Raw genomic sequence first — 144,179 nt, forward strand, 5'->3', positions numbered from 1 at the left:
ATAATCAAACAAACTGTGAAACAACTTGCAGTAATGTTATAGATTTTATTTATTTGCTACTATTTAATTAACAAGCATAAAACTGTCATGTCAAATTTAAACAAATAAAGTATTTTTCTTAATTTATAAAGACAACTTAAACCAACTGCCAACCCAATAACAGAGTAGCAAGTCCTGTAACAGTAAAACATGGATAATATCATGCTAACGTGCTCATCCATTCTGTAAAACCCGCTATTAAGCCATTTACATTTTTGTGCATGTATATGTTAAACCCATGATTGAATATCTACCTAATATGACTTTAAACAACCACAAGCATTTCATACAGAAGATGCTGAGGCTTACCTGACTCAAATTATGCGGGTATGTGCATGTACACCTTTTAGTTACACTTTAGTTACACGTTTTGCACTTAAAATGTTTAATTTGAGTGAAAAAAAATTAAATACACTTATAAAAAAAATTCGTTTACACACTCAGGATGTGGCTAGTTTTAATTGAGAAATTTAGTGTATTGTATTGACTAACATTGCTATGTACAAACAGAAAACATATATATTGACCATTTCTGAATGTAACACTGGCTTTAGTGAACTTGATTGTGTCCGATTTATAAAGGTTATAAATTTAATTGGCACTGGTGAAAATGTTTGAGATAAAATTTCAAAACTTTCATCTTAATATTTTCGAGGGGAAAAAAATAGCAAAAACCCAAAAGCAAAAAGAAAGTCTAAATTTTCCAATTGGCCTTATTGAATTTATAAAATTAAATTAACACTAATTCAGTTTGGCGAATGAAACATCTAGATGTGATCAGTCAATAGAAAAAGGTTTTATTTTTTTACTGTGTAGTATGAAATCATACTCTAGTAATACATTTCATTCTGCCTTCATTATTGCACTTTTAGATGCCAGCAGGGTCTCAAAGCGCTTCCTCTTGGTCACAAGCTGAATAGAATTGTTTAACCTTCATCTATGATTGCATTCAGTTAAGGATTAAGGGTCATTAAGGGTTAAAAGATTATCGTATTCAGAAATTTTGCTTTATTTATAGGCTATGTGTCATGGTTGTTGTTGTTGTTTTTGTCCTCGGTGACCTCATATTAATATTGGTAAAAAAAAAAAAAATTGATTCTATTTTATATATTTGTTCTGTTTATATACTGTATAGTGTAGTTGCTTTTACATGTACACAGCTAATTTATGTTTCTTAGGATCTTTTCAGTTTAAAATCGACTGGACTGTAGATTCAGTGTCCCTGGGTCAGAAATCATGCAGTCAGACACCCGTCCCCCTCGTTCCACATCCCAGCCTGGTGTCAAGTTTTGAGCTTTCCTGCCTCCGGAGAGGCAGAATCATCATCAGCTGTGACAGCGCAGAGAGAGGTGAGGCGAACCATGTGACTGTGGGGTATCAGGAGAGATTAATGGATAGGTAGGAGTGTGTCTGTTACTCTCTGGGTAGATTGCTGTCTCTCGGTCATCGAGACTGACCTTATTTGAACTGCCATTCCCCCCAACCCGGTGATAACGTAGACTTTACACTACATCATCAGTTGCTTGTGGAACTGCAATGGCACTGCTTCCACAAGTGGAGGCAGAACACTTTGACGGGCTATCACTCCTCTACTGGTAGGAAATGCCATTATCTGGTTGTTATCTGGCTGAGTGACTTTAGATTAAGCAAAAACTAATGCTTTTAAAGCTTATTTGATGCTTATCTTAGCCACATTTTCTGTGCTTGTGTTGTTACTTTGTTTCTGCTTGTTTGAATGTGTTTGGCATGGATGTTGCAAATGCCTTGGAACATTTCAACCTATCCTAATATTGTGTTTAATCAGTTGTGATGCTCTAATAATGCAGATAAATTAGCTTTCATTCACAGCACAGAGTTGCTGACTGTACATAAGAAATTGTTTTAAAGTCATTTAAAGTTCATTATCATTGTATCGGTGATGAACCAGCAGGAAGTGGAAAGTTAGAGCAAGACGGACAGTATGCACCCTAGAGGGATGCCTGCGTAGTTTCGCTATAGTCACTTGAGTGCATATCCTTACATGGCTTGAGCAAGGTTAGACAGATTAGAATTAAGTGATCAGTTTAATGCTGAATCCTTTGTAACACAATCTCGTGCTCTACATTTGAGCTCTCTTTGTTCAGGGTGACTCGTTGAAGACATATCCTTTTATTTCCCGTAATGCTTTATGATATATGCTTATATAAGGTTTGTGTAGGACAGAATCCTTTTGATATAGATTTAAAGGAAATAAAAATGCCTTAACCATGACCTGCCTGCTGCAGTACAGGACAGATAATGTCATTACACTGAACGTAATTTTAATTCTCTTCATTACTCTTATTGTGACAGAGATTAAAGTGCATTGTTTACAGAGCAGCAGGAGATAACAAAGAACACTAATTGCGGAGATGGGAATAAGGTTAAATACATCACTAGTAAGGAGCGCAAGCATTTGTCCTTGTCGTCCTGTTCAGTTTGCACTGACCACCACATGAACCCAACAAAACAAAAAATAAAAATAAAAAGTCCTGGAATCATCATCAGTTGAATCATCATCTATTCCATGATCACGATGGAGTATTTAGCTAATGCATATGTTTGTTGCCACTTAACCTGGCTTTTTTAGTACTGTTAAATATAGAGTGCTGAAAAAACATTTACATATTTTGACACTAACACAGAATATATACAGTGTTATATATACTGTATATATATATTCTTCATTTTCTAATATCATAACTTGTATATTGCACTGTCAGTGCAAAACATGCAAAATAAATATTGGTTTTTAATAGTTTAGAAGCATACTTTTCATTATCTGTATATTGTTTTACACAATGTGCAAGAACACATTTTTTATTTGTATTTTATTTTTCTGCCGTTTTAAATTTTCTATTTTATAAATTATCTATAAATGATCATTTTCTATTTTCTTTCAGTGTTTTTTCAGGGGTCAGATTGGCCTTGAACAAACACACAGCTGCTATACTGAATAACAATCATGCACTTTTCAAAAGTGCATGCCTCTTTGTCAAACAGACAGAAAAAGCTTAAATAACACTGTTTCCTGGGTTTTGATGAAGTCAGATGCATATTTAAATTTAATCTGAAGTGAATATTATATGTCAGTTTTGCTTTGAAAAATTGTACACATGTACACATTTTACTCAATGTCCTAGTTAGAGGCAAAACATTGTATTCTGTTGCTTTCAGTCTGTTATAGGGATTAAATGCAATAGAGATCAGGCCAGCGTTGGATTTGATACATACCCTCTTTCTATAAAATAATTATAATTTGGCGCTTTCAGTGTTTACCTACATGTTTGAGTCATTTTAAAATAAACCCATGCACAGTAACCTATTTCCTGTATGTGGAAGAAACTTCCCTGTTATAAAGGGCAGGTGTGCAACTCTCTCAATATTCAACATTTTGGGAAAAAAATTAAATTGGGAATGATTTTGTTCTTTCCTTTGGGATTTTATAATTCATGCCTCAGAGGGTCAACTGCATTATTACCAACCATTCAATAATCTGTATTTTTAAAAACATTCTGGAACATTCCTCTGTAAATCTTGTTTTTATGCTAATATTTCATGCACTAATATTGAATGGAATCTCTTTTTTTTTCAGGACAATAATGGGGCCCCATGGCATCAACCGTGCTGTGGAGAGACTAGAGTTTACAGACTGTAAAAAAGGGCTTGGTGAGAACCACAGCACAATTTCTTTCAGTTTATAAAATTATTCCTAGAAAACTGGGCATTTGGTGCACAATTTGTTTTACTTTGTTCTCTCACCCCATATAAAATCTTGTTCTTAATTTGACAGGTGTGAAGATTATCGGGGGCTACAGGGAACAGAGCGGTGAAGAGTTCGGAATTTTCATTAAACGAATTTTGCCAGGTGGTGTGGCTGCACAGGACGGTATGTTCTCTTTCCCAAAATCTCCAATGAATGTTTCTACTTAGATTCTGGGAATGATGGCTGATGTTTCTTGACTTTCAGGGCGTCTTAGAGCAGGGGACCTCATTTTAGATGTCAACAACATGAATTTAGGAGGTGTTACAAATGAAAAGTAATGTATTCTGGATTGGTTATGGATCTGTAATAAATTAGAAGATGCCTGAAGTATATTAAAACAACTAAACTGAGAAATCGGTTGGATGTTTTATTAGGGCAGTGGAAGTTCTTCGCATGGCGTCAGCTACAAATCACATGTCTTTACTGATAGTACGCGACGATACTTCCAGGTAAGATGACTTTTATGAATTGGGTGATATTTGAAAATTTTTAAAGGAATAAATTATTTTTCCTGTTTATTTGTACTCTTTATATTATTGATTTGTTTTGCGTTCAAAGATTTGAATTATATGCAGACCGGAAATTTTGCTTGCCAAGTACAGACTGTTATTATGTACTTAATCCTATAAATGCATGAGTACTCTTAAATACATTAAAGTCTTTAGCACTTTATTGAGAATTTTGGCCTTTGTTAAGTATAATGCATTTTTTTTGTGGTATTTTTTATTATTATTATTCTTAAAAAGAATAGTTGATTTTGAATCTTCTTAGGGGACTAGATCGATATAGTTATGTCTATACTGACAACATCAAGCCACCACTCATTGCTGAGTACTTTTTGGAGGATGCATGCCGAGGTATTTTTATTTTTTTGTTTTGGCATTGTCTGCTTAGCCAGAGGTCTCGGTTTTGGGCAGTTGTCAAGTTCTTCCTGTCTGTCTTTGTTTAAATGGAACTGGCAGTTTGCTGGTCTCTGTGACTTCCTGATGAGCACTTTTGTACTCCCGACTGAACAGCTGTTGACGTATTTGGGCCGCAAGTGTGTCATATGTGTCCTGAGTTAAACCAGCTGAGGTCAGGTTTTAATTTGTAACACTGTAAAAGGATTACCTTCATAATTAATGGACAATCAGTCACCTCAAACAAACTGTTTCAGTACAGTACAAAGATTTTGAGAACATTCATCTGTGATCACATCCGTAATCTAATTAAGTGCTTCTAAGCTTCTTTGAGCGCTAGGAAGTTGCATTTAATGAGAGATGTCATATCTCATTAAGTTAACCAGAGACTGTCTTACAAAATCTAGTTTGGGGGTTTAATGTTTTGTGTGTGTGTGTGTGTGTTTGTGCATGTGTATTTAAAAAAATAATAATGATAATTTCCTCCAGCACTTCCTTAGAACAAGTATGTTCATACTTATGTAATGCTTGATTTTACAGAATGGAAAAGCCACATAATATTTATTTTTTGGACACAGGAACACAGACGCAAAAATTAATAAAGGGTTTGTCTATACAAAAGTATTATGATTCACTGGAAAATTATGTCTCCAGGAAAGGTGGATATATTTCTGATTTTGCGTGTATTTTTATATGTTTTATTATTAGGAGGGAATTTGTTGAGTTAATGGAAAAATATGGCTCCAGCAGTAGTACCAGCTCCGGATCAGACACTTCTGTTTCCACAGGTATTTTCCACTACGTCCATCATTTACTGCATTTCAGGAGTGAATGACTAATGTCTGATTTTGAGGACTTGCAGCAATTACAGCCTACAGTTTGTCAACTTAGAAAAAGATTTAGTTTGGGTCCTCCATAACATCATTGTTTTCAACATTTCTATCATTGTCTTTCTACATAAAGAGCCATTTTTACTTCAAGCATGCATCAGATTTGACTTGAAACAATGTATGTGTATATGTACATTCTGTACAAAAGTTGAGGTCAGTAATTTTTTTTTTAATGCTTTAAATTTACAAGTGATAGTAAATACATTTAAGATGTTGCAAAAGATTTCTATTTCACCTAAATGCTGTTCTTTTGAATTTTCTAATCATCAAAGAAGCCTGAAACAAAAAAAATATCACTCAAAATTATTAGTACAACACAAAATGTATTAATAAGGCAGCACGACCATGTCAGATGTGATAATAAGAAATGTCATTTGGGCACCAAATCATACTGGAGTATTGGCTATGAGCATGATTACATTTTAAGATATATCAATAGAGAAAACTCTCATTGTAATAATTTTCAGTAATATTACTGTTTAATGTATTTTTGATTAAAAAAATTCACAATTTCTAGGCGTTAATGACTTTCAAAACATTAAAATCTTAAATAACCCAAACTTTTGAACAGTAGTGTATATATTATATATATATATATATATATATATATATAAAATGCATATGTTATTTTTCTAAGTGTGCTTAAGTAGTATAATAGCATTCAGAGTCTGAAGTTATTAAAAAGCAAGTTTCTTGTCTTCAGGAAAGTTGACCGACACTGCCTCCTCCTCCTCATCTTCCAGATCAACCAGTCCTCTGCTTCTGAGCCCTAAAGACCCCATCCCAGTATACACCACTGCCTGCATTACCTCCCCACCTCCACAAGTCTGCACGTGAGACCCAAACGACACACACAAGATATAATTCAGATTTTATCCACTGCTTTTTTGTGATCCTTTTGTGTATACTTTAAATAATTCTACAACCAAAACAAATGACAGAACCCAGCAGCTTCCTCACAGTACAGTACTGCTGCTAATAGTGTACTAATTGAAGAGTCTGAGCCTGAAAACACCTGACCTAACCTGAATAAAATAGAAATCCCACAAAAGAAAAATGTATTAATTTATATTAATTAAAAATGTGTTATTTAAAAAAAAAGAATAATAATAAAAAAACGAATCACCTCAGGAACCATTGTTTCTGCTTTTGATCCAAGCCCTTATGTATACCTCTCTTTCCCCAGAGACTGCATGATTCAGTTGATATGTGTTGCCAAAGGGACAGGATTAGGCTTGGTCATCAGGGGTGGAGCTAACCGTGCAGAGGGGCCAATGGTGTGTGTTCAGGAAATAATACAAGGAAGCGATTGCCAAAAGGTATTTAATTAATTTTATTATTTTGAAAATGTTTAACATTTAAGATCATGTTTTTGAGTTAAGGAACAAAAAAATGTTAATTACCAATCAATCAATCGAAATTAATCAAATTAAACACCAGCTTTTTGTATTGATTCTTGGTTATTGAAACACCACAAGTAGTTTGTGAATGAAGTGAAGTGAGACAAAATGAAGTAGACTATGGTGAGACGAAGTGAGGTAAATTAAGGTCAAGGTAAATTAAAGTAGGCTAAGTTAAAGTTCAGTAAATGACACCAATTTTAAAGGTTTGGGGTCAGTAAGATTTTTTTTTTTTTTTATAAATTAATACTTTTATTGAGGAAGGATGCATTAACTTGATCATCCATGACATTACATTACAATGTTAAAAAAGTATTTATATTTCAAATAAATGCTGTTCTTTATACCAAAAAAGCATTACAGTTTCTGCAAAAATATGAAGCTGCATATAACTGTTTTCAACACTTCTAATGATAAGAAATGTTTCTTGCACACCAAATTAGTGGCTATATTAGAATGATTTCTGAAGGATCATGAAAAACTTAAGATGGGAGTAATGACTGGTGAAAAATCTACTTTTCCTTCACATCAATAAATTACACTTACCTGTACTGTACATAGAAAAAGTTATTTTAAATGTTTGTAATATTCCACAATATTGCTGTTTTTTTTTTTTTTTTTTTTTTTTTTTTTTAAACAGGTTTAAGTGATGTAGACTGTGGTAATGTAAAGTGAAATGAAGTGAAGCCCATTCAGGGTGAAGGGAATGTTTTTTGTTTGTTTGTTTTTTGACTCCAGGATGGGAGACTAAAGGCTGGGGATCAGCTCATATCCATCAATAAGGAATCACTCATTGGAGTGACACACGAAGAAGCCAAAAGCATACTCACTCAAACAAAACTCAGGTTAAAACTCAACCTTCCAAAACATCCTTTGCAGAATGTTAACATCATGAAATTACGCTTAGTATCTTGTGATAGTTTGCTTTTGTCCAAGACAAATGCATGTGGCAAATGTCACTGTTTGACCCTATAGACCAGACCCTACAGTAGAGATAGCATTCATCAGACGAAGGTCTTCATCAGGCTCCAGTAGTGGACCACACAGCCCGATCTCCCTTCAGCCTCCCTGCAGTACAGCCCCCCAACTTAGGCCCACTGGACTGGGGGGAACAACTCTGCCCGGAGGTCTCGTTCCTAAGATTGCCAACACCCCCAACTCTGGAAGCGAGACTTTGCCTTCTGTAGAACTTACTAAGGTGAGACAGAAGACTGTGGCTGATTCCACTCTGGCAACAGAGTTGAGTTATTTAAGCAGTGCTTTAAAGAGTGTGGTTGATGTTTTCTTAAAGGCTTCTATTTGTGTCTTTCTTACAGGTACGACCAGCAACAGGAAAGCCTAATCCCAGCCCTGTGTCCTCACCTGACAGTGCCTGCACCACAGTGGCCAACTCTGGTACTGCAAGCCTACATTCCCTTTATGTGAATCCTATAGGAGTTCCATACAAATTCTCCCCTATTGTCCGAATTTATTGTCTTAATGTTGATTAGTAAATATTGAATGTACTTCAAATGTTTATGATCATAATTAGACTTAAAAATCCAAAAGAAAAAAATAGTTATATTTAAAGGTCTTGAAATATGTTGGGGACATAGAAATAAACATTAAAAGACATATAATACAATATAATCATCTTAAAATGGGTTGGGGTTAACAAATGGGGTCATCATATTTGTGAGAATCAACTTTTACATTTCTATGGTGGGAACAAGAGATGTGAACAGCACTGTTTGAATATTTATCTAACTATAAAAACAAAACACATATAACTGTAACTAAATGATACATACAATAGAACTTTTTATTTAGTTCTACTAGTTTCTACTTAGTAATGTAGTCCCAACATAAAAATGGCAATAAAGAAAACATTACAGCTTAAATATATATAAACTATTTCAGGAAGAATGAAAGTACCACAAATACAAGATTGTATGTCCCTGTTTTTCCATTGTAAGTGCTTTACTGTAACTGATTTATTCTTCCGAAAAAGTCAAAATTAATTTCACTTTATTGTATTGAATCTAAACATTCCTTTAAACCAACCATGCATGCATCTCCTATTATTATTCAAAAAATAGCATAGCACTGTCTGCGGAGCCTTTCACATTCTGATGCATTGTGAATGGAATTTTGCCTTTGAGCAACCTGAAATGCATTGATAAGGAGCATTTTGTCATAACCTGGATCAGGCTTCCCATTCGGCAGACATGTGCTGATGAGATGCTGTGTTTGTAACTCAAGATAATCCAGCTGGCATGGTTCTGAAAATGGATATTACTATCACCGTGACACATAACTCCAGGTGAAATAGAGGATACTGAACTCTGTTCAGGACAGGGTTTCATTTCATTGACGAGCACTTTCAATAAAGCTCCTTTGAGCTGCGATTTAAAACAGATTTAAACACCAGCTGTACTGAACGAGGAACATGAAATATGAAATAAAGAAAATTACTGTTTCTGAAACGTTTTGGTATGTACTTAGACCTGAGAAGAGAGACTAGTGAGAACGTATTTAAAAAAACAAGACATCTTAAAGTTCCCACACTTTTGAACAATGGTGTTACTTAAGTGTCCAAAAAAAATTAGGAAAAATTTGTATTTTTAAAATACAGAGACATTTAAATATGCCTTAAATGCTTCTTTGAGCCACTACTGTGAGGAATCTACTCAAATTGAACTCTCATAGAGTTATGTAAGAGACTTACAAAAAATGTGATGTACTTGAAAAAAAATCACAAACAGCTGTTTTGCAAAATAGATTTTTTTTTTTCATTTGGATTCTCTCTCTCTCTCTCTCTCTCTCTTTTTCCAGATGCAACTGCTGCCTGTGATCCCAGCCAATCCTGCAGACCTTTAAAACATCTATCCTCCACTCCAAGCTTTGAGAAAATAGAGCAGGTCTCCATAATCATAACCTCTCAATTAGAAAATAATGATTTCTGTCACAACACAGAATTACAGAAACATCTTGTGTTTACAGCAGGGTCAAATGCTAACAAATAGTTGCCCATCAGTCTCATTACTGTATTGATCTTTTACAGTTTTACTATCATGTGTGGAGGGAGTTAATCTCACTGTTGTGAACAATATGTGCAGTTAGCGACCTACCCCGTATCACACCTCATGTGGTATTATGGGAAAATTAATAGAGACTGCATGTGCCACAGCTTCATTGTGTTAAATCACACTGGACTAAAGCAACTCTGTAGATTACAGAAAACAATTTTTAGAAAGATTTTAACTCCAGAAGCACATTTTAAAGTAAATATGCATTATATGTATTTATATAATTGTGTGAAAATAAGTATTTATAGTTGTATTTATTTGTTTATTTAGTGGATACATGTATTGAAATAAAAGTAACATTTAAACGACACTAAATGCATGAACTATATTATTATTAATTGTGTTATATTTTATACATAGACACTGAAGCGAGTGTGTGTTTGTGTGTATGAGAGAGAAAGCAAAGCAGTGACCACGTTACACTGGGGGGCTCTTCTGTCCACAGGCACTGGACATGCTAGGATTGAAGCCTACTGAGTCTCAGGTCCTGACACTGAGAGAAAGGCTGCGTCTGAGCCCAGGAGGGACAGTGGCTTATGGAGGTGAGAAAAAATTATGTCAATCTCCATTATGTCGTAGTTGTTTATGTACTGATGGCTTTCTTTTTTTTACCTCTCCTTACTTATGCAGTACGTTATTCTAGCTTTATACATTGAAAAAAAGTGCTAAAGACATTTTTACACATTTTATGTTTAAAAATTTTAATAGGAAAGTTTCCTTTTATAAGATTTCGAGAGAGTTGCAAAGGAACTCTTTAAACTACCATCCAAATCTGACTCGGAACTGGAAGTAGCAAGATTGATATCAGATGATCTTATTGAGCCTCCATCAAACCCTACGGTAAATACAAATTATTTTGTATTTATTTTTGCAGCAAAAGCATACATACAAAATGTGCATTGACAAAAAATTACACACATACTGTATATCATTTAAATATTTATATATAATTTTGTCTTTTTTTTTTTTAACATAAATTAATTTTCATTATTTGCCAATGTTATTCATGTAATTTTTATATATTAACTATTATTTTATAAGCCATCGTTATCTGACTCTGATGATCTGGATGAGATGGAGAGACTAAGAAATGAGCACGTTGAGGTCTTAAGAGTGCTCAAGAAACTGCAGGTACCACCATGTCAATGATTTTAAACTTTGTCACATGCTGGAATGTGTGACATTCATTTGAGTGAGGCTCTCATTAATCCTGTTTGTGAAAATGAGTGCGCTAACTCTAATGCTGACTCATATGAAGATCTCTCTTCTAACAGGATAAGCAGACAGAATCCGAGAGCCTTAATCATAAGATGCAGCAGGAACTGACAAAAGTTAAACAGGTACGCAACTCATTCTTACACACTGTAAGCAGAACATGCTCTTTCTGATGCCCATATTAGCAGGTTACAACATTTAAACTGCACATGTGTATAGCACAACTGCAAACATAGCTATTTATCAACACAATAATTTGGCATTGTAGAAGCAAACTACTCACCTGTCGTTGTTTTTTTAAGTTGTCAGTCAAGCTCGAAGCAAGTTCTATATGCAGTGAAGTTTTTTAAACTTCATATATTTTTTTACATTTATAATTATTGACCTATAGGGAGTCCAGAGAATTGAACTACAAGGACAAAACAAAACATAGCACTTTGATTGACAGAATTGTCTCTTGAAGTTTTTCAGAATGAGGAGATCTAACGGATATCTATGAATATGGAGGCACGCAGGCTCATATAGCACTTTTTCTATACTATCTCACTAAATCCAGACAGTTTTTGGTTTTGACTTCCACATTGTAAGCTCAGAATTACAGTAGCCTGCTGTTGCATTTAAAAGTGGTGTAAAAAGGGCTTTGACCTTAAGATTCCAATTCATCTTTTTATTTTTTTAATTGTTATTATATTTTTACATTAGTTTATTCCATTGTCACTGTACCGTGTTTTAGATATGCCACAGGGGGGAGCTCTGGGCACATGTGCCATTCAATTCTTAAAGGTCAGATGCAGGTGCCCTGTAGAGTTAAATGCTGAAACTGCATTTTTTTTTTCTTCTCAGCAGCACTATTCAGAACTCAAATGAAAAAATGAAAAATGCTTTGAGCAATATCCAAAAATGTATTTTCAGCGTGTTGCGCTCACTACAGGAAGCTTGAAACACCCACATTAAGAACATCATGTGGGAGATGAAGTATGTAGGACATTGAGGGATGGCGGTCAGTGTTTGGAAATAGTTCTTTTCTATGAGTTATAAAGAAATAGGCTCCCACTAGCTCTTTGTGTTCTATCTCAGAGCCTCAGAAGTGCCTGTTATGTAAACCCAAATTCGAAGAGCGTCACCATTCTATGCAAGATTAATTGGACTTTAATGGTTTTATTAGATTCTTACTAAGGCAGCAGAGCAGTACATTCTGATCATCCTGCTGCATATCAATTAAACAAAATTGTCAGTGCAGCTTTTAAACATTATATTCATCAAAGAATCCTGGCATCATGTCACAATGTATCATTGCTTCTTTTAATAAAAATAGATGTTTCTTGAACACCAAATCAGCAAATTAGAATGATTTCTGAACTGCAGGATCATGTGACACTGAAGATTGAAGTATTGACTGCCGAAAATTAATCTTTGCCATAGCTTGAATAAATTACATGTATTATATTTAAAGAGATTAAATTAGAAAAATATATATTTTAATTTGTGATGTTATTTTTTAACTATTTCAAATTGTACTGCATTTTCTATCAAATAAACGCAGCCTTGGATGAGACTTCTTAGAGCAGATTTTGAGACTTCTTTCAAAAATATATTTTTTTAAATCTTTCTGACCCCAAACTTTGATTAATAAAATGGGCACAGACATGCACTGAAAGAGAGACTTAGAGACCAGAATATTATAGAGACTTCCTGCTGAGCCCTTTTTGAGTTCTTTGACCACATATCAACATGGCAAAAAGAATTCTGAACACCTTAGCAATCAGTTAGCGACACCTTTTCATCATAGTAGCAAGTTCTGGCAAATAAATCACCGCTCATAAAAGCTAGTTTATATGTATGGTATATGGTGTGTGGTGAACTATTAGTGCCCTCATATCAACCCTGCTGCTGGTGATATCGCTCCTCATGCAAAAGCATTCAGCCACAATTTCACTTGGGGTTGACCTTAAGAGACGATCTAAATAAGAAGGAATATGCATTTATTCTCTTAAAGCGACACACTGAATGTTTGGTCAGCTGTATGAGGCCCTGTGGGGTTTTAACTGCCGTCAGGGTCAGCGCAACTTCTGTGTCTCCTTCCCAAAGTGCTTTGCTCCAGTTTGTGGAGTCGCAGCTGCTCCCTCCTGGAGCACTACAGAGGGCTCAGTTTGTATCCAGTTCCTCACATTGAAGTGCTAATAGATGTACTACACTCCCTGTGGTGTGAACCAAGGCTTTTTACAGCCCTGTATGTTTTATTCTGTATTGCTGAATCCTTTCTGCTCTCTTCACCCCCGCCCACACTTTACATTCTATATCTGCTGTTAGAGCAACAGGTTGGCTGATGGGCTTTTCAGCATCGAAGCAGTGGGCTTTTAAGCCTCCTCTCTTGTGAGAAATGTGCACGCTACATCACCGTCCACGCAGTGCACACCCAGCTAGCTATATTACAGCAAAATGAAATGATCAAAAGTGAAAGTAAAGAAATTTACTGTATAACTATTTCCAAAATAAGTGCTGTTCTTTTGAATTTTTATAAAACAATCATGAAAAAATATATATATATTTCGACAAAAATATTAAGCAGTACAGCTGTTTTCATCATTGATAATAAGAAATGTTTTCAGAGCACCAAACTGTATTAGAATTATATTTGAAAGATCATGTGGTGCTGAAGACTAGTAATGGCTATTTTGCAAGTATTAAGACATTAAGGTAATTTAAATTGTATTAATATTGCACAATATTTCTGAGTTACAAACTTTGAGCAATAGTGTATATATACAGTATATAAGCTATTATATGTACTCCATGTGATGTAATTATTGTGAAGTAATGCATGCTCTATCTTTAAACTTGAAGGCTGAATACTAGCTTGAGTAGTTCATTAAATTCTTGTTATTTTTTTCCAGCCACCTCCTCTGTTTCTCAGGATTTCTGGGACAGTTATACAGTATGTGCTTTTGAATTCAACATTCTTTGGCAGTTAGATTAATTTCAACAAATGCACCAATGCAATGCACATATTATCCTTATAATAAACTTCACATATTCTCCATATCACATGGACATTAAATGGACATAAGTGCTCATTTTTATACCTCTCTGGTAAAGAGCTGATGTAAGACGCATCATGTCTATTTAATAAGTAAAGTTCTTTCAGTGGGCAATTATCTGTCCACTTTACATAAGTTATTCCAGGTATTTTGAAATAAGTGACAGTTAATATTACTCATAATGAGTAAAATGTATTTTCATATTTTACTTACTTTAAGAAAGTCACACATTCACTGTCTAATAATAATAATCTTTTTTTTTTTCTCTTGTGAACTACCGCATCATTTATAGATCCTCACAGTGTGGTTTTCACACATTTCATGTAACCTGTCCATTAAGAGTCCTGTTATACCCCACAGCTTCATAATTACAATGGCCTGATTACCTTTCTTTTATCTGACGTCTATTGAACGATGCCATGCTGATAAGTATCCAATGTTTCTGTAGTTATCATTAATGGCAAAACCTCTTTCTATACCCTGTATTATATAACAGCTTGTTTTACAGGTTCTCATCTGCCAAACAGGCCCTGTCTGTTCTCTCTAAAGCAGAAATGGACATAATGCAACTTGTTTGCACATGTCTTATTCCTTCAGCCTCTTTAAACTTAAAAGAAGCAGAGCTGTGCTTTGTCATGCTGTGAGTCTGGAGGCATTTCTTTTCAAGTGCACTGAGTTTGCAATGTTAGAGGGAAGAGCCCCTGAGCATTGTAGCGTCGTACTGTACATGCACTCTCAGCACTGTCGCTATGAGTGGAACTCCGTTGTTGCAGGAAGCAAAATCTGCAGTGGAGGAGAGTCGATCCCTGTGGACCCAGATCCATCTGGCAGAGGCAGCTCAGAAACAGGCCCGGGGAATGGAGATAGACTACGAGGAGGTTATCCATCTCCTGGAGGCTGAGATAGCTGAAATTAAATCTCAGAAAACTGAGCAACCCAGTCATGAAAAGGTATTCAACCTTTTAGAGTTTTACACTAGTCTTCTCTTCTCATTCCCGATCCACATTCCCTGCACAGCCCCACTCCAGGTTTATCCTCTCTCGTGTACTATAGAAACTAGGTCACTGTTTGCTTTGTATTATTCAGTAACTGGGCTGATGTGCTGCAAAGACTTTAACATGATCTTGCAGGATGACGTGGGCTGATGAGGTTATTTTTGAAATTTCTGGCTAGCAACCTTGCGTGTCTTCAGGATCAACTTTATTTTAATAGAAATGTTTGATTATGTAGGGTAACAGGATCTTAATTATTGTTATGATTGCTTGTGGAAAAATCGTCATACACTATGTAATAATTGCATTTTAGCACAACCAACTACAAAAGGTTTTCTAAAACATATGCACTGTATAAATCTGATTACAGTAACAGTTTACTATTTCCAGTGGCACATTTCCAAATTGTGATTTTCTGACAGCATTATTTTGCACTTTTAATTGCAAATTCATGTAAGACACAGTAAAAACCATAAAGTAAACTTTACTAATTTCCTAATATTCACACAGGAGGATCTGCAAGATCTCAAAAAAAGGATTTCTGTACTCGAATGCCAGCTAAGAAAGAGTGAAACTGCAAGGAAAGGTTTTGAAGTCTCTACGGGTAAACTTCTACAGTTTGTGGAGGTATATTCACTTTCAGTTCAATTTAACCACCTGCACATTAAATCATCACATCCTCATGTCTTAAAATAAAGTTGCACCAGGAAAATATCTCATGCAAAATTACTCATTGTACTGTATAGGAATTTGCACGTCATATGGTGATTTGTCAAAGACCATCCTTCTTGCCCGAATTTAGTCTTCTCACTAAATCATAAAAACTAAGCCTGCGGAATGTTCTTCTCATGGCATCCATCAACTCAGGCTTATATGAAGTGGTCAAATCTACTCGCACAAGCATAGCGAATCTACTTCATCATCCCAAGAGTTCTCACAAACAAAGAAGTTCATTTTTTTTCAAACTAATCCTATGTTTGACACAGAATGTGTAGTAACCCTTTCATTAGGCAGCTATTAAAAAATGAAAAATGACAGAATGTGAAAAGAACATGACATCAATGTGCAACTGCTTTTCCATTTAAACCAGATGCCACAAATGAATTATCAAACCAATGGACTGTGTAAATCAAACATTTGCCACAAAACACGGGGAACTTAATGTCTTTCTTCCCAAATAAACCTGTGCATTGCATCTGTTTATTGCATAAGAATATAATGATAAATTGCAGAAGTACATGATGCATAAACACTTTAGTCATGCTAAATATGATTTATATATAACATTGCAAAATCAATGGTTAATGTAGTGGACACTATGCGTCAGATATTTGATTTTCATTACATTTTTACTCTTATGCGAATGCACTTATGTACCTATGTATTGTATACTCATAACTCATAAAGTGCTGTTGTTAATTATAATAATTATTATTATTATAGATTTTAGAAGTAGTTGTAGCAGTGGTATTATTATTATTATTATTATTATTATTGATTACAAATTAAAATTAAATTAATGCATTCAGCAGACGTTTTTTTTTTCCAAAGCGACTTACATTAAGGCTAACATTTGTTACCTATCATGTGTTCCCTGGGAATCAAACCCACAACTTTTTGCACTGCTAACACAATGCTCTACCACTGAGCCACAGGAACACAATTAAATTAACTGAAATGTAACCATCAAAGTAGTAGTAGTAATAATATAATGTATTCATTCATACAAAATAATGTATTCATGTTATTAAGAATAAAGTATCACCAGGGTAATCTTTATGCAGCATTAAATCTTTCGAATATGGACTAATCTGATCACCTACATTTAAAAAATCCCACAGGCTGTCCAAGGCTTCCTGTCTGAAAACCAAAGCGGTTCAAGAGGCTACAGGTAAGATGATTATTCTCATCCTTTTGTGAAGGCAGATCTAATGATTTGACTGAAATCGAATCTAATTTGGAGCATGACAGAAAGTAATACTATACTTCACTAGCAACAGGTGTTTGGAAAAGAATGAATAACAAAAAGACTTTTCCTTTAGGGTCCTTTATATCATTCTTTGATATTCTAGGAGGCTGTGTATTCAGGGTGTATAAATGGAGTCTTCTCCCTTTATTTCTATTATAAGAGAGACCTTGTGGGTAAAGGACAGGGGTAGCTAATGAACAGAGGCAAATACAACACCTTGCTGTGGCAGTGATGTTGATTAGACCCAATCAACATGGCCTCCTGCAGCCTGTCGCCCCTTGCTCAGCTAGAAGAGCACGTCTGGAGAGCCATTTTTTCCCATAATGATCATCCCCACCGACTGAAGAGGCCACTGTGTCTTTGTCTATTAGGGCCAGAAAATGTCCTCATAAATCGAAATGAAGGCTGCCAGCAATTTGCTGAAAAATACGACTTTTCTTTTTGAGAGAGGGTGCATGATGACCAGCAATTGTGCTTAAAAGCCACTCTACTCTACTGTACCTTGAACCCAGTCGATGAAAGATAGTTCTTTACATGCTAAATATGAGTGTATTTGTAGTATTTTTATAACCTTTCTCAAACTTTATTTATTTATTTTACTGATATAATCGTTATATAGTCCCTCCAAGATACCAAAGAAATGAATGCTTTTATTCAGCAAGGAAACATGAAACTGAATACCAGTTAGAGTAAAGATCTTTATGTTATAGCAAAAAAAAAAAAAATGTAATTTTGAATGTTCTCTTCATTTATAAATCATGGAAAGAAAACAATCACCATTCCAAAACAACATTTTTTAAAAAAAATTGTCAATAAGAAAGGTTTCTTAAACAACAAACTGGAATACTGAAGAATCAGTCAACGTAAGTAACAAGACTGCAGTAGTGGGGCTGAAAATTCAGACTTCCATCACAGGAAAACAATTACATTTTAATTATATTATACTAGAAAATAGATATATTGTACAATAATAATATTTCTCAATATAACAGTTTTTACTGTATTTTTGATCAGATAAATACAGCCTTGGTTAGCATAAGAGATGTCTTTCAAAAGTTTTTTTTTCTTTTCTTTTAATCTTTATGACCACAAACTTTTGAGTGGTAATGGTAAAAATGTGCTATATAAATAAATGAACTTGAACTTGGTATAATAAAATAATTGTGTCATTAAATATTTGGATTGCTGATAATAGTAATATTTTAAACAAAATATTACTGTGTAATGGCATTGTACATGAATTAATTACACATTGATAATATAATTCATAACCTTATAACATTCTCATTCAGATGCAGTTTTCTAGTAATTTATTTGTAAAACCTGACTGTAAGACTGTAGCGAATCTTAAATATGTTTCAAACGCATGCAATGATTCGATCAGTCTGGACCAATTCATTTCAGTTTTCTGCTAATGACCCGAAAGTGTGGTAGTTACATAATATGTTTTCATAACACTGGTCCATCCATGTCAGTGGGTCTGAAACCCCTTCCCCAAAAATTCACCCTTTATTAGGAGTCATGCTGGGCTCTTCTTTTACGCCAGTCTGCCCAGCATGCTTTGTTCTTTTCAGGTCAAAAGGAGTGCACTCTTCTACAGCTTTTATAAGAAATCGTACAAGACTGACACAGTTTTCAGTGTTCAGTAGGTTACTTTTTTTTTTTTTTTTTAAGCAATGCAAAACAAAACTAAATAAAACATCTTTATTAAATAAAAAGTTTAGTTAGGTTAAGGTTAGGTTAGTTAGTTAAAATTCTGAAACTGCTTACACTTGTCACACCTGGACTCATTTAGTGTGTTTTTGCCCGTGACCCAGTTTCTGTCTTTCCGTGTTTGGTTTGATTAGTTCCCAGGTGTGTCTATTCTATTCCTCATGTGTTCCATGTCCCTGTTAATTTAGTCATGCCATCCACCTGTGTTTCCCCAATTATCCTTTTGTACATAAGCCTTGTCTTTTCAGTTCCGTTTTGTCGGGTCTCCTCACTTGTGGCTTCATTTGCTACTAACGTGTGCCTACCTCTGTGCTCCATGTTGGATATCTCCTGTGTTGGATATAATAAAAGCCTTATTTCGTTTATCCTCGGCTCCGTGTTCCTTCAGCCAGCGAAAACCGTGACAGAAGACCCGACCTAAAAAAGGAAAGTTTAAAACTGCGTGTTTTTCCCTCCGTTTTGCTTTCTTTTTTTCACAGTCTTTTCTTTTCTTAGTTTCGATGGATCCCCTCTATAGCCCCGAATTCCTTCTCCTCATGCTGAAGCAGGAAGGACGTTCTCTCGAGGACCATACCAGACAGTTTCTTCTATTAGCTAATGCCACCAGCTACCCGGACGACGCGCTCTGCACCTTCTACAACACCAGCCTGAACTCCAAGTGCAGAGCGTTGTCGTCCGAAGATGGTCCTCGGGAGGATTTCGCCGCATTCGTGGAGTGGACTCTGGCGAGAAATGGCTCTTCTTTCACCATCTGCCCCATAGAGGATCTCGCCAGCCCCACTCCCGACCCAGAGACCAGCCAGCCACCATCACGCCGCACGGAGCCAGAGCCCACCGCAGCCGCAGAGCCCGAGTCATTCACCGACAGGGAGCCGGATCTCGAGAGCGCGACTGACCAGGTGTGTGAGCCGGCCACACCGTGCATCGTGGGAGTCCTCGTGGAGATCGAGGGCGTGGAGGAAAGCCCTGCCCACACTCCTGCGACTGAGGGTGAGCTGTATGCAGTCTCTGAAGGTCATATGGAGCAAGTTCTGGATCTGATGGACTGGTCTACGGAGATAATCCCTAATATTCCTGTTTTCTCCGCTGGTTCCGTCCAGCCCTGACTCCCCTGTTTACCCTCTCAGTCTCCCACTCCTCCCTCCTCCAGTCATTTCCTCTGCTCCAGTGTCTCCGCTGGTTCCGCCCAGCTCTGAATCTTCTGTGTCTCCGCTGGTTCCGCCCAGCCCTGAGTTTCCTGGGTCTCCGCTGGTTCCGCCCAGCCCTGAGTTTCCTGTATCTCCGCTGGTTCCGCCCAGCTCTGAATCTTCTGTGTCTCCGCTGGTTCCGCCCAGCTCTGAATCTTCTGTGTCTCCGCTGGTTCCGCCCAGCTCTGAATCTTCTGTGTCTCCGCTGGTTCCGCCCAGCTCTGAATCTTCTGTGTCTCCGCTGGTTCCGCCCAGCCCTGAATCTTCTGTGTCTCCGCTGGTTCCGCCCAGCCCTGAGTTTTCTGTTTCTCCGCTGGTTCCGCCCAGCCCTGAGTTTTCCGTTTCTCCGCTGGTTCCGCCCAGCTCTGAATCTCCTGTGTCTCGCTCTGAATTTTCTGTGTCTCCGCTGGTTCCGCCCAGCCATGATTTTTCTGTTTCACCACTGGTTCCGCCCAGCCCTGAATCATCTGTGTCTCCGCTGGTTCCACCCAGCCCTGAATCTTCTGTGTCTCCTGTATTCCCTCCCAGCCTCCCTCTCCTGCCTCCTCCCAAACCTGCTGGTCCCTCTACTCCTCTTTCGCTGGTTCCGTCCAGTCCTGATCCTCCTGTCCTTCCTCCCATCCTTCTCCTCTCTCCTCCTCCTAGACCAGCCAGTTCCTCGCCATCCCTGCTGGTGCCAGTCAGTCCCGCAGCTCACCCTCAGTCCGCGCCATCGGGGCGCGGTGGTTCGCCGCTGGACTGCCAGTCTCCAGCTCCGCCTTGGCGCGTTAAGGCCCTGTCTCCGCCTCCAGCCTCCGAGCCCTGGACTCCTCCTCGGTCCTTCGACCCAGCGGCTCCGCCTTGGCTCTTAGCTCCCTCGTCTCCACCGTGGCCTGTCATCCCACCTGCTCCACCGGGCTCCCTCGTCCCTCCGGCTCCACCTTGGTCAGTCGTCGACCATCCGCCGCCTCGGGACTCCTCTCCTCTGGTTCCACCTCGTCACTCCATCCCTCCGGCTTTGTCAGGCTCCTCCTTCCCTCCAGTTCCACCTCCATCCTCGGTCGCTCCGGCTCCACAGCGGTCTGCCAGGACCCCGCCTCCACCTTGGTCGCCTGAGCCTTCAGCTCCACCTAGGCCCTCCGGATCCTCGTCGTCACCCTGGCTCTGCGGCTGTGCTGCTCCATCTTGGGCTCCTCACCCACCGGTGCAGTCTCCGCCTGTCGGCCCCCTGGTGTCGTCGACCCTTCCTTCACCATGGCTCCTCCCGCCGTCGACTCCACCTTGGATCTCCGTCCTGGCTGGTCTCTGGTGGACCATCTGGCTCCTCCTGCTCCTGTCTCCTCCCTGGCTCCTTCCTCCGTCTCCTCCCTGGCTCCTCCTTCTGTGGTCCCTGTCTGCTGGCCCCCTCCTGGGAGTCCGTCCTCCACCGGAACCTCCTCCCAAGTTCCCACCCACGCCTCCCCCTGTTGTTTCTACGGTGCGAGAACGCACCTACCGGGAGGGGGGAGTACTGTCACACCTGGACTCATTTAGTGTGTTTTTGCCCGTGACCCAGTTTCTGTCTTTCCGTGTTTGGTTTGATTAGTTCCCAGGTGTGTCTATTCTATTCCTCATGTGTTCCATGTCCCTGTTAATTTAGTCATGCCATCCACCTGTGTTTCCCCAATTATCCTTTTGTACATAAGCCTTGTCTTTTCAGTTCCGTTTTGTCGGGTCTCCTCACTTGTGGCTTCATTTGCTACTAACGTGTGCCTACCTCTGTGCTCCATGTTGGATATCTCCTGTGTTGGATATAATAAAAGCCTTATTTCGTTTATCCTCGGCTCCGTGTTCCTTCAGGCAGAGAAAACCGTGACAACACTGTTTTAAATAAAGGATTGTGTGTTTTGTTTTTCAGTTCCTCCAGCAATCCAAAGTTGGCCACTCTGTCTCAGACCTTGCCATCTCGAGGTGGGAAGAAACCACCTTGGACAGCATCTGCTCTTGCTGTGGAAGCGAATGAACTAACTAATACTGTCAGAGGCATTCTAGAGCTTGACTGTAAGTATACATGCATGTTTTCTGCTTTCCCATGAAAATCAAACATCTACTCAATTGCAACTGTCCTTTGCGTCAGTTTGCCTGACCTTCATGTTGTTTTCTGACCTACTGTGTCATACAAAAATGTATCTTACGTCATGAGCAATTTCAGCTGAACTGTGCTGGATGAGATGTTATCATTCACGGGGAGGAATATTATAATATGAGTAATATTTTGTACATTTTATATATATCTGTAAAATATACCCTAAGAACCAGATTCAGTCCGCTCATTTAGCCATTGCTTGAACTCCTGACCCCATTCACCTTTGTAAATCTCAGGAAAATATGTAGCTTACCTTCCAGCAACATTTGAACTGTCACAAATGCCTCTAATGACCTGTAGAGGTCAAAACATTGGCAATTTGTCTGTGATCCCATCTCATTACGAGCCTCTTAAACTAGACACATTTAAACATTATAGCATCATTATGACCAAGAGACTGCTTGTTGTTCAAATTTATAGAACCTATTCAGATTCAGCAGTTGTAATGGACTATCTTTATATTTTTCACCAGACAGCCAAGTGATCTAGATTTAATTCGACTTAACAATGTCCTTGCTTGTTGAATGATTCATATCATTCATATTTTTTCAATTCCTTGTGATGTAAGCATTTTACGTCTTATATATTATTGAGAATCAGGCAAACCACCTTAATTGTGAAATCTAATCTACTGTGTTTAGATGTGTATAGTGAATCAAATTAGGGCAGTCTCATAAGGAAACACAATACAAGGTGTATTTGATAATAATACAAGCCTTTTAGATCTGATTCACCTCTGCTGATATCGTTGCCTGGATACAAAGCTGCTAGAAAGCAACTGTCTTTGTTGCAATTGTCACAGGCTACACGGAGATATTTATCTTTAGAAATGGGTACTTATTGGGAAAACATTTAAAAGAGCCTTTTAAAATAGAATTAAATGTAAAAAAATAAATAAATCTATATTGATTGTTCATGACATCTTGTTTTGACTGAAAGTGTTTGCTAAATGAAAGAATACGATCTTGTTGGCCTAGTTAAATTGATCCCTCTGTCAAAACATTACTGATAGCAGTCTGTCCAAAGCGCAGCTCTGGAAACAAAAAATAACACCAACGCCTTTTCTTTTCCAGTACTTTTCCTGTTTAACACAGGATGTCCAATACTCCCTCATAAAACTCAAACAGAGTCACTGAATCAATGTCAAGTTTAAAAAAAAAACGACCTGATTTGTAGATTGAATAATAATATAGATAATCAGATAGTAATATTAGCAGAAGTATCCTGTTCTTTGTATCTCTAGAAAGCATTTGGATCGTATTCTTGGTTACAGACCGGCATGATTTAACATTAATCATGTTAAAGGAAACAGAGAGTTCAGGGACAGGCTGGAATCCAGAAAAAAGAGCATCTCTGGCCTCCTCTTTTCTTTTAATACATGGTCTCATGGTCTACAATGGTCTCAGCCTCAAAGAATAGGGAAACGTGTCCCACTCACCTGGCAGCATGTGACCTCTCAGTGAGTGATGCTCACGTTTTGGCTGAATGCTTCCCTGCAGGGGAGGACGAGGCAGGCTTTGAGTTGCACATGGAGGGCCACCCTCATCACACCGATTGAAACCAGAGAGAGCAGCTCTAGCCCGGCTTAGAGACAGGCAGTGCTTTCCACGTGATGGATGTTCTCCCAGCCATGTGACAGGCTGTGTATCGCTCTGGCTCATCAATAAGACAGAGGGGGAGACATGCTTTGGAATAAGCATTTATGGTAAAATAATTGGCCTTATTTATTCATTGAACAGGTATGAAAACTCTGTCATTTACTCACATTCATGTAATTTCTTCTGCAGAACACCAACAAAAGCCTTTTGAAGAACATAATCTTCTTTTGTGTTCTACAGAAAAAAAAAGAAAGCCATACAAGTTTGAAATGACATGAGGATGAGTAAACGATGACAGAATTTTCATACTGTCCCTTTAAGAGAGAACAGCAAATCAGTTTTGAGAGATTTTCTGCAGCTTATCCCAATTATATCTGATTTACTGAGATGTAATTTGAAGCCACTGAAATAGTCTTTTTTCCATTTCATAGTGTTGATCTAATGAAGTTATTCATTCTTGGTTACTAGAGCAAGGCCTTTAGAAAACAAAGAGCTTATTGAATTAAAGAGGCATGTGATGAGCTACTCTGAGTGTTACTATGTCCCAAGGCTTAGGCAGTAACGGTTTGTGATCAATGTGGATACGTCAGGACGCTGAATATAAAAAAAACTGAATCCCGAAAAAAAAATCAGTAAGCTGTAGAATTTAAAGACTTGAGTTGATGGCAGCTAAAAATAGAGATGAATGCAAGCTTTAGAAACAACATTCTGTTTATATTCTAGGAATTATTATGAAATGTGTTTTCATTCTTAAGACGTCTTTAAAGAAAACAGCCAACAATTAGGTGTTATACACCAAAGTTTAGGCACATTTCATATGAATGCCTAGTTATTTCCATTTCTTTTAAAGAAGGGCCATTACCAGGACGAACTGTTTTATAATAGAAACAACCAACATGAATTTCAACTGATGCAAAGAATGTGACAAGACGAAACGTTACTGTTTTAGTTTTCGGCAAGTTCACTGTTCTTTTATTTTTCTTTATTTCCTAAGATCAATTTAAATCTGATAGATCCGATGTTGTTACTTACAAACACAAGGTTCAGAATTTTGTTCAGTGGAATGATAAACATTTTCTTACCATTAGCACAAAGAAAACAGTGGAGATTATGTTTGACCCCAAATCCATTGGAGACCACTTGCTAGTGGTCATTAAAGATCAGAATATACAGAAGCCCAGATGGACTCTTACAGATATCTGGGCATTCACATTGATAATAAACTGACATGGAGTGTTCAGGTGGAAAATATCTGTATTTGGGTCCTAGAGGTTAATAATTCTAAGTAATTTTTTTCTTCTTCCTTTTCCTGGTGTATGTATGTTGTAACTATATGTGATTATGATGATTATAGGTGTGTTACACGACGGGTATTGTGCAATTTATTTTTCGTTGTAGTTTATGTATTTACTGTATATTGCTGGTAAGGTAGTGATGTTTTGCTGTATATATTATATTTATGCCACTTGTATTTAAACAGCAGATATTGTATTATATGTGTTCAATACAATTTTCCCTAAGGACAAAAACGTTTTTCTAATCTAATCTATTTAAATAAATAAATAAATAAATATATATATATATATATATATATATATATATATATATATATATATATATATATATATATACATTTTCAAGATATGGCCAGTTCCAACGATAAATGGTTTGAAACCTTATTTGTTAGCCAAAATTTCTTCCATACATCTTCCACTTATTTGTTCAAATGTAGACACACTAAATTTACTGTAAATTCCCATAGGCACTAAATTATATGTAGCCAGGGATATTTGTTTGTAGAAATTTGAGACGGCATGAATTATTCTTTGGCCTTTCCTGTCAAAATGTTGATTGTGAAATCTAGACAGTGGGATACTCTGTGTATTCTTTTCCTCATAAAACTTTAAACAAGATCATATTTCTGAACAGAAACCCGTTATAAAGCCATGTCAGGATACTGAGTATGCCAGCAGACTTACTATCAATTGTACTTCCTGAGGGAGTGGGAGTGTTAAGATCAAATTCTGTCAGGGATTTGTTACCAGTATGGTGGCACATAGTAATGAGATTCCCCCCCATCGCCATATTGAGCCTTCAATAGTGTCTGTTTACGTTCTATTGGCTGACGTTCATTAATTACCGTACAACCTGCCAGTCCTGTATGCAAAGCTGTGTGTCAAAAAAAAAAAAAGTGCATAAGTGGAGAATTGTTTACGTGTGTACGGATGGAGTTTTAAACCTAAATCCAAATCCAATGGAAGCAAATCTGATTTGCCCCCATTTGATGCTTGTTATACTTTCAATGTACATTCCTTACGTTTATGAAAATAGCTTTTCAGATCATGCAGATATGCTGGCACTCTTAGCATATTCATTTATGACCCCATTTCATCCGGTTGCCAGGAAATTCTCACGGTCACTAGCCTTTCAGGATCAAAAGGATCAACGAGAAATGTTGCAATGCCGTTTTTTATTTTGGCTGCAGACTTCTCCAGTATCTTGTTTGTTGTCTTCAAGTAGAGTAAATGTATCTGATTTCTCTGTTGTTGTTTTTTTCATTCAGGTGTACCTTTTGTCTGGGGTGAGGCGTACACTGCGGGTGGAGTGAAGTACTACATAAAGTAAGTTATGAGACACTGCAAATACATTCATAAAAACCAATTCCTTTGTTTCTGTAAATAACAGTTCTCATGTTTTGAAGGGCACTTCATAAGTTGTTTGTGCAGCGTGAGGTAAACGTTTTAGATACAATATAAAGTACCAAATATTGTGACAAAATAACAAAAAATTGCAGATATTGCTGTTGTGCTTTGAAGCCAGCTGAATTTTCTTATTGTTACTGACAAAATGTGTGTAACCTCTTGATCTCTAGAGGTTATTTAATCTCCCTTTCGCATGAGCATGCTCTTTCAGTTGCATATCGTTCAAAATATTGTTCCTGTGGCTCAGTGGTAGAGCATTGTGTTAGCAGTGCAAAATATTGTGGGTTAAATTCCCAGGGAACACGTTAGGTAAAAAATGTTAGCCTGCACTGTGAGTCACTTTGGATAAAAGCGTCTGCTAAATGCATAAATTTAATTAAATTTAAAACAGTCCAGTTTAATATTGCAGATATCCATCACTCTTTTGAGAGTATTGAAGCCGTAAGGCACACCACACCCATCAGTCCAGAGTTCTTTATTTCACTCTCAGTGGCACCACAACAGTCACCTACTGTAGAGTATACACACATAATGTCCCTTGCACATCTCACATGTTTGAGGACAGTAAGAATTCATACTTTTATTCTGCAAGAATGCATTAAATTGGTCAAAAGTGATAGTAAAAATGTTTGCGTTGTTTAAAAAAAAAATCGAATTAATGATTCCAAATCAGCATATTAGAATGATTTCTGAAAAATCATGTGACACTGAAGACTAGAGTAATGGATAGTGATAATTCAGTTTTGCAATCATAGAAATAAATTGCACTTTAAAATATATTCAAATGAAAAACAGTTATTTTAAATTGTAATCATTTTTTGCAATATTACTCTTCTCTTTCTTCTGTGTTTTTTTTAACAAATAAATGCAGCTTTGGTGAGAAAAATACTTTTAAAAGAACATTTAAAAACCCTTACTAACACCAAACTGTTAGTGTTAGCGTACACTATTAGTGTCCATCTTTTTCTCTTTTTTTTTTTCTTTAATTCAAAATGTTTTACATTTGAGGATGTCATTTCTGAAATGAAACTTTCTTTTTCCTCCAGTCATGTAACTCAGACAACATCATGGACGCACCCTGTAATGAGATCTTTGGGTCTGTCAGAACCAGGAACAAATGACGAAAGCCTGAACTCTCCAGAATCCACAGCCTAGACTGATTCGAAAGACTGTGCACTCTACTCCCACTTTCTGTCCAACTGTTCATTTAAAAAAAGAAAAAGAAAAACAACCTAAACACAGCATAAACATGAAGTGATATATGCATTATAAAAAAAGTCAATCAAACAATAAAAAAAAAACTCTACACCTTCATTAAATGAAAATCGAACTGATTTAATGAAATACGCAACAGATTTATCACAAATATTCCTGAGCTCTTTGATTGGTTGAGAACTCACAATTGAGTTTTCCCTGTTTTTGTGTCCGTCTGCTGTTTTTCTGACATTTTAGGAATTTCCCCTCATGTTATACACTCATTTCTGTCTATTTTTTACCTTGAGAAAAACAATGGACAGGCGATTTTCAGAAAAAGTCAAACATAATTGCACTTGTTTGAAGTCAAAGGACGTGGCCTCTTTGATGAAGCAGGAACTTAGATGTTGTGAAGTTCATTCTATTTGGCTTGTGTCTGTTGCCACTTTGATCCACTTTCTGAAACTTCTGTTCACAGATTTGTTGAAACAGGAATTTATTTACTTTCCCAAACTTCCTCGAACCAGCTCTGAGAGCAAGACGCTTCTTTGGTTCACTATAATGTAACTGTTCTCCATATAAAGACGCATTTTTAATTCTGCTGTAATCGTTACTTTTAGTGACGTTCATTATGCATAACTGTGAAAGTGTCTTCTCTTGCATGTGCAATTAGTTCTGCGCTTCCATTAGAAATGTGAGTTTAACATACCCTAAGCCTTATGTGGATAATTTCTTGGAAAATGATACGACATGGCACATTTGCTTTGTTGTGAATTCACTCTGCCTAACAGTGTAAAGTTAGCTTCAGCGATCTCTTTACATAGATCATGAAGATATATGTTTATCCTGTAATGTGTGAATACTTCTGTGGCTCTATTAAAAAAAAATAAACAGATAAAAATCTATCCACATTTTCGCTTTTTGAAAGAATATTTGCTAGGTCTGTCTATTTCAGGATGAGTGTGCACTTCACATGCACTTAGGCACACCTCAGGCAAGAAATATTGATTTGAATTTTTTTTTCTAAATAGCTGGTACTGTGTTTTATATATATATATATATATATATATATATATATATATATATATATGACTCCATTGAATTTTAAATCACATAAATGTCTATATGCCTGCAGCCTTTGAATCTAATACAATAAAAAAATAAAAGTCCATTAAAAAAAATAATTAAAAATAACAATAATAATTAACAGTTTTTCGTTTGTTTGTTTGTTTTGTTTATTGAATGAAAACCACAAAGCAAAATGTACTGGGAAAATGAAATATTTCCAAGGACTTGCTGCAAACATATTATAAAAATTGCACCCATATTCAGTAGAAAAGTAAAATAAACATATAGCCAATAAATTGAGATGTAAACTCAGAATTCAGAGGGGAAAGAGTAAAAATTGCGAGACACAAACTCAAAATTAAAGAATTGTGAGGAAAAAAAGTCAAGAGTTTATATCTCGAAAACAATTAATAAAAAAATGAGATCAGATAACCCTTTTAATTTTTGGTGAAAACACGTTTCCATAATCAGCATTATAAATAATACTAAAAAAAATTTTCAACCAAAGTGCACTGATATTAATGTATTAAAATCATCATTATATATTTTATATTTTCATATATCATATCAGTTGTTTTCATCCTGGTCCTGGGGACCCACAGCACTATTTTATATTTCTTTCACATGTGAAAATCTTGTCATTGTGCATAAGAGCATAATTCAGGATTGAATAACCTTAAATTTTGGTACAACCTGTCCAATGGAAATTACATAAGATGACAGTACAGTAATTATAATTAATTATAATTGACTATACTAGAGAGCCGCTGTTTATATGTAGGTCTGCTTGCCTTCTAACTAGTTGCAATCTGTTTCCAGTTTGTCAGACACATGTTACAGCTTGTGGTTTAGTTGTTCCAAATTATAGGAGGAGCAGCCAGTCATGGCCTACTTTTCTGCCAAGCAACGTCACATCTGATTGCTTTAGCAACTGGTTGCCAAGGTAACAAAAAGAAGAAAGACAAGTTCTATAGGACTCTGATAGCAAAAATCCATTAGCTTTTTCACGCTCAGGTTGGTGGGTTTCGAAAATCACTCACATTTACTGTCCATTTATGTACACGAGTCTTTTCTGACCATTTATCTTCAGTGGGTTACAATATACTATATGGATCAGCTTTGAACAGGTTTGTCACATGAAGGTACTTTATCTCACTGCAATTTGCAAGGAATGACAGAAAAAGAAAAAAAAAAAATCTACATTTAAATCACTAGTTAGAGTTTTTTGTTTTTCATATTTCAAAAGTGTTAACAGGACATTTATGCTTTGTTTATGAGCATCCTTGGAAACAGTATCACACCCGTCTGTTCAGTTGATGAACCATTACCACCTTTATAATGAGATTGGTCATAAATATTACATGTATTATAGAATGTGCTATAGGTTTAATAATACCTAACTTTTGGAGAAAAAAAACCTGTCTCCCTTGCATATTGATTTTAGCCTCCAAATGCTGACTGTCTCACTGCCTACCTTTTCAAAATAACTTGATATACAATCATCCTCTCCAAGTCCAGTTTAACCTGAATGAAATGATGGTTGTAGTGTTAATGGTGATGGCATAAGAATTATTTTGAACAAGTGAATCTGATAAACACAATAAATTCAAACATAAAGTAGGTTGTAACAACAGAACTCTTTTTGATGTGAAATTATTAAGCAAAGACAACAGCACTGATTGTGTTTGATAACTTTATGCTTAAAATGCATCAAACAGAATTTCTCAAAAGTGTTCAGCTATTAAATCTTCAAGAAATATTTAGCTGAAATTCATATTTAGCAGAGTTGATTTGCATGTAGACTCCACTAGCAGATGGCAAAACGTCCGCTCTAAAATGTGATGCCAGATCTTTCAAGAAACATAAGCAACTTTAGTCAAGAAGCAAGAACTTCCACCTGTGCAAAACAAATTGACAAATTTGTTCAAAAACATAAAATGATTTAAATAATTATTTAAATCATCTCATTATGCATCATAGGCATGAGTATATATCCCTTTTTTGATACTGTTGTGGATATACAGTTGTCTTTATCTGTGGTACACAGTCATTCAAAAGCTGTACATGCAAATATAACTGCTTCATTGCTGACAAACTAGTTTTATTTCCTACAATTGATTGTGGGTTAAAGGGTTACTCCACCCCAAAAACCCAACTTTGTCATTAATCACTTCCCCCCATGTCGTTACAAACCCGTAAAAGCTCAGTTCGTCTTCAGAACATAATTTAGATATTTTGGATGAAAACCTGAAGGCTTGAGACTGTCCCATAAACTGGCAAGTAAATAACAGTGTCAAGGTCCATAAAAGGTATGAAAAGTTGTAGTCAGAATACACAGTATGCCATCAGACGTGCAATCTGGGTTATATGAAGCGACAGGGAACTTTTTGTAAGCGAAGAAACTAAAATAACGGCTTTATTAAATAATTCCTTTGTCAATGGTCTGCCAGCACATCCTTGTGTCGCGGAGGACACAGAAGAGTATACGCAGCACGGTGATATGGAATGACGTGAGACTGTTGACTTGAATAGTCATATTGAATAAAGTCATTACTGAAAAAGTGTTACAAAAAGTGTTCCCGTCGCTTCATATAAACCAGATTAAATGTCTGATGGCAGATGGAATATTCTGATGACAACTTTTCATACCTTTTATGGACCTTGACACTGTTATTTACTTAGTCTATTGGACATTAAATTATGTTCTGAAGACGAACGGAGCTTTTGCGGGTTTGGAACATCATGGGGGTAAATGACAAAATGTTCATTTTGGGGTGGAGTAACCCTTTAATATCCACCTCATCCAGCGTTCACTTCATAATATCCCGTTTTTTTGTACTGTGGAGTGAGAAACTACAAACGATTCAGTGCATGAGTGAACCATGAATCAAAGTGAAGTCAAACTGAGTTGTGGACAACTGGTATCGCTAGCTCTGATTCCAAACAGCTGAAAGAAATCACACATATGACAAGATTGCTGAAATATTAGAAAAAGATTCTCAGATCGACATACGATAATCTTATTAGACAATGATTTGTCGATACGATTTTGCTGGTGCATTATTTCACTGCATTTACTTTGGACCTTGAATACTAAAGCTAAAACCAAGACTGCATTCTAAAAAATAAACATCCCACAACTGCCTGTATTAACATTCACCTTCATAATTATATATATATATATATATATATATATATATATATATATATATATATATATATATATATATATATATATATATATATATATATATATATATATAATTTATTTATTATTTTTTACATTGATTCATCTTTAAGACTTTTCATCCAAAGCAATACAAAACATGGAAAACGTAATTATTATAAGAGGATATGGCAACACAGTCTCTAAACTGCTAGCAAGTGGATTGAAAGTGTTCATCTAACTCCACCTCTGACTGTTTGACGTCACATGCCTCAGTCTTGACACATGGTCATGATCATCACATTTCTTCCACACACACATGCACACACTCACACTCACGCACTTCAAGCCTCATATGCCGGTGCTGTAGAGCAGGGTCTATTCTCACTTGCCGTTACTAGACGAATGAACGTTGTTCTATATAGCCTTTCTTTCCAGTTTAATATTTAAAAAATATTTCTGCACGGAATAAGAGAGATTATGTCCAGACAGCTCACAATGAATCCAGCTTTCCTACCTTCGCAAACTAACGGTGTTTTGAAGGCGCTCCTGGAAAAACCTCTGAAACTACCTTTACGCCAAGATGAAGGTGATCAAAGCTTTCATTTTATGACTGTTATGTTGCAGAGTATGGAGAATAATCATTTTACAGTTAGCTTTATTGTAAAGAGCTGTCATCTGATTTCTGCTGCAATCTACAGAATAAATAGCCATTTGTTTTTCCTGTTTTGAATATCCTTTTAACTTTTTATTCGATAACGTTAAGTGTATAATTAATGAATAGACTTCACTTAGAAATGACATAATTGATATTACAGTTCTGAATAATAACTTTATAAACCACATTGAAATGTTTTTTTTTTTCATTTTTGAATGCAATTAAAAACATTGCTTAAAAATCTTTTTTTATACAAAAAATTTCAATAAAAAAATTTATTGAATAAAATGTAATTAAAGTTTTAGCTTAAATGCTTTTTTATTTAACAATTTGAGTATTAAAGAAGAAATCTGTGTTGAAACTTAAAACTTTTAAAAAGTAAGTAAAATTGTACAATTTAAAAACAAGTTAAATGGATGTAAAATGCATAGCTGAGATTGGAACTATAAGAACAGTCACACGAAATTGTAACCAAAACAATGGAAAAATTAAACAAATAAAACCCTTTTAGCTATTCTAAAATTTCATATATAAAAATATTAAATTGTAATGGTTCACAACTTGATGTGTTAACTTATGGTAAAATTCTTTCAGGCTTTGTTAAGGAGAGAGAGAAGGTGAAAAAGCTGGAGGAAGAAGGAAATGCTCCTCAGTCAGCTTTCTTAGGGCCAACGCTCTGGGATAAAACATTGTCTTATGATGGAGACAACTTTCAGTTGGAGTATATGGACCTTGAGGAGTTTCTCTCTGAAAATGGCATCCCCTCCAGTCCCGCACAACATGACCAAAGCCTCCATCACCAGCAGCAGCAGCAGCAGCAGGCTTCAATGCCTCTGGGTCCCATCTCAGTCATGGACCTCAGCAGCCGGGCTGTGACCTCCATAAATACAGGCATGGTTCCTCAGAACTGCCTCCACAGCCCGGGCAGACCAGGTACAAATGTTTCTGTGTCCCACAGTGTCAATTTTTAGACCCTGTTGCCCATTCTGCTCTATAGATTAGGGGGTGGTGTTAGCACAGCGGATAAGACAAATACCTTTGGTGTGAGAGACCCGGGTTCGAATCCACTGTGAGAAAGCAAGACACTTAACCCCTAGTTGCTCCAGAGGTGTGCGACCTCTGACATATATAGCAATTGTAAATCGCTTTTGATAAAAGTGTCAGCTAAATGAATAAATGTAAAAAAGACCCTTGGAAAAGATGTTAAGCTGGGTCAGATATACTGTCTAAATATGACAGTGTGTGGGTGGTAAATGGGAAACAGATAAATTATCTGGGTGCTTGTCTGATGACAAGCAAGACCATACAATTTTTTTATTTTCTGAAACATTAAAAATAGTAAAGTGTAAAAACGGCTTAATTTTCCCACCCAAGCCTTACAGTTAATTTGTGAATGGACATCTCAGACCTATGATGAGCTGTTTTACTCTGGCTAAAATTTGCTTTCACGCTTTTCCTTGACTGAGTATTTGTGTGCAATGCCTATTTATTGATTTTTTTTTAAATGGAAAACTATATGAAGTTTTGGAATTGTGGCTTTTGTTTCTGGAAATTCGATGATCTCTTGTTCAGTTAGGTCTTTCAAGCTAATTTTGCACTCAGTTTTGGGAATTTATCATTTATTAAATGTAAATGATGAATTATAATAATTAAATTCTCATTAAAAAAAACTGATTACAGCAACATAACATTTTCTAGATGTTTTAATACTTCTGCTAAAATATACACAGGATAATAAGTGCTTTCAAGAAACTCTTGAGTGTTTATATTGATAATAAAAACATAGAAGGACTGTGCTGTTTAACATATTTTATGTTAATGATTTTCGAATTTACATGAAATAAATGCACAAATCGACAGGACTGACAGTACTTTTTATTTGCACTTTGTTTATTAATGTGTGGTGCACCTCCTAGTGGAATGAAATGCTCATGACAGCTGTTTCACCATCTGTCACAATACACAATACACAATACATTACCACTGAATTAGAGTCAGCAATAAATAGACTGTTTTTCCTCTCATAGTTTTGCCTCCTTCACGTAACACACCAAGTCCAGTAGACCCAGAGGCTATTCAGATACCAGTGAGCTACGAGCCCGATCCAGCAGACCTCGCTCTGTCCAGCGTGCCGGGCCAGGAGGTTTTCGATCCACGTAAACGCAAGTTCTCTGAAGAGGAGCTGAAACCTCAGCCTATGATCAAGAAAGCACGCAAAATCTACATTCCTGATGATATGAAGGTAATTTGTGTCTAGTTATTCAGCCCCCAACAGAGTATGTTTGTCACCCATTTCTCCCTTCACCATTGACCAGCTGGGCAACAGGTTCTTGCTTAGAAGCTTATATCCGTTCATTCATCCTTTGGCGGCCTGGCCCACGTGATCTTCTTTTTTTTTCCTGGTATCGCTCCAGTTCTGCTGGGTTTAGGATTAAAGGATTTGCTGTTTTTAATTTGTTCAAATAGAAGTGAATCCCTACCCAGCTTTGCAGAGTAAATTGCTCAAAGCTGATTGCACGGCAGCGAATGCGTGAGAAAACTTTTCATCACAACGATGGCTGGTTTTCTCTCGTGCTTGTGCTGCCAATCATAAATTCATAAATATGGTATAATTTGTAATAATATTCTGTTCTTATGAATCCAAATCAGTTGTGTAGAAACTATTAACCCTGTAAGACCTGACATATGAAGTAATAGTAAAAAAAAATAAAAATTATATATATATATATATATATATATATATATATATATATATATATATATATATATATATATATATATTTCAACATATTTTATGTGTCAGGATTTTATGGCTCAAATAGTATCATCAGTTTTAGTCACATTTTAAATTGATTTTTCCAAAAAGTAAAAAGACAATCAAGTTAAAGTTGCTTCAGTCCAGTAAGTTTTCATAAAAAATGTATACTTATGTTTACTTAAGAAAATAAAAAATGTTAAGCTTTCACAGCAAAAAACATAGTACCCCACAAAAAGAAAAAGAAAAAAAGAAAAAGTGTAGAAACAACTTTGACTGAGAAATTGTTAGTAACACATGAAGTTTTGAAGTAGAAAGACTGAAATAGCATTTTCTTGTAAAAAGTACTTTAGTACACAACTACTAAACAACAACTACGAAAGATATTTTTATTGTGCTGACATTTTTACAAAATGACTATAAAACTATAAAATAAAAGGTTTTCAGCTGATTATGTTGATAATTTCAAGTTTGTGTGTGCATATGATGCAGTAGGCTTTATATGTTTAACATAACCATTAAAAACACGAAATAATCAGAGTAATCTTGAAATAATGTAACAAGGCGCTCCCGTCTCTTCCCCTCCCTTTTATTCTGGATATTTTGAGCAGAATGAAAAATACTGGGCACGACGCAGAAAGAACAACATGGCTGCCAAGAGGTCACGGGACGCTCGACGCCTAAAGGAGAATCAGATTGCCATCCGGGCTGGTTTTCTGGAGAAAGAGAATGCGGCTCTCCGACTGGAAGTTGCCGACCTACGGAGAGAGCTGGGACGGTGTAAAAATGTCTTAACAAAGTATGAAGCTCAACACGACCCCCTGTGAGACCACCCAGGTGCTCTTCAAGTTCCCCCACCCATGCCCTTCCAATTCGAAGGACAATATTCTTGGGTTGAAGTCCACTGGATCTGTTTTCCAGCCAGATCTCAGTCTGTTTTTGACACCTTATAAGGCAGAAACATTACTTTAGAGATCTATCCACTATCTTTCTCTATTTGTAATCGCAAACAAAGCCATCGTTGTTTGCTGATCATGTTACTTATTATTTTACTGTGTTGTAGCATTTGTCCACAAACGTTTGCCTTGATTTGTCGTTTAATCTGAGCTAGTGGATCTTCTGCTGTTCCACTACAGACACACATTGAGTTGTGTATGAGAGGGGTACATGTGCATAGCTGCTTGGGGCACATAAAGGTTTTGTGTCTCCATAAAGACAATATTCTCACAGACAGAATAGAATGTAGCAGGATTTGAGAGTTTGAATGCGTTAAATAATTCTACATGACCATAATTACTAAATATATGTATATCCTTGGAGACAATCAAGTTGTCAGAGGTCCATTTATTCTGCATTAGCATGCTTTTGAGTTCAAACCGTGATCAAGGAAGGCATTTCGAACAAGGTCTCAATGCCCTTATTGCTGACACAAACAGGCAACCTGCTTTTTAAAGTATATTGATATGGTTATGTTGCCTTTTGTTGGTCAGTTGTGAAATGAATGTAGTGCAAACGTGTTTTATGTCTATCACTCTTTACTACAGACCAAGTGATATGAAATACAATAAGGTTATATTGTCATATTACAATTAAATGTTTTTACAAAGTTATTCTTGCTTTTGTACAGTATTTTCATATGAATTTCTGAATATATATCTATGTAATCTGATGTATACTGTATATTTATAGGCTTCAAATTCTATGGAATAAAGTTTTAACTCTACAGGTAACTGTATATGGGCATTAATATAATACATTTAGTACCATGAACTTTACATTATGGTTTCTTTACCTTTTCTTATTCAGTCACTTTAGTATTATGTGCATCAGTATCGAAACTTTTTTTCATGTTTACTTTTTTTTGATGTTGTTAAATTATATTGTGATGTACGATCATGAAATATGGTATTATTTGCCAAACTTGGTAAAAGAGCTCTACTCTTGGCCACATGTTGTCAATCATTGTATATTTCAACAAACAAGATGTCTTTTATATTAAATATATTAAAATACAGCATGTTTAAATTTTGACATTCTTTCTTCAGATTATTATAAGGCTTAAATATTTGCAATATGTTGTCTGCTGTGGTCATTTTTGGTTCCCTTTTCCTGTTTCATTGCTCTTAATGAAAATAAAAAGCTTTTGAAAAGCTGATATTTGGTGATGTTGTGTTTAATGAGTGAAATATTAATGTGCTGTATTATAAATATTTAAATTCTTTCCTTCAATATTTCACAAAGGCTTAATTTGCGCTACAAACTCATTAAGGGCCAAATAATTGTAAGAAACTTCTTCTGATTTCATACTCTGTGTATATTGGAAGATTGAAAAATAAAAGATGTTATTCTCAACTAGACCACTAGAGACCACTATCCAAAAATGCTTGTTTGTATTTCTAAATAGTTGTCAATAATGTGATATCACAATGTGATAAATATAATGTTATTATTTTTTATTATTATTTATAGACATATTTATGAAAGACATTGCAAGTATACATTACATTTTCAATGTTGTTGTTTTTTTATAATAATAGGTGTAATAATAATACACGAAGTAGGCCACATATAGAAACTGTTCATTAATTCCCAAAAAATATTCTGTTAAGCAGTACATCCCTTTGACATGCATGCAAACAGTCATGCTCTCTCTCTCTCTAAAGCTTTAGCATGCTGTAAAAAGTCAATGACGTGTTCAGAGCAGAGCTCCAGTATGTGCTGCTTCTGAGTGTGGCCTAACCAACCTCTTACTCGAGAAAAACACATATGACTTCCTTTGGGATTATGTGGCATTTATCAAATAGACTGGGTGTTATATAAAGCCATTTGTAAATGCAGAGGGAGCAGATTGGGTTCTAACATTAATCCCAGCCTGCATTCAGCCTGGCTGCAATCCATCTGAAAGAAAGGACCGGCAACAGGAATTACAAACCTTACACTGGTCACATCCTCATCCTCAACCTTCCATACCCTTGCTTGCCCTCTCCAGCTCATGGCCAACACCGGATAAATGACCCTGATCAACTGAGGGCCAGTGTTCAATTTTAGCCACATGCAGACCTATTTTCTCTTTAAATTCAGTTATAGGAATTATTACAAATTATTCAGGATTTACTCATATTCAGGAGCAGTTGGTTTTTAGCACAGCTCTTACCAAGGAAGCTTGTTTCAGTTATGGAATAGAAACAATAAAAAAAGTTAATTGTGACTTTTTATCTAACAATTCTGAGAAGAAAAGTCTCCGTTGTGGGATATTTTTCTCTGAATTCTGAGTTAGATTAATGAAAAAAGTAAAGAATGGTGAGATGTAAAATTTGAAAAATTGCAAGTTAACCTTTCAGAATTGTAGAGTCTAAATTTTGAGATATAAGGTCACAATGAGTTTATTATTAAATTAGTTAATTATATATATATATATATATATATATATATATATATATATATATATATATATATATATATATACATGTGGTGGAAAGAAGCTGCCATAGGCACATGCAACAAAAGAATGCTCAAGTCTGATTAAAAAATATATATATATATATTGCTTTTATTCAGATTTGTTTTCGGCTGAGAATACAGTTCTCTGAATATTACATTAGTGAGAATGTAATCTTAACTAATTTACTGTAGCACAATTATTTTTCAATAAAATACCATCTGTTGATATATTTCATAAATATAGCATTTTAGAGGATGTATATAGCTCAACTGCTCAACAGCATAACTTTGCTAGCAACGCCAGTGTCATGGGTTTGATTCCTGGGGAACACAGAAAGCCTACTTGCAAAATATATACACAGAATGCAAAGTAAGCTGCTTTAGAAAAAAGCAAAAATGCAATACATAAATATAGATGTTTTACATCTGATTACATTGTTAACAGTTGCATTTAGCCAAGTGTTTTCATTATTGTAAATGTATTCTTTAGAATATTCCTATATGTTCACACAAAAACACACACATTCAAACACACACATTCAAACTTCACAACGAGCACATTCAAAATGTATTATTTATGTACATAGTTTTGTACACTACTTGGGCTACATTCATGCCTTTGACAAACCTGTATAAGTACTTTCTAACTGTACAAGTGTCCAGACATTAGCTCTGTTCAGGTACGCACTTGTGTCTTCTACTGGCCTCTATCCAGTGTCCAGAGGATAAAATAACTCCATTTCCATAATGAAATTGTCCACAATAAACTAATGACTGCAGATGGATGCTCTGAAATAGAGAAGAGAAGAGACCATTAAAGACTGTTTTACTGACTGCGCCTCCAGTGGTAAATGATGTCTGATGTATTATATCATATTATCAGTGAATGTCAGACGGTAATGTCACGTAATTGTCTATATATATATGGCAAAATATATTGCAATAAAAATATTGCAGATACGATACATATGTAGTCTGTCAAACTGATCATGAATATATCATAAAATGATGGCTGCAACTTTTATAGAGCCTATAAGATACATTCAAACCAACAAAAAGTGACTTGAAGCACCTATTTGCACACAAAAAAGAGCAAATGATGTATAATTTTAAGTTTAGATAGTTCTGCTCTTGGTATTAAATTAAACTCATGTCATGAGCCAAGTATGTGCTGATTACAGTGGGATTAGACTTTAGCCATTTAGGTATTTATAAGAAACTGAAAAAAGTACAAATGTCAGGGCATGACAAAACTTCTCAAGGCCCCAAAAATACCCTTAGACTCCAGAGGGTTAAAGTTGCAACATTTGACCAGCCGTAGAGGAATAGATGAAAAATGACCATAAAAAACTCCTGTTCCTTTGCATTTCACAATTTAAGATACTTGAATTAAACTTTACACAATACAGTTTTTATACAACCATAATATCTGGATAAAGAAAAGACCATAATGCTTAAAACATTACGGCCATTTTGGTTTGTATGTTTACTCATGATGATGATGCAATACAGACACTTGATGTTGCTGCAGTTAATCTCTGTGCTACCAAATGCCTTCTTCCTCTTAACAGCCATAAATTCTAAAGAATTCAGTGAGTCATTCACTTTTTTCTACCTTGAAAAGAAATGTGTCTGTGGTGTTGGAGAATGGCTCACTTTGAATATTATTTAATCTTTTTGTCGCTTCTGTAGTGTAATATACATGATCCCAAGAGTATTTTTGCAATATTAAATCCATCAATAATATAATACATACTATTGCAATAAATGTATATAAAATATATACATACATACATAATATTAAACACCTATGTAATATTAAATAAAAATAATTTAATTAATAATTTATTAAAATGTTAAGCATCTAAATAAATTATTCATAATTTCAATTAAATTCTTGATATGTTTTATGGATTTATAAAAAGCATTATCCTGTTTGTCATTATAAGAGTTGAACAAAATAAAAGATCTATAAAGAGTTTTATTTTAAAACAAGCAATATAATATCAATATGCTAAATATTTTTGCTCTTCCCGTAATTAATAATGAAAACAATTTCTCGTTGTATGTCTTGTGTCATAATTGTACAAATGACAACACCTTGGATAAATATGAGTAACAACAAATAGCATTAAAAGGGTCATATATTCAGGTTAGTGAGAAGTATTTGTATCTTACCTGTTTCAGCTCAAATTAGGTTCAAATTTTTACATTTATTAACTTCAAGAAGAATGAATATGTGTCCGAAAGGGATAAACGAGAGAAGGGCACTCATCAGCAGACTGGATGTGTCAGACCAGCGTGCTCTTCTTCTCGCGCATGTCAGGGGTCAGAGGTGCGAAGCTGGAGGCAGCTGTGTTGTTCTGCTCATTAAAACGCGACGAGGCCGGGGAGTTTTGCATCACCACGAGCCGAATGGGAGACTGCTGCTGGGGGGCAGGGGGCTCGGAAACATACTCCTTGGAAGGGTCTTTGCCACGGCAGTCATACAGGATGCAAGAGATGAGAAAGACCAGAAGCAAGATGACGTAGCTGGCGATGAGGATGATGAGGTTTAGAGTGACTGGATCAATCTCCTGGTAAAATTGCATGAGACCCATGGCGAAGCTGCATCCCTGACTCCAAACTCTGAGAGAAATGTGGGCACCATGGACTCCCTTCGGGCTCTTCGGCAAAGCTTGCAGTAGTAGGGATATCCCGGCGAGCAACAGCAGGGCCCTGTGCAGAGATCAGAGTGGAGATTTCTCTCTGCCGTTAAAAAGACTTTAATCCCTCCCCTTCTATTCCACCAATGATTAAAAGCTGCTCACTTTAATAGCTTAAACTGTCATTTTATATTGCCAGCTGCACATTGCGTGATGGCTTTGGCCAAATTATGCAGAGAAGGTAAAAGGGTGGAGTAAAAAAATTTAGCATGTCCCACCTCGTGTCCTTTTGTCAGGAGCACATCAATGTGGGATTTCAGTAAGTGTTGTGTAATGAACGACTTTTAGTTATGTCATTATTAATGGACCATGACATAACACTCAAGCCAAAAAGCAGATTCAGTGTATTTTGGAAATGTGTAATATCCATTTTTCCCCTCCCCATTATTTTTTACACACACACACACACGCACACACACACACACAAACACACACACACACACACACACACACACACACACACACGCGCGGACACACACACACACACACACACAGGGTTAAATACAGCAGTAATGTACTGTAAGTATAATGATTTTTAAGACAAAGTAAACTACAAAAGTGATCAAAAATATTTAGCAATATTACAAATATGTCATTTTAAATGTCATTTATCAGTAAAAATAAAACTTAAATGTGACATTTGGTGGTATACACAAAGGTAAAACAAGGATGCGCTATTGTTCATGCTGTTTGTGTTAATGGAGGAAAAAGACAAAGTAGAATGTTTTTCTTAATCTGGGGTTACAACATTTGTCTATTCATGCTTTGATCTGTCCATCAGCATCTATTACAGTTTACAGTTGTGCAGTGAACACTAGCACATACCACCTAACCAAAGTTTTATGGTTTGACAAGGATTATAGTGTAAAGGTACCAGATGGACTAAAAAAAATAACGCAGATCTTAAAAAGAAGGTCATAGATGGGGGCCATGCAAAGCATGCGTGACAAAGAGCATAATCTGTTTAGAATCTAGTGAATGCGCTGCTCTGGTTTTTATGTGGTTTGAAGTCACCAGTATTTCCATTTAAAGCAGATTGTTTTTAACCTCAAATGTCATGCACATTGTACAGTTTAATCAAAACCTTGGTATTTTTATGCATATATGTGATCTGGGTCAGTCTGATTCTCTAGAAACTTTAAACACTGCTGGTTCATTGAAAAAAACTGCAACACCGAACAAACTCATGTATTGTGCATGATGAATATGTTTTTATTTTTTCACTTTAAAAAAAATCTTAATATTTTGACAAATATATATATTTTACTAAATTGGATTAAAATGACAAATTAGTTCAAATGAATACATTTATAGTAATTACAAATATATTTTAATCAAAACTATTCCTCAAACACTCTACCAGGTCAGTCTGACTCTCCCACGCTTTGTCCATTTTTCTTCTCTTTCTGCATCTTATGCATATTGCACTGAAGCCCAGAAGCAACAGTCCACTGGCGAGGAGCAGAAGTCCCAGAATTGAGATGGTCGATTCGTGGGTGCTGCAGCTGTAGGCCACTGCTGTGACTGCAACGCCAATGATCAGGAGAACAACACCGAATGGAAGAGTACAGAGAGAGCAGGACCCCTCCACTCCTCCAGTAGCTGTGGCCAGCTCTGCTCCATTAACCAGGGCTGAACCCTTCAGCACAGAATGATCTGTGCTCATGGTCCAGTGAAAGATGCAGGGATGTTTAATTCACTTTTGCTTGGTTATTTTCAGGTTCCTCTTGCTCTTTACCAGCAATGCTGAGACTATTTCAGTTTGTATCAGCAGTTCTAAGATCAAAAATAACAACCAATTTTTAATGTAAACCTGTTGCAAATCCTTAGATGAAAAATTAATTATTATACTTATGTATATTTATTGATTCATCCATCCATATATTTTTGGTATTATTGCTATCTATTAATTTATTCAGTCATTCCCTATGTACATTAATCAAGTACATTATTTGCACTAAAAAACTATTTTGGATTAGCTTTGAGTTGTATTGCATAATTGTCACGGTCTTACGCTGCCTGAAGGAATACGGAGTCGCGGATAAACGGAATAAGGCTTTTAATATATACAACACAGGGGATCTCCAACATGGAGCACAGAGGTAGACACACGTAAGTAGCAAGTGAAGTTAGTAGCTAGTGAGGAGACCCGACAAAACAGAACTGAAAGGTAAAGGCTTAAGTACAGAGGATAATGGGGAAACACAGGTGGATGGAATAACTAAATTAACACATGAGGAAGAGAATAGACACACCTGGGAACTAATCAAACCAAAACACGGAAAGACAGAAACTGGGTCACGGGCAAAAACACACTAAATGAGTCCAGGTGTGACAGTACTCCCCCCTCCCGGTAGGTGCGTCCTCGCACCGTAGAAACAACAGGGGGAGGCGTGGGTGGGAACTTGGGAGGAGGTTCCGGTGGAGGACGGACTCCCAGGAGGGGGCCAGCAGACAGGGACCACAGAAGGAGGAGCCAGGGAGGAGACGGAGGAAGGAGCCAGGGAGGAGACAGGAGCAGGAGGAGCCAGATGGTCCACCAGAGACCAGCCAGGACGGAGATCCAAGGTGGAGTCGACGGCGGGAGGAGCCATGGTGAAGGAAGGGTCGACGACACCAGGGGGCCGACAGGCGGAGACTGCACCGGTGGGTGAGGAGCCCAAGATGGAGCAGCACAGCCGCAGAGCCAGGGGGACGTCGAGGATCCGGAGGGCCTAGGTGAAGCAGAAGGCTCAGGCGACCAAGGCGGAGGCGGGGTCCTGGCAGACCGCTGTGGAGCCGGAGTGACCGAGGATGGAGGTGGAACTGGAGGGAAGGAGGAGCCTGACAGAGCCGGAGGGATGGAGTGACGAGGTGGAACCAGAGGAGAGGAGTCCCGAGGCGGCGGATGGTCGACGACTGACCAAGGTGGAGCCGGAGGGACGAGGGAGCCCGGTGGAGCAGGTGGGATGACAGGCCACGGTGGAGACGAGGGAGCTAAGAGCCAAGGCGGAGCCGCTGGGTCGAAGGACCGAGGAGGAGTCCAGGGCTCGGAGGCTGGAGGCGGAGACAGGGCCTTAACGTGCCAAGGCGGAGCTGGAGACTGGCAGTCCAGCGGCGAACCACCGCGCCCCGATGGCGCGGACTGAGGATGAGCTGCGGGACTGACTGGCACCAGCAGGGATGGCGAGGAACTGGCTGGTCTAGGAGGAGGAGAGAGGAGAAGGATGGGAGGAAGGACAGGAGGATCAGGGCTGGACGGAACCAGCGGAAGTGGAGCAGAGGGACCAGCAGGTTTGGGAGGAGGTGGGAGAGGGAGGCTGGGAGGGAATACAGGAGACACAGAAGATTCAGGGCTGGGTGGAACCAGCGGAGACACAGATGATTCAGGGCTGGGCGGAACCAGTGGTGAAACAGAAAAATCATGGCTGGGCGGAACCAGCGGAGACACAGAAAATTCAGAGCTGGGCGGAACCAGCGGAGACACAGAAGATTCAGAGCTGGGCGGAACCAGCGGAGACACAGAAGATTCAGAGCTGGGCGGAACCAGCGGAGACACAGAAGATTCAGAGCTGGGCGGAACCAGCAGAGAAACAGAAGACTCAGGGCTGGGCGGAACCAGCGGAGAAACAGAAAACTCAGGGCTGGGCGGAACCAGCGGAGAAATAGAAAACTCAGGGCTGGGCGGAACCAGTGGAGAAACAGAAGACTCAGGGATGGGCGGAACCAGCGGAGAAACAGAAGACTCAGGGCTGGGCGGAACCAGCGAAGAAACAGAAAACTCAGGGCTGGGCGGAACCAGCGGAAATGGAGCAGAGGAAATGACTGGAGGAGGTAGGAGTTGGAGACTGAGAGGGTATACAGGGGAATCAGGGCTGGACGGAACCAGCGGGGAAACAGGAAAATTGGGGATTACCTCCATAGACCAGTCCATCAGATCCAGAACTTGCTCCATATGATCCTTAGAGACTGCATACAGCTCACCCTCAGTCGCAGGAGTGTGGGCAGGGCTTTCCTCCACGCCCTCGATCTCCACGAGGACTCCCACGATGCACGGTGTTGCCGGCTCACACACCTGGTCAGTCGCGCTCTCGAGATCCGGCTCCCTGTCGGTGAATGACTCGGGCTCTGCGGCTGCGGTGGGCTCTGGCTCCGTGCGGCGTGATGGTGGCTGGCTGGTCTCTGGGTCGGGAGTGGGGCTGGCGAGATCCTCTATGGGGCAGATGGTGAAAGAAGAGCTATTTCTCGCCAGAGTCCACTCCACGAATGCGGCGAAATCCTCTCGAGGACCATCTCCGGACGACAACGCTCTGCATTTGGAGTTCAGGCTGGTGTTGTAGAAGGTGCAGAGCGCGCCGTCCGGGTAGCTGGTGGCATTTGCTAATAGAAGAAACTGTCTGGTATGGTCCTCGAGAGAATGTCCTTCCTGCTTCAGCAGGAGGATGAGGAATTCGGGACGATAGAGGGGATCCATAGAAACACTACAAAACAAAAAGACTGAGAAAAAACGAAAGCAAAACGGAGGGAAAAACACGCAGTTTTCTACTTTCTCTTTTGAGGTCGGGTCTTCTGTCACAGTTTTACGCTGCCTGAAGGAATACGGAGTCGCGGATAAACGGAATAAGGCTTTTAATATATACAACACAGGGGATCTCCAACATGGAGCACAGAGGTAGACACACGTAAGTAGCAAGTGAAGTTAGTAGCTAGTGAGGAGACCCGACAAAACAGAACTGAAAGGTAAAGGCTTAAGTACAGAGGATAATGGGGAAACACAGGTGGATGGAATAACTAAATTAACACATGAGGAAGAGAATAGACACACCTGGGAACTAATCAAACCAAAACACGGAAAGACAGAAACTGGGTCACGGGCAAAAACACACTAAATGAGTCCAGGTGTGACAGTAATGCTGTAGCCTATATTATTGCTAGTTCCTATACTAAGATTATTAATATTTTTGGATTGCTCTAATACTCCAATTCCCCCCAGAAGATGAATAAAGTATATCTAAAGTTTACTTTATAATATATATTATAAAGTATAATCATATCCTAAAAATGCAGGCAATTAAGAATGAAAAAAAGTAATATAATCACTTTTTTTTATAATCTGGTCATTTTAATTATAAAGTTAATATAATAAATATAATTATTTACTGTTCAAAAGTTATATTTCAAGGAAATTATGTTCCGTTGAACCTTCTATTCATTATTAAATTTATTTCATTATTAAAAACTGATGTTTCATGGTTCCGCAAAATATTATTCAGCACTGCTGTTTTTAACATAATAGTAATGATAACAATAAGAAAGAAGTTACTTCAGCACCAAATAAACATATTAGAATGATTTCTGAAGGACTGTATGACACTGAAGACGGGAGTAAGGGCTGCTTGAAATTGATTATATTTTAAAATACACTAAAATAGAAAATATTTATTTTAAATTGTAATAAAATTGAACAATATTTAGTTATTTTAATGTTTATGCCTAAATAAATGCAGAAATTATTTCAAAAACATAAAAAAAAAACCTTGCCGACCCAAAACTTTTGAAAGATAGTGTATGAGCAGATTTACAAAACAGCAAAGTAAAATTAGTTACTAGTTTTCTGAAGTAATGCAAGCAAGTTTAATGCACGAATTATAAAACTGCTCAGATTGAGAAGCTGAAGGAGAAACTTACCATGAGATGAAGCATATGTGCCCTGGAGAGGCAACCAGACTGAAAAGAAGCTTTTCTTTTTTTTCCAATATGTTTCTCTTCTTTTAAAGTCTACCTTACTTAACCCTCTACATACCAAGTGCACATAGAAAATCATTCCTGTGATGGGTCGGTTTCTGAGCCACCAGGGTGCCACAGTATCCAAGGAATGAAAACAAATCTGTGCACCACAGCTGCAAGGCCACACATTCCCCTAGCTTTCTCTGGCCATGCCGTCAATTACAGACAGATGTTCAATGCTCTCCGCCTCTTTCATCTTATTCCCACTCCCATTACTGGGTGCTGTGCTCGGGCTCTTGCTCATCTGTGATCTGTGTAGTGCATGAAGAAGTCTAGAGACTCAGAAAATATATTTTCCTCAGTCAGGAGATCTGTTCAGTCTCTGAAGATATGCTCCCTCTTGTGGTCTTTAAAGTGACTAACAGGGAAAAAAGTTTCATCTGCAGGGAGTGAGTGGGCTTAATATAAATTCTAAATGTATAATTATATACTGTGTTATTTGGACCGTAATGTTTAAAAACAGCATTAAATGTATTTAATTTTCACAAGTATTTTACAGTATGTCCCTCCCCAGCCTTTTAAAATCACTATGTATTTGACTTGAGTAAAATCAGATTATTTAGTTATCACATTAAGTGCATTTTAGATTAATTTACAAAACTTTTACAGGCAGTTTTAACAATAGCTACATATTTCTGACCAATGAATAGCTAAAACCTGCAAATAATAATAATAATGATGAATAAATAAAATAAAAATGTACTTCATTAAAGTGAATTACCACTTTACTCTCTCTCTCTCTGTCTTGGTTTAGCAGAGGGTTGTGTGTGTGTGTTGTTGAATTAATAGTTATATATTTCTCATGAATGTACAAAAAACTTTATAGCTTATATGACTGAGGCTAGTCAACATGTTGTTTGGTGGAAATGGCTGAGATGTTCTTTGGTTAGGCTACATCAACATGAAGATGAAGAACTGTTTATGTGAGATAATTGCAGTCTCTCATTTTCCTGGATAACTACATAAATATTTCCTGTCTTATCATACACTGACAAGCACAAAAAAAAAAAAAAAAAAAAAAAAAAATTCTGGACAGACGGGTTTCAACGAATATCGACATTTTAACGGTCATACGGTGGTTAGCAAAACATAGAGAATTTAAACATTACTCCGTGGAACATAGTTTATTGTTACTGAACCAGAGATGAAAAGCGCATATCTTCGGAGCAGATGACAGTGTTTCTTCACTTCCTGATGGCGAACAGGGATCATATCTGGTGAGTTTAGCCGAAATCTTTAGCTTTTGTTCCCAAATACACTCGCAGGAGTTAGACTTTTCACTATGCCTGAGTGGAAGACACGTAACGGGAAGTTTTGAGTCCAGTTTCAGGGTTTTACGGGAAGAGGATGCAGCTGTTCTGAGGATCCGCAGCGGTTCCTTGAGTCCAGAACCGGAGAACAAAGAGGTACATTCGTATTCAATGAAGCTGTCTGCACTGGACGTAGCGTGAAAATGTGTCAACTTTACAGTGTACATCACAGCTGGACTGTTTGCAGTGAAGGTGGGGGTGTTATACGAAAGGAAGAGGAGTAATTAAAGATGGATACATGTGGGATACGAACAGTGTTGTGATGGGAAGTGTGAGGAGATTTTAAAGCTCATTTCGAAACCACAAGTCTGCTAAAACTCATTTGTCCGAGGGCATTTCTGTCGTGATTAAGGATATGAGTGTTTGTCATGATAGTTTATTTTTGAAAGTCAGTTTCTGTATTAAGTCAGTCAGAGTCAGTCAGTCAAAATGTAACATTTCCTCCGTTATTACCCAGGGGGAAATATTCAGTTAATTTAAACATTTAGCATGAAATGCTGTCACACGGTATCCGAGTAAGTGTCACAATGGAACCTGCCTGGTTTGACTTTTCAGTAAAATGTAAACAGTCAAACAATTCATCATGAAACATCATGTTCATATTTCTACGTTTATGATTTCATATTTAAAATGTCAGGACAGGACAGAATTCACATTTTGTTTTTAAACTTAAAAAGGCTACTGAGTCATATTACGGTATGAACATTAATAATGTGTGTAGGCTTGATTTGCCAGCTTCTGTTTGGCACCACTAGCAGGGACCTGTGCATAGAAGTGACCTCAGGTCCAAAACATTAGCCATGTGGATAACTGGCTTCATTAGTGGCTGTGGAAGAAAATGATCAGCATACAGTGCACTAACAGGTTGTTGTGTTTTCCTCAGAAATGGCTCAAGATGCCTTGTGAGACTGAGAAAACTTGCCTGCTTGCTCCACAATCACGAACATCATGTGGTAGTCACAAATATGAAATCCCAGGAATGGGAGAGGACAGGTACTATAAGTTGCATATATATATATATATATATATATATATATATATATATATATATATATATATATATGATCACATTACACATTAAACATTATTTTTTCATATATTTTTACAATTCTACACTATTTATTACTGTAATTTATTTAAAAAAAGCGCCACTGACATGATATGTCTTTGTATTCCTATACTGCAGTGTTTTAGAAATGCTGAGCTACTCCAAATTCTCTGATCTGGAGACATGGCTGTGTATGCCCTCAACTTTGTTACCCAGGAGCCGGGATTCAGTTTGCTCCTTGCCTTCACCGTCCCATGAGAATGGCACTGCTGACACAGAACAAGAGTCCAGGTAACATGTTTGTGAGAGAATTTTAAGGATGGGTCTTGATAGTTCCTGTTTCTTTGTCACAGACCAGTTTGATTGCTTTTTTAGTGTAGGCGTTTCAGTTTAAGGGCAAGTTTCATATATATTCAGGAATCTCACGTTTGTGTGTGTGTAGGCTGTTTGCTTGGTAAGCAATTTCTTGCTTTATCTTATAGACATGCAAAATGATTTTGTTGATTTTGTGTAAAGACCACTTAACTGTATACTGACTATTGACAAGCAGCTAACTACTGTACACTTTTTTTTGTGCAAGTTCCAAGCCTTCTGTTGTATCTTTCATCTCACATATTCAAATAAATCTGACTCACATTTGCATTTTGCTTCTGTAACTGTTAAGTAGACATGCAGTAACTGAAATAATGCACTGTCATGTCATAAATAAATAGATGAAAAAATAAATATCTGCACAGTTTTTACAATTACCATGCTTTAAATACTGAACAAATATATATATATATATATATATATATATATATATATATATATATATATATATATATATATATATATATAGTCTTTATGTTATTTAGCTTAGTGCAGTTGCAGTTGCTAGACTGCAATTCTTCCATTGACCACATGATGTCAACATTTACACATTGTTGGGATCTGCCAATAAAGTCAGCTGAAGCCTATAGGTCACACCTTATTTAAAGGTCCAATTCACGCTATTTACAAACCATTAACTTTGAGTTTTGCCTCAATAAACTCCTAATTTTCTGCTTATGAATAGATAGTAACGTAGTTGTTAAGTTTAGTAATTGGGCAATATTAGGGATGTAGAATACGGTCAAATACTAATACTAATAAAATAAACTAATAATCAGCCATTATGTTAATAATAGGCATGCTAATAAGCAACTAATTAAAAGTGATAACTGGTCCCTATACTAAAATGTAAACGGCCTAATTTATAAAAATATATCTTTTTTAAAGGGGTCATATGATGTTTGATAAAAAGAACAATATTTTGTGTATTTGGTGTAATCTGTTTTTAGGTTCAAAACACACATTATTTTCCACATAATGTACATTATTGTTTCTCCTCTATGCCTGGCCTTTCTGAAACGTGTCATTTTTTACAAAGCTTATCATTCTGCAAAGCGAGGTGTGCTCTGATTCACCAGCTATCCAGTGCATTGTGATTGGCCGAATGCCTCAAGCGTTTGACGGAAATGTTATGACCCTTGTCATACTGTGATGCGTGTCCTGGTCAGAACACCGGTACAACAAGACTAAAACAATAAAATCCATTACAAACAAGCCATTTGTTGCATCCAGTGGGGAAATAATTGCAGATTATAATGACTTATACTGTCTTTTTATGTGTTGCGTTGCATCATGCATCATAAACATAAAACCATGTCTGCATTTGTCATCAGAGAAACAAGCAACTATTCTACACTGCTCAAAACTCCCACATGTTGGGCTCTTGGGGTTTCAATAGGAAATCAAAACCAATCATGTCTTCTCAGCTACCTTTTATATGGCACTCTCAACAAAAAGCGAATCATCAAAGCACCCAAAACCATATGCTGCAAAGTAAGAACAAAAATGCAATGCATACAATGACTAAGACCAGCTAATACAGTTTTAATCCTACCTGGGGCACAAAAAGAAACTCACCGCCATTAAAGTTGATATAATCAGGCTACATTCATAAGCTGCTCTGCCATTTATTAAAAACAAAAAGCAGGGTTTCATACTGAGATGGTGTTATTACATCTCTCAGTGGAAACTAAGCATTCACTGGAAACTTCTCCTAACTTGCTACAGTTAATCAAGCCTCACAAAAGCAACATAGTCAACTCTACCATCAGATATACACTGAACTTGACTCTTGACAGACTGATGTGGCTTTTGTGTGCGCGCACGGCTGGTGCACTTCAGCTGAAGGTGCAATTTAATATTTATGCCGGGCGCTGAAGGCTCAGTTGGGCTGTTTTTTTTTTTTTTTTTTACTAGGAGCTTTCTTTTTATCCCAGAGCGATCACGTTGTTGATTTGACTATGAAAAGGCTTTAGCTATGGGAAGTCCTGGGCAAAAACTGTGGCGTCAAATCTTGCAGGTGCATTCAAGTTTAACATGCTGCTCATTGCTCAAATGGAAACACATGGAAAATCTTTAATAAGTTGTTTTACATGAAGAGAGGAAGTCTATGAGGGCATCGTGTTTACAATGGAACGGATTTTTGAATTCTTGTTTAGGAGAAAAAAATCAGGATCATGCAAGAGAGGATCATGGAAAAGCCAAAGCTATACCCTTCCTGATTCCAGGTACTGTTATGTCCTCAAACAGAAAGGGATATTTTTAGTCTTTTTTGTGTTTGTTTATTTGTATATCTATTTGTTATTTTTATTAAGACTGCTGCTAAATGTATTACTACGGTACATTGAAAAATATTTAATCTTCCAAATTGATCTCAATTTTTTTAAACCCATCTTGAGGTATACAGGTGCATTTCAATAAATTAGAATGTCGTGGAAAAGTTCATTTATTAACTCAAATTGTGAAACTCTTGTATTAAATAAATTCATTTTAACTGTAAAGTAGTATCTGTAAATTCTTTTGTGATATACAAAAACTGGGGAAACTGGAAAAACATTTAATGTAGTTTTCTGGTAAAATACTAATGAATGTTACTTTTTGGAGGTAAAAAACAACAAGTCATCTTATGATCTACAGTTTAAAAAACTGTATATAAAAAGAAAAAATGTATTATTTGTGATTTTATAATGGGTGTTAGTATATTTTAAATATTATTATTATTATTATTATTATTATTATTATTATTATTATTATTATTATTTGTAAATTGCAGTTTTAAACTTTAATATGTAAAGGTTGTTCTGTTAAGTATTTTACATTTTGTAAAAGAATTATTCTGGCAACCACAGCTGCCATTTTATTCTGTAATATTGACAGTGTTTTGTTTTTTTACAGCGTAGAACACAATGTACTCAAACTAAGCATTAAATGTACTCATAATTTTGTCTATACAGCTTGATGTGTATAATATAATGCTTCAAAATACTCTCTCATTTTGTTTACACACACATTTTTCAAAACTGTAATTCCCTTTTTCTGACATACAGCTGTAAGCATTGATTGGTATGGATATAAAACATGCGTTTATCCCTGCTGGTATGACATGCTGTGCGGTACGGGGGAGCTCCATTGTGATCATGAAAACATCACACTATGACAGCTAATTATAGTGGAGGGACAGCAGAAATGAAATCTCTTTTGTTCCACAGGCCCCTGGAGAACGAGTCTATCCATCTGAGCCAGTGCCAGGAGAGGGAAACCCATCTATTGCCAGTTTCAGCCTCCCCTCAGTCCTCGTCGCCCCTGCGGACCACCTCAACTCCTCTGCCCAAGCCCACCAGAGACTCCTGTCAAGGTGGCGTGAGTGTGAGGAAACGCCGGCGCCTGGCAGCCAGCCCCGGAGGACTGCACTGGGACGCATCAGGTATGCCAATCACAAACTGCATCCATTCATCATAGTCTCCAATACCAACTCCTCTCCAAAACTCTTTTGGCTCTCAGTATGTATAATTGTGCCAGTGCTGTGGGTTGAAACCCTTTTTCAAAAAAGTACATATGTGTAGTATTTCAGTGTCTGAGTTTGAGGAACCACATTTGGAGGTCTTGTGGTTCTTGAATGGATTGATTTCTCATTTCGCTATTTTTTTGCCAGGCATTGATGTTTGTTTTTATTTGCTTGATTGCCTGTTACATCAAGCAATTTGCACAGTTTGACATACATATTTGTGAAATTCGAGGGCGAAGGTTCTCTGCAAAATTAATGACTCGAGTAATCTGGCTAATTGCTTCTGCTGAGAGTGATACTCTCACTGTGTTTGTTGCAATTACCAATAGTAAATGGCTGATGCTGTGGAATACTGTAGGCACTGTATATGAAATGCTAATTTATTTTTGCATATCTTTTGACATATATTGTGTTATTTTATATTATATAATGCTAGAGTTCATGCTGTTATGCTGTCAGTTGTCAGAGGTGGCACTGTCATTAGTGCTCATGTTGTATGTGAAAATCACTCCTAATTGCAGGTTTATTTGTGGCTCTGCCCTAGTAGTGGTGAACCTTTGGATGGCATAATGAGCAATTCAGTTTACATGGACTTGTCAAGGAAAACAAGATTTCCTGGTATCGAGAGATGAAGAAGAGGCAGTGATATTTATTTAGTCACTCTCCAACCCCACCTACCCTTCAAAAGAGTGTTATCACTATCTTTAGGGGTGGTACGGAATGGCAGGAAATGACTTTTGTTAATGCCATAAACAGGTCGGCCTATCTCTGGAAGAGCGTATGACTGGTATGTAAACAGTGGATGGTGTTACTGGGCACATGGAAGATTGTTAAAGAGTTTGTTCACCATAAAATGTAAATTCTGTCATCATTTACTCTCCTTTATGTAAAAAACACCACTTTATTTCTTCCACGGAACATGAAAGGAGATTTTTAGGCAAAATATTCACACTTTTCTCCTTACAATGAACACGGTCTTTGGAATGACATGAGGGTGAGTTAATGACAGAATTATGAGTTTATAATGCCATACTACTAGCATACTACTCTTACTATTGCTACAGTAAATAGAATGTACTGTATATACAGTGTACACAGTGTGCAAATTTTATCTATTTATGGATTGCGCAGATAATCCACATTTACCAAGATGAGCATTTCTTAGGTTAGTAGTGTAACTAAATGTTATTTTATATATATATATATATATATATATATATATATAATTTACTTACTAAATTTGCAGTACAGTGAAACAGTACTATAAAACAATTTATAATGCCATTTATAATGTGTAACTTGTAAGAATGTAATAATTTTATTCAACAAGAATGCCGTAAATTTCTCAAAAGTGACATTTATAATGTTACAAAAAAAATTATATTTTAAATAAATACTTTTTTTCTCACAACAGCAAAAAAAGTATCATGGATTCCAAAGAAATCTTAAGCAGCACAACTGTTTTTAACCTTGATAAGTCTATTAGAATGATTTCTGAAGCATCATGACAACTGAAGTATAATAATGGAATAATGCCTGAAAATTCAGCTTTGCTATCACAGGGAATACATTAGATTTTAGAATACAGTTATTTTAAATTGTAATAACATTTCACAATATTACTGTTTTTACTGTTTATTTGTTTAAATAATGCATGGAGCCTGGGTAAGCATAAGAGCTTCTTTCAAAAACACTGATACATTTTGACAATCTCAAACTTTTGAATGGTAATGTGATCTTTCAGTATATACTGCATAAAATACAGCTGACAGTACACTAGTGCTCCATTCTGAACATATATGTGATCAAATGTAAGTTAAGTTTGATTCGGTGTACTTAGTAGAGAAAACATCATTCAGTAAAAAGGATTTTTTTAGGACATGCTTTATCAGATTCAAAGATTTGCAAAACATCAGCCTAGCCATGCTGTTGTAAGCATGATGTAAACAACGCTAGTGTTTTCCACACCTCTATCTGTTTGTTATAGTGACTGTTTTCCGTACCTAAATTCACCTTTGGGCTAAAAGTGAAAGACATGAAAAAGAAAGTGTTGATGTGATGCCCCTCTAGGGATCATGGGATTGTTTCTTCAGAAGTGTTGAGTACACATATTGATGTCAGCAGTGGCGTCAGAATCAATATTTTATCCAAAGAGCTCCAATGGGTGCTGGGTGTTATCTTCCTATAATGACACCATCATGTGTAACAGAATGAGTGCTGCGGGAGGATTGTTTTCAGCTACTGGGTTCTCTGTTTTTAACTGGGGACGTGAGATTCAGCCTTAATGTACTAAATGATACAATCAGTGTTAGATAACCCCTGTGTACAGGGAAGCGCTTAATGACACAAGCGGGAAATTATAGCTAAAAGGGGTTGTCTGGGTGAAAGCAGTTAAGTCATTCATTCATTTGTTCATTCATAAAGACTTTTCAGAAAGTTTTTTTCATTATTTGTTGATATTACATTGGTATGAAAAATCTCTTATTATCTTATTATAATAATTAATTTCTTGTATGTTTCATTTATGTTATTATAGGAAACTATATTGGTGTAAACTAAATTACATAAAAACACTGATTCTAAAATAAAGCATCGGTCTATGAAGAATCTGTAAATTGTTTTCTACTTTAAAATAAATGTACAAATTATGTAAAATCACAGTATCCACAAAAATATTATGCAGCACAGCTGTTTTAAACATTGATAATCATGAAGAAATGTTTCTTGAGCAGCAAATAGAAAAATATTAAAACAATTTTTGAAGGATTATGTGAAGACCAGAGGCATGGCTATTGAAATTTAAGCTTTTACATCAAAGGAATAAATTAAATTTTATTATATTACCATAGTGTGCAGTGTGCAGTGCACTGCCCCAGTCATCCAGTAGAGGTCACAATTGCATTTGAGCTTGCTTGGACACATAACTGAACAGAAGCCGTGTCGGTTCTCCTGAAAAGATGATTGAGAAGCAAGCAAACAATAGAGTATTTGTGTTTTTTCTAACCACAGCTGTATTAAATTTAAATTCCATCATTTCTGAGCTTGTAGGGCAGTAGAAATTCAGCCATTTTGTACCGAACCTTTCATTTCCCATTAAAATGTCATTTGTCATTCAAACTGTAGCTGATGATTAATCACACAGCAGTGTTTCAGCATTAAATGGAATTGTAGCAACTTTGAGTACTGTGATGTCAGATGATTTGCACAAGTGCCAACTATGAATATTACTATTGATTTGTTCCTGATGTGTGGTTACTTTTGTTAATTGAAAAAACATCAATCATGTTTTATGTATCTTAGACCAAAGAGGTTAAAGCTGCAGTATGCAATTTCTGATTATTAAAAAAAAAAAAAAAGATCAAATGCTGACAATCTGTCATTGGTCAGTGATAAAGATAATCCTGTCACCAAACTCATTTCATTGGTTGAGCAAATGTTATTGTGTATGGCTGTTGATGCATTGTTAAAATAAAAACAGCGATGATAAACTTTTAAACATATTTTTGCACCATTTTCATATTAAGCTGTAAATACTTAATTGAAAAAAAATTAATAACTGATTAATTTAAAAAAAAATCAAAAATGATTATTTTTCAATAATAATAATAATAATGTCATGATGAACAGCTGTGCCCATGTCCACTAGAGGGAATTCCACACCAGACTGTTTCTGCCTCTCTAAATACATGTCCCATAATCCTTTGCCCAGTCTCATCAGCACTCATTGTTTGCACCTGTGTCTCATTTACCTTGTTAGCTCACCTTATAAAATCCTGGTTCTCTCTGTCTTTATTCGCTAAGTCTTGTGTGTGGGCAGCTGCATTTTTTAGCCTTTTATCCTTGTTCGCTTGTTTATTTGTTTTCATTATTTGGACTGCTTATTGTGTTCAACCTAAAACCTGTTTTGACTACAATTGTGGATTATCCCACTATAAACTTCTGCACATGGATCCTCAGCCTTCATGTCCTTGTGCAGTTTTGTGGCAAATAATAGTAGTGAATTGAATAAAACATTTTGAAATTATTTGCAATTTTGCAAGACTGAAATAGTATTTTCTTGAAAAATGTACTCCAATGATCTTTGTCTCATTTATAACCTCAAAAATGATATACTGTGTCCTTAATTCTGTATGCATTATGTGATGTCCCAGCAGATCATGATTCTTGGTCATATCTCCCAACTAACCTGCACATTATCAGCAAATTTGTTGCCAAACTTTCCTAGAATGGTTAATAAAGATATTGTCTTCCTCTAATGGGCCAGGATGACATGCTGTGTGTCTTTTGGCAAGAAGTATGGCCTTCCCGATGAATGCCAGCACCTCTTTACCCACTGCTTTTGAGGATGAGGAAGATTGAACCCAAATGGTTGTCATGGAAACTGTGATCATTAGCACCAGATGTGGTTTGTTTTAAAGTCTTAAGATTCTTCTCACGTGTTAAATTTTCTTGGACTCTGTGTTAAATTACTCTTATCAAATGCTTTACTCTCAGCTGTGCTTGAAAGACAGCCGCAGCGCTTCATCAACACGCAGACGTCCTTGTGTCCATCCATGGGTGCTTTTCAGACATAATGGGTAATTGGACAAATTAGATCAGTCCCATAATTTGTGTTTTGATCGCTTATTTGACTTTAAAGTGGAGTTGTTCTGTAAAAAATGCTTTGCAGACTCATTCAATTTGTTAGTGCGCTCAGCCCTGGAGCCAAACTCAAGCTGTAGGAGGGTTTACAAATAATGTCACCGCCGGTGATGTGATATAACATCTTCACATAACATCGAGCTGCTTGGTTATGAGTCTTTGTTGAACCCAGACTCCTGGGATTAAATCTCAAACCTCTTTACTGTGTTAGTGACTCATCAGTATAAATATAAAGATTCAACTGCTAACACAGGTATGGATATCTAAATGGTTGGCATTATAATATATTGTTTTAATAATGCAGTTTGCATGGTTATTTCAGTTGTTCTTGGCAGTTGGTATTGCTTGCAGTATCTTGGAGAAAATGAGATGATATAATATGATAATAATTTTAAAACCATGGGATATGGATGTTTCTTCAAATGTGGGCAAGAAAACAATCTGAAAAAGAAGTGTTTCTTGTCATTTTACAAATCTCAAATTACAGTATGTATTGTGTCTAATAGTATTCTGTGCAGAAAATGACATTTTAAACATCATCATAAAATGGATTTATACTGTATGAACTGCTTGTATGTCATTGAAAAAACACCCATAAATCAAAGTATTACTCTCTGATACTATCACTGTGCTGTGGTATTTGAGCTTGGTTATCAAAATGTTCCAGATTTTGTCTGGACGCCATTCAAATTCATTACAGATGCAAAACATAGTGGATTGTAGCTGTAAAACAGAATTCATAAATGTTTATTTGACATCTTCAGAGGATGTTTTCTTCACAACAGTCTCAGATGGGAAGATGGTAACGGACGAGGTCTTCATGCAGTTTTAATTGTAAGGGGAGGAGATGAAACCATGCAATGTGTTGCCCAGTGGATAAAGAGCAAGAACTGCTGCTCACCAGCTGATATACAGAGAAACCAAACACCCCGCTTACAAACCTAGAAACATATGGTGCTTGTGTGTGTTTACAATTATAAGCCTCCAGTTTACAAGAACTGCTTTATTAGATCAAGATACTTTACTTTTAATTTAACTTGAGGTGAAAGTGAAATGTTTTGCCATTTGATTTATGTGGTACAATAGTTGGTAATATTTTTTTTTTACATCCTGTTCTTTATGATGAAATTGTTACAGACATGACTCACTAGAGAATCATTGGGAAGATGCTTTATCAGAGCATTTAAAATGAAGTGAGAGCTTGGGCTATTTAAAATGGTTAGATCGTTCTATTCATATTTTTTCTTCTTTCAGTGATTTCTCATTTATACAAAATTCTATCTCATCGCTGCTGTTTTCTACACTGTTTAGACCTAAATTTAAGATTTATGTATTTGAAATGCATATCTAATTCCCATCCATTTTGATTACACAGTTATAACATAAACTAATAAACTTATAGTTGTCAGTTATATATACGTAAATGAATCCACTAAAATTGTGGAATAAGCAATATTCAGTTAATTAAAATGTATGGGATCGAATGAAATTGTATTTATTGATGATAAATATACAGTGTAAACCTGGTTGTTCTGTATAAACTTATTCAGTTTTTTTGTACTATTACATAACTTTGTCTTACCTGTTTCATTTATGAAAAAAAAAACTAGCTAAGGAAGCTAGTTTCTGCCACAAAATATAAATATAAAAAAGGTAATAAATGCAACTTTTATCTCGCTATTTCTTGGAATTCTGAGTTTCCATTTCACAATTCTGAGTTTATATTTCTCAATTCTGACTTTTTTTTTTTGTTCTCATAATTGAAAAAAATAAAGAGAACTGTGAGATAAACTCATAAATTAAAGGAAAAAAGTTTGAATTGTGAGATAAAAAGTTGCAATTACACTTTTTATTTATTTATTATTATTATTATTATTATTTGGCAAAAACAGGCCTCCCTATGTATGTACATCACATTAAGCTTACAGTATGTTAAGACTGTTTAAAGAGATGGGAAGTTTGAATGCAATTCATATACATAAATCCTAAATGTAGGCCTAAATATTTTTGTGAACACAAACACTTCAAAATGTGTGTTCTTGTGAAGGGAGGTTTTGGTCCTATCCTCATTCTCCGGTGTTTTCTTTCTCTCTGGGTGTCAGTTATCACTTGAGGTGTCTGTTTCTCTCTTTCAGGGTCAGTGCTGCGTGACCATGACCGAGGGGAGACGTCGTCACTGTCGGAAGTGAAGCGCTTTCCTCGGAGTGTGGATTCAGAGAGCCGTGTCCCAGAGCCTTGGAGGGATATAGTGCCTCTTAGGAAGACCATATCCATCGATGACCGCCTTTTCCAGCAAACGCCTAGAGAACATCACAGACTCCTCAGCCGAATAGAGAGGGGCAAGAAGAAACTCAGGACCATTAATGTGAGTGGAAGAGATGTTTCATATAGCTGTCAAATAGAGCTCAGCTTAGGAAATTTCATATTGCTCCTATATATAAATGTGCCCTTCGTTGCTTGTTTTAGCAATGTCTTGTTTAAGGACATTTCTTAGCATATCTACCTTTGTAGGCAGATATTGATGTAGTGCATACAGTGTTTCGACAGTTTCACAGCTGCTGAGCTTTTGGCGTGAGGTTCTTCATAGATGTTCAGTTGTGTAACAGTTCAAAAAAGAGGTACGCTTGCACAGAATTCATCCTGGAGTTTGATCATTGCTGTCTATTCAGCGAACACTCATCTGTCATCCTACACCAGTGAGTCAGTGCTTTGAGGACGCACTGCCTTGTAACCTTACATTAGGGACTTTTGCAGAACATGAATTCCATATGCATACATTTGCTATAGTAAAGAAGCTGCATCCGTGCATTTCTGAAAAAAGCTGGTGTGTATATAAATATAGATTTTAAGAAGGGATAGATAAAGAAGTATTTATGAAGTATTAGGCTTTTATGTGCTGGTCTCAAATAATCATGGCCATGCATAAACAAACAGGTCTGCACATTTCTAGCTTCTCGGAATGGATGGTTATGGATTATGGGTGGATTGCATCAAACTTTACCTTATTTTTAAACTCATTACTGAAGCACATGATTCAGCACAACTTGGGGTCGTTTACTGACAACAAAGTCCTCTATAAATTGGGGAAAAAAATAAAAACATTTTGATCATGAGGCATCTATCAGAAGTTGGATCCCTCCGGGTGGAGCGTGGATTATTAATATTTTACAACCTCCAAGAGAACACTAAATAGTAGGGGTGTAGCGGTACGTGTATTCGTACCAGACCGTTTCGGTACAGGGCTTTCGGTATGGTGCACATGTGTACCGAATGACCGAATGCAATATTTTGATTGTGGAACATAGGTACATTTTCGTGTTTCCAAACGAACATATTAAGTGGCGGAAGTCTCCGCGTTCAGCGCAAATCCCGCCCTGCAGCTGATTCAAGGCCGGTGACACACTGGCTGCATGGTGTGAGCGTGGCGTTTCTGCTGCGTGTCAGTTGCTTGACGGCTGCTTCGCGTTTTCTTTTTCTTTACACACCAGAATCGTGCCTGATGCGGCGCTGGCGCGCTGCTGCTACTGTAGGTGACATAGAGGGAGGCCGCCGACAGACCAGGATTTTGTCTTCACGACAACAATATCTATACTTCATGTTGAGCATAAATATAAAGCCTACTGATAAAGGACACCGTCAACAGTATTGACGGCAAAATAGACTATGTTTGACAGGTGCAATATGCCAGTGTGTCACCGGCCTAAGGTTTTCAAAAGGCATCACGCGAGTGTGAGAATCACTACAACTAGGAAAAAACGATTGTAATTCAAACTCAGCTCCCGGTCGGCATTTAAACAGACTTTACACTTTGGAAAAGTTATATATATTTTTTTAATATGAGCAGGCCTACAAGCTGGGATTGCTAATGCTGCACTGTAATCGTAGTTATTTATTCATTATATTTTATTATATGATATTGGTTTGAGTATTTTATTTAGTGGAGAACTTTGCAGCAGTGTTTTATTTCTTAATCTTTTTTATTTTATATATATTTTATTAAAAAGTATTTTAAAAAATTTGTAAACAAATTGTTAAAAAAAGTTTATAGTAATAAACAACCTGCAGTTTAATGTTTGCATTTCTTTCCCTTTCTGTACCGAAAATGAACTGAACCGTGACTTTAAAACCGAGGTACGTACCGAACCGTGATTTTTGCGTAATGTTACACCCCTACTAAATCGAGAAATGTTTCTAATAATACTAGAAGTACTAGAATTCATATAATCATGGTGAAAGCAACAATCGAGGTTTTAATTCAGTATTTTACATTACAAAGAAGATGTAAAATATCTCACATGGGGAAAGGTGAATAATTCTTTTTTTTTACATTTTTGAATTTGTTCATTTATTTATCATCTTATTATTTATGTATCATTTTTATTTATTGTTTCAAAATAATTTTACTTTTATAAAAAAAAACTATTTTAATAAATATTTAAAGCCATTAAAAAAGTTAACATTTAGATATTTTTGAACCTGCTTATATACACAAATCTTTGAACGAACTGATTCACTACAATTAATCTTAATATTACTTTAGATGCTATAGAGGGCAGTCTTGAGCATGCACCTGGGGCAAAAAGGCCACAGCAATTCAAGACTAGTGTGCTTAAACAGCAGTGCTGTGTTTTTTGTGTAAAAAATCTCTACATTTTGGTAAAAGTAGCTTGTTATTGGAGACATTAGTCTTTTTTTAGAACTCGTGCTACAGTCGCTCTAAGAAATTACTTTTCCATTGGTTCAAAATCTCACAATTCACAAATCATCCAGAAATTAGTGTGCTTATCTCAGGAAGGAAATCATGCAGTTCATCATAATGCAGATAAAAAACGAATAATGTGTATTATATTGTGAGGTATCGGATCCTACTGCACATCAACAAAGCTGAACATCAGTATGGTGTGTGGAAATGCCGTGAAGGCATCAAAGCAGATGGTATGCATAGATGCGAGCTTATAATGTGAAAATAATTTCTAGCTGCGCTAGCCAGAGCACCACAGGAATCTGTCGTCAGGGACCAGTGAAGGAACTTGATATGGTTCAGTTGGACACATGACACACACACAGACGCTGCTCCCATCAGTTCAGGTTTCATTCTGCTACAGTCACCATCGTTTCCATAGCAATGAATGAATGAAGTTGGATTCTTCGTGTGTTATAAGTCAGATTACGTAACGTTTTAATGGTGTAGCATGCAAGGTATAATTGCATTGATGCCCTGGTCTTAAAGAACTTAAAGAATCTTTGAAATACATAATATTCTGAGATTTTAACTGCTTGTTTGTGAGTTGTTCAGTGGAAAACAATTGTCAAATAATTGGTCTGTTTTAAGGGAAAATTTATTATGATTTATTTTTGGTAACACTTTACAATAGGAAACACTTGTTAACTATTAACTACAAAATTTCTCTTGATAAATTCTTAATTTGCTGCTTATTAATAGTTAATAAGGTAGTTATTATGTTTAGGTATTGGGTAAGATTAGGGATGTAGAATAAGGTCAAGTGGAATAAGGCATTAATATGTTCTTAATTAGCACTAATACATGGCTAATATTCTAGTAATATGCATGCTAATAAGCAACTAATAGGTGTTACCTATTCTAAAGTGTTACCACTCAAACCATTGCAGTCTGTTAGCCATATAATGTAAGCAGACGAGAATCACGGCTTTGAGAGTCATAAAACATACACAAACAAAACCAAATGAAACCCTGTGGCTCATGATGATATGTTAGTGATGTTATGTTCTGTGCCTGAGCATGTATCAAGAAATCCAGGCAGTTTTCAGTGAAGCGTGTATAGAGGCTTGTATCAGTTTAGAGCAATAATGTCACCGATGACATCTGAAGCCTCAACTGGCCTGACTGATTCAGGAAGCTGTTCAAGTGTTGTAAATTCGTAGTCCTCTGTCCTGTTAAACCCAGCCACTTTCCAGTTTTAGATCAATAATATTGCCCTTCCTGCCTATTATGAGAAAAGAATTGATTTACACATATTTGATAGCCCCATTCATTTCAAGCCAACATGTTTATTACACAGTTATTACATTTAAATGTAGTCATTAAGCAGATGTTTTTATCCAAAGCGACTTACAAATGAGGACAATGGAAGCAATGACCATCATGGCCTCCTAACAATTCCTCTATCTACTGATTGGCTTCATCACTCTGTCTCCTCTCCATCAGTAAGCTGGTGTGTGGTGGGCGTACTGGCACACTATGGCTGCCAGCACATCATCCAGGTGGATGCTGCACACTGGTGGTGGATGAGGAGATACCCCCTGACAATGTAAAGCACTTTGAGTGCTTAGAAAAGCACTATATATATTTAAGGAATTATTATTATTATTATTAATATTATTAGATGAGTTTGTTTCTTCATCGAAACAAGTTTGGAGAAATGTATCATATTATATTACTTGCTCATCCATGGATCCTCTGCAGTGAATGGGTGCCGTCAGAATGATAGTCCAAACAGCTGATAAAACAATAATCACAATAATCCACAGATAATCAACATGACTCCAGTCCATCAATTATGTTTTGTGAAGAAAATAATATTGGATTATTGCGATCCATCAAGACATTTTATACTTTTTTTTTAACAAACCATTGTTTCCAACTACAATACAAGTCCTTTATACATAATATTGTTTTCTCTAGTGTAAAAGTCATTTTGTCTGTATCAGGAGAGAAATATGCACCGATCAAGCTCACAAGTGAAAACAGTCTAAAACATAAAAAAGAACATTGCCACTGTCACATTTCATCACTTGTGATGAAAAAAGGTCTCAGAAAAACATTCACAATGTCAAATTCTAGCACCAGGTTTTTTTTCTTTTTGCGTATTTATAGAAGCAAATCTGTTTTGTGATGATTCCAAAATTACTCATTGATGTGGTGACAAACATTGCCTATAAGAGACGGTCTATGGTACTAATAATTTTTGATCAAAATGTTTATTCCAGCTTTTGCCCCTGTCTGTTAGATAGTAAACATCACATAAAAGTTTTATTCATTTATGTTTCAGTAAACATGAAGACTCTGGTCCTTCAGAGCTGAAAACAAAACATGCACAGAGGTTTGCTTGAACATACACATTCATACTTTAATGATCCTTTTCTGATTTTAAAAGACATAGAAACACATGACGAGAGTTGTAAAGATATAACAAAAACAACAACAAAAAAAATCTCCTTTTGTCTTTGTGGGTTTGGATAGGCATGAGGGTGAGTAAATAATGACAGGGCTTTTGTTTTAGTTCCATTCCCTCCAGACAGGCTAACAAAATAATAGGGCGCTAGGCTCATAGATAATCTGCATACGTTATAAAGATTGACTGGGAATTTTACAGTCCAGCTGGAGATGATTTCCTACTAGTCTAGCAATTTTTTTTTATTATTCCTACATTCCTTGCTCTCCTATAATTTCCTAACAATTGTTCCACTGAAATTGTTCTGTGACCAAAAATATGAGAGACTAAATTTTGTGTTTGCTCTGTTCATACCACATGCAGAATTTCATGTCACCCAGGTGTTTTTTTACACCTGTCGAATGAAAGAGTATCATGTTTAAGTGGTGCGTTTGAATCCTTGGGCCATTTCCAAAGAGAAGGATTTCTGAGAAATGATGTGGACGTAAAAAAAAAAAAAAAAAAATGCATTTGTCCAGTCCACAACCCAAGATCAATTTTTTTTTTCATTCCCAGAAAGCTTGTGGATGAGTTGTCAAACTTTATAAACCCCATGGCAGGAGAAAACACAGATATTCCAGAATTTTTCCCTGCTCACAGCTCAGGCATGACTGCATGGAAAGTGTCAGCAGAGAGCTCCTTTGTTATGGTGAATAGTAAAGCCTTTAAAATCGAAATGCACCTTAAAGCGGAGTCTGCAAGACCCTCTGTGTAATAATGTTGCCAGGTTATGTCAATCACTCTCTAGCACTGATGGTCATGAAATTCAGAAGGCTATAGAGGGTTTGTTCTGATGCTTGTGTTATTGTGCAAGGCTTGATATTCTGACGTATGAAAGTCTGAATTGACGCATAAGCAGTGATCTGTATCGAAACCTTAAGAAAAACAACTATACAAATCAGTGAATGAGAATATTAGATACCCAGCACAATGAAACATAACCTCTTGCTGAAAACCTCATATTATTTTGTATGTTTCACTCTGAAATCTCATGCAGTCGAACTGCATGAACTCCTCAAGTTTGTTCTGAACTTGTTTACATGGTCATTTCATTTTTGTAATTATTTATAAAGCTCTTTAAAACTCAGTGACACAAATCTAGCTTATTCCATTATTGACCTTGTAATAATTGTTCATTTATTTTGCCGTCAATGTTTTTTAGGTTTAAATTCTTACATTTTTTTTTTTTTAATCCGACAAAAGATATGTTGGATGCTGCAGACCAATGCAGCAATTTATTGCTTTTGATTATCACCATGTGTTACCATGGTGCTTGGTTAGTGAGGGTCTGAGAGTTGAGTTATTCTACTCAAGGTGCTCAATGCATTCAGTGTGATGTAATTGAAGATCCAGAAGCTTTTAAAACCAATCTTTCCAAAAACTGGCTCCCAGGAATTGTTTCATCTCATGTATTACTGCTTCGGGCATCAAACATCTTTAGACAACAGAACATCTTTGAAAAATTAACCTTCTATAATTGTTACAGAACAACCACTTGAACCTTCTTTCATACTAGAATAGCATCTCCACAACCATCTCCACATGATTGCGTAATGGATTTCAATCAGTGCTGATTGATAATAGCAAAGCCTATTCTAAGAAACATTCAAAAGCTTTAATTTCATGGATTGTATGGAGAATCTCCTACAGAGTTTATTCTCTACAGTTTCACAGTGTTTAAGGTTAATGTAACTCCTTGTTGTGTTTACTCACCACTTTGCAATCCCTCTTTCTAGTGTCCCTATAGTTCCTGCGCTCCAATACAGAATAAGGTCTACATTGCTTCTAGGACTTTTCTGGGATGTTTAGCTCCAGACCTCTCAGACATTCTGTCCTGTTTCCCCTCCCCTCTTCCTCTTTATGGTGGTCTCTGGCAGCGCCTACCGGATTCCTTCGTGTCTATCACTCTAATCAGGCGGCCAAACTCATTACAGAGTCCACTGAGTCAAGCGCCGCCAAAAAGAGAACTTGCCTGCTGTCTAATGGGGGAGGGCTATTTTCTTTTCCTTTTGGATGGGGTGCGGTGGTCTAGTTCGGAAGACTTGCTTTCTACAGGTTTAAGTGTGGCCTTATATGAAAGTTTGCTTCATTAAGAGACCATAAGGGGGCAAGCTTGCCCTCTCTCTGCCATGCCGGAGCTGTTGTCTGGCCCAAGGTGATGAGCGTGGGTAGAAGATGTTACAGAACAATTTCAAAGCTGTCTTGCACCCAGACGTAGTAAAAGGTTGGATAACATTGTGCAGCTGCTTAGTTTAAATCTCTGATTTCAGATGTTTATGAATGTTTTGTTTGTGTGGGTGGAATCAATTTAGCAGCACATTAAGAGGGAAAAGAAAATGCCAGGCCTTCTTACTAAGTTATGGAGAGGAGAATAAGCTGTGAATTTAATGCCCAACATCTATTATGTGTCCTTTTCTAGCTTAATACTAAACTCATTACAAGATAAATTATCAGCAAAACAAATTTTTGCATTCAGAATTGCATTTGAGCTGACCGAAATCCACACATTTATGTAAAATTGTATGATAATGCTATCGATCTAAGAATGATACAAAGATCCAGAGCTTTAGTGGAAGCAAAAACATCTGGTCACATGATTAGTGGTATAGAAATGCTGTCGAATCTTTAAATCTTTTTTTTTTTTCTTCTTCTTTTTGTCATTTGAAGATTTACATAACAAAAATCACAACTTTCCAATGTGATAGAGTATTGGACCCTACTGAAACACCATGACAAAAAATAACTTTTAGTTTTGGGATATTTCGGTTAATTAAAGGCGTGTAGATCTAAAATAATACAAAATCTTTACATATTTCATGCTTGCATATTATGCTTGATGCATAATATGTCAGTGAACCTTTTTGTCCATCAACATCAAAATTTGATTTAGTTTAAATTAATTTGAAAATTAATTTATTCATTTTCATCATTCCCTTTTTTCCCTTGAACACTATTTTATTTATAATGCTTCTAAGTGGTCATATGAATTATAAGTACAAACATTCCCTGTAGTTTCTCAAGTAATATACGCTAAAAAAGGCGGCATTTATGATAATTATAAAACAATGCTGTGTAGAATAGTTTTAGCTCATAATTTAGAAATTTAAAACACTGCAGGATTTGTCAAACAAATACATATTGCATTTACACTTGCACTAGGAGCAAAATATGCTCCAATTATTGAAGCTTTAATCTGATAAGCCAAGAATTGCCAGTAATCGTCATAAAGCTCATGTTTTTCACACCAGGGCAGTGTGTTCCTGCACGACTGCACACTAATGAATAATGAAACGGCACAATTTGCTAATGTGTTGCTGAACGCCCTGCACCATATGAAAGCCGGTTGTCACCTAAACATATAAAATGGTTGTGCAGGCCATGAATTTCAGCAATCACTTAATATTGCTGCCACAAGAGCTGAGAGCTGCCAAGACCAGGCTGCCAGGGGCATCACCACAGCCCCCTCTTCCTCCCAGTCCAGAAGCGAGATCTGGGCTATGAATGCTAGCATTGCTCCCCTAATTGGGCCTGGGAGAGGTTTAACAACCATGCTACAGTTTACTCTACTGACAAATAGAAAAATAAAGGCCTTGTTCAAATTAGCACAGTGAAGTGAGAAGTTCTAGAAGCCCTTGACTGTCTTGGCTGTCAGCTCTGAGCTTGCCTAGCCTAATCTACAGAAAGAGGTTATTTGAGTTCAGTTCAAGCTGTTCGCTTCATTCATTACATCCAGAGCTGAAAACAGACTTCAGTTTCAGCCGAGAATGATCCTTTTAGCTGGTATGAGCAGGGTCAAGAAGCAGAAGACTCTATACGGAGTTCAGAGGGCAGATTAGATAAACCAGGCCTCCATAATGATCCTCCGGGCGATAAGCAATTAGCATTCAAATGCCCTGCCATCCGCTATTCCTCTTGACTGAGCCGTATATAAATTAGTCAAAGTGAATTATTGATTACAGTAATTTGAGGTCATACACCTCCGGGTTCCTCATGGGCTGCAATTGTAGCTATGCTCACGCTAACTAATTTGTCCAATTAACTTGCTACCAAATACCGTGCTGGTTCCTTGATCTGTATTGACTTTTTTTTGTTTTTATGTGTCATGAAAAACATTTTATCCAAATCAACTTGCAAATGAGCAATGCTACAACACAAACAATTCTGCTTAAATAATCCAGCAGCATTGCATTTCCTTTTGGCTGATTTATGATTTGTTTGGGGACAAATAACTTTATGACTGGCCCTGTACAGTGGCATCACTAATAGTTGGTTAACACCAGGGGAGTGACTAACTTAAAGTGGCTTACTTTTGCTTACGTAGTAAACCCAAAACCATGTACCTTTCAAGTAACATGCTACTTTCCCATTCAAATAGTACATTTATGCATTTAGCATATATAATTGGACTGATAATTATAAGTGAGTGTTTAAAAAAAAAAATAGTAAAAGCAAGTTAATACACTACTTACTGTTCAAAAGTACCTCTAAGTTCGATTTTTTGAAAATCTATATTTGCTACTTTAACTAGAATACTTCATACATTCAATATCAGCTTATAGTATAGTATACTATATCGAAACACTAGCTTTACTGTAGCTTAAGTAACTTGTAGGCACAGTTTTGATTAGCTTCCACATCACTGGTTAACACATTATTGATGCTCATGTGAAAATCAATTGTGATGCAGCAGTGGAGAAAGATTGAATACATGCTGCCATGGCAGAAGCAGGATTGTTCAGTACTGTAAAAACAGCCTGTCCTCCAACAAAAAACGTTTGTTCAAGCATTTATTACGACCTATATTTACGTTTTAAAGTTAAGCGCCCTCTAGCGGGAGTAAAAATAATGACAGTCTCGCGTTGCGTCTGTCGTCATGAATTGACGTATAACGTCATTACCAATCAAAACACATGTTTATTTAAATGCAATGTGTGGGCGTTTTACACCGATCTCACAGTATTTCCTACATATTTTACTACTGTAGGTGGCTTATTCGTTCGAATGACCACTCCTAACCCCACCCCTAAACCTAACCCTCACAGAAATCATGCTAAATTATGATTTTCGAGCATATACATTTTCGCGCACGTCTGTTCCCTGGGATCGAACCCATGATAGCATGATTACATATCAAGGTATAACGCAATCATCTACTAACTGAGCTACACGGAACGCAAACCAGAGGGCAAATAAAAGAGTACAAAACATTAATATGAAAACGACCTTTTACCTATAGGGGCGCAATTGTAGTATACGCTCTGCTGGGTCGTATTTCAGGGATTTGGACAAACGACCCATACAAGCGTATTGGTTGGAGGACAGGTTGTGTAAAAAAGGAGAATTGCTATGGTTTTTATTTGACATGTTTATGAAGGGACATGGTAAAAGCTATCTATATGTACAGGAAGTTTTCACTTGTAAGCTCACAAGACCAGATGTCTGTCCATCCAAGCAGATATTTTGGGATGGTGAATACTTCCGTTTCCTGTCTTCCAGTGTGTTAGATTAGTGTTTGCTGCCAGAATTTATCTGTCCACCGTATGCACAGCTGCAAAACGTGTTAGTTTTAGTATGAGCTTTCAGACACCTGGTTTATAGCTTGATGCCTTACTTTAACACATTATATGAATGAATGAACTCTGTTTGTGCTGTTTGATTTAACATTGTGTTTAATCTTCAGACCTGTCAGAGCAGTGTTCCTTCAGTGACTGTTCTGCATCACAACAAGAGAGACTGTACCATTGCATTGTCTTAGTCTCTGTTCATGATTTAAAGCAATTACAGTGCTTCCAGACTCCTTTAATTCCCAAAGATTGACAGCTGTCGCCCCTGAACTGTTGTATTAGTCCTGAAGGTTCACTGACATTAAAAAACAGGCACACTCAAGAGCAGCCCTGTGTTGTGTTCCCGATAGAGCTTCCTGAGTGTGACATTTCACCAAAATCAACAAGCTGTCAATAGCAATTCTCTCGATTAGAAATCTCAAAGCTGCTAAGCTCAAAGTGCTGGTCGGTTGGCATTTGCTGCTCTCAGACATTTTGCTGTGTTCACATTCTCACATGGTTCAAGATTGCTGTCTCATTTTTACTGGATTGTGTTTGATCTGGATTTTCAAGTCAAAAACATGACCTTGTTGAGTATGATAAAGTCTCGTTATGACAAGTAAACTGACTCCATAAAGTAACTGACTTCTTGTAATTACAAATTTGTTTAAAAAGTAGTTTCTTGCACTTCACACTTTGTCATAATTGTGACATTAGAACTCACATACAGTTTGCAATTTTTTATTTCACACTTGCAATTGTGTGTTTATCTATCATAGTTTGGGAATTTTTATTTCAAAATTTGACTTTTGTCAGTTTTACTGTAGTATCATGGGAATGCATTTATAATTTTTGTTAATATTTTGAATTAGTAATTTTAGTTAAATTTCTGGTAACCTTGGGTGTTTTGTATTTTTGTTTTTTTTATGTCTATATAATTTTTCAAATATGTATTTTACATGAAATTAAAATAACTTCTAATTTTATATATATTTCAGCTAAAAAAATGTTTTTCAAGATTGCAATAATTCAAATTTGCAATAAAATGGTTAGTCTCATTATTTCTAGCCAGGTTTTGTATGATTTTGTGTATACATCTGATGTTTAGCATTGATAGTATGTATGAAACATCTAACCTGCTAAAAGGCCAGTTTATGGAAATGTTAGGGAATTGGATGTCAGTTTGTTACACACAATTACACTCATAATGATCATTGTCATTCATCTCCAGCTGATTTCATCAAGACGCTATGCGAGCAGATAAGCAGCATTTATGGAGGACTCAGTCCCTCTCGGATATATTCACGACTCTTCACGCTATGTGCTTTGTTAGGAAGCATGACTTCAGTCACAGATGCTGCTGGGTTTGGAATAGAACATTGTGTACCACACACTGTGGCAAGTGTGTCATCATCAATGGAAATTGATTCAGCTCGATTTTGTGCATCTCAGTGAGTCACATCATATATTGTAAGACGTGTTCTTTCAGTATGTGAAAATATATTTTTCTTTACTTTCTTCAGGAGAAAGAGGCTACTGAGCCTTTTGTCAATATTAACCAGAAGAACGGTCTGGACAGTGTAGTAGTATTTTCATTTCTTTTTATATCAGCGTGATATAGTGATGTTATTTTTGTGCAGATATTGATTTAAGGAGTATTTTTAACATCCAGTGGCACAAGCACTTTAGATATTGCTTTGCACAGAATTTACAGATCTACAGATAATTATTTCTTAATTGCTCATTTCTTTTGTTTGGTTATTTAAAAAGGCTGATTGCCTTGCGTTCCTGCTTCCGTTTCACATTAAAGCTAATTAAGGACTCCTCTCATGAGAATTAACTTTGAATTAACTTTTTAAGAGTTGGTTTCTTTGAACAAATTATGCTATTAAAACAGAGGGTACCAATGAAAGAGTGGTGTGTGACTGGACTCTTGAAATGAGGAAGCAACTTCTCTTCACTGTGTTTAAAGAGCATTTATTTTTTTAATTTTACTTTGAAACCATTTCCGTGTATTGACTGAACACCATTTACTTTAGACTTTCAAAAAACAGCCAATAGTTTGAACGATTATATACTCTTAAAAAGTTCTTTATTGGCATTAATATTTTCATGAAGAACCTTTAACATTCATGGAACCTTATATAACCTTATGATATAATATATAATATATACACAGCTGGACTTAAAAAGTAAAATAAATGGTTTATATATTGTTCCATTGCATTATTGTTCTCCATTCCATGTTTCACATTTTATACATTTTTGCTTTTCATATTTCATATTCATATTTTTTGCCTCCCTTGTATCCTCCAAAAAACATTCCCGCAGTGTTTATAATTGCATACAATAACAAAGACCACATAAAGAACAAAGTGCTGTATGCTGTAACGGCTCAAGCATTGTACAAATCTATTTTTGTGTACTTCACCCATAATAATACTTATGATACGTTTCACTTCGTGTGAGTTTCATGCATCGGTAGCTGATCGATGTGCACGGTTTTCAGCACTTGTACATGGCGTTAGATGTCAGATGAAAGGATATGCACATCTACAAGAAAGGTCGTTTTCAAAACATTCTCGAAAGTTGCTATGACAACAGTGAGAGTGCCATTCCCAAGCGTGGGGGACACAGTTTCTGGTAACGGAAGTGCTTTGGTATCTGCGTTGATTACGGCATAATTAGAAAATTGAATATTTCTGTTTGGCATTGTAGTAGTAGAGAGTGTTAATATCATTAACTCACATTATGTAAGCAACGAGGGGCCACATTTACACATCTGTTTTATGCATCTGTATGTCTGCTGTGGAATCCTAGACTAGTAATTCAGGCACTGTAGTTTCGTGCATTTTTGTCATGTTGCCTTTATTTGACTTGTGGGTAATTCAATACCTATACAATCTAGTATTAGTTTGGAAAAGTTCATAATTGCATAACAACCGATTTACTTTCCAAGCAAAAGCATAAAGTGACAGTTTTTAAACAAAACTATTTATAGAACTAGTTTTTAAACAAACAAAAAACATTTTTTTAACCTTTTGAGTAAGTTTTCAGATAGTCTTAATTTAGAATTAATCAAGGTTAATTTATCATTAATGTTAATATAAATGATATTTAAAGTTGTACTGTTTTGTTCATTTAATTTTGCAGAGTCTTGGAGCCACTGGCAGATACGAAACCCATAAAAAGTAAGTGGTTTATTTGACATCCTTCACCTTCTAAAACTCCATGCAGTTGTCCGAAATGAAAACGGAAAAGATAAAGACAAGAAACAGATGTTGAACTAACGACGGCACTATCAAATGTTCACAAAATTGACACACTTGAGAAAACTCATGAATATGATGAAGTGTAACTACAGTTGGCTAATGAGCTCGGTATTAACTCTATAATTAATAATCATTGCAAGGCAGTAAAATTCTGTATTTCTGGTTTAGACATGTTCCGACTTCAGAACCAAGATATCAGAAGGTCTTGTTATCACAGAAGACGTTTATAACTGTTTATTTTGTGCTTCTTATCATTGTTATCCATTGTGATCCACTGAAATTTTAATCCAATCAAATGCACAAAGGAGCATGTTTCTAAGCTATTGGTTTTATCAATATGAATCCATGGGGGGGGGGGGGGGGGGGGGACACCATTACCCAGAAGCAGCCAATATCCGAGAGTGTTATATGCACTATTATTCGCTGCTCTGGTCACCTACTCTGATGAAACTTCATGAAGGTTTGCTTTTTTGATATATCAACTTGACTAAGTTGGCATTTACTATTTGATAATGTATTTATTCATTCATTTAACTGTTGCAATATGTTAATGAGCAAAAAATGCATGGGTTCTGTGGCAATTCCCAGTGTGTAATAGCTCTACAGGTGTCTGTCATTCCTTTTGATGCAGTTTTATTTTTACAGTGAAGCATTGTATTCAGCCCAACACAACAATACATTTTCTAAAACCAGTAGAGCCTCTTATGGGGTTTTAAAATCCCTAACCTGTCAGTTTGTTTGGGTAATAGTTTGTTTGCATGCGCACGTCTAGTAGCTGCAGAGGGAAACTGTTCTGAATGCTTCCCCTCGGTGAGAAACCGTACTGCCTGCAGTCTGAATCAGTGGAGCCCATGGTATCCATTAAGAAATATGGCACTAGTAGTGTTGCTATGGAGATCAACTCAATGGAAGCCGCATTTAAGCCTCAGCAAGACATAATCAAGTCCGTTGGCTTTCATGATTCCAGAGATATGTGCTGCAACATTGTGGTGTTGATACACTGCATTGTTTCAGTTTTATAATTCAAATTATTTAGACTTTATTGCAGTTTCATAATTCAAATTATTTAGACTTTATTACAAATATCTTCTGACGCTGCTGTATTCCATAATGCATGAACACTGCTTTTGTAGCAGTGCAATTATGTTATTAAGAGTGAAATTGATAGTTGACCCTAAATGAAAAATCTGTCATCTGTCTCTGTGAAAAATAAAAAATCTGTGAAAAAAAAAGCTGTTGCCACCATTCACTTTCATTTTATGGAGAAGAACAGCTTGAACTCCCTTTGTGTTCCACAGAGAAAAGAAAGTCATACTGGGTTTGAAAGACATGAATGTACAAATCAGCTTTCGTAGCAGTGCAATTATGTAATTAATGGTGAAAGTGATAGTTGACCCTAAATGAAAAATCTGTCGTGTCTCATCCTTATGTCTGTCCAAACCCGTATGATTTTTTTCTTCTTCTTTGGATCATAAAAGTAGTAGTTTAGAAGAATGCTTGAGATGCTCTTTTCCATTCAATGCAAGTAGATGGGAACTATGTCCTGCCAAATCACAATTAAAGCTAATTAAATTATCCTATACTACCTGTGCAATATATTTCTAGTCATCTGAAGCCACAAACTGAAATTTAAAGGAATAGGTCAGCCAAAAAATGAAAATTTGCTGAAAATGTACTCAACCGTCAGGTTATCCAAGATATAGATGAGTAGATAAAATCACCAATCGATCATCTGCAGTGAATGGGTGCTGGTAGAATAAGGTCAAACAGCTGATAAAATTTAATCACAATAATTTAAAAGTAATCCACACAAATCCAGTCCATCAGTTAACATTAGAGTAAAAACTGCATTAGCAGCGCAAAAGGTTGTGGGTTCAATTCCCAGGGAACACACATACTGGTAAAATATGTATAGCCTGAATGCACTGTAAGTCGCTTTGGATAAAAGCGTCTGCTAAATGCATAAAGGTAAATTTAAATCCATCGCTTCTGGCCAAAATATAAAACCATAATACATAAAGCATAAAAACTCTCAATCACCTGTTGTCCTCTCACATCAACATATTTGTTTACGACTGTTTTAGATTGTTTTCACTTCATCTGTTCATATTTCTCTCCTGATTCAGATGAGACAATTATTTTCTTTTGAGAAAGCAATATTATGGATAGAGGACTCATATTTAAGCCAGAAGCAACATTTTTCAGTTATAATTGTCTTAATGAAAAATACAACTCTGAAGACATCTTTGAAACAGCAGATGGCTTCACAGACAAAAATCAAAGTTTGAACATTGAAATCGGCTATTTGCTTCCTATGAAGAATGACAACATCAGGACTAATTGACAGCTGCTTGATTTATGCTCGGTCAGTCGAGGCATTCTCTGGCTCATTTCTCACTGATGGATGTTCCCCACTCATGACAGTTGAAACATTACATTTTATGTATGTATTTTATGCCAAAAAAGAAGAGTCCAGGTTGATCTCAGGATGAGTTGTACTTTCGTTGACACAAATTGTTCTGAATTATAGTTTCGGCTGACTCAACCTAGCCTGGGACACAGAAATCCATGTTGCCCACACATAAAGGTAACACTTGAGTTTATTAAGGAGAGTTACGTAAAGATCTCTTTAATGTTTATATAAGCTGTATACGACACTTGACTTTTATATGCTGAAGGATTGAATCACAGAGTCCTTAATCATGTGCCAATAGTTTAGCTTAACGAATTCAGTCATTTAAACACAGTCACAGTTTGCTAAACTAAAGTATTATCAAATTGTGTTGACTGCAGTGGGTGCCTTCAAATTGAATTTAGTTCACCCAAAAATGAATATCCCGTCATCATTAGTCCCCCTTGTGTCGTTCCAAACCTGTATGACTTCTGTGGAATATAAAAGCAGATATTTTGCGAATCGTCTCAGAATCTCCTTGTCCAAACATTGGAAGTCAGTGGGTTCCAACTTGTTGTTTGGTTCCCAATGTTCTTCTAATATTAGGTTTGGAATGACATGAGGCCAAGTAATTTCATTTTTGGTCAAGCTGTACATTTTATTGGAATCGCATTCATTGCAATCAAACTCATAATCTTAACATTGCTAGTGTGGTACTCTACCCATCAAGTTTGACAAAAATCAGCGTTTTCATTTATAAAATCTTGCAGACATTTGATAATTTACTCTACAAGTTCTTGGAGCTTGATTTTGGCTCTAGTATCCACTTCCCACATTTTCTGTTCATTGGAGTAGCTGTTTTGAGACTAATCACCATCGTACATGTGGTTTGCACTTCGCCTGAGGAATCGTCGCATGATATTGTGGATTTGCCTGCCAGTAAACGATATTTTTAGGTTTTGAGCAAAATACTAATAGAAACCAAGCATCCAAGCCCATACCCCGATGAGATGTGTGTCGCAGAGCTGTTGTCGTGGCTTTTGTTTTGCCTGCCATGCAAATGGAAGACTTGGCCTTGAGCTGCGGAGAGGAGCTGCACACAAAGAAGAGAAGAGAACGCTTGCTCTTTCAAGCCGTCGTGACTTGGTATACTGCATTCTGATTGGCTACGTGTTTGTTCCTCTCATAGCCCCCCTTCTGCAGGTTTCTTGTCTTTCCATGAGACAAGAAATATCTGGAAGCGGCTGCAATGTGAGACGACTGGATCAGGTTGGAGATGACATGAGTTTAGAAGTGGTTTTGTGATAGCTACAACTTTACATGAAGTTCCACGAGGACTAATAAAGCCGTTTCATGCTTCAAGCAATAGGAACCAAGGGTGTCTTTTTTATCTCCTTCCATTTGCTTCACTGGTTCTACCTGTTTTCACACCTTCCTTTTGTGCTTTCAGTCATTCTACACTTGTGCTTATGTACTATTACTAGCTGGCCTGGTTTCTTCATTGTTTCCTTCTAGTATCACTTTTAACTTCCTCTTGACTGGTGTTATCAATAGTACAGATGTCAGTACTGAAAGTTCGAAAATGTGACGATACCAGCATTTCCCACTAGCATTTTGAGCACCGTTGAGCAGATCCTTGAACAGCTCTGATTGGCCATTGTGTTCACGCACTCAACAGATATGTCTGTTGAACACAATGGCCAATCAGAGCCGTTTAAGAATTCAAAATGCTGGTATCATCACATTTTTTACTTTTGACAACACTACTCCTGACGTTAGAAAGAAACCAAGCCCTTTTTAACAGAGCCACTACATGTTGACAGAGTTATTTGTCTTGCTTTTGTAAATTAGTTTATTTGTCCCAGTGCTGCCAAACATGAGGAATTGAGTTTATAAAGTGTAATGTTGCACGGAGTATTCCTGTAGGCCACGAGATGCAATATCACTGTGCAAAAGTAGCAGGAAAAATTCAAGAAATAATAAATGTATTTATTTACTCCTTATTAGAGTGGTGCACAATGATACTTTACTTTATTTTTTATTAATTTTTTTTCTAATACCCTTTCAAGGACTTCCACTGATAGGAACTGATGACACGGTTATCTCGCTGTACAATTAGTGTCAGTTTTCATTATGGTTGTGTTTCCTGAATGCTCACATGCAAGACGATGAGAGCTTTGCTTTTAAGCTGCAGCTATGGAAACAGCTTTGTTCTGCCCCCATGGAAAATGTTCTTCAAAATTTTTGCCATTATATTTGAACTGTTTTGACGCAGTTCCCTCTTAAAGAGGCCGGCCCCTTATCCCTGGTGTATATGTCTGGTGTCATTTAAGAATATACACTTTGAGTATTGCATGTGAGACAGTTTTAGCTCTTGAAAGCTTGTTTTGAGAGTTAGTATTAAAGTAAAGTATGTGAATTTATTTTATTAACTTTAAGTTTAGCTGTGTCTGAAATTGCTGTTTTTTTACACAGGTACAGTATTAGGTGGTGTATGTATATAAAACAATATTACTATATTATAATATAATATTAATATTATTAATCAACAATCATTTTTACAGTGTATAATACTGTTTACTGATTTATGTAATCAAACCATTCACAAAACAAAAAAGCAAACAAGAAAATGTATAGTTTTAAATAAAGGTTTACGTAAAATAAATACATACATTTACAGAAGTAAATTTGATTAAAATGTATTATTCATTTGCTCTTTCATATTGTACTTGTTATTTGACGTACAAAGAACAGTGAATAAGGGGCCGATTTTGGACACTGCATTTCATTTTTTATTTAAATGTATTTTTTATCTAAAAGTGAGTATAACATATAAACATTGTTTTTAAGCACTTGACTATTGACTTTGTTTGCGAATTAGCATAACCTAAAAAATAAAATAAAAAACTTGACAAATTGAGGAACCCAGTAAATTGCAGAGTCTCTGGCTGCACCTCATAAGTTTTATGTTAGATAAAGAACAATTGAAGCTGTCTTTTTAATTCGGCATATATTCATTAATGCTTAAATAAAGAACACAGCCCTATATCATTTAGCTGAATTAAATTGTAAAATTGCAGCTATCTTCATGCATCTTTTTTTGCATCACCTTCTTGTTTTCTTCTCTGTATCTCCTCATTACTTCTTCAAGGTGTCTCTCTCTTCTTTTAGAAGTTTGAATTAACACAGGATGGAATTTATGTGGGTAAGAGTGCAGTAGTAAAATGTCTTGTCTGGCCATGTGGTTGTGTGAATCATCCACTTTTCTTTCCTCAAACTTGTCTTTATCTCCAACTGGAATGGTTGGGTATCTTCAAACCAACTACGGCGAAAGGAATGCTGTTAGCTCTTCTTTGTTCAGTGACCATTTTGCATGTGAAACAAATGGCTAATATCCAAGTAGGCGGAGAGATAAGCCATATTAGTATAATATTCCTTTTCCCCGGGGACCCATTTCACATCATGTCACGACTATAGACACAGTAAAGTCAGAGCACATCCTCCCACAGTAAAACATGCTTTTTTTTTGTAGTCTAATTCAGATTTCATCTTGAAAAGCTAGTATTACTTCTAAAAAGTCTTCGAAATCTCCTAAATGGAACTGTAATTTTCCATTGGCCTTTGTAGACAATAAAAATCAGGGCATGCTTTTGTGCACTAGGGCACTAAACACACAGTCAAGCATTCCAGCTATTAAGTCAGTATTAATGGATTAAAAGCATTACATGCAGTGATTGAGCACTCATTTTCAATATTGCTTTAAAACCTAAGGGTCTTCACAAATACAAAGACACAAACAACCTTTTTCACGTAATGTTCTGATCATTATTATAACAACATCATCAACGAGGGGAAATTAGGACATGTTTTAGTTTGAAGTATGCCTCAATTAAGTTGGAGCATTATGCATTTTGCCCTCTGGCCACATTTTAAATTGAAGAGTTCAACTAGCCACAATTGAGTTTTCATCAGCTTGCTTTTGTGATTCATGTGTAATCCTCAAACCTAGTGAACTGCCTCACTGCATGCTAATTTAATTGAAGCTGTCTATCTATCTTGTTTAGAATTTTTGTATTTTGTATTCTTTCTATAATTATTTGAATATTTTTCTTTAAATAATATCTTTAAATGTTTAGGTAGTCGTGTCACCAGTGTGTGGTCAGAGGCTATGACCTTTGGATTCATCTCTTTTTCCAAGAATCTGATGGAAACTCAGTGGTGGCTGGTTGAGCGCCTTAGTATAAAATGCACCCAGAGGGGGCGAAACATAATCTTAATAATTATGCTAGCTACCTTTTGGAGCAGGCCTCCTGTGATGTCTTAAAATACTGTGTTGACAGACAGCTCAGTAGGGTTTGAAACTGCAAATGTGTGTACATGAGAGGCAAGTCACCTGTGGATCCAACTCGGGTCCACTCATGAAAGTCAGAACACCAGATTGTTGTTATGTTGGGGATTAGATGCCTGTTTCTGCAGATAAGAGGGAGAATGAGAGAACTGGAACAACAGGTCCCCCCCCCCCACCCCATCGCTTTCACAGCGTGCTCTGGGCATGCTCAGTGGAATCTCGCGTTAAACGCCTGTGTGCTTTTGTTGTCTCTGTGTCGCTCATCCTAGCGCCTGCAGAATGCCCCTCTCTCCCCCTCCCTTTCTCTCTCTCTCCCTCTCCCTCCCCCCTCCATCTCCTCTCCTCTCACCGCACATTAGCCAGCCAACACTGTGGCGAGATGCTCGTGAAGAGGAGCGCTCCGGTGAACACCTGGTACTCCGGGCGACTCCAGAGCAGGGGTGTCTGTTTTGACCCTTTTCCTCTTCCAGTGTCCTGAATCAAACACTGTCCCACATCTAACTGGACTTTCTCTCATCAGATCTGAGAGTAGAATCTCCCGACTGGCTCAGAGACTCAACCAGAGGCAGAGCGATGCTGCGCTGATTAAGGATTTCAGACCCCTCTTCCTCCTCTCTGGCGCTGCGGGAAGCTCTCAGAGCTTGGACAGGTGAGTTGAGAATCGCTTTCACTCTCGTCCGTCCGCAGTCTCTTACTTCAAGTGTACTTTTCCTCACAGTTCGATTCCCCTCTTAAGTGCTACTAAAATTACCCATCACCCCCCTGCTGCTTCCCACAGGTGCTTCTCAGTCATCCAGGCAGCTGCATTTTCATTTATTGATTGGCCTTATTGTATTCAAGGCATAACCGTAGAGCACCACTCTGATTTGCCCTCTCACTTTGCTCGCTCGAATACTCAGTGGTGTCAGAGGCTTCACTCTGGCACTGCAGAGTGCAATATTATTAGTGCACTGAGTAGGTGTTTGCACACCCAAAACTGCGCACAAGAAAAAAAAAAAAGGACACTGCCTTTATGCCATGTCTGACAGGATTATGGAGCGCTGAGATGAGAAATACCACATTGATCCCCTTCGGTTCCATAGCTTTTAAGGGGAATGTCAATTAAGGACAAATTCGATGTAATTGCAAGATTATTATTATTATTATTTTTTTTCAATAATGAGGACTTCAAGTTCTCTTTTTTTTTTAACAGCATGTTTTTTTATGCTCTGTTCAGACAGTGTGTACTCGCACCAGATGTTTTGACAAATGTTTCAGATCTTGTCTTTTATTCAGGCATTTATATGAATTGTTTTTACATGTCATGGAGTGATTGATGGTGTTCAGAGTATTCTTTCACAAATTTATACATTTTTGGGATGTAGCAAAACATATTACATATGTTCGGCCATTTGTTTTTTTTGTTTTTTTTTATAAATTGGATTCTCTCAACAGCTACTATAAATTCACTGTCTATATATAATGTTATTCTTAGCTCAGAATTAATTGATTTCCTGGAGGATTTCATTATAGTATAAGAACACTGAGGATATCCTTGATAACCAGATTATGTTGTCCTACAGTGATGGCCTCGGTCTGGCCAATGCTGTCTCACGACCTATTCATACATATTTCGCAAGGTAGCAAATTTATACAAATGTAATTTGTATGATTTCTGTAAGGATTGATTCTGTAGATTTAAGGACAGGGTTAGGGGTAGTCTTTCATACAAATTTGCCACCTCATAATATATGTAAGATTTTTCACAAATCATACAAATTCATGCGAGTGATGTTGTATTTAGCCACCTAGTAAAGTATCTACGAATTGCAGTTAGGTCAATTTGGCCTGGCTGCCATTGTTAATTAAATTGTTTTGGATCACTGAGTGATATCAGTTTTGATGTTGACTAATAATGCCATGAAATGAGTTTTTCTTTTTTTAAGGGGTCATATGATGCGATTTCAATTTTTCCTTTCTCTTTGGAGTGTTACAAGCTCTTGGTGCATAAAGAAGATCTGTACAGTTGCAAAGACTAAAGTCTCAAATCCAAAGAGATATTCTTTATAAAAGTTAATAGTCGACTACACCCTTCTAAAATGGCTCGTTATAACACCCCCCCCCCCCCACATCTCCATGTCACAATGTGGAAAATTTGCATAACACCACCCAAATGTTCATTAAAAAAAAGTAGCATAACTTTCTCACTGTTGCTGCACCCGCCATGTTGTCGAGATGCTGTGTTTTGTTATGAAAGCAAATCTACTTTATTTGGCCTTCCAAAAGAGGACACAACTAGAAATCAGTGGTTAAGTTTTATTCTGTTCTGGAACAGTTCAACCCAAATATTCAGATGTGTGCAGCACATTTTACAGAGGATGAGGACTGTTTCCTCTGAGAGTAGCCTACACTATGGAGTCTGTTTCTATAAAGTGGGGCAACTCCAACTTTGCAAGGACAGACTGGCGCTTCTGACTCACAGTCTGTAAGTATGGTTTCATATTTAAAGAATTTGCTACAAAGACTGCACAACTATTATAAATTGCGAATCCAAATAATTGTGAATCATGAAAAAAATTCTAATAAAATAAAACATGTATCTATTATCTGTTTCATGTATCTATTATAACATTTATGTAGTTTTGTTTACTTGGCTGTTTCCTTATAAAAGTCTAGAAATTTGTCAAGTTTTTCGTCAGGTGTCGTTTTAAATTATATGACGTCATTACATTGCCGTCTTGCCACCAGCCAATCGCTGCACTGCTGATCATGGTTTTGAGTATCGATACATATCCCCTTTTAAGCCAACACATGAATGCACAATTATCTCAGATAACTCAATCCAGCGATACTAATCATACACAACAGGTGTGTTCGAAGAACCCAATTAGCCGGATCATGATTAGCACGATGATATCATCTTGGATGTGTCATTTGATCTCGGATGTAATAAGCGACGTACGAAGAATGGGCCCCAGATTGGTAGGGGGCGTAACATTTCCATCACATGCTTGAGGTATTTGTCCAATAACAATGCACTGGATAGCTGGCCAATCAGCTTTTCAGAACGATGAGCTTTGTAAAAATCGACAAGTTTCAGAAAGGCAGGGCATAGAGGAGCAGCAATAATGTACATTATGTGGAAAATAATGTGTTTTTTGAACCTTCAACCGCATAAACACATAGCATTACACCAAATAATGTTCATTTTAGCAACGTCATATGACCCCTTTAAAATCTTTTGAAGGAATGAAGTTTATGCCTATGAAATCTCTTATGCTCAAAGCTTTTTTTTATTTGATACAGAAATAGTAACATTGTGAAATATTTAAAATAGCTGTTTCAATTTTTATATATTTTAAAATGTAATTGATTCATGTAAAGGCAAAGCTGAATTTTCATCAGTTCTTACTCAGTGTCACATGATAAAAAAAAGTAGATTCACTGCTCAAGAAACCTTTCTTATTATCTGAGTTTAAAACATTTTTTTTTTTTTTTTTTGGAAACAGTGATACATTTTTTTCAGGATTTTTTCAGTAATCAAATTCAGAACAACAGCATTGATTTGAAATAGAAATCTTTTGTAACATTGTAAATTTCACTTTTGATAAATTGAACGCATTCTTGCTGAATAAAAGAAAACTCAACTCAAATCAACTTTATGAAAATAGTGTAGATATCAGAAAGGTTCATTTAGATGTCACAAATTTGCTCTTTCTTTTCAAAATAAAATACCTGTGCTTATGCAGTTATTTTGCAGGTAGCTTTATGCTTGAGCTGAGGAATTAATGACTATCCAGTGGCCAGGCCATCTGTCACCAAGACACTGCTGACTCAGATATTAGTCATAAATTGCATACTGAAACACATGCTATTAATTTATTTTGAGAGCACCCCCTTAACAGCACTGATGTAACAGTCATCACACCTAAATGTGTTTTGTCTGTTCTCTTTCCCTTCTCAACTCCACAGGAACTTCTCCATTAGTATGACCCAACAGATGCAGAACCTGCAGCTGACGCAGACTAAGAAGGGGGCAGGTCCCGCCTCCCCCAGTGCTGCCAAGCGCCTCTACCGAAACCTCTCAGAGAAGCTCAAGGGAAGCCACTCCTCCTTTGAGGATGTCTACTTTTTTGGTCGATCTGATCGGATCCGTAAAGTATCTGTGAGTATCTTAATGTTTTTTTTTTTAATTCATCAATAATTCACCATTTTTCTTACAGTAAAAATCTGTCATTAGCTAACATTAACATTAATAAACTGTATAATCAATTGATATTAACATTCACTTGACCTTACACATGACATGCTTAAAACTGGAGTGACATTTCGGATGCCCATGAGACTCTCAGCGCTGTGCCATGCTCTCAGAGCTTACACAAATGTCACTGATTATATACGACTAGGTCTAGCAATCCTCTTGTTGACTCAAGTGCCCAAATACATCTTTCATCCTCGCTGCCTGCATATGTTTTCATACATGGATTTAACTCACAATTGAAGAGCAGAAACTCAACTGCTAAGAAACTCAGATACTATGAATTCACATTTGAATTATTCATTTATTATTGCATTAATTGATTGGGGTACTAGTAGTTTCTGGTGCACGCCTGGTTAAAGATCGGTGCTACTAATTGTAAGTTTGTAGGTCAAACCCATGAGAAATCATCTATTGGCAATCTGTGCTCTTTTTTTCATGTTGTCTGAGTGAGGTGCAAAGGTGCAACAAGGGGACTGTTCGTGTAACAATTTTTTTGCAAATTACAGTGTATAAAAAGTTCTGCTGAATGACTACTTAGAGTATCATGAGTGCCGCTGCTTACCTTCAAACCGTTTTTTCTCCTCACAGAACTTTCAGAGCAGTGAGGCTCTGTTTGAGGCTGTTGAACAGCAGGACCTGGATGCTGTACAGATCCTGCTGTTTCAGTACACAGCTGATGAACTGGACCTCAACACTCCAAACAGTGAAGGTCTGACACCTCTGGACATCTCCATCATGACCAACAACGTCCCCATAGCCAAACTGCTACTCAAAGCTGGAGGGAAGGAGAGCCCTCACTGTGAGTATGCATATTTAACAGCGATGAGCTTCAAACAGTCAAGTCCTTCAGTGTGTCTAATGTGTTTCATTATTAAAGAGCCATTCTTGAGGTTTACAATGTAATTTGACTGGAGTGAATCAATTAATTAATCTAGTCCTTTATGAACATTTGTCACGGTGGTGTCACAATATCACCTTGTTTGGACGTTGTTCTCTGTTTGCCTGTCTGTCATCATGTTTACCGATTTGATTTCTTCATTACGTTCAGCTGTGTTTTCATTCTCATCTCGTTTGTCTTTCTTTTTAAGTCCTGTGTCTAAAACAAAACATTTTGAAATACTAGCATTTTCTTAGTAATTTATATATATATATATAGATAGATTGTATTTGATTTAATGTATTAAGTCTTGTGTCCCCTCATTAAATGTCAGCTGTTGCATATTGATATATAAAATATATATTCCAAATGAATACAGTACTGTATACTATACTAGAATACTAGTTCTACATACATATATAGGCGCACACACACACATATACACACACATGCACACAAAAATAGTATGTAGTATTCATTTTATTAACACTTAAACACACTGTGTGATTTAAATATTTAAATTGTATAAAATTAAATTGTTTAAGTGGTTTAAAAAGTCAGTTTAGCAATAAAATATCTACATTTATTAATTTAATATTAAACAGTTGTAGTTCTAAATAGTCTCTCTCTCTCTGTCTCTATACATATATATATATATATATATATATATATATATATATATATACAGTTCAATTTAATAAAACTTAGTCACATTTGATAAAATGTTTCAGTTTTACAGTTAATATCACAGTAATACAATAAAATCTATTTTACAGAAGCAGTAATTCTGTGTTTTTGGCTGAATTAAATTAAATTAGGCATTTTATTTACTATTAACATTTAAATTTGTATTACTTTGATTTTATTACTTATTATCTTAGGTTATTTTTGTATGTTTTGCTTATCTTCACATTTTCATCCCTAAGGAACAGAAGTGCATTCTATGCAGTTTCTTCACCATCAAAAGGTTTTTTCTTGTGTCACACGCTCCTGTTTGGCTTGGGTGACCAAAAGCAGATGCTCTGTAATTGGACAAGCTGTTTAGAATGAAGCTGACGATAAACAGACTGAGCCGAAGTGAGTGTTTGGCACTTTGCTTTAGGGCCTCGTGTAATAATCGCCTCCAAGTAGGAATACTAGAATAAACTTTTCCATGAAAGCTGCCATAAGCACTCATAATTTTACTTTAAACATCTACTGACATCTGTCGTGACCCCTAATGAGTTAATGAATTATGTAATTATGTAATATTTTGGTAATAACATTGTACAGTGTCACATACTGTACCCTTATAATAAAACAATCATTGTTGTCATTCATGCATATTTTTTAACATGCATATAAAAATTGTTGTGACAACCTTGGTGCGGATATCAGGTTTTAATGCATCAAGAACAGATCTGTTAAAAATATCTGCGCCCATTGCCCTTGGAATAATCAACAGCATATTCAGTCCATAAGTCTATTGCAACAGTAGAACAGGTGTTTCTTACCTTGAAAGACATGGAAAAAAAGTCCTCCAGTCCACAGCGCTATGTGCAATCATGAAAAAGCCGAATGTTGTCTGCGACCTAACAGGGAGTACTGTACTGCAGTATGAGCAAGGCCGGGGTGGGGTAGACAGCACACGGCATCCCTCACCAAAATCTTAACAAGGTTTGTCGTTTAATGGTTTAACTTTTCCAATTATGCATGTAACAGGGGGCAATTATACAAAGTGATTTATTGTACCTGGGCTACAGTTAAATTTCAAAACAGTTCATCGTGGCACAATCCAATCCTTGTAAACAAACAGAAAACAAACATTGCCGTATTTTCCCCTCCTGGGCTTTGGGATTTATATTTATGTCAAGCCAGAAGTGTCAAGTAAATCAATCAGCCAGACGCCTGACAGTTTAGGGGGCTGACCGAAGACTTATGTTAAAGCATGTTTATGGACAGGACTGGGGCCCATAATGCCTATATTTAGGGCTGTCCCAAAGTCCCGACAATGCCAACTGTGTGTGACAGTGCAATGTCTGCCGACTTGCCCATTAATTTATAGTTTGTTCAATTAACCGCATGTAGTAGCCAGATGTCAATCTTCAGAGCACAGGAAATTGCACCTCAAGGCAGCTAATATCAACCTTTTCCACTGTGCCCTGGACCCCCGTGTAAGACCGGCTAGGTTAGACCCTCTTTTTTTTGAGTTGACAACACACACTTTATCATCTCCCCCGGAGAGCTCCCGTCTCCAGGGGTTCGGGCTGGGCCAGTGAAAGAGGGTTTCTTCAGCCATGTATTTATTTGTTTATTTTGCTGTCATGGTCTATGACTAAGACTCTGAAAGAAAATGCAGTAGTATTCACAGCCTATGAGGAGGTCTGGTCAGGCAGTATTCATTTTACCATGACAAATCTATATGGCCAAACACAGTCCTGTGTGTTCCAGACGACCGTAGAGTACATACATCCACACTGCTATGCTGACACATGGAGTGTGAGCTGGGAGAATTAATGGTAGTGTAATGGGCTTCCTGTCATTTCAATCAGGACTTTTATTTTTGGTTCATGTAAGTTGGAGATACATGTCATTTTCACATTACAGTTTTGATTATAAACAAGTTGACGAATTTGCATGTGAAAACTTTTATGCCCTGCCTAAACTGATTTTTTTTTTTTTTTTTTTTTTGTGACAAAACAATTTTACTTGTTTTTTAATACTTTTTTTGTTTTGTTTTGTTTTTTGGATATGGAGAGTAATGCTTCATTAGGTTTCCAGAAAGTAAATGTCCTAGTCATTGTCTCCATAGAGAAATTGATTTTCGGCAGTAACGCATAAACCCTTCGAGATAGAGCTACCACGAGGCTGTTAAATTATGATTCATTCTTCTGTAGAAGCCACAAGTGTGAATTAAATATTATTTCAGAAACTCACTACTCATAATAATTGTATCTGTCTCTTATTTTGAAGTTTATCTAGCTTTTTTGTATCTTTGTTTCTGTTTTGTTATTCTGGTTGTATTTCTTATGGTTTATTGATTTGTCATGTGTTGGTTTTGCTTACTGGTTTATGCGGTTATGTGTTTGGTCTGGTTATGTAGTTGTTCATTATTGAATGTTTGATATGTTCTTGTTGGCCTTCTTGCTGAGTTTTGATGAGTTAATTTTCTGTGTAAACCATGCTCTGTTTATTTGGTTCTGCTTTGTTTGATTTTTGATTCATTTTATATTTTTTTATTTTATTATTATAGCTCAAAAACCTACACTACTCATAATCCTCAAGAGAGAAAGAACAAACAGAAACCACTGTCACTGTGGATACAAATTTCTACTCCCTACACTCTCAAAATGCATATATATTTTGCAATAAACTCAAAATATATTGTTTTTACAACTAAAACTATAAAGTCATTATATATTGTACTATAGTTTTTGTATTTCGGCAATCTTAATGTGTCATGGAATGATAGCTTCATTTCCTTATAAATTATTTTAAGTATGCAGTCTAGTGCCTGTGTTCAGGTAATTTAGCTTCCAGTCAAATTGTAATGTTGTGTTCAACTCAGAGCTGGTTGGTTTGGTTCAAGGCTTAAAAAACTATTTGATGGAAAAACCTTTTTACTGCCCACAGAGGAAATTCTAGTACATAGGCCACTGAAAAAATGGGTGACCAGTTGTGCTCTATTGTACAAGAGCTTGAATGTGTAATTAATTTTCATTTCATAGCAGAGAACCTGTATTTTTTACACTATACAGGTTTGAAGTAACACATTTTGACTTTACACCTCACTTTTAAACTGAGATACAAGGTTGCCCAGAAGCTAAAAAAGAAAAAAATCATACATTTTGTAATCATACAAAAGTATCATTACCAGACCTCTGTGTTGTGTTTCAGTTGTCAGTTTGGAGAGCAGAGATGCCCATCTCTCAGCACTGGTGCAGGAAGCCCAAAGGAGAGCCAGCGACCTGTCCACCCAGGTTATGAGAGAAAGTCTCAGCCTGGAAACATCTGACAAGGAAAAACAGCTCAAAGCTTGGGAGTGGAGATGCAAACTCTACAAGCGCATGCGCACGGGATTCGAGCATGCACGTAAGTTAAACCTGAGTCTGCTGCTGTTGTCTAACCTTTCAGGGAGAAGAAAGGTCATTCATATGTTAAGATACAATACAATTACACAGAAAACTAGCCTTTTTTAATATCAGTCCTGTCTAATCTATCACTATCTGCTGAAAGGTCATCTATTCCCATTTCAGCCCAACCTGTTAACTTTATTAGAATGTGAATACTCTTCAAACAAGCCACTATGATCATGTGGCCCACTGATATTAATATCAGGTTGATTGGCCTGAAATGACTCTTGAGCTGGGAACACACAAGATAGTTCCTCTCACCCTCCTGTCATATTGATTACTTGTTAAATCAGGTGAGTTTCGTTGGCTTCTCTTTGTAAACAACCTCAAGTGAAAGCAGCCGCGATAAATCAGCATCGCTTTGTCACAGACACTCTCGGATTGCCAAGAAATACTCAGCGGTATCTCTGAAAAGGATTTTAGGTAACACAAGAGCACCATTAGCTGTACAATATGAAGCTGCTAACAAGAAGATGGAGCCACATACAGCGTGCATGTACAAATAAAGTGGGTATAGAAAAGAATCATCCCCCTTTACTTTAAAAAAAAAGAGAAAGAATTCGCATGAGCAACTTGAATTCAACATGATATCTGCGTTGAAATATTGTCTACCCTCAGGCATAATGGATTCCTGTTGAAATGAGTGGATTTCACCCCTTTTTGCAGTTTTCCACTGCTGTTGGATTCCCTTTGGGCAGACAGTGGCTCCATTTACACTGACAGCAGGTCAACAGAAAAGCAATAAACCGATATTACATTCCACCTCTGAAGGACAATAAGATGTCTATTTAAAGGTTTAAGCAATTTCAAACTTTATTTTAATTAATTGTGAAAATAAATTGTTAGTCGAGCCACTTTTTTGTGCAGACACTCAAACACTTCAATTGATCTTTCTAACGGAAATCGCCCCAAAAACATAGCTATTGTTGCTGAGCTGGGCTGGCTGAGATGCTTAAACAGAGCAGAACATGTTTTGATGTCGGAATAATGTTTATACTTGCGGGGAATCAACCTGACAATGGATTACTTTGCATAATAAGTCACACATCATAATAATTAAACATCACCTGTATTTATGGTCATTTAATTACCAACAGTAATTGTTCTCCCCAACCTAAAAGCACAATGCAAGCTATGTGCAAGTTCTGCTATGTGACCTTTGAACTGGCTCTTTCAGGACCACCGGAGGCTCCATTAATGGTGCGTCTGAGTGTGACCGGCAGCACATCTCTCACTGTTAGCTTTCAGGAACCTGCCAGCATGAACTCGGCCGTAGTGACCAAATACAAAGGTCAGTGCAACCATTTGTCTGTATTACACACACATATACCTGATTGCATTGAGAAAGGGTGTTTTTTTTTATTAAACTGTTATTACAGTGGGTATAACAAATGTACGAAAGGGGTGGAGAAGAGGTGTTTTATTACTTTTATTGGCAGTTTAGAGTTACAGTTTCTTTTATTTTCAAAAGATGATTAACAGGTGAACAAACCCATGGATTTAAATTAAAGGAAGATCACAAGTCATATCTAGGCATCTGAATATTATTTAGAGAGTTGGAGATATGTATCAGTGAACAGCCACTGTAAATCCCCCTTAGGAACCATCTAGAGCATCTTAGCAATGACCCACAGCAGCCTAGCAATATGGTGCAGATTTCTGCATGGACGAAAACCACTCACATTTTCTAATATAAATATCTAGTTATTCAAACTATGATGTTGTTTTAGCTGGAATTTCTGTAGTTTAAGATATCGTGGTCCTGTATCATTCTGTCCTATTTGGTTTCTTCAGATTCACTCATTTATTGATGTTCTCAGCTTTTAACTCGGTATAATGTATGATGGCGTTTATTGCAGTGGAATGGAGCTGTCTGAAGGACTTCTCTTTATTAGCCGGAGAGCTGATCCTCGAAAATCTGCAGTCCCTGAAACACACAATAACAGGTCTTACCACGGTGAGCTCAAATTACTTTGTAGACTTTACTGTTATCCAGAGATAGATGCTTCGAGTCACTGTGTTTTCTCAGAATAACACATCATCGTCTGTGTTGCCATTATGTGTTATGTGTTATTTTATGTCCACAGAACTCCACTGGTGGTGCAGCTTGTTATAAGTAAATTATGTCTTAGATATTTTTTTCGTGATTGTTACAGGGTAGACAATACTACGTTCAAGTGTCTGCCTACAATATGAAAGGCTGGGGTCCGGCACAACTCTCTCAACCTCCCTCTGCTGTTCCCTCCAGTAAGTTCTGAAGAGCAGCCACAGTTGTTAAGTCCCACAATAAAGGATAATTTATAAAAAAGCATACTACAGCTTCAAACACCACTGACTGGAAAGTTCTCAAACCTTTGAGCTTTGCGTCAGCATAGTTTTGTGCTTCTAATTCAACTATTATGTCAGATAAAAGGAAAGAAAATTTTATTGATTTTAGCCAACATCCTTGGATATAGGACTGCGCTATTATTTAACAATCTGGCCTTGAGTTTAAGCTTTCAAATAAGCACTGCAAAGAAAAACAAACTGACAAGTGTTGCGTCAGTAACAAATCCAGCATTATAAACTGCATGACGCAATACAGACACAGAGACAGCTACAGTTTTTTTATACTCATTATAATACATTGCATTCAATTGACCCTCTCTTGATAACGTGTTGCTGTTCAGTAAGTCCCCCAACACTGTTTCACCATACTTTTGGATTGTTTTGGGGTATTTTAAGCCTCGTTAACACCAAGAACGATAACTAAAGATAACTATAAAGATAACGATATTAGCATCCACACCAGCGAACGATATCGTCTGTTTATACTGAGCGCACGTGTATCTGCCGCTTTAAATCCTCAAGCTCGTTATAGCAATAGCAGGGTGGATTCTGATTGGATGTCAATGTTTGTATCGTTCATCAGCTGGAAAAAAATCGTTCTGAAAATGATTCCGACGATACCGTTTCTCTATGCCTTTATCGTTATAGTTGTAGTGTGGACTCTGCTATTCTTTAATAATGAGAACGATATTTAGAACTATATCTTTATCTTTATAGTTATCGTGCTTGGGGTGAACGGGCCTTAAGACTTTTAAGCGTTTGCAGGACCATCTGACTGAATCAAATCAAATTAATTTTTTTTTTTTTTTTGACATCTAGAACGTGTCACAAATCTAAAGCTGAGTCTTGTGTGATATTGCTCTCTGTTAGACTGGAAGGACTGCGATGGGAGAGAAAGCAAGAGGAGAGGACACATTGAGGCTATGGAGAGGCTGTTACAGCAGGTTCGAGCCACACACCAGCACTACTGCTGTGGAGGTACACACACACACACACAAACACACACACACACAGATCACTCGTATTGATTCACATAGATACACAAAGTGTAAGAAGACTATCTCTCATTCACACAAATATTCACAAATGCTCCTTTTTTAGCTTCCTGGGAATTTCATTTATATAATTTTTTAGAAAAAGGAGATTGAGAAATGAGCAGTTATGTGACGTAGCAACACACACACACACATGCACACACAAAAGTTTCTTTAGTACCTAGTACCTGTTCAGCATATCAGAATGATTTCTGAAGGATCATGTGACATTGAAGACTGGAGTAATGACTACTGAAAATTCAGCTTTGGCATGACAGGGATGAATTAAAAATTTAAATATATTAAAACAGTTATTTAAATTGTAATAATATTTCACAAAATGACTATTTTTGTGAGAATAAGAAAACTGTACATACTTTTGAGCATTAGTGTGTTTTAAACATTTCAGGTTTATGAGCTTGGGTTGATTAAACAATTATACTCCCAATGGTCAACATCCCCATTTGTCTTAGAGCAACATATTTATGGTCCCTGATATCAAACTGGTCCTGCCTTCAGAGCATCATAAATCGGCACAGTAGCGTAGGTGTATTCAATTAGGTTTGAAAGTTTTTGTAATATCTCTGCGCTCCCATGTGAGCTTGAAAACCTATTACACTGTTAATGGTTCAAAACATTGGGAATCTCATACCTGCTGCATTGTGATCAGTGGTGCGGGGAAATATTTTAAACCAGTGATTCTATACAGTCCAGTCACGAACCAATATTCATTAATAGTTAACACAGAGGTCAAGTCTGTAGTAGACTTCATCTCCAAAATGTCAAAATTCAAATGTTGATTAGAGTTCTGTGATGCTTCTTTTTTGAAGAGTTGTGTGATGTTTCTTGTTTGGTCTTATTGCTTGTTTTTTTCTTCTTCATTTTTTCATTTATACTTATATATTTAAATCTATTATATATATCTAGAGAATTTCACAATGGAATGAATATTTTATATTCATTTTTTTTCTATACGTGTATAAATTCTTTATAATTTTCTAATAAATTCTAATATTTTGTTAGATTTTTTTAATTTATTTTAATTTGTTGCTGCATTCATTCTCATTTCAATTTAGACAGTTTGATACATGGTTTTATTCCAGTTAAAATATTCCATAAAAAAAATAAAAATTATATAAGAGCAATGCTTTCATTATCGTGATTTTAGACTGCTTTGTAAAACTCACCAGATGACATCATCCTCATAATCTCAGTTTTTTGCTCAGCTGGTGCTCTTTTATTTGCTTTCTTTATTGTGTTCGGCCTTTGCCTTGTCTGTCTCTCATAATGCTCTCACTCTTTCTCATCGTCTCTCTCTCTGCCTATTTCTCCCTAACATCCACCCATCGGCCCACTCACCAGAAATCTCTCACTACCATCATCCTTTCGTCTTCTAAGTCCACACTTCTTCCAGTAGATTAACTCCGTATTAAAGTGACTAAATGAAGCATGGTCAAAGTGTTTTGACTCAAGTATGGCCATCCAGAGCAGCATGAATACGCTCTCTCAGCATTCCTGCTGCCTGCCCTCCTACACTCTGCACGCAAGAGGCGAGGCCGGGGAGGAGGACATGTAAATAAATAATGTTTTAATACATTTATCCATTTTAGATTTTAACATCTATGTGTCAAACATGTCATCCGTATAGTGCAGCACTGTAAATCATAGGACTCGAGCACAAACACCTTTAAAACGAGGCTTGCTGGACGTATCGTGAAGCGTAGACAGTCTGCTTTGGCCTCAGGCCCACCCTCTAACCCAGAGGCCGGCCGTCAGGGTATAGACGAACGCTGTTCCTGGTGCTGACAGTGCTGCACTGCTCACAAACAGTAACTTCATTAGGCAGCTATGCAGCCGGCCACAAGCAGGAGGGGGGTGAGCAAAAAAAACGGCATCACTCATCTGTTTAGAAGTCAACACTAATGATGTCAGAGAGATGGCTGCCAGCGTCGCAAATGAATTTATTTAATTGATTCTACAAGAAAAACACTGAATGATGTGGAAAGCAGAAAAGCAGTAGAAACTATGCAAAAATAACACATCTGTCTTTGTCTATTTTAATTTAGAGAGAATGTGGGTATGTACATTGCAAAAAGCATTTTCTTCATCAGTCTGTCTTGTTTTTAAGTAAAAATGTTGAAATATCTTTAAAAACCACATAAATTAAAAACTAAAAAAATGTAATAGTTTGATTATAAGAACATAAATATCCTTTAGAACAAAATATCCACATGAATTTATTTTAAATATTTGATGATGTAATATATTCAGGATGGTGAAAACCTTTTGTGTGCATTATGTGTGCATTTATGTGTGCATTATGTGTCCCCATAGTTATTTTTGGAGCAATGGTGTTCGAAAATTAATCTGCAAAATTAATCAGCATCAGTACAATGACACCACTATAAAAACCACTCTGAAAAAAATGCAGCTTGTTTAAGCAGAGGTTATCTTAATTTATGATGTGTATATGTGGAGCTGAGAGGTTGCTCTCAAGCCAAGGTGTGTGTGTGTGTGTGTGTGTGTCATGCACACAGCTCCCAGTGTTCCTGCATGAGACACAGCAACACCCACACGCACGGCGCAATCGCTCACACGCACACCTCCGCGCTCCGCCACTGCTATGTAAGCGCTTTCTGTCAACGAGGGCCTGGAAAGTCTGGCCACGATCGTTATGGATGATCTCGCTCGCTCTCGTATGTTGAAAAGGGTCCGTTGACCCCCGCTAAATTAGTTAGAAAATGAAGAATGCTACCCGCGCTCGCCGTCTCTCCGGCTCTCACTAACCTCATTTCATGGTTGCACTCACTGTGCGGTAGACAGATGGATTGCCAAGTCATTAATCAAAGGCGATCCATTTTTTTTCTTTTTGCTTTCATAAATGAAAATGCATTTCTTTATTTATTTATTGTGACAGTTTGGCGGCACAGGAGGCCAATGCACTCATGTCTTATAATCTGCTTGTCAAAGCCAGTTAACCTTTTGAGGGAGAAATAAATACAAATTCTGCTCTCAACTTATCAACACGTGCAGTGGCTCTGTTTGCAGAGACTGGAAACTACCACTAATCTTAACATTTAAAACAAAATGTTAAAACGGATTTAATGTGTTCCCAAAGTGGATAATTATGTTCTTACTCCTACTTGTTGTGATGCAAAAATTGCGAATTGCATCCAAACCTTAAAGACTGGTTGTGATATTCCAGCATATGCAATCAAAGTTGACTTTTTTCCAATAGGGACGTAATTGTCATGAGATTCCAGTAAGATTACGTGTTGCAGTTATGAGGTTACATTATGTCAATATCTCACCAAGCAGGAAACAATTTGTGTGCGCATTTAATCACGTACTGTTAACAGTCGCCACGGTAGGGTCAAAGGGGCCAAGGGTTAATCTTCTTAAGGGACTTTTAAGACACATTATTCCTTCAGGATTTTGATAGTGATTTTCAAACGGAAAATCTGCCTTCCTACCTCCCTTCTTTAGCCCCTCCGGTGGAGACATTGAGACTAGAGTTAGCGTGATTGCTCTCACAGTGACTCACTCACTCGCTCTGATGGCCACTTTTACGTTGTAAACAGCTTCTCAGCCAAATGGATTGTTCCGTCTGCCCTGCTGTTTACACGGGGGGCAATTACGTGATGCTTAATTTCACGAAAACAGGGACGTCTGAAGATTGGCATCGCTGAAATGTGGGCTGATATGGCTGCACTTGAAGCTGGAGATACGCAGCTGAAATGTTCCAGATAACCAGTTTGTCGGTGGCCTGGGTTACTCCCCCGGACCCTCACTTACACTTACGCACTGAGACTCTTTCACCCTGTCTGTCTTCAAAGTGCTCTATGTTTATTCCTTCATTCAGCATGTTGTTTTGCTCTTTACAATGATTTTTTTGTCTTGATGATAACAGGGTTTTCAAGTGACTTGGAAATGTTCATCTCCAGAGGATGACCAAAACTACATGGCTTATACTCAATAAATCACTGGGTTTTCTTAACAACTAGTCAATCTTAAGGAAGTCAGAATGAATCAGTGTTTCAGTAGAGTAACTTGCAGATAACTAAGATGATTTTCCACACAGTTTTTCCATTGTGGGTCTCTCACACTATTTTCAGTCTCCCATAGGAATCTACCAAGTCTATATATTTTGTTGTTTTTACCTGTTTGTTCATCTTGCCTCGTCTTTTCCCCTAGACACATCAAAGTTGCCGAATCCAAGTCGTAAACAGTCAGTGTCCCGGAGCCTGAAACACCTTTTTCACTCCTCTACTAAATTTGTCAAGACTCTCAAAAGGTGGTATGAGCATATGATAGAAAATAGGTGGCACTTTGCCACGAAAAGTTTACATATTTTTGTCAAATTAGTTTTATTTCAGAATTAAAGGCAAAAATAGTTATTGCTAGATTGTTGTGCTATTAGATATGTTCATTAAAGTACATTTAAGCACTTCTTTATTTGCAGCCTTTTCCACCTCTGGTGGTCTTGACCTTTTCCGCTGAATCCAGCAATCAAAATCAAACGTCATAATTTTTAAAGAATATTTTGAAAAATTGATTAACTATATTTATTATGCATATATTTATTATAATTATAATTTATAATTTATTGTGATATTAAAATTAAAAAATATTTTTTTTTCACATTTTAATGGCAAAATATATTTTGCCAATTTAATTTGAATGTTTATGCAACATTTATTGCTGTCTAGGGTTTTTAAGGGATTTAACAACATTTATACATGCAAAAACATCAATTGTTTCTACAGTGAATAGAAAATAAAACTTATAATTCTATTAGGTGTTTTGGTGTTTCTGCTAATGAATATATTTAAAATATAAATGTAATATTTTATTTGCTTCCTGTAAGGTTAACAATCAACATTATCTTAACTTTAAGAAATTCATATCACTAAATATTTGCTGAAATAAAAGCCCCCCTCTTTACGAGTTCCAGGCCCTATATTGTATTCTATTCTTGGAAAGTGCCAAGTATTATAGTATTACCATTCTAGCTGAATATGCTGAATTCGTCTTGTTCTGAATATGTTCTCTTGGCTGTTTTTTTTTCTTTCAGGGGAGTTTATATAGCATCAGTATTTTACCATAAAGACAGTCTGCTAGTGACTAATGAGGATCAGATCCCCATTGTGGAGGTGGAAGACTCATACAGCAGCTCCCTCATGCAGGACTTTCTGTGGTTTACCAAGGTATGTAAAAACATACAGTCAACCGCGACATTAAGCAGCGGAGAGGTCAGGAGAGAAACGGTGCTAAAGTAACGTGCGTTTTGTTAACACTGAACTGAAACATACATTTTCGGTGTTTTCATTACACATCTCTTTGACAAGTATCAATATTTTTGTTGGTTTCTTCCAAATGCAGCCCGTGGTCAGCTTAGCGTCCTAAATATATTCTGTCAAAGTGAACAGTCACCACACTTTTGACGTTAGGCCGCGCATTTGTAATTAGCCCATCATTACAAGGCTAAAGTGGTGTGATGCAAAAAGCAGAGAGAGTCTTAGCAGAATATAGCTCTTTGTTTGATGGCCAAATACTTCTAGATTTTATGGTGAGATTGGAGGTAATGTTATACTCATGGAACGAACCTTGCAGCATTTCAATCGCTCAAGTCCACATCCAAATGTTTATTTTACAACTTGTCTCCTAATATGCAATTAAAAATGAAAGTTCGTCAAGGCAAATTTTGATGTTGGCTTGATAAACCTTGTCTCCCAGTTTAAAATAGTTTGAAGGTTAAACGGGCAGGCACACAGATGGTTTCTTCTTTAAGAATGATGGACTTTTCCGTCTAAAGCACTTTATAGCAGAGATATCGCCTCACTGAAGATAAAGCACTCTGGCATTCATGACTTTGAATGATGTCGAGGAATTAGGTAAATAGCTTCCTCTAACTTTAAAAGTGTACGTGTGTGTTTATTTTGCAGCTGTCCTGTATGTGGGAAGACGTCCGGTGGCTGAGACAGAGCCTGGCAGTCTCCACCTCTTCCTCTTCCACTCTGCAGTCCAGACAGAAGATGCTGGCGGCCGCGGGCCAACTGCAGGTTTGCCAGCCCGTGATGAGCCTTGCTAACAATTTATCACTATAATGGGATTTGATCTCAGTACAAATTGAAATTGGGTTGGATAATCTCTTATGTGGGACTCTTAGCAGAGTGTGCGTCTGTGTTTGAGCATATTTTAAATTGCATAACAATTATTTTGGCCTACATGTTCTACTTACCGTATTTTCCGGACTATAAGTCACACTTTTTTTCATAGTTTGGCTGGTCCTGCGACTTATAGTCAGGTGCGACTTATTTATCAAAATTAATTTGACATGAACCAAGAAAAATTAACTAAGTTAAAACATTATCTTCTACAGCTGCGAGAGGGCTGGAGACGGTAATGTTTTCTCTTGGTTCTAAATAAATGCGACTTATAGTCCAGTGCGACTCATATATGTTTTTTTCCTCATCTTGACGTATTTTTGGACTGATGCGACTTATAGTCCGAAAAATACAGTAACAGTTTTTTTAGTACAATAATGTGTACATTTTTTAGTTAAACTAAAATATTTTCAATATTTCTTTTTCAATGCAATTCATTTACATTATAACCATTATTTAATGAATTTATATATTTTTATTATTAAAGAGTACATTTTTCAAAATTGAGAGAATTACACATTGGTCCAGTCCTGCATTGCAGAAATACTTGGTGCTATGTCCTTTTTGTCAGGTATTTTGTATTTCTATTGTGCTAAATCAAAAGCATAATGATTTGATAAAGAGGACAGTCTTAATTATATTGTGTATGATTATTATCGGTTCCATGTTCAATGTCAATGTCAAAACCCAAAAAAAACTATTGTTTTGTAGTGGACACCGTGCACAGCATCATAGCATTATATTCTTCTCTATTTCTTTCTGTCTTTCTCCAAACAGAATCTTCTGGGCACTCACAATTTGGGCCGAGTCCATTATGAGCCTATTAAAGACCGTCATGGGAATGTCCTGCTTTTGACAGTGAGGGAGATGGATAGCCTTTATTCCTTTTTCAATGGGAAGTGGATGCAGGTATCCAAACTGCAGAGTCAGAGGAAGTCTCTTTCCACTCCTGAGGAACCATATGCCCTGGACATCCTCCTCATAACCATTCAGGTAAACACAGCTCTGTCTTGACTCAAATGTCAACCCTTGCACTGTTTAGTCTACAGACATTAATGATACCTCAAATAATCAGAATCAGAAAGAGCTTTATTTTCAAGTATAGTATGTTTGCACATACAAGGAATTTGTTCTGGTCACAGAAGCTTCCAGTACACAGAGACAACAATGAACAAATAATAAGAAATAAATATATGTGAATGAAATACATCTGTGTGTGTGTGTGTGTGTGTGTGTATATATATATATATATATACTGTATATATATACTGTATATGTACCTAAATACAAAAAAATGCATTTACAATTGTGGTGTTTACAAGCAATGGAATAAGTTGTAGGGTGGTATTAAATAATACACCATTCAAAGAAAGGTTTATATATATATATATATATATATATATATATATATATATAAACTCTCTTATTTTGATTGTAGGACATTCTGGCCTATCAGAGACGGAGTCAGCATCGGCTGTCCTCTGGACTTTATCTGGGTTACCTGAAGCTTAGCAGCTCTGTGGATCAGATCAAAGTTCTGGTTCCTCAGCGGACGCCCAACATGCTCTGCCACACCAAGATACGAGACAACTGGAACGTTTCAAGGTCAGCTTAGAGTGTTCTTCAACATGTTATTGACTTTTACAGTTTTACAGATATTTCTTATTGTAACGTGGGAGCCGATGAGACGTGCAGATCCATATGCAAGCTTTTATTACACAGAGACGTGGTCATAACAGACATGGGTCAAACACTAGCAAACGGGTATATAGAGCAACACACAAGAATAATTCTAGGGCGAGCGTGAGTCTTCGATGAGTGAACAATATCCAGAGGGCTAATTCAGTATCCAGAGCAAAAGGGTCAAAACACAAGTAACAGGGCAAAGCAAGAAAAAGACTACACTATGAAAACTAGAAACTGAAACAAGGCTATGAGAACTAGAAAAAGAGACAAGACCAAGCGAACTAACACGAAAAGGCTTTTGTATTGCTAGAAGAGTGACTTACACATAACAATACTTGGTAGTGTGTGAGAGAAAGTCCAATGCTTATAAAGCGTGTCTGATGATTGTGCTGTGTGTGTGTAATGGGTCTCAGGTGCATGGTGTGATTCTTATCAGGTGAATCAATCTTGTGATTGGTGCAATGGAGCATGGGAAATGTAGTCCAGGGTGTACTGTCTAGTGCAGCGGTTCTCAATTGCAGTCCTCGCGCCCCACTGCTCTGCATATTTTGAACGTTTCTCTTGGCGCTTCAGACATAGTTCTATTCGAACATAACATCACAGCATATTCAACCATGATTCCATGATTCTTTTTTTATTACTCGTAATTTCTGTGGTCCATTTGTCCCTCATGTTTGATTGTGTCTTTTAGTTCAGGTGTCTCCTGTCTGTTCTGTCATGGATTTATCCTTGTATGTTCATCTTCATCTTCATCTTCTTCATGTGTTTGTCTCACTGCAGTGTGTTAGATTTCTTTTTTTTTATTTTAGTGTAGAGCACATGCGCAATGCTGATTTTGTTGTTATTTATTTTTCTGAGATCATGCCATGTTGGAACTTGTCTGTGTGCAATTTTGAGAAATATAATATACAGATTTACAAAATGATAACTCATAATTGTGAGAAAAAGTCTGAATTCTGAGAGAAAAGTCAATTACCTTTTTGTATTTTTTATCTTGTGGCAGAAACAAACAAAACACCGTTTTGCTAGATATAAACTCAAAATCCTGAGTTTACATCTCACAGTTCTTAACATTTTAGATTTTCAAGAAAAAAAGTCTGTTAGATAAAAAGACTAATTACTTTTTTTTTTTTTTTTTTTTAATCTCATAATGGCAATAAGCTTCAATAGCTTGGCTAAAAAAACTGTGGGAAATGACCTGGGATGTTTAAATGAAAAATGCAAATTTCTGCAAATAAAAAGTAAGATTCTACATAATATGCAACACAACAAATGGGATGATTGTTTGGTCCTGCTTTAGGGGAAATATAATATTCAGAATATGCTAATATAGTAGTAGTCTTTTTTTTTTTTTTCAGCTAAAAAATATGAAAGACAACGACCCTAGGTTTAAAAGCATGTGATAAATATTGCAAACAATTAAAGCATGTATTCAAAGGCTGTAATTGAATCATATAATTATTTTCTCCTTTTTTGTTAATTTGTTGCTTTTACCAAAAGACCAGCAAATGTACATCTTGACTCATCATAAAAACCTCTCATGCAATTTAATTAATGTCATTGATATGGATGTTCAGTTTTAAACATTTTATAGCACCGAAACAAGTTAATATTTCTTATTAGTGAAGCCAATACGAGCTCTCCAGAGTGAGTGTACCTGAGAAGATTGAAATATGCCTGAACTCTGCGTCGGGCTCCCCCTCACCACAGGCTTACATAGTTTCTTGACACCACCATTTTTTACAGTCAAAACAAAACTGCTATTTGTTTTTGTTCGGTAAAGGAGCTATTTATTTATTTTCATCTCGGGTCATGGTGTGGACCTTGGTAGGTAGCTAGAGACAGGGAGGGTATTATCCTGCAGCTCTGTGTGGCAGTAAAACTAAATTTACTATGGAGCCGGACTGTGGAAGTCAGTGGGAGGTTCACACTGGACGATGCCCACTCATGGCTCGAGGAAAACCTCTGGAGCAAAGAAATTCACCTTTTTTTTCCACCAACCTACCCCATAGAATCTAGCCTTGAGGGTGTCCTCAAGACTAAGACCAAATTACTCAATTTTGCCCCATCATCATCTTACCTGCATACTATGAGCTGATGCTTTTCATCCTTCAGTTTTTATGAAATTTATAGAAAGTTAAATTAATTTTAAATCAGTTTACCTAGCTGTAAAATTCTTTTTTTTTTCTCAATACTTTAGGTTTATGGATATTTTGTCACAGATAATAGTGTAATAATTATTTTTTAATTCTCTTTGCAATACATTTTTTAAATTCTCTCTGCAACAAATACCCAAGCATTGTCGCTTTCCTAGGCATCTGTTTTAGCATTATTGGACAATTAAGCACTTTTCTTGGTGTAAAATGTTCAGATTAAAAGGAAGAGTTTTTAGTGGTTTAGTGGTTGCCACAAGCATCTCACTAATCTTTACCCTAAAAATCAGACATGCCATCCCACTAGCCTTTGGAAACCACTCTGTCGAGGACACTACTGGAAGCCTTGATATAGAGCTGTGTGTATGTTGACTAAACACTGTCTCTTCCCACCCAGGAATGAGTGGGAATGGCTGCAGTCACTGTCTGGCCCTGTGGAGGTGGAAAGAGAAGATCAGGATACAGACTGCCTCCTCTTCTCTGAGCTCCAGACAGCCATTAAGAGTCTGCTGCACCAGATCAATCTACCTCTCCACCAGGTACTGCAGTCTACAGGACAAGTCTGTGGTATATTGGTGTAAAGCACCACAATCATCCCAAAAAGATTCTATATATAAAAGTTTGTCAATATATTTTACTTAATCCTTTGAGATCTGGATGGATGGATGGATGGATGGATGGTTAGAGGGGACAGATGTGATTGATGCTAAGTTATGGCATAACATTGTTACCCTTTGACCCTCATGATTTAAAGTGTGTGTGTGTGTGTGTGTGTGTGTGTGTGTGTGTGTGTGTGTGTGTCCCACACAGGCCAAGCACTTCCGTCTTTACACACACGAGGTGCTGGAGCTGGGTCACAATGTGTCCTTTCTTCTGCTGCTGCCTGCCTCAGACGACGTCTGCTCTGCCCCGGGACAGACCAACCCCTACACACCACACTCGGGGTTCCTCAACCTCCCTCTTCAAATGTTTGAGCTCGGTACACTGGCTTCTGTTTCGACCCCTACAATATTAGCTCAGTTGGCCTTATAAAAATCCACAGATTCCTCCCCCCTCTGCCTCCAGTCACACTCCCTCAGGACCTCTAGTAAATCAAGCAGACACACACACACACACACACACACACACACACAGAGACACCAGCGGGGTGGCGGTGCGCACCACAGCCAGCCAAACAGCCATCCACCCCCCACGCTGAGCCCAGACTCTGTAAAATAAGGAAAGGTTAAACAAGTAATCAATATTATAATTCAATAAAATGTGTTTTAAAGAATGGCAGATCACTTTCATTCAAATAGCAAGGTTTGTTTTCAGACGCGAAGGCAAAGCGTGTGCTTGTATGCTTAGCAGTGGTGCCAGTTAGAACACTTAGTAGCTTATTCAGCTGCTGTTGTGGGGAGAGTTTCAAACTACTTTTTAAACATTATACTGTGAGGTAGTTTCAACCCAAACACCATACGCTTGTAAACCACCCACAGATTTCCATTACAAAAACATCTTTTAAAAAGATTTGTCAGTGTTTTTGGGGGACATTAATGATAACCTTCGTAGGGTCTCAATTTCATGTAGCATACCACCCATTGAAGTCAATTTGAGGAATGCAATTTTATCTCACTACCCTTATATTAAATTGTCCATTACTAACTGTGGTGTTATATATTTCTGTCTCCCATGTGCAGTTCACTTCTGCTCATATAAGGAGAAATTTATCAGTCTGTACTGCCGGCTGTCCTCAGTGCTGGATCTGGACGCTCTAATTACCCAGCAGGCTTTTAGAGAGGCCATCACTGACTCTGAGGTGTCCACAGCCAAACAGAGACAACAGCACATATTGGACTACATTCAGGTATGGTCTTTGAAGGATAATATGATTTGTGATTTTTTTCCCCCCTCTCCCGCTTTAGAAATTATATTTTTACATACTATAATTCAGTATCATATTGAATATTGATGGTGCAACACATTTTATATAACCTTTATATTTTTATTTATTTATTTACAAAAAATATAAAGTGCAGTAAAAAAAGGCCTGGACTAAATATTATTAAAAAATGTAAATAATTAGTCACCTTGTGCTAATACTTTTAATATAGCAATATCTTTTGGATGACATTGAAATATATATACTTGTTCTTTTGGTTTATTTTCATCTCTTGTCCTAAAGTGTATGACAAACAATTATTTTTTTTTAAATCTAATTCAGCTCTATATTGTATATTAATGGAGCAACACCATTTTTAACAAGCTTCTTTTAACATTTTTTTTTTTTTACAAAAGTTATAAAATACTTTTACAAGGGCCTGGACTCATAAATATAATACAAAATAGAAACAATTTAGCACCTTATGCTTTTTCTACAGCAATATGTTTTCAGATGACGTGCAAGAATATATATTTTCAAGCTGAATGTGTAGTTTTCGTGTTCATTTTCTTCTTCAATACTTCTCAAATAGCTGTTTTATAAGATCTGTATTAATTGGTGTTTTGTACAGCTTGTTGTACGTCTTGGAACTATATTAGTTCAGGAATAATTTGCAAAAGAATCTCCATTGTAATTGGAGCAGTCAGTGTGAACTTGCTTTGAACATCCATCACAACAAATCAATTCCTTCCCAATTTAAATAATTTGTTGCACTGCAAGCATTTTGCATCTTTATAGCCAAGCTTAACAGTGTTTTTGGTCTAAATAATTTGTTTTCACAAATTCAGCAGTCTCTGAAAAACTATTGATTAATCACCTTAAATAAATGAGAAGTAAACTTCGTTACAAAAGTTTGGTGTCGGTAAGATTTATTAATGTATTTGAAATAAGTCTCTTATGCTCACCAAAGCTGTTTATTTATCCAATTCGAAAACAATTGAGCTACAATTTTTTTTTTTTTGTCTGTGTAAACTAAATTTTTTCAGGATTTTACTGATCCCAAACGTTTGAATGGAATTTGAATGTGGTAATTTCAGTTATTCAGTCTTATGCCAATGCATGCAGTGACTTTGTAAGAATGTATGCATAACATGATGTATAGCAATAAACAGGTGTGTAGAATAGTGCTATACTTGTTTTTTTTATTTTTTTTATTTTTGCTATTTAGTATTTTTTAATTGTTTGTACACTATCTGAAATTATGCTTTACTGCTTCATTCCCTTTTATTAGCCCCATTCGTGTTGTTTCAATTACAACTTTTAGCAATACGTCATTCATGTTTTACTCCTGAGGATCACATGTTTATTCCCAGCCGCTTGGGAGTGTTGGAAACATCAAACTACAAAAACAATTTAAACTAATAATCCAATTAGGATAGTTTATTGATGTCATAAAGCATAACTACTAGACGTATAAACTGTAAAACAAGTTGTTTTTCTTGTGTCGAAATTTCAATAACAGCTCAGCAGGCTTTCTTACAGTTTGACTTGAAAGAGAGGCATGTGTTAAGTGTGCCGGTCTGAAATAATCCCTCTCCGCCACCCCGGTCTGGACGATTAATTGAGATTGACCACAAAACCACAAGAGTGTTTGTGTGATGTCAGGTCCAAGAGGCGCTGGAAAAAAGCAGCACACTAACCACAGATTACACAGCGCCTGAGAGCGACGAGGGGAAAAAAATAATACAGATCAATGAGTGTTACTGCATGAATGTGTGCGTGGGGCTGAGCAATGTGGCATCAATTAGCGTGAAAACCTTAACGTTCTAGGAGGCGGCGAATGAGAAAAGAGCCACGTCTGTCAGAGTGGCATGCTGGTGGAAAGTGCTTTGCGCTCTGCTCTCGTGCGAGAGGGCAGGTTTGTATCGCTGTGTGGTCCTGTCAAAGAGCTAACGGCAGACCGCAAAATGCACATTTCAGATGCATATGGCAAGATGTATAGTTGAGATGGAGCTTCCATGACACTCAAATTTACTTAGTAGTAACATTATGGCTTTAAGTTGGCAGATTTACAAGTTTGCTGCTATAATGCGAGTGAAATAAACTACTAGTTAATCTGATATTACTCACAGTCCAATGGACTTTTACAATGGACATAGTTTAACACTAAAATAGTTAATATGACAGGCTGAGAGGAAAGATTGACTGTTAGTTTGAAATATCTCTTGAATTTTTATGTTTTCTTTGACAGTCAATAACTGTTTTTTTTTTTTTTATATAGCTTGAGTATAAATGTAGATTATAGCCGTGTTGCATCGGTCTAATATTGTAAACATTTTTGCCAGTATTTTGCATCGTAATACTGTTGAGTTTGATTTCACAGCCCTTAATACATATAAAAATGGGAAGCATTTTCTCATTCCTGTTAGCGGTCAGGCCTAATCATTTTGCTGTCATAAATATGCATGATTACATGGTCGGATGCATTTTATTATTTCCATTTAACATTATTTCTCCATGCAGTCCTGGCCCAGTTGAAATGGACCTTGGCTGACGAGCAGCCTCTCAATATTGGATATATCGGTAACACTTTAGAATAAGGTTCCATTAGTTAATGTTAGTTAACTACTTTCGTTAACATGAACTAAGCAAGAACAATCCTTCTACAGCATTTATAAGTCTTAGTTCATGTTAATTTCAACATTTACTAATGCATTATTTAAATCAAAAGTTGTGCTTGTTAACATTAGTTAATGCACTGTGAATTACCATGAACTAACAATGAATAACTGTATGTTCATTAACTAACATTAACGAAGATTAATAAATACAGTAATAAATGTATTATTCATTGTTTGTTCATGTTAATTAATACATTAACTAACATTAACTAATGGAACGTTATTCTAAAGTGTTACCGATATATCTAATATTTGAATATTTTTCGCCAAATGTTTTGCATTAAAATCCCTTTGACGCACATAAAAAGGAAAACATTTTCTAATTCCTTTAATAACGGTCAGAAATATAACTTTTGCTATCCTAAATAGCAGTTCAGTTACATTTTCTTTATTTCCATTTGAACATTATTCTTCCCCACTGTCCACGGCTCTATCAGAACAGACCTGTGATTAATTTTTGGGTTGAGAGTTGCTAAATTAGAGCACTGTGTATGATATATATAAGCCACAATGCCTATTTATTCTTATTTTCCCTTAATTTGTTGCAATATTTCCCATCCTGCAGGATCAGCCAAACATTTATTAGTTCAAGTAGTCTATTTCACAACTTAAAGAAACTCATATTATTGCCCTTGTCATACTGGAGTCCCCTCTTCGTCATTAGAAGCCCGGCATATTTTCCAAAGGAGTCATCCTGTGGTGTCAAGGCTCATTCCCATAAGATGGATCTCACATGGCATTTGCTAGAAAAAGCTCAGATTGCAGAGTCTTTTTTTTTTTCATCTACCCTGCTTCATTTTTGTACAGCCTTTTTCCTTCCAATTTGAAATAAGCTCCTTGTAAATACAATTGCTATAGTACGTCCCAAGGATGGAAAATATGAAAGTGGTAGTTGTGAAGATTCACTTCATGGCGGTTAACAGCTCTGATTGAAAACACATTTTATTTCTCATTTCGCTTCTGCACACTAAACAGGAGCAATATGTACAATTCAGCTCTGACCTGCTGTGATTGGTGAACAGGGGAAGGTGACACAAAATAAATTGTGATATTAGTCACGGTCATGCACCTTCAGACTTCACAGCAAGTTTGCTGTGGCCTCCTTTGAAGCTTTTGTGTGATGCGCGTTAATGGTTTGAAAAGCTTTGTGATGTTTGTGTGGGGGGAAATACCGCATTTCTCACACTGAAAGCTGCAATTTGCATTTATGTCGATTCAGCATTTAAAAAGCAGCCTTTGGTTTTCAAGCTAACTTTATTTTCAGCATTTCCAATGAAATAACAGAGCATTCAGCCTCACAGTTTTTTTCCCTTTGTGTGTTTGAAGCAATCGGACGAGATGTGGCGAGACGTCCGCTGGATCACCAATGCCCTGCAGCATGCCCGCTATAAACAGCCTCTCGGTTGGGTGCCTATCACCTGGTTAGTAGATGTCAGCGTGGAGCCTCCTGTCCAGAAGAATGACTCCATGTCCTCTAACACAGACTACGTGCCCACTCCCTCGCCCTCTCCAGAAATGAGGAGACGAAAGCCCACAGCTGGTAAATGCTGTTTTTCAATAGCTGCATTTCTTCCAGGCATAAAAATATGTGTGGTGCTTGACTGCGTGTCTGTGTTGCATTCAAATTTGTATTATATTTGCAGTAGTGAGAACGTGGTATTTGTTGACAGCACAAAAGAACGTTTCTGTAAGAAATGCATAAGTGCATCGGCTTCATTATAATGCAACACGCTTATTGATATGATAAAACATTCAGTATTAAAGCTTTGAGATGCCATGTGTTTTGCAGAGCATTACAGGGTGTTCAAAGGGAAGAGAGTTTATAAAATTGTGGCAAATAAATATATAACAAAAGACACTAGTTTTCAAGAAAAAGATGAAATGACAGATTACGCTCCCTGTGATGCTTAGAAATTTGGGTTTCAAACTATACTGTATCACTAAGGATTGGCAAATTATGATAATTCACAGATCATCATTACTGTTCTAATAAGACCCAATTGCGCCATGTCTTGATTTGATAGATTTGCATTTGTCTAAGGCATTGCACAAATCACAAACTGCTTATTTTATATTTTAAAACACAGAGTGGCAATAAATTTAAGGCCATTTTTTGATGATTTAATGATTCCAAATCTTACCAGTGTCTCAGTGCATTAAAAAAAAAAAAAAACATGCAGTGCTGATAAAGTATGCCTTTACATTTATTTTGAATGTATTAAGAAAAATTAAAAACAGATGATAGGACAATTTTCCCAGGGATTATAATTATTGCATTATGTGTGAGGATGTGTATTCAACCAACCTGCCGCTGTTTAAATTAAAACTGTTCTCATTGATCTTTCAGAAAGAACCTATGCATGATTCTTCACTATATACCATAGATACTTAATAGTATCTTTTAAATGCATTTAACAAAACAATATTGCATTATATAATGGTTGACAGTACAGTATGTGATATCCCAGCAGTTTTATTTTCTACATTATAAATAAACACCAGTGTGCAAAAGTTCAGGTGAGTTAAGTAATTTATCATCTACAATATCTGTCTGTCTGTCTCTCATTATATCATTGTGTTATATATTTTGTATCATAGTTTCTACAAAAATATTAATAACAAAACTATTTTCAGCACTGATAATAAGAAATGTTCCTTTAGCATGCGACACTGAAGACTTGAGTAATAACTTCTGAAAATTCAGCAAAAAAGTTATTTTAATTGAAAAAAAAAAATGTCACAATAATACTGTGTTTTTGATCAAATAAAGGCAAAAACTTTTTAACAGGGGTGTATATTGCCTATTCCACAATGGACTCTGAACATGGTTCATCCAGTCAGATTTTAAAGGCAAAGGATTTTTAATAAAGCATGTCTAGTGCTATGAACACTTTGCTTATTTCTAATGGACTTATTATTTCAATCCCCATCTGATGCAGAATCCCAGCCGGGTTCAGATGAAGAGGGCTGTTCGGAAGTCTTTCTCCCCACAGACAGTGACTATGACTCCAGTGATGCTTTGAGCCCTCGTGACCTGGACTTAGTTTACTCCTCAGCTCAGGATCTCTCCCATCAGGCTGTGCATGTCCTCAGCGGCAGCGCTCCTGATGTTCTCCAGATGCATGATCTCAAATACAGCACTTGCTCCAAGTCCATCCTGGAAACCGAATCGTGCACCAAGGACATGGAGGACCTATCGCTGTCCTCTTATTCTGTGAAAACCACAGACAAGCCATCCCGCAGCAAGTTCCTGGCCGATCCACCCACGAAACGTAAGCTGCTGTCCAAAAGCCATCCCCAGAGGAGTTATTTTGGCGGGCCGCACCGCTGGCTGCGCGTACAGAGCGAGAGTCACACTCCTTCACTATCCGAAGGCATCTACACCAGACAGAGCGATATCGACCTGCCACTGGAGTCGCCACTCTCCCTATCACACTCTCCCACTACCTCCTACAGTTTGGATGAATACAGGGCACCCTTCAGGGAGTCTAAGCCCAATGTTCGCAGGATCTTTGTGGAGTCATGCAGCAAGACGTCACCCTGCAGAGATGCCCCACATTGGGAGGAGGTGGAGACGGGATCGAGAGGAGCTGCAGCCAGAGAGGCCGGATCGGGATACGGCACTACAGCTCAGGACATGGATTCGGATGAGCAAACGAATGAACAAGTGTCGGAAATCCTCAGCAGCACTCTCTAGGATGATATAAGCATTCCATCATGTAGACATGGGGATATATCAGTACTAAAATTGCCTCTAAGCTCCAAAACACCCCTTTTCTCTCCAACTGTACACTTTACAACAACTCACAGTTGTAATGAGTGAACACTTAGCCTAATCAATTCTTGCATCCTCTCTGCAGAGGATGAAGTTGCTGGTCAACTCTGCGGGACTCATTAATCATGGCTCTGACTGTTACAATGTTGATTATCAATGCAACGTGAAACAAAGCACTGCTTTTCCTCAGAACTTGAAATTTTCCTCAGCCAATAGAGCCCAACAGTGAGCGCCCACTTTTTCAGCTGCCTTTGTTCGGAATGTATTTTTCCCATTTATTATCACCATAGGGGTTGAAAAGCCTCCTCAGACTAAAAGATTTTGAAGTCATGAACAAAACCCAAATTAGCTCTAAATATTACAGCTTTTTGATTAGAAGCTACAATTGTATTTAAACCAGTTTATGACATTCTAAACATAAACATTCTAATCCATTGATTAGAAGTAAAACTAAATGAATACATTTTTTATGTAAGGTATTAAGTGTGTGTGTATAATATATATATATATATATATATATATATATATATATATATATATATATATATGTGTGTGTGTGTGTGTGTGTGTGTGCGTGTGTGTGTGTGTGTGTGTGTAAATTTAAAAAACTTAAGTTTATATATATATATATATATATTAGGGGTGTAACGGTTCACAAAATTCACGGTTCGATACGATACACTGGTGTCACGGTTCGGTTCAGTACGGTTCGGTACGTTTTAGATACAGCAAAATGAAAAAATTGGCAGATAAATTTCCTTGATTTTTAAAAAAAAAAATTATTTATTAAAACTAACAAAGTATGTTTTGTTTTTTTACATTGAACAATGATGGAGCTATTCTTTACCCATCTTCTAATGTGTTTTATTAGCAGCATACTGTATAAAACAAAAACAGCTCCTTATAAAAAAAATGTTTTTACTCAATTGGTTCTCTATAGGGCTTATGTTATTTGGAACAAAGCAGGAATTACAGTCTGGCTGAAATGGGCTTGTGAAGGAATATTGTAACGGAGCTCAATTACATTAAGCATGTTCTTAAAACCTGCGTTTTCCACTACAGAGTAAGGCGCTCGCTCACTCAGTACGCGCTGAAGGCTCGTTGCAAAATGGCTAATGCGTTTAACAGACCAGAAAAAGAAGATCCTCCAAAAAACCAACAGGTCTGGTGTTTGGGTGCACTTTGGATTCCCTGTAAGCTATAATGGTGATGATAGAATGAATGGTAAATAGTAAGGTCTCATATCCACGTAAATGAAGCCTACCGATCGCCGCGGTGATGTCTTTTGCCCTGTTTGAATCCGTTGGAAATGTCGGCCTAAATGCTGCGGGCATAGTTTGTTGCGTGTATGTTTCTCCTTGTTTTCGTCTTTTCCCAGATACTGACACACTAAAGTGATGTCGGCGTAAATGAGTTGACATGTTTCAAGTATTCCCGCTGGTGTTTTTTTTTTTTTCTGGTGTACCCTATTGTCATGTAGATGCGACATACCGTTGTTTTTTTATCCACCACTCTCTTGCCATCACCATGGCTTACAGGGAATCCAAAGTGCACCCAAACACCAGACCTGTTGGTTATTGGAGGATCTTCTATTTCTGGTCTGTTAAACGCATTGGACACCGCGTACCGTGCATGAACTGCTCGCTCACTCAGCGCGTACTGAGTGAGCGAGCGCCTGACTGAGTAGCCTAACATAAACATATAAGTTGGTGTTTTTTTCTTCTTCGAGGGTGTCAGGGGCGTTGCCTGTTACGTCGTTTGGGTTATTGGGCTACCTTGTTGAACGCATATCATTATATTTCAAAAATATAATTAATTAGTCCAACGAACCGTTCGGTACATAATGCGTACCACGTACCGAACCGAAAGCCTCGTACTGAATGGTTCAATATGAATACGCGTATCGTTACCCCCCTAATATATATATATATAAACTTGTTTAATATATATTAAATTAAAATTAAATTAAATTAATGCATTTAGCAGATGCTTTTATCCAAAGCGACTTACAGTGCATTCAGGCTATTTTTATCTGAATTTTTACCTATCATGTGTTCCCAGGGAATCGAACCCCCAACCTTGCACTTGATATATATATATATATATATATATATATATATATATATATATATATATATATAAATAAATAAATAATTGATTTAATAACATCTGGTTGGTCTATTTTGAAAGGTTTAAAGGTTATTGATGAAAATCAAGGTCTCTGTGGAGAAAATGAATGGGATTTCTACTTCTGGAAACATACTGTTTTGGTGTTTTTAGGTGGAGAAAGGACTTAAACCGAATTTTAACTGACCGTCAAATCACCTATGTATTTACTTGCAATGAAAGATTGATGTATCCGCTAATTTCACTGCCCATTAAGCATTGTTTGCTCTTACTATTGATGTATGAAGTGGCATCACCCACTTCACATTACATCTGTTTCTAATCGATTGCGTTTCAGTGTTCAGAAACCCTGGATGACTGTAAGATGATCCCGTCACTACAAACTTTACCAAACACGAGCCCTTTTCAATTGAAAAAGCTGGTAAGTAGTTCTAAGGAAAGAGTGCGTGACATTTGTTCCACAGAATGTGTTTCATTGAAAAATACCTTGAGTTGTGTGATGTTTACCATATGATGGTGGTTTGTGGCGTGTGATTGTTCACATTTGAAGATTTGTTGTAATTTGTCTGTTCCTGTTCCTATTTATGCTGGGTAACCCACTGTTATGAAAGGAAAAGAAAACCACTTATGTTTTACCGTCTGAAGGAATGATAAAAACTGCACTTTTAATACATAAAGTACATTTGCTTTCCACAACTTTTACTATAATAAGAGTTTGGTAGCTGGATTATTTTGAATCGGACCACTTTTGACCGTTTGCAGAGATAGGAACCTTCTTTGCTTTTACCGCAAATTTGTGCCACATATATAAACACACATTCATAAATATTTCAATGATTTGGAAGTGGATCGTTCTTTAAACATAATGACCAATATCACAGCCCTCATTTTATCAATAAAGCCATAGATATTTTAAATGAAATGCAAGTTATGGTCTAAGGACATAACCAAAAAGGTAGATTGTTTAGTAATGCATCAGTAATTCTGTAAAACTATACCACATTCATTTTGCAATGATTATTACCTAACAGATTCATTGTGAATATAGTATATATTTATTCACATAATCCATATGTACGGCCTGTAGTTAAGTGAGATATTTTTCCCCCCGAATGAAGAGGGCAGCTTTTGCAAGCAACATTGTGAATGTGTCTGCTGCAATGTTTTAACAATTTATTACTGTTTGTAATGTTTTTTACAAATGAAAGAAAAATGGTATTTGCACAAAATGTAAATTGATTTCCAAAAAAAAATGTCACAACTGGAGTTTCTCCTGTGAAGGATTGTGTAAAGAAATGTAAGTGATGTCAGCTGGTGCTCCAGATCCTGTGGGTAAAATGCACACAACACAAGCCCACACACATGAGGCATTATTTATCATATTCCACCTTCCAGTTAAATCATTGAACTCTTTCCAGTTAGCGTATTATTGTTAAATGATTTAGTATGTTTGTCTTGATACCTTTATACTGTGCACAATGCAAGCCAAAACAATTAAAAAGCATCATATCTGTATATTTTTGCATTATGGATTTATTGATCCAAATAATATATTTCAGTATTGTATTTCTGATGGTTGGTCCCATGTCATAGAAGTTTCTGATGTAACTTGTTTGCTTTTTGTGATGCATCTCGAAAATGACGTTGTGACAGATGTATTTAAGTCATAAAAAAATAAACATTCCAGAGTAAATATTTTATGATATTTTATTTGTATTTCTTTCATTTGAGGCCAATCTGAGTTTCTTTGTTTTTCTTTCATGGTTTTTCGTTGTTTTCAACATTTGGCTCACTGTAGATTGATTTAATAATTGGGAACTGTTGAATACAACTGTTGAATAAGTGTTGAATACAGATTTTAAAATAGAAAGACATTTATGTGAATCTTAATTTTCAATGTTACTCGAAATGTATAATTATGAAATGTTAATCTTACAGATTTTAAAATGCAGAAAACTACAAGTTATGCACCTTTTTAGTTATAATTTCTAATAATTATATTAATTATATTTGTATAATATATTGTTATTTTGTTATCTGTTTAATCTTAATTTGCAATGTTAAGAATTTAAACAAACAGACCAGTCAAAATGTACAATTATGAAATGTTTTAAAAAGAAAATGAAGTGTTAAATGTGATCAAAGTGAGCTGTGTGCTGTTCTGTTTAAATCATTCTCAATTGATATCAGCTTACTCTGAAACACATTCTGAAATAAAATCAGTGGGTGCCACTGTTCATGGCTTTTTTGGTTGCATTCAGACATCCCATGATATTCCCGTGCTCCTCTTTAACGTTTAAATTGACCTTAGAGCAATTTTCTGGATTGCTCCTGTGTCTGCGAGTGTCCGGCGCCAGTAGAATGCGAGTTCTTATTTAAAAGAAAGGAAGTGGGCTGAAATTATGTTTTTGAGATAAGCTTGCCAACCGACTGTAGTGACGAAGGAATCTGTGGGCCTTGATAATGGCCTATCCTCCGGCTAGAATTACAGAACGCAGGGACCGGCTCAGTCTACCGGTGAACAGAGACATTTCTGAGAGCCAAATAAAGAGCTATGCTGTTTTCCAGAGTCCTCCATAAGAACATGAACTGATTAATGCATTTGTGATCAACAGACGCCATACTGTCTTAGCACTAAATGTCACTCATAATAAGTGTCTTAACCTGTGAACTGCGGCTCAGTTGATGTATGTTGTTATACTTTTGAGGATTCCTTCGTTCTGTTTTGTCATTTTTACGAATGACTGTTTAACTGTGTTACGATGGTAACCATGGAAGTGTGCTTGGACACACTGCAAGGTGGATTAGATAGCCTACCATATTCAAACAGGCTCCTGTCAGTTTTAGCTGTGAATTGATAACACTGCGTCATTTCAGACCTAATCATCAGATCGTCTCCTTGATAGCAATATTCGCCAGTTTAAGTTCGTTTCCAATGTACAAATAAAATCTCATTTCTTTCCTTTAACTGACGGCGAGATCCACGTGTTTCAAATCATCTGGGGGAATATTTGTCCTTTGATTTTCGCGGAATATCTGGGCTAAGGCCAGTCGCGCCTCCATGACCATCAACATCTGATCTGACTCTGAAGTTCACTTAATCTTAATGACGGATCAGAAGGCCTCCCAACTCGAGGTCGAAATATTCCTGATTCTTTCATTACCCTGATAGATAAAAATTTCATTTATTTTTGTTTAGTTCCCTGTGAAGACCTTTGATGATCTAACAAGAGAGCAATTTGAACGCTCGATTTGAAAGTTACAGTTTCGCCGTAGCTAACACGCAGTCAGTTCAGTTTGAAACACAAACACAGTCTCTGTTTGGCTCTGCTATTTGACCGTTTTTTTAAGTTGTTAACATTGTAAACCAAGCTTCTTATCAATTAAAAAAAAAAAAAAAAAATTAAACACATTTATAACAAAAACTGATAAAAATATAAATATATTATAAAAATAATTATTATTTTAAAAATTCATAAAATATAAACTTCTGTATTTGAAAATCTGTATTAAATCTCTATAAGGTTAACATTTCCTAATTATATATTGTCAATTGGCCTGTTTAAATCATTTACATTGTTCACCATGCTTCATATCAATTTATAAAGATATCAAACTCATCTAACAAAACAATAAAAACGTGAATATATTATTTAAAAAAAGCCCGAGATATTCATAAAATATATTTTTCTGTATTCTGTTTTACTGTAATTTTCTATATTTTTAAAAGGCTGAAAACTGTAAATGTTGATATCTGTTTAATATTTTATTTGTATTTATTTAAAAATAAGGAGTTAAGCAGTTTGTTTGTAATTATTTTACATTTTAATAATATTTATCGACATGACAAAAGCCTAAGACTTGAAAAGACACATTTCATTCAGGTCAAATGGAACCTTTGTTGATATTTATGACTCAATAATGTTTGTTTAATTGCAAAAAACTTTTTAATGAATATATATATATATATATATATATATATATATATATATATATATATATATATATATATATATATATATATATATATATGAAAACTTTCACTAGTTAACAATTTATTTTTTATTTTTTTGTTATGTTGTATTGACTCATGTATTCAGGTGCAAGGAAAAGTATTTGTATTGCATTTTACTTCATGGTTACCTGACATGTTTAAAACAAACAAATATAAATATGTTTCAAAAACATATAACAATTACTTCAAAGATTACATTTCTAAGGACTAGACGCGTGTTTTAAATGGGATTTTTTGAAATTTTCTCTTTTTTTACTTCATTTGTCATTGACATAGTCTTGTTCTGATACGCTTTATGTAAGAATAATAATATAATTATATAAGTGAAATAAATGATGATTAAAATGTTGCTTCACAATGAATAAAGAATGAATGAATTGGACCAATTTACGCTGCAGTCTAGTTCACCGAGATCCTAAAGATTCTTCTGTCATTCATCTCGTGGTATGTCATTCATGTGCGCGGGCACCGGCAGAGGGCGACCAACGATAGTCAACCCTCCGGACCCCTTTATACCCAACTCACACACCCCCATACCCCACTCCCGGACCATCCCACCGACCCCCCTTGCCTAAATAGAAGGAGGTGTCGTGGAGCTCTGGCAACAGACCCACAATTGAGAATGGGTCTTTGGGTTCTACGACCCGCGAGGATAAATCAGACGAGCCAGGTGATTCTCAGTTCGGTGCCCGTCACCAGAAACCATGCGGATCCTCAGACACCAGGACTCCGGATTCAGACGCGAGGAGCCCGCGAGCTCAAAAAGGAGACCGGGTCCAGCTCAAAACGCCTTATTCTGTCATGAGCCCTTCTGCTGATGGGAACCTGTGCGTAAAAGCGGAACAAGACGCGCGGAATGACCACAAAGTAGACACTGACACAGGATACTTGGATGTCCCAACACATTTACGCGCGAAGTGGCATCGAGGATAGTGCCGTTTGAATTGAATGAACATTTTCTAAGGAGACCGCTCGTGGAGAGACACCGCGCGCACTGGAGACTGCGCGCTCACGGCTCGGCAAAAACTCAAGCGAACTCTTAAGCGCGAGGATTAATCAGCCGAAAATATGGATAACGTGCCGTATTTTCTGGCTACATACGTGCTCATTTTCTCTCTCGGATTCAGGATAGAACAAGGGATGTGCCAACATTACTACCTCCTCCGTCCCATTCCCAGTGACACTCTGCCTTTAGTGGAACTCATAGAGGACCCGGATCCCATACTGGACCCTAAGGAGCGGGATCTGAACGAGACCGAACTCAGAGCCATACTAGGCAGTCACTTTGACCAGAACTTCATGTCCATCAGCCCACCGGATGACAAATACGCAGGACAGGATGACCTGAACGAGTCTGAACTTTTAAAGCGTCCCACCGGCACCATGCCTAAAGAAATCAAATCCATGGAGTTTGAGATCCAGCATGGGAAAAAACACAAGCCCAGTAAGAAACTCAGAAGAAGGCTTCAGCTGTGGCTGTGGTCCTATGCCTTCTGCCCGGTGGTGCACACATGGCAGGACCTGGGGAACCGATTCTGGCCCCGCTATGTGAAGGTGGGCAGCTGCTACAATAAAAGGTCTTGTTCAGTTCCAGAAGGGATGGTTTGCAAACCTGCCAAATCCAGCCATTTTACAGTTTTGCGATGGAGGTGCCAGCAGAAAAGGGTGGGCTCAAATGTGCCTGGATACAAGTCCAGTACCCCATTATATCAGAGTGCAAATGCTCCTGCCCGAACTGAAATAAGCTCTGTGCTCATTCTCACATGCACTGTCTAGTGTAGGAATGTATATTTGATGTATATGTGGTGCCATTCTAGGTTACACTTTACATTGGTGTTCATGTTACTGTGTAATTTCGTACAGAAATACTGAGTGATGCTGACAAAACTTTGTGTAACATGTGATTCTTTGGTGGAGCTGCTTGGTATTATAGTCATTTTAATAAATAAGTATAGTAATAAGTCTAACATGGACACTGTAATGTAAAGTGGTGCCTGTATCATTTATAAAAAAAAAAAGGAAAGAAAAGGTCAGTATTTTCCTATAATATCCAGTATCTACTGTAACTTTGGTTGTAATGTAACTTTATACATATTTATGTCAAAGAACATTTCGCATTCAAAGTGCGTTTATTGAAGGAATTCCAAGCTTTTTCCATTATTCGGAAAAAAAATAATACTTTATACACCTCAGATGGGAGAATATAGATTACAGTCTTGGTGTGCTGTATATATATATAAGGGGAATGGAAAATAACTGCTCATGTAAATTAAAAGAAACTATTTATTCTTTATGTCCATGTAGTCAAAATGCATTTAAAATAAAACCACTAAAAATGGCGTGAACTGTTTTTTTATTATTTCACTTACTGTACATATAAAAAAAACCGCCACTATTTATAAAGCCCTCCACGCTGATGTGACGCTAATAGAGGTGATATTATTTTAATTTGACTTAGGAAGTTAAATCTGGATCGTAATGGACAATGGGAGGGAGTGGATCAGTTTCTTTGTTTTGTTTTGTTTTGTTTTTCCTCCGAGATGCCATTCCGTCCTCAGACAGTCTGAAGGGTCTTTGTAAAAGGATTAGAAGTTAAAGACCTTCATTTTCAGACTCTTTCATTTAATCTGCGTGGCGCCTGAAACACATGCTGGATGGATGATCACATGTAAAAACATTCTCTGCTCTGTCTGCTGCCTAAAGTCCGTTGGCATGAAAAGAACAACTTGACCTCGCAAAGGAATGAAGATACTGAATTTCCACTCCGTATCGATTAAGTTTAACCTCCTTTTTTTGACAAACGTCACATAAGATGGTTTTCCATCTTACACATTTTACACTGCAGCATTTTAAAGAGTTAAATTCTGCTTAGAGTAAATCTCAGTCAGGGATCATTCATGCATAAGCTTCAACGTAACATCTAATACACAGCTTTAAAACAAAAATGAAACTTTTCCTCGTGCCAAAAGAGTAAATCCTGCTTTTGTTACATAGATTTTGACTTAATCCAGCAGCACATTGTGCAGCATCGCTTGGTTTTGCACAGAAAGGAGGGTTTACATGAAGGAACATGACATCTTTATCCTTCTCAGCTCACCACAGAATAAAAACACTGCCTGTTCCTCCAGTTTACCAATAAACTAAGATTATGGACCTGTCACTCCACTGTACTTAACAGGAAATGCTGTGTGCCAGTGTCTTTCTTTCTCTCTGCATGAGGCATATTTTCACACAGTGAACACTGGGCAGCATCATGCGTGTTTTCAACACCGGCTTAATGTACCTCGATGGACATAAACACTCATAGATGCTCTGAATAATCCAATTTCATGGGTCTCAGGGCATCACATCCCAGGAGATATAACTGGAAACTTCATCTTGCCTAGTAACATCTAACATGCCACCCAAGTTCTGGAGATCATCCAGTATCGCTAACAATCAGGTGTGATGAAAGACAGTCTGGCCACCGAGGCGCTCCTCTAACCATGACACAGTGGAAAAACCACCAGTCATTAAATGTTCAGATTGTTTTTTTGCACAGACACTCCCTTAAAGAGAAAGCCTCTCATTGGTCTGACCAAACAGCTGGCGTGCAGAGGATGGAGGGAACTCAAACCGAAGGAACCTGGGGATGTGAGTGAGTCTGTGGGCAACACCAACGAGAAACTCCTTGCAAAAAAAAACAAAGAAAAACAAAAGAGCTCCAATATCACTCGCAAATATATTTACATAATTATTTAATGATTCAGAGTTTTATAGTTTAGACAGAGTTTAAAGAGTTTACTCTCTTTCTAATATTTTTGTATTCTATCTGTTTTCTTCTAATTTATTATACAGTTAACAAAAAAAAAAAGACCTCAAACAGTAGTTTGCTCTATTCTTTTTCCATCTGTTTTCTTTTTATGTATTATATTATTTAAAAATCCCTTACATGTACTGCATTTAAGCTGACTGAGACTTGTTATAGCACTTGTATATCATTGCTCTTTTGTTGACTTCGATCGCTTCCATTGTCCTCATTTGTAAGTCGCTTTGGTTAAAAGCGTCTGCTAAATGACTAAAATGTAAATGTAAACATTCAAACAATGTCCATCCTTAAAAGCTTATTGATATGCAGTATTTTCACTAAATCTAAGATGGTAGAACATGACCTAAGCCATGATAAAAAATATTTAAATAAAAAATACAAAAAAAATTATTAATTATCATATTATAGAATATAACCTATAAAAAAAATTAAAGTGATGGTTGACTTTTTTTTTCTAAACTTGATTGTGTTTATGGGGTGCAGTCTTACATGTGTTAATGCTATGTATTTTGTTTCATTTTTTTTTAAAATCACATTATTTTTTACATAATTTACCTTTATTCTACACTGCTCTGTCCCCTCTCCTATAAACATGCTGATCCTTTCCTGCTTTTATGAATCCCCTCCCTCAGAAAAACGGGATAGGCTATGATTGGTTAGATTTTGAAACTTGTGAATCCATTAGAATCATTTGAAGACAGAATCACGATTCATATATGAATAGTTTTTACGTTCACCCCTAGTTTTCTTCATCTTTTCTAAAGCAGTGCAAGATGGCCCTGCCCTCTTTGTTGCATGTTCCTGGGGGCGGGGTTTATCAGGGTTTGTGATGTCATAAACCCGGGAAGTAACGTTGTAGTCCCTACAAGCAGTTTTTGTAGGCATTAAACTGCCAGAATTTTAAAAGATGATATCTCTGTTTACATTGAACTTTCAGTGTGGTATCTTTACAGATATTGTTTATGCTCAAACAGCAACATTACACACTAACTAACGTTAAAACGTTAATGTTTAAATAAAATATATAGATTTTGGCTAAATGTCAAGTATCAAGCCATAGAGAGAGAGAGAGAGAGAGAGAGAGAGAGAGATAATATATATTTTTTGCACATCTAATGCTCTCTGGAACATTTCTCAAATCATGCTGGACATCATATACATTAAATAATAAATATACAACATTTTAGTATTAGTATTAGTTGGATCCCACCATATAATATATACATATATATTTTAGTTTTTGTAGCCTGTGTTGTGGAGTTCCATTAGCGTTTTGTTTGTTTTCTATTATACACATTTTCATTTCAACTGTTAAAGCTGGACCAGATGAGCCTCCAAAAACAGAAACACAAAAACACACCAACTGTGAAAACATATCTGTAAAATTGAGAAATTATGCTGTTTTTAACTTTGGCAGTGAAATGTGTCACTACAGCCTTGACAACATTTCTCATATTTTATGGGAGTGTGACATTCAAAAAAACAACATGTGGTAAAACTCTTTATTATAGCTTACATTTACAGTTATGTGAATGATGTCAGGAAGAGACATGTATCAACATAAGCCTCAGGCCGATGTCTGTCACTACTCTGCTTCAAGGAAATTCACTTCATTTTATAATCTTTTTTTTGTCTCTCTCAAAATCTCAATAGCATTATATTGTTCTTGGACGACATTAAAACGCTATTGTTAGGCACCTTTTGAAAATGGCCAGGTGTAATTGGGATATCTTTGTTTGCTCTTGAGGATAACATCACAGAGAAAAAGGTCAGCGTGATCTCAAGTTCATGCCAGAGATCATAGCAATGGGGTCAGGCGGATGATTGCATGTCATATGTTGGAAGATCAGAGCTATATTTGCAGACGTGCAGGCTCAAACTGACTTTGAAGTGTAAGAGAGTTGGAACCAGATATGATTAAAGTACATCTCCTTGTTAATGAAAGGGGAACATCAATGCACACTCATCTGGACTGCAAATTTATCCAAATATAAAAAAACTAAAATGCATGCAGTTTATTTTTTTTCTTTTTATTTATTTATAGTTTATAGTTTTTTTTTTTTTTTTTTTTTTTTTTTTTACTTCTTCTTCTTCTTCTTCTTCTTCTTTTTATTTTAGTTTTTTTTTCAGTGTCTGGCAACCTTATATACCCTAATCTTAAATAATAATAATTATAATCTAAAAGCGTATATTTTTCATTTTACCTCAAGGTTGACAGACAGAAATGCCTAAAGCCCCTTTTGCCTTCAGTTTGAGCTCAAGTTCTCATCCTTTCTCCCCATCCAAAACACTACACAAACATGAGGGATGGCAAATACTTGACTCAACTGAGGTTTAATCAAACCGCAAGTTTCATCTCCCTTTTGTTCCTCCTTGTTTTTTTTCCCCCTTAAGAAATTGGCAGCGTAGGCCTATAATTTTCCCCCAATCGCCAGGCCAATGTGGGCTCTGTGCCATCGTTCCACCCATCTCTGTCTATATTGTAAAGAATGGGCTCGTTCCCGTAGCAGAGGAAGGATCTCTTCTTCTGTATTCATAACGCTTTGAACAAACATTTTAATCCTTTACTGAAAGACAGATCTCTGTGTACGCAGTTACCACCCGTATGCTTCATTCTCAATATTTTCAAGTGTAGATCAGGTTCCTCCGTTTGAAATATTACAGTGCTGTCGTCATGCTCGGCTGCTGCAATAGATATTTACAGGAGATTAGATGAATGTATAGAGGTTTAATTTGTAATGAGGTGGAACAGATCGCCTTCAGTCCTCATGGAAACAGTATTTTGTTTGTGTTCAAGCTAATTAACATCATGGAAGCTCATCAAGAGCTCAACAACTGAGCCACCCGGGAAATCTGCGGCACAATTTTACAGCCAAGGCCTGAAATCTCAGTCTTTCGCTGTCCAGATCAATTACTCACAAAATTTAGCAGTTGGACTGAGAGGTGTTTTTGATGGCGGCACTGACACGGGTCGACGTAAGAACTTTTTCTCCTGCATTAATTCTCTATGCAAAAATGGGATCCATCATGTATCGGCCTGTGGCTGTTTGAAGGAGGCTGGACTGGTGTTGAAAGTATTGGCAAAGCTGATCCATAATAAATGCACCCAGCAGACTGTGGCGCCACTCTCGCGTGTGCCTCTGTACATGAGCATTGCTTTGTGTATGTGTGTGTGTTGGATGAGACAGCATGTGAGTGCATGTTTTTGTGTCTGTATATGTAATGGAATCAAAGTTTAGAATTCCTCTTGAATGATACCCCCACTATTTGTTTCCAAATACAGGCTCAGGACTGAATTGTTATGGATCACAGCCTTTCTTAACATGAGAAGCGGTGTAACAGAAGATGTGAACACTCATAAAGAATATTGCCATTAAATGTCTCGGCTGCATTTTCCAAAGTAAACGAGTGGCTTTGTTGATGGATAGAGGCGGCAGGAGAATTGCTAATCCAATTTTCGAAATATTTTATTCTTTTTCTTGCATTTCACTGCCAAACAAAACAAAAATGTAAAAAATGGTTTATCTTATTGTTTTAGAATCTGTTATATCTGACTCAATCCTGACCCTTATTCGGTGAAAGTATACTGACATATTCCACTTATACATACATATATTTGTATAATATTAGAATAACCATGAAGAGTTAGTATAATATAAAAAAGTAATGATAATATATTAATGAAAGCAAAATTTAATCAAACTTTTAGCAGCATTAATTTTCTTCTAGATGTATATCTCATCCAGAAGGACACATCAGAATCACTTTAGATCAGTCGTGATTATTGCCATCGTACCAGTTATGTAGACATTTCTAGCATCCTCTGTCTTGCTGCCAAGCACGAAGCGCCCCCCAGTGGAACATATAAGAACTCGTATTAATTAATTCAATCCATAGACAGGTTTAACACCGAACGGCTGTGCCATTTCCTAACTAGTATGAGTCACCAAAAAAAAAAAAAAAATAAAAAAAAACCTTAAGACTTTTTAAAATTTAGAAACACAGGTATTTGACTGAGAGGCTATTCAGCACCCTTTACATCACACCCACAAAGATATGGGTTAATTAGCTTATATTTCATTTATACCGCTATGTTTTATGGTGAAGAAAAAACACGACACCACCATTTTAACAAGAAAGTATGTTGCCTACTTTGTTGACACCCCAGTTCCATAACTACTGATTAATTCAGCCTGGAACACTGAATTGAGTCTATAGGGACATCATAGTATTCATCATCACCCCATATTGCTGGAATTTATTTGACAATTATTTTCAAATTGTTGCTACGTATGTCTACCGTGCTTAAGCCGGAAGAGAAAATACATTTGCCGCCAAAACGCCCCTTGCGTATTAATTATCCATACAAAAGTTAAACAATTACTAAAGTTTTAGTGCAGTGTAGAAATATAAACAGTCTATGTAAATATGATTACACATTATATATATATATATATATACACACAGTATATATAAAGTGTTACATATAATATATACAGAAATAACTACAGTAGAATGAATAAATAGAATGAATGTGGCCTAGTTATGTTTATTGGCAAGTCATAGAAACTGATTGCTTGGTGTAGCCTACTATCAGCTCTCCTTCATGACCAGGTAAGTCAGTAAAGCAGCACTCTTCATAGTAAGTTTAATGTTCCAATTCCTTAAAAGTTTGTCATTGTACACTAAATCAGCTTATCTGGCTTGTTTTATGGTGGTCAGGTGAAGTGGTCTTAGGCCTTTGGGCATATATGGCCGGTTGCCTGTTGGTTAATTTGTTCTTTATTCACACTCAGAGAGGTTTGGCTCCATTTAGCATATGACTCATTGTACTCTTAAAGGGGTCATATGATGCTGTTTAAATGGACATTATTTTGTGTATTTGGTGTAATGACATGTGTTTATGTGGTTTAAGGTTAAAACAACACATTATTTTTTATCTTTACAGTAACAATTCAAAGAGAAAGGAGCAATTGAAATCGCATCATATGACCCCTTTAATATACGTGAGAATCCATAACCAGATTTTGATTAAACCTTCTTCCGTCTGTAAATATGTTACAAAGAAGGACATCATTTGTTTTTGCATTGCAAAAAGCATCTGAAGTATTAGAACCATATCATACACCTTACTGCTCGCACAAATACATAAAAGCAAACCATATATGACACAGACAAATGTTAGCTTTTTTGTTCAGCCGCTTTGTGAAAATGATTCTGAAGCATCTATCCATCAAAGAAGGAATGACAGATTTATGGCTTTGCTGTTGAGACCATTTCCTTCTTTACATAGATATTACCTCCTAAATCTTGCAGCTACATTTGAGTTATTCAACCTGGCAGGCATGAAAGCATGAGGCAAGCATTGGAGGACCGACCTGCACCCATTCTGGCATGAGGAGAAGTTATCATGGATCCATGCCTTGTTTCAGCTCAAAGGAATGCCTCATCAGAACTGCTTGGGGAGCGAGCGAGTGCGTGAGTGAGGATATGGAGGTGTTGAGTCAGTGTTTCCATAGCAGTTTTGGAGAAGAAAGCACGGCGCACTTTCTGTGCAGTGACACCTCATTGACAGGTATGTTACAGAGGTGTGCCGGTGTCCGGAGCCAGGCGGCCGTACCGCAGAGCTTGTCAGAGTAAATCTGTCGTCGCAAGCCCCGGCGACATGATTCTTGTCTGCCCCCGGCGACATGATTCTTGTCTGCCCCCGCGAGACAAGGCCGCTGGAAGACATGGAGTTTGACCAAGAACACCAGTGCATCTTGGCCGGTCCTTGTGAAATAGTTTAGATGGTTTCAAACCTCATCCACTAAGGGTTTTATTGGATAGACCACAATAAAAAGGCTCTATATTTGAATTTCAATTTATATGACTGTTCAAATTAATAGAAGACAACTATTTCGGTATATTCTGCCCGTTGAGAGGAATAAAGGCGGCGCTCAAAAAAGCAATACACTGTGAACTTGAAATAGCCCTGGAAAAATAGTCCACATGATCCTTTTGAAACTGAGTTGTGCATTCCCTTCAGCTCAGCACAGTATGTTTGTTAAGCCTCAGATGTAAACATGCTTGTTTCCCGGCTCAAGCGTGCTTCTGTGGGCTGAACGTCGCAGACAAGCATGTAGTCGGAGGGAAGGAGAGAATCCACTCAGAAGAATGTGGCTGTTTGACATAGGCTCTCACAGCTCATAATGGATGAGAGCAGAGAATATTAGAGTGGCCTGGTTAGGAGCTGACATGTTGTGATAGAATAAAAGTGCTATGTAGGTCTTCAGAGGGAAATTCCCAAGTGTTTGACCAGCCAAAACGACAGTCATAACAAGGTCTCAAGAGCAAGCAAAGCAGTTAACACTTACTGACAGATCCAAAACTGGGTGAAGTTTAAAAGGATGCATGTGTGTACTGACAAAAGGGAATATTACATGTTTGGTATAAGCTCCACAGAAAGCATTTGTGGCATAATATTAATTACCACAAAATTTCAATTAATTTCTTTAAAAATGCAATTAATGATATAGCCTAATGGTTAAATGGCAAAGTTTTGAAGGCTTTAAAAGCAGAAATGAGCAGCTTATAATTTTATAAAATATCTTACATTATATTAAAACTAAAATTGGTACTAGACAATTTTATGGTTTCATTTTCATGTCGATTAAGCTGTAAAATTGCATATAACATTCCATTTACAGTAACTGCAAATAACTATAGAAAAGGAGAGTAAGTGATTTACATGATTTTCTTAATAATTTTCTTTTTACTAAAAATAAAACCATAACAATTATTTTCATGTAGTTTAACTTGATGTACTAAAATAACGAAAACTTAGAAATAAATGCAAATTCTAAATATAAAAAATACAAAAACGAATAAAACAAAAAAACAAAACATAATTGCTAAAACTTTACCTATGATTAAAACAAAAAGAAAATATGAAATATACTAGCACCACAAGGATACTAAAATGCACATTGTTTACAGTTTAAAATTTGGCCCGATTCACTTCCATTGTAAGCACCCTACTGTAACCCAGATGTTTCCTTTTTTGAAAGGAAACGAAGGACGTCAAAATGTATTTTTGTGGATTTCAACATCATGCCACAAGTGTTGAGTTTAACTTTTAATATGCTTAGCTTTAATATGTCCTCTGAAAGACATCTCACTGACTCTAAGTGTAGTGTGATAAATTTCTGCATTCAAGCCTGTGTTGCTTTAAAAGCATAAAGGATGATCTCTACAGACAGGAGAAGACTGTGTGTCCTGCAGCCGTAGTAAAGCAATAGACACAGACGGAGAGACAGAAAAATGTTATTGCACTGGAAGATGGATGGGAGTCTGGCACACGTGCCAGGGGGAGACTCCACATTTCCAGACTGGCTCTGCTCTGGCGGGTGACTGAGTGTGTGTACGTGTGTGTGTATGTGAGAGTGTGTTATGAGGGGGCTACACTGCAGCACACTGTTCAAACTGTTTATGCATACCAGCCCGCTCTGAGTGCCTCTTTGTCATGAGCTGTTTACTTAAACTTATTTTGGGAAAATTCCACATGACTGGATGGGATTTCATCATAAATCATTGAATCTGCAGCTTTGTGTAATGATAACTTCTGTCAGTCATTTAGTCCTCCTAAGCTCCTTTTCTGCGCTGTGTTTTTCCATAGAACCAACTGGTATTGTCCAGCCCATTGTGTGGAGTATAAGGTGAGTTTGCATGCGAGGGGAATTGGAAGACAAGAAAGTCTCAAGACTTGAGTAAAATAATGTGTCATCATTAACAGTTATTATTTAGCTGGAAGCAGTTGGTTTACATAGTGTCACAATTGTTTTGAGTTGGAAAATACTCACTATTTCCACCAGATGGCATCAGTATATACTGTAGCTATACAATATGCTGCATATTAATCAACATGAGGCAGTAAAGCAATTTTTATTACAAATCATTACAAAGCATTTCTAATTTAAAACAACTTCTTAAAATGACAAATTATATTTTCAGCATTTCTAATTTAATGGAACATTTTAAATACATTTCATCAGCATAACAATATGAATGAAGGGTTAATTGTAGGGTTAAAAGAACGCAGATTTCAGTGCCTCATTTCGGTAACGTTACCTCTTAAATGCCTGAGCGATCGATTGAAATATTTGTCCTGGTTCTCTGAAATGTACACAAGCAGGGCCGTCGCTAGGCTTTTTTTTTTATCGGGGCTATAGCATTTAGCTCCATAAACTGTACTCAGATTCGCATTCGCCTCAGAGTCAGTCCGCTTAGATTTCATAAGAAACCGGCGTCAGACCGGTCTCCTCTCCGTCTTTCGGTGCGCTTTTCGATCTGCAGACCGCTGCGGAGCAGCTCGAGCAGACTCAAACACAAACGAGGACACGAGGTGTGTGTTTATCGATAGATAGTTATATATATGTGCAGTTCTTTATCATAAATACATTTTACAAAAGGTCAGGAGGGAGCAGTCGGTTTTCCCATCTACTGTAAAGTTTTCGCTGCTTTCACCGCTCATCACACCACAGCTGTTTCCTTCACTTTAATTACACTTTTTTTTTTAAATACACTTAATTTAATTATACATACTTTATATATACACTACTGTGCAGTAGTTTTTTGGTAGTGTGTTGTCAGACTGCTTGTGCATTCAACAATCTCACTAGATTATTATTAAAATTAATGGCAAAATTAATGTTTGGAAATGTAAACTGATATTTCCTACTGACATACTACAGCAAAAGATATAAATAACTTGTTTAAAACTCTTTTTTGGGGTGAAAATACTAATGTGCCTAAGACTGTACTTTACAAATGACATTGTTGCTACTCTATAAATAATGAGCATACAGTCATTCACAGAACTGATTAAAGACAGTGACAGACAGCACTTATTTTAACTGAATATCAGAGATATTGACAGAGATACTGAAACATTGTGTTTGGTGTTGTATTAAACAATGTCCCGGATCGTGAAATACATTTATTAGCCTTAGATAAAGGGAAGTTTAGGAAATTAGAGCATCCAAAGAGTGTGTGAATGCTATGGATTTATTTTAAATATTTGTAATGTTCTTTAAAGTTATCCGTTTTAGACTTTTTTTATTGTATTTATTTATTTTTATAGAAGTATTGATTCAGGCACTGTTTAGTCACCGGTACCATTTTAACAGTATGGAAATGGCACCGGTAGTGAATAAAACCCAATCGATTCCCAACCCTAGCTAACTGCAAATTGTACATGGACTTACTAACTAAATAGCGTAGTACTGTACAATCTGTTCCTCTTTTCTTTTAATGACACTTGTAGTCAAGATGCCTTGACGTGAATACTTAAATATAAAAATATGAAAAAAAAAAAAATCTTTTTAACTAACTTAATTTATTTATCTATTTTACATCCAGGATTTAAGTGGGGTGAAAAGCCCTCAATGTTTCACGTCTCATTGTGGTCTCATTAAATTAAATAAATAAATTAAAAAAAAAAAAAGCATTAAATGACAAGCAATTCAAGAATAAGTAAATGTCCGTCTTAGAACGATGTTTGCTTGGAGTCCGCTTTTATCTGGTCCTCATCATCCATGACTTTTCCTCTGTTGGAGAGTGAAGGCAAAGTAATACGTCAGACTTTTAATTGATAATGTGCTAGGGGAAAAAAAAAATACTTATTTCAACTGTCGTACCTTGTATTCGCTTTCCATCTTTTATACATGTTGAAGGATGTAACAACGACACACACAAGAAATAAAAATCCAGCCACAGCAGCAAGACCAACGAACACGTTATGAAGAATTGACTTGGGGGCCTCTACAAGAGGATGAAAAAAAACATTGATTATCTGTAACTTATGCAATTTGTGATAAGATGATGATAGTGTTGGTTCATGTGTTATTGGTTCATGGGTGAAGGACAGGGTAAAAGAGTTATACTTGTAATAACTTATCAAAATACAACATCTAATGACTATCATGATAAGTTGTCTTAAACTGTCAAGGTAGTTAAGGGCAAAGCAGAGATTGTGTCTGACATAATATAGCAGTTTTACCCCTAAAAATAATCAAAGTAATTCTTATCTCGGATCTAATTTGAATTATTTGGTCAGATATGTAAGATCTGTACTTTTATTAACATACAGTACCTCCAGATTCGCCTCCAGAATCGCATGACTCTCCGTTGGATATCAGCATGTGTTTGGTGTCACCCAGTGACCCGTCATTGATTTCTGGCTTTATCCCCAGTAAGTGGCACATTAGCGGGTAAACGCTAACAGTCTCAAATGGTCCAACCAACAAGTTTCTGTGAAAATCGGGTCCTACTGCCCTGAAGAAAGGCTTCATGTCCATGAACTCATTGTCATAGCCATGTTCCCCTTTATTGGTCTGGAATGTGTAGAACTGGAAGAATTTGAAATTATCACATATAACCCAATGTTTTCCATGTATATTTATCGTGTCTATTATAGGTGTTTATGGAATTCTTACCCCATTGATGACATATCCTGGGTCTGCGTAGAGAACGATGGGTAGGATGCGTGGATGTTTGGAGTAATGTAGTCGAGCAGGCATGTCCTCTTTCTTGTAAACGTGAAGGTTTGGATGACCTCCTTTCAAGGCTTGATAAACCTTTTCAAGCATCCCTTCTTTGGGCAGCAGCAGCCCAAAAGGTCCATAGTCCACCATGTGGAATTTCAGATCTTTCAAGGAGAATCCTGGGATGTCGGTGAGTATTATCTCTTTTACTTGATCTCCTTTAAAGACAGTGCTCATTCCATGGTCAGCTGTGATGATTATATTCAGATGGTCACTGAGTCCGTGTTTCTCAGCAGTTTCCCTTATGTAGCCCACAGTTCGGTCAACTTTCTCTACTGCCCTGCGGCGCTCAGGTGAATCAGGCCCGTACTTGTGGCCAGTTTCATCAGGGTCGCCGAAATACAAAGTGACAAAATCTAAGTCTTGATCTTTAAACCATTCCTTCAAGACCTTGTCCACTTTCTCCCTCCATGCCGTCTCATTGGTGTGGTTATAATACCTCGGTTCCACCTCCTTCACTTGGATATTTTCTTTCTGGTAAGTGGCAGCAGTGCCAGGGAAATGTAAGGATCCAGTTTTCTTACCCTGAGAAAGGACACATTTACTAGTCACTTCATATTTTATTTAAAGCAAATGTATGTATATTAGGATGTGATATAGTATTTGTATTCTTATTTGAGATGTACTAAAGCTTTTGTGTCAGGCTTTTTGAGACGTACCTGTCTTTGAGCAGTGATCCAAATGGGTAGACTGCCATTATCCCAGTATTCATCCACAAACTGTGTCATGTAGTATTGTTTCTTCTCTTGTGTGGTTGTGTTGAACCAGTTGTTGTGAATCACCCCATGGTTCTCAATGTACCTTCCTAGGAAAAGAGATATTTTTAGTGACACTAATTTATGAGTTCTGAATTATGCTGAGACTTCCCAGAAGATTTTATTGGGTTTGAAAATTTGGCAGTTACATATACCCAAAGCATCTTTCATTGCATGCATTGTATATTGCATATGTTTTATCAGTTCGTGCATTCTTAAGGAATCAGACCCATGACATTAGCGTTTCTAGCATTACGCTTGTCTGTTTGAGCTAAATTAACAATCAAAGTACTGTATATTGAGTTCCTAAAGCTGCCTTTAACTAAACATCCATTGTCTTTACTCTCTCTGTCTTAATATAAACACAGTGTGCCTAAAATATTTAGACATATAAGATGCACTTACACCAAAAAACCTGTGTAAATTTCATTGCATTATATAAAAGCAAGTTGCATTTGCAAACAATCAATGCTTTGCTCATGCCAAATTTACTCTGCAAAGGTGGCAAAGCAGAACTTCTGAAGTGGTAATTAAATGTCTTTACACATTGTTTAATGCTGCTCAGATGTGGCATCAATGCATTTACTAAGCAATTTCAACTGTGTATACTGTTATTAATTTGGACTAAGGTGGGTCAGAGCAGACATCATTTAATCTGCATTTATTTTTAAATTATTTCTTTACAGTAAATTTTGCGCAAGAAAAGAGCAACCTAAACTTGGCTGCGTAAAGACACATTTTGAAAAAATAAGTAATTTATTTAAAAAAAAATAATAATAAGAATAATAAAACAAATAATGAGACTTCATATGTTTTGGCTTCTATATATGTATACCAAATGTTAGCATGTTTGCATATGCAATTATATATTCAGTGGTCTGATTAAGAACTAATTCACCGTAGATATTAGAATATAGCATGCATCTAAAACTTGCATTTTGTAAAATTATCTATTTACTTTAAATTAGAAATGTATTGCTGTCGTTTTTTTCTCCTTACCAGATAACAGGGTGAAGTGTGTAGGACTGGTGATGGTCAGGAAAGGTGGAGTGACATATGCTGCCTTGACTCCTTCCTCAGCCATTTTGTCCAGGTTTGGGGTGTCCACATCTCGGTCGTAGTCCCACCTGAACCCATCAAAGCTGATCAGTAGAAGTTTGTTTTTGCCTGTAGTGCAGTGATCTCTGACTGGAACAGACAGAGACTCAGGGAATATTAGCAGCAAAATGCTCAGTGCCAATAACATGACGGGTATTTCACCACCACAGCTGATGTAACAAACGTGCTTCTCTCTGGATGGTCCGAGGGTTGCTTCTGATCTAACAGCCTCAGCTTTTGACTGATCCTTTTGTCTTTGTGTTTTTTTTCCATCCCTTTCTGCACACTAAAGTTCACACTATTGATGTTTATGAGACGAATTACATGCTTATGCTATCTTTTGATATCTTATCAAGTGGCTTATCAGGCATTATGGGACAAAAGCAATTATACAGCTCTTTTCTGAGCAGCGTTTCTAAGATTTACTGCTCACTGCTTATAAAATGAAACATGGTGTTTTATATCAAGGCTGTATTGTGTGAAGGTAAAGATAAGTGTCTAACCAGTCATTAGACACATTGCCTAAGTGAGTTATTTATCTATGCTTATGCAATTGGGATGAAAAAAAGTGGACTTTAATAATCAGACAGTGCTTCAAAAGGTCGGCTATATTAAAGAATGGAAGCTGTATAAGGGCTGTTGTTGACTAATTTTTGCTCTTAACCAATTTGGGAATCATCCCTGCTGAAATGACCAGCACATCTTGCTGTGTTTTGTTCCCACCAGCCTTCTTATCTGGCACAATTTCCTTGGATAGCCAGCTGGAACAACGCTAAACAGCTTGGACATTCCTGCTGGTCTTTTCAGCATGGAGTCCTAAGTTATGCACGGTCATTGTTGACAAAGGGTATTTCCATTGTTTGTAACCACACAATATTTATGCATATTATTCTTATTATTTGTTTTCTGAAATGATGCACATTTGAAATTGTAATTTTGTAGCCCAAAGGAATGTCTGTGTTATGAGTATGGTAATGCACTCGAGTTTGTAGTTTCACGTTTCTAATCTAATTTAGTGTAATCCTCAAAATTGTGGTTCAGACCTGCACAACAGTTAGGAGTAATTTTGTACTGGGCTTCTTTATAAAACTGTGGTGTGAATTTTTAGGTCATTGTGAAACGTTTCAATTGTAGTTGTAGTCAAGATCTTAACTGCGCGGCTCTATGGTGTTTTTTCTTCTGTTTGAGGCCTTTCTTTTTTTCCATAATTTGCTGATTCTTGATCCGTGAGTATATTTCACTGGCTTCCATTATGTTCAGACCATGTGAAATTTATATGTTATTTTATTATGCAAGTTACGTAGCTTTTATGTTGATTTCAACCGAAAATTAAGGCAGAAAAGTCACCTCTAGCCTGTGTCTCTCTCTCTCCCTCTGTCTCAAACAAAGATAATAAAGTAATACTCTTTGAAATCATAAATATTTTATTCACTCAGTATTTAATTCCTATCTCCTGTCATATTATGTAAGATAAGCATCTATACAAATTCTGGACAGATGTTTTAATTTTAAACTTCATTTTTATTAACATAATCTTAAATGCCTTAGATTTGCAGTCCAGTTTCAGTGGTATTATGCAGAGTCAACATGTGTCCACATCCCGGTCGTTGTCCCACCTGAACCCATCAAAGATGGTCAGCAGTAGTTTGTTTTTGCCTGTGGTGCAGTGATCTCTGGCTGGAAACGAGAGGGACTCTGGGAATATTAGCAACAAAATGCTCAGTGACAAATAACATGCCAGGACTACTGTTTTTACACAGAACAATTCTGATCATTATATATTTCTCTGCTGTCAGCTCTTTCTGTTCTTCTATTCTTTTCCAGGTGCTTTGGCATCGGTTTTTGCCGACTTAAGACTTAACATTATCATTGAGGTTTATGAGAAGGATTGCATGTTTCTGTTATCTTGCATTATCTGACAGCCTTATCAGAATTTAAAGGGCACAGGCAATTACTCAGCTCTTTTCCTTATAGTTTTATAATTCATTTATAGTTCACTGCTTATGACATTAAATAAAATGTAAGCTATATGAAGTTTATGTATATATATATTTTTTTACCTAGTGTTCAGGCTTCATCATTCATTCCCACAATTCCATCCCCAGTACATACAGTCTTTATAAAACGGGGGTTGTAAGAAAATCAGGGTATGTGTGTGGGACAATCTTTAGAACCTCCATTTTTGTACTGCTCATAGTGTGCTTGTACCTGGTCTTACTTTTTTTGTTGTTTTACCAAACTTTGTCCTGAGGAGTTTTAACCCTTTCAAGCTCAAATTAAGTTTTAGTTTTAGTAATGTTTTTAGTACTCCAGATTCATAAAATATGTATCTGGAGTAATAAAGTTACTTTACCGTTGCAAATCTGCAACGCCTGCTTTGAGAGGGTTAAGAATGAGTCCAGATTTCCCATTTGTACTGTACAGCCAATTTACCCTTGTGCTGCACGAAACTGTCCACCAGAGGGAGAAATACTCAAACTGAGAATGAATAAATTCAGTCTGCCTTTACAACCAATGTACTTTCACATTCCAGAACACGTTTTATATCAAGATGAGTGATCAATATGACAGACTGTAATCATTTTTAGATATATGTTGTGTGAAACTTTTTTTTTTGTAACTATATGTAAACCCTGTTACTCAGGAGAATACTAAACAATGAACTGAGTTCTTCAGCTTTAAAGTTTAACAAATGTTATATCTTCACTTTTCAGTCTTCCCGCTTTTAATGCTAATAAAATCCTGTTTTCTGTGCCTGCCTGTCTGCCACCTCCTAAGCTTTAAAGGAATGCCGGGAATAGATTGGCTCTTATACGTGACAGGAACCTTTTGGGTAGTTATTACAGAAATCTCTGGAACAGCTGTGGCAGGAACTTCTGAACCACAGGGAAGACATAACCCCCCCCCCCCCCCCCCCAAAAAAAATGGTGCTTAAATGTAACCTAAAATAAATGGTGGTTTAGGTTCCTCTTACAGCCACTTGATGGCGCCAGACACAGTTTAGTTTCAGTCATGGTTACCTGCAGGAATCCTGTCTGTAGTTTCATTTGGTGGTTCACACTACGGAGGCACTGAGATGCGCAATCTATTAACATTCATCGCAGTGTGGTCGTATAATTGGATGAAATGATCTTTGGTAAAAGCTTAGTGTGAGTATTATTATTTTTTTTTTGTCTTTTTTCAACGCAGAAGTAACGTTGGCGGTTTTCTGTGAATGTGCAAGACTTCCGGTTCATTAGCCGCTGTAGGAAATAACAAAAAGAATAAGAAGTATTGTAGCAGGAAATTCTATTGAGAGCAAACATCTCTTTTACAGTTTTTTTCCCCCAATAAACTTTGTACAGACATGTTAAAAAAGATCTCAGAAATGTAGTCTAGAAGACCCACAAGATGTTTTGAACATTTGAACATCAATGTATGGCACGCACGACCTCTTAGTTCCCATTCGCTTGTGTTGGTAATTTCATGGTCGTGACCCAGGCTTTCAATAACTGAATAACTGTGGTTGTTTTATAGTATGACCTCCGTGTGACACACGTTCATGACCTCAAAACTAATCTCATTTAATAATGCAGTTTATGATGCACTTTCTCAGCTAGCAAATGCTAGCTGTTTGAGGACATGGTGATATATTATCATGACTATTGAAAACAACTGGTGGTAAATGGGAAGGACCATTTAGATCTACAGCAGTGATTACCACTTAAGCTTTTGAATGTGATTGCCAGTAATAAAAGCATTTTTTTTTTTCATATAACAGTTATGGTTATTCAATCATGTCATCCATTCTATATTGATCTCTGTGTGAATTTGTTTAGATTATTGGTATGGTAACCACAAATATTGATCCATTTGCCTTATTTTTAAGATACATTATAGGTTTATATAATTGAATTGAAGCATACATCACCTAGTTCACAAATTGTCCATGTGCACAAACATTTTTGGACTGGCAAAATTGAGTCTACAATTAACAAGTTACTCAAAAGAGAAGCAGCACTCTTGCTTTCCTCAGTACATAGTTCGCACCACTGCCCTCTTTGACCGTTTATGAAATAAGAAAGGTAGAATCACATATCGATGGTAATGATGTCTGTTCGTATATCACTGGGAGAGTATTTTATCTTGGAGGCTGGTCAGTAGTGTTTTATGATGCGACCTTATTGAAGTCAATCAAATCATCTGACAGCTAGTTGCTCAGATGGGGGTTGCTTTTGGCCTTGGGATGGGTTCAAGGTGAACACCTAATCTCTTGGAAGATAACCTATTACTGTCATCAGGGCTCCTTTTTTCTCATTTACATTCACCTGCATACATGAACAGAAAACGAAAGACGTGTGTATTAGACACAGAGTGAGTGCTAGTTCTTCATTCTGCACATGTGAAGCGTTTAAAGTTGGCATGGAATGAAAATTCACCCTATCTGTTTTCCACATTCATGTCATAGATCATATTGTGAATGATTTATTTTGCATATGTTTCATTTTTTTGACCTCATAATGTCAACTAAATCTTCCAGTGAAAATGAAAGGTTTCTTTCTGACTTTTCCAATCATTTAAATCCAAAGCATACTTTGGTTTTTAACACAGAGACTAGTCTCAGCCACAGAAATCTCACCCACAAACCTTTGGATGCATGTCTGATGCATATCAATGAGATGGATGCATGTCTGACACTGTAAATTAGAAACATTCCGGGAGTTTCGAAGTCGTCATCGGATTGGTTGAATTAAACAGGATTTCCAGGAGATGTTGGTGCCGCGTTATTTAACGTTCTGCCTGGAAACAAATATCCCGTGATGCCAATCTCCTTCATGTTAGAAGGAGGCTGTCATTTTTACAACTGGGATATTGAGCGCTTATCAGGATCAACTAAACACTGGATTTTTACGTGAAATATTTAAAGTTTGTGGCATAGAATCTTTGAAATACGTCCAAGAGTTGTAGACATGGTCTATCATTGTAGGGATATTTCCACGCCCCTAAACATGACTTGGCTGCCATTCAAAGATGCCAAGGTTCCCAGACCATCTGCTGTTAGTCTGAAGGTCTGGCTACACGAGACAACACGTACACTAACGTACACATACAGTCGAAGCCATAGCCTTTCAAAGCAGGTGGTCAATGGATGCGCACAAGAAAGTTTGATCTTAGTCACAGTGTCTGCATCATTTCTCTCCAGAAGTTATGAACAATAAAAACGCTCAGATCAGACATGATTCTCTATTAATTATCACATTTTAATAAACAGTGTTGGGTTTATTTTAATTATTTATGTGAGTGCAAAACGTTAGTTGGCGTACACATTTCATTTTAGTTTTTGCCTTTATGAATCCTGATTTGTTCCTCACTTTTGACACAGGATGAAAACATTTTGATAATCTGTCGCACTCAGCTACATCACCATATGAAAGAAAACATATTTTTCTACTTTCGTTTTATCTCAATTTTAAGTAACATTGACACTGACTGTACATTGGATTGCGCATTTGCAGCTCAGTTAGAGAAAATTGTCAAAGTCAGTCCCACAACATACCACTCCAGTAAATACACGCATTTGAATTGTATGACTGGGTTTTGGCCTGCTTGAAACATCAAAGTCACAGCAAACTTCAATTTGTACGTGCTCATTGAGCTTATGGTTTATATTCACAGTGCTTGTTTGGTCTGAACAGGCGGCATGTCTGGTAGTTGGCCAAGGGGGTGGAGGTCTCCTAGTGGCACTGTGCAAGCAGGATTAGGACTAAGCCTAGGTAAAGCTCTGGTTAGGTTTAGTCTTAAGCCCTGCACCGGGCACTTCAAATAACATACCCTAAGCCCTCAAATACTAGACTGTGGCCTCAGCTATCATATTACAAGTTTGAAAGGCACCTTGTAACACTAGTTCTGAGCCTTTTAATAGTTCTCCTTTTTATGGGTTTACCTTGGTGAATCGTTAAAGTTGCACTCGCTGATAGCCACTTGATAGCATTCACTATATAACGCTGGGGGAAATGAATGCACGGAGGAAGCGTGTATCGATATTGTTTGTGCGAAACCTATGAAAAGATGTTGTTAAGTGGTTGTATTTGTCAACCGGGGTTTGTAATCAAGCGAGAGGAGAGGCTTCCTGCAGAGATATGTCATCTTGTCTTATAGTGACTCATCAGCGACAAAATGATGCTGGGAAAGACAAGTAATAGTAAAATGAAATGGATAATGTTGTATGCTTTATCGTAGCAGGTTTGTTTTCCTGTCGTTTTTGGTCATTTGCGCTTGTATCACTGAGGGCGTATGGCTGGCGAGGCAGCTGTGAGACATTATCGCAGCCCTGCGTCACGTTCATTTGTGACAAATGCGTTCTGAGCCACACAACGTTGCATTCAACTCTTATTACTTAATTAGTTTTAACAGCAAATGTTGTTACACAGCAGCAGTCACATACGGATCTAATACCAAGATCTCTTTCATTAATTAAGTGTGTTAATTGTGAGTATAACAGATGAGTGCAGTATGGCCGGATTCGTCTCCTGTCTCCTTTTCACGCTGTTTTTCATGGGGACATAAGCTGTCATTGGCTTTTCAGACTCCACCAAAGCCGCAGCTGGCTAATTACCTGCCACTCAGGTTCAACTCTTTTTCAAGGAATTGTGTTTAAAGCTAGAAAAATGCAGGTTAACCTGGCTTTGTTTGACGTTTAGTTCAGCTTTAGGTCAGGGGAGGATGTCATTTTTGTCCGGATCCAGAGGTTTGGGTTCTAATTTTAACTGGTTTTGTTTTGTGGTGAGCATTCTGTCATGCTGTGATCAGTACGTCCAGAACCATATATATATATATATATATATATATATATATTGTATTATCATTGTAGATGTTTTGAAAAACAAAACAAAACAAATTTTGCTCCTGGGATCAAATGTTAAATTGCGAGATTTAATAGAGTTACTTTAATGCTGTTTGTGAATTCATTTTTATTTTATTATTCTATTCTATTCTATTTATTTATCATTATTATTTTTTAATTATTGTCTATTTCTGCCATAAATAAAGCCTTGGATATTTTTATGTCAATCAATCAGGCAATTAATAAATAAACTTAATAAATAACTTAAAATAAACTTTATATAAATAAACAAAATTCTTAAACACAAAAAAAAAAAAAAAAATTATGAACACAAATAAATAGACCTGAATACATAAATTCAAATATAAATATATAAGATGAAATGTCGTTAATTTATTTTTGTTTGTTTGTTTCACCAGTTTTGTTTTATTGTTTTTTTTCATTGTCATTTTCTAGAAGGTTCTGTGATCAACTGCTTTGTTTAATCTGTTCTTACAGTGAGCGTTTATTTTTTCTGGCAGGCAACATTGTGTGCTTGTTGTGTGAGTAAATTGTGTGCCTGTGTAATCTATTGGATAGTGTGTGTTTGTGTGTTACAGTACCTGGACTGGCGCAGTGAGGCATGGGGACAGGGTCTGAGAATGCCGTGCCACCTTAGCGCCCTCCACTGACTGCCAGCAGGCCACTGAAACAGCAGCCCCTTGTGTGCTGACAGTGATATATGGGTAATTTTAAAGTCGTTCTTTTCAAAGCAGGCAGCTGCTGAGAGGGCATCCAACCACAGCCCATTCCCACGCAGTTCTTTTTTTTTCTTTAAAGAGAAAAAACTCATTTAAATGTACTTTACAGATCAAGGCAAATCAGATCTACATTAATGTGGCTACATCTTCTTTGTGTTTCTGCCGTGGGCTTACCCATAAAACACACAAATAACCCAACTACACTGATTATCTCTCACATTAACAAGATCGAGTAGAGAAGTTTGAGTTATGTGGTCATTTAAATGCCGAACAAAATGGGGAAAAGTTGGACTGTGGGACATTAAAACTCAAAGCTAGTAATAACGCTACGACGGATCAATGTTATGAACTCTGTTAGCACAGTTTTGCAATAAATTAGAGCCCAGAATTGATTTCAGTTACACATGCTGCATTTCATGTATTTTTTTCCCCTACAATATGAATTTACCTCACAGCTTTATTGGCTGAGTGCGTGTAATGAGAAGTCCACACTGTAATTCTGAAACTTCACGAGGTTCGTTAACTCTGAGGTTGGTCTCTTCGGGTCACAGGGCAATGTCTTTGTCAGGAAACCAGATTCTGTTTATAGGTCTCTGGAATAGGGAACGTTCTTGTCATAAGTGGTTAAAGAAAAGGGAATTCAGGCAATTAAAAAATGGCTTATTTGCTGGATATTGTGCTGAGCTATTGGGAGGTGAGAGAAGAGTTAGAAAATTACAATGGCTAGACTCTGTATTGGTTATTAACTAAGATGGGAGACAAAGAGAGAACAGGAACACATGATTTAGGTAGAGTATAGCCATGGATTTAAACTTCTCTTTGAGAGTAAATTTCAGCTTCTGTGTTGAAAGGAGATGTTCACATTTACTGAGGGTGATTATTCAGGCAGGTAGTAAAATCAGAAGATCTGATGCAAATATGTTAAGTAATTTGAAGGTCTAAACCAGAGCATTATAACACTCTGAGAAATTTGGCCTCCTATTTTTTTAGGAAATAATGAATTTATTTTAATTTTTTTATTTAGTTTTGTTTGGATTGGCAACAGTGGGAAGAAGAAATACATTCTGTAAAATCAGACTTGAACTCAATCAATACGCAAGAAGTAATTCTGCTATGGCTAGTGTTCACTTACCTGCCTGTTGCAAATCAGTTTTCTGAATGTCATTGTCACCTAATTAATATTTATGAACCAAGCTGATATAATGCATAATGTGCTCTCTGCACTGTTTCTTGTTCTTCTGCTTGTGAATGGCCAAAAATATGTGAAATTTGATTTTTGGAAGGTTGTACAAAAGGGCAATAATTACCCCCTTGTCACTTATCTACTCCTAAATGATACATTATTTTTTTAGATACTATGTACTCTGTACTATATTTGTTACAACTGCATTTTATATACCCCCCCCCCCCCATTAACCAAACAGTATTCAAACAAAAAAATTATTATTATCTGTAATTGTGGCAACAATGCTTGTTAGTCTTTTTTATTAACAGGAAACCAGTAGTGTTGATATTTCAAATTAATTAAACATGATTTGTTTTTATAGATTCAGGGAACCATGGTTACATTCGTAACCTGAGACGTTTTCCAAGGAGGTCTCCCATTCATGTACTGACCAGACTCAGCCCTGCTTGGCTTCAGTGGGCAACCGGTCTTGGGCTCCAGGGTGATGTGGCTGCCGATTGTACATAAGTACATACATTATTGTACATAAGTGCCAAAATATCCTTATATTCACATATTAAAATGTCAAAATATTACAATGAACTGCAACTGCATACCACCAACAATATGTACAACTATCAGTCTTAATTCACATACGTTGTGATACATCGGCCTTCTCTTACCGTTTCTGAAAAGTCTCTTTTCTGTTTCAAGTGAGAATACTTTCTCAACAGTAGTTCATAAGCACTATTCGTTTAAAACACATCGTTGAAGTCTTAAAGTCTTTAAAATAAAAAAATGCAGATAAGATCAGGATAACACTTTAGTATAGGGACCAATTCTCATTGTAAACTAATTGCATATTAGCATGCTTATTATTAACCTATTGGCTATGTATTGGTACTTATAAAGCACATATTCTGCATGACCATATTCTGCATCTTTAATCCTACCCAATACCTAAACTTAACAACTACCTCACTAACTATTAATGAGCTGCAAATTAAGAGATTATTGATGCAAAAGCCATGGTTAATGGTTTGTTAATAGTGAGAACTAGACCTTAAAATCAATATTTTTTGGTAGTTCATCGGGATATCATGAGTGCAAATTTGCTGTTTGCTTGTAAGATCTGAAGGTGTGTTATGCCAATCTTAACTGGATAGGAAAATGTAA

At 36.7% G+C, this 144,179-nt stretch overlaps 4 protein-coding genes and 1 pseudogene across 4 annotated transcripts; 4 read left to right on the plus strand and 1 right to left on the minus strand.

Moving 5' to 3' along the window:
• Positions 1–1,472: 1,472 nt before the first annotated feature.
• Positions 1,473–27,895, plus strand: LOC113056528 (syntaxin-binding protein 4-like). Its single transcript, XM_026223303.1, has 22 exons — positions 1,473–1,634; positions 3,653–3,726; positions 3,851–3,946; positions 4,028–4,097; positions 4,198–4,272; positions 5,431–5,510; positions 6,316–6,445; positions 6,799–6,931; positions 7,751–7,857; positions 7,988–8,210; positions 8,329–8,407; positions 9,827–9,912; positions 10,526–10,622; positions 10,808–10,920; positions 11,122–11,211; positions 11,355–11,420; positions 15,107–15,283; positions 15,836–15,952; positions 17,167–17,216; positions 22,071–22,213; positions 26,460–26,517; positions 27,645–27,895. The coding sequence occupies exons 1-22, from the start codon at positions 1,576–1,578 to the stop codon at positions 27,751–27,753; spliced, it is 2,232 nt and encodes a 743-aa protein (XP_026079088.1). The 5' UTR covers positions 1,473–1,575; the 3' UTR covers positions 27,754–27,895.
• Positions 27,896–32,380: 4,485 nt separating this feature from the next.
• On the plus strand, positions 32,381–37,524 carry LOC113056529 (hepatic leukemia factor-like). Its single transcript, XM_026223304.1, has 4 exons — positions 32,381–32,615; positions 33,279–33,617; positions 34,712–34,926; positions 36,051–37,524. Exons 1-4 carry the CDS (start codon positions 32,507–32,509, stop codon positions 36,264–36,266), a joined length of 879 nt encoding a protein of 292 aa, XP_026079089.1. The 5' UTR covers positions 32,381–32,506; the 3' UTR covers positions 36,267–37,524.
• An 11,021-nt stretch (positions 37,525–48,545) lies between these two features.
• On the plus strand, positions 48,546–112,396 carry LOC113056479 (ankyrin repeat and fibronectin type-III domain-containing protein 1-like). Its single transcript, XM_026223277.1, has 25 exons — positions 48,546–48,568; positions 48,676–48,757; positions 49,545–49,654; positions 49,848–50,000; positions 53,291–53,505; positions 60,363–60,592; positions 74,117–74,154; positions 81,496–81,624; positions 84,927–85,119; positions 85,804–86,014; positions 89,969–90,163; positions 91,382–91,495; positions 92,064–92,161; positions 92,361–92,451; positions 93,403–93,510; positions 97,761–97,860; positions 98,641–98,773; positions 99,512–99,628; positions 100,511–100,726; positions 101,172–101,338; positions 103,970–104,111; positions 104,383–104,551; positions 105,252–105,418; positions 109,441–109,654; positions 111,054–112,396. The coding sequence occupies exons 1-25, from the start codon at positions 48,546–48,548 to the stop codon at positions 111,809–111,811; spliced, it is 4,173 nt and encodes a 1,390-aa protein (XP_026079062.1). The 3' UTR covers positions 111,812–112,396.
• A 6,232-nt stretch (positions 112,397–118,628) lies between these two features.
• Positions 118,629–120,370, plus strand: LOC113055962 (noggin-3-like; annotated as a pseudogene).
• A 10,840-nt stretch (positions 120,371–131,210) lies between these two features.
• On the minus strand, positions 131,211–134,546 carry LOC113056530 (ectonucleotide pyrophosphatase/phosphodiesterase family member 7-like). Its single transcript, XM_026223306.1, has 6 exons — positions 134,177–134,546; positions 133,082–133,227; positions 132,315–132,947; positions 131,972–132,227; positions 131,517–131,640; positions 131,211–131,426 (listed from the first exon to the last, which is right to left on the minus strand). The coding sequence occupies exons 1-6, from the start codon at positions 134,421–134,423 to the stop codon at positions 131,366–131,368; spliced, it is 1,467 nt and encodes a 488-aa protein (XP_026079091.1). The 5' UTR covers positions 134,424–134,546; the 3' UTR covers positions 131,211–131,365.
• Between the last annotated feature and the right edge of the window lie 9,633 nt (positions 134,547–144,179).

This window comes from Carassius auratus, chromosome 37, assembly GCF_003368295.1.
Source record: "Carassius auratus strain Wakin chromosome 37, ASM336829v1, whole genome shotgun sequence".
Taxonomy (NCBI): Eukaryota; Metazoa; Chordata; class Actinopteri; order Cypriniformes; family Cyprinidae; genus Carassius; species Carassius auratus.

Bases quoted from the DNA above. Each gene is read 5' to 3' on its own strand.
- LOC113056528 (XM_026223303.1), top strand. From the start codon at position 1,576: ATGGCACTGCTTCCACAAGTGGAGGCAGAACACTTTGACGGGCTATCA. The intron at 1,635-3,652 runs GTAGGAAATGCC...TTTTTTTTTCAG, and splicing joins GGGCTATCACTCCTCTACTG to GACAATAATGGGGCCCCATG. The intron at 4,273-5,430 runs GTAAGATGACTT...TTTTATTATTAG, and splicing joins GTACGCGACGATACTTCCAG to GAGGGAATTTGTTGAGTTAA.
- LOC113056529 (XM_026223304.1), top strand. From the start codon at position 32,507: ATGTCCAGACAGCTCACAATGAATCCAGCTTTCCTACCTTCGCAAACT. The intron at 32,616-33,278 runs GTGATCAAAGCT...AAATTCTTTCAG, and splicing joins ACCTTTACGCCAAGATGAAG to GCTTTGTTAAGGAGAGAGAG. The intron at 33,618-34,711 runs GTACAAATGTTT...TTCCTCTCATAG, and splicing joins CCACAGCCCGGGCAGACCAG to TTTTGCCTCCTTCACGTAAC.
- LOC113056479 (XM_026223277.1), top strand. From the start codon at position 48,546: ATGGCGAACAGGGATCATATCTG. The intron at 81,625-84,926 runs GTGAGTTGAGAA...TCAACTCCACAG, and splicing joins AGCTCTCAGAGCTTGGACAG to GAACTTCTCCATTAGTATGA. The intron at 104,552-105,251 runs GTACACTGGCTT...TCCCATGTGCAG, and splicing joins TCTTCAAATGTTTGAGCTCG to TTCACTTCTGCTCATATAAG.
- LOC113056530 (XM_026223306.1), bottom strand. From the start codon at position 134,423: ATGTTATTGGCACTGAGCATTTTGCTGCTAATATTCCCTGAGTCTCTG. The intron at 132,948-133,081 runs GTACGTCTCAAA...GTCCTTTCTCAG, and splicing joins GGATCACTGCTCAAAGACAG to GGTAAGAAAACTGGATCCTT. The intron at 131,427-131,516 runs GTACGACAGTTG...ACTCTCCAACAG, and splicing joins AGATGGAAAGCGAATACAAG to AGGAAAAGTCATGGATGATG.